Source organism: Phyllobates terribilis, unplaced genomic scaffold (assembly GCF_046119375.1).
Source record: "Phyllobates terribilis strain yellow unplaced genomic scaffold, ASM4611937v1 Scaffold_24__1_contigs__length_18792416, whole genome shotgun sequence".
NCBI classification, from domain to species: Eukaryota; Metazoa; Chordata; class Amphibia; order Anura; family Dendrobatidae; genus Phyllobates; species Phyllobates terribilis.
Genome location: NW_027362784.1, coordinates 10117610 through 10261788, shown reverse-complemented (window position 1 = coordinate 10261788; position 144179 = coordinate 10117610).

The window sequence follows — 144179 nt, the reverse complement described above, 5'->3', positions numbered from 1 at the left end:
GCGCTAGCGCTAGGACAACTACGGTTAGTGCTACAGCGACTAGGGTTAGCGTCAGAACGACTAGGGTTAGCGTTAGAACGACTAGGGTTAGCGTTAGAACGACTAGGGTTAGTGTTAGAACGGCTAGGGTTAGCGTTAGAACGGCTAGGGTTAGCGTTAGAACGACTAGGGTTAGCGTTAGAACGACTAGGGTTAGAGTTAGGACGACTAGTGTTAGCTCCTGGACGACTAGGGTTAGCGCTAGGTCGACTAGGATTAGCGCTAGGATGACTAGGGATAGCTTTAGGACAACTAGGGTTAGCGCTAGGTCGACTAGTGTTAGCATTAGGACGACTAGGGTTAGCGCAAGGACAACTAGGGTTAGCGCAAGGACAACTACGGTTAGCGCAAGGACAACTAGGGTTAGCGCAAGGACAACTAGGGTTAGCGCTATAGCGACCAGGCTTAGCGCTTGGACAACTAGGGTTAGCGCTATAGCGACTAGGGTTAGCGGTAGAACAACTAGCGTTAGCGCTAAAGCGACTAGGGTTAGCGGTAGGACAGCTAGGGTTAGGGTTAGGATGACTAGGATTAGCGCTGGGACCACAAGGGTTAGCGTTAGGACGACTAAGATTAGTGCTAGGACGACTAGGGATAGTGTTAGCACGACTAGGGTTAGCGCTAGGACGACTAGGGTTAGCGTTAGGATGGCTAGGGATAGCTTTAGGATGATTAGGGTTTGCGCTAGGACGACTAGTGTTAGCGTTAGGACGACTAGCGCTAGCGCTAGGACAACTAGGGTTAGTGCTACAGCGACTAGGGTTAGCGTTAGGAGGACTAGGGTTAGAGTTAGGACGACTCGGGTTAGCGCTTGGACCACTAGGGTTAGCGTTAGGACGACTAGGATTAGCGCTAGGACGACTAGGTATAGTGTTAGGATGACTAGGGTTAGCGCTAGGACGACTAGGGTTAGCGTTAGGACGACTAGGGATAGCTTTAGGAGGACTATGGATAGCTTTAGGAGGACTAGGGATAGCTTTAGGAGGACTAGGGTTAGCGCTAGGATGATTAGGGTTAGCGATAGGAAGACTAGGGTTAGCGATAGGAAGACTTGGGCAAGCGCTAGGACAACTAGGGTTAGCGCTATAGTGACTAGTGTTAACGGTAGGACGAATAGTGTTAGAGTTAGGACGACTAGGGTGAGCGCTTGGACGACTAGGGTTAGTGCTAGGATGACTAGGGATAACTTTAGGAGGACCAGGGTTAGTGCTAGGACGACTAGGGTTAGTGCTAGGACGACTAGGGTTAGTACTATGACGGCTAGGGTTAGCGCTAGGACAACTAGGGTTAGGGCTATAATGAATAGAGTTAGCGGTAGAACAACTAGGGTTACAGTTAGAACAACTAGGGTTAGCGCTTCTACAACTAGGGTTAGCTTTAGGACGACTAGGATTAGCGCTAGGATGACTAGGGATAGTATTAGGATGACTAGGGTTGGCGATAGGACGACTAGGGTTAGCGCTAGGATGACTAGGGTTAGCGCTAGGATGACCAGGGAAAGCGTTAGGACAACTAGGGTTAGCGTTAGGACGACTAGGGTTAGCGCTAGAATGACTAGGGTTAGCGCTAGGACTTCTAGTGTTAGTGTTAGGACAACTAGAGTTAGCGTCTAGGAAGACTAAGGTTAGCGTTAGAACGACTAGGGTTAGAGCTAGGATGACTAAGGTTTGCGTTAGGACGACTAGGGATAGCGTTAAGATGACTAGGGTTAGCGCTAGGACGACTAGCGTTAGAGTTAGGATGACTAGGGATATCTTTAGGAGGACTAGGGTTAGTGCTAGGATGACTAGGGTTAGTACTATGACGGCTTAGGGCTAAAGTGACTAGGGTTAGCGGTAGGACGACTAGGTATAGTGTTAGGATGACTAGGGTTAGCGCCAGGATGACTAGGGTTAGCGTTAGGATGACTAGGGTTAGCTTTAGGAGGACTAGGGTTAGGGCTAGGACAACTAGGGTTAGTACTATGATGGCGAGGGTTAGCGCTAGGACAACTAGGGTTAGGGCTATAGTGAATAGGGTGAGCGGTAGGACAACTAGGGTTAGAGTTAGGACAACTAGGGTTAGTGCTTGGACCACTAGGGATAGCGTTAGGACGAATAGGATTAGCGCTAGGACGACTTGGGATAGTATTAGGATGACTAGGGTTGGCGTTAGGACGACTAGGGTTAGAGCTAGGATGACTAGGGTTAGCCCTAGGATGGCCAGGCAAAGCGTTAGGATGACTAGGGTTAGCATTAGTACAACTAGGGTTAGCGCTAGATGACTAGGGTTTGCGCTAGGACTACTAGTGTTAGCGTTAGGACGACTAGAGTTAGCGCTAGGACGACTAAGGTTAGCGTTAGGACGACTAGGATTAGAGCTAGGATGACTAAGGTTTGCGTTAGGACGACTAGGGTTAGCGCTAGGACGACTAGTGTTAGAGTTAGGACTACTATGGTTAGCGCTAGGACGATTAGGGTTAGCGTTAGGACAACAAGGGTTAGCATTAGGATTACTAGGTTTACGCTAGGATGACTAAGGTTAGCGTTAGGACGAATAGGGTTAGCTCTAGAACGACTAGGGTTAGCGCTAGGACTTCTAGGGTAAACCTTAGGACGACTAGGGTTAGCGCTAGGACGACTAGCTTTAGAGCTATAATGTCTAGGCTTAGTGCTAGGACGACTAGGGATAGCACTAGGGTGACTAGGGATAGCGTTAGGACGAGTAGGGTTAGCGAATGGACTACTACGGTCAACGTTAGGACTACTAGGGTTATCGCTAGGACGACTAGTGTTATCGTTATGACGACTAGGGTTAGCGCTAGAACAACTAGGGTTAGCGTTAGGACGATTAGGGTTAGGGCAAGGATGACTGTGATTAGTGTTAGGACGACTAGGGTTAGCGTTAGGACGGCTAGGGTTAACGTTAGGACGACTAGGGTTAGCGTTAGGACGACTAGGGTTAGCGTTAGGACGACTAGGGTTAGCACTAGGACGACTAGGGTTAGCACTAGGACGACTAGGGTTAGCACTAGGACGACTAGGGTTAGCACTAGGACGACTAGGGTTAGCACTAGGACGACTAGGGTTAGCACTAGGACGACTAGGGTTAGCACTGCGACGACAATGGTTAGCGCTATGACTACTAGGGTTAGCGTTAGGACGACGAGGGTTAACATTAGGATGAATAGGGTAATCGCTAGGATGACTAGGGTTGGCGCTATGTCTACTAGGGTTAGAGGTAGGATGAATAGGGTTAGAGCTAGGATTACTAGGGTTAGCGTTAGAATGACCATGGATAGAATTTAACGACAAGGGTTAGCGCTATGACTACTAGGGTTAGAGTTAGGACGACTAGGGTTAACGCTAGGTTGACTGCGGTTAGAGTAAGGACGACTAGTGTTAGCGCTAGAACAACTACGGTTAGCGCTAGGACGACTAGGGTTAGGGCTAGGAAAACTTGGGTTAGCGCTAGAACGACTAGGGTTAGCGCTGGGAGGACTAGGGTTAGCGATGGGATGAGTAGGGTTAGCATTAGGACGACTAGTGTTAGCGCTAGGATGACTAGGGTAAGAGTTAGGACAACTAGGGTTAGCGCTAGGGTGACTAGGGTTAGCGTTAGGGTGACTAGGGTTAGGGCTAGGATGACTAGGGTTGGCGCTATGACGACTACGATTAGAGTTAGGATGACAAGGATTAGAGCTAGGGCGACTAGGGTTAGCCCTTAGGACGACTAGGTTTAGAGTTAGGACGACGACTAGGGTTAGCACTAGGACGACTACGTTTAGCGTAAGGATGACTAGGTATAGCTTTAGAAGGGCTAGGGTTAGCGCTAGGAAGACTAGGGTTAGCGTTAGACTGACTAGGGTTAGCGTTAGGATGACTAGGGCTAGCGCTAGGACAACTAGGGTTAGCGCTATAGCGACTTGGGTTAGAGGTAGGACGACTAGGGTTAGAGTTAGAGTTACGACGACTAGGGTTAGCTCTTGGACGAATAGGGTTAGCGCTAGGTCGACTAGGGTTAGCGTTAGGATGACTAGGGATAGCTTTATGACAACTAGGGTTAGCACTAGGTTGACTAGGGTTAGCATTAGGACGACTAGGGTTAGCGCTAGGACAACTAGGGTTAGCGCTGGGAGGACTAGGGATAGCGGTGGGATGAGTAGGGTTAGCATTAGAACGACTAGTGTTAGCGCTAGGATGACTAGGGTAAGAGTTAGGACAACTAGGGTTAGCGCTAGGGTGACTAGGGTTAGCGTTAGGGTGACTAGGGTTAGGGCTAGGATGACTAGGATTAGCGTTAGGATGACAAGGGTTAGCGTTAGGGCGACTAGGGTTAGCGCTAGGGCGACTAGGGTTAGCCCTTAGGACGACTAGGTTTAGAGATAGGACGACTAGGGTTAGCACTAGGACGACTACGTTTAGCGTAAGGATGACAAGGTGTAGCTTTAGAAGGGCTAGGGTTAGCGCTAGGAAGACTAGGGTCAGCGTTAGACTGACTAGGGTTAGCGTTAGGATGACTAGGGCTAGCGCTAGGACAACTAGGGTTAGAGCTATAGCGACTTGGGTTAGAGGTAGGACGACTAGGGTTAGAGTTAGAGTTACGACGACTAGGGTTAGCTCTTGGACGAATAGGGTTAGCGCTAGTTCAACTAGGGTTAGCGTTAGGATGACTAGGGATAGCTTTATGACAACTACAGTTAGCGCTAGGATGACTAGGGTTAGCATTAGGACGACTAGGGTTAGCGCTAGGACAACTAGGGTTAGCGCTATAGCGACTAGGGTTAGCGGTAGGACAACTAGGGTTAGAGTTAGGATGACTAGGGTTAGCGCTTGGACCACAAGGGTTAGCGTTAGGACGACTAGGATTAGCGCTAGGACGACTAGGGATAGTGTTAGCACGACTAGGGTTAGCGCTAGGACGACTAGGGTTAGCGTTAGGATGACTAGGGATAACTTTATGAGGACTAGGGTTTGCGCTAGGACGACTAGGGTTAGCGTTAGGACTAGTGTTAAGCGAGCACTAAAATGCTCGGGTGCTCGAAGCTCGGGCCGAGTTCGCTGTGATACTCGGGTGCTCGACCCGAGCAACGAGCCCAATGTTAGTCTATGGGAGACTCGAGCATTTTTGCGGTGGCACCCCCGGGAGTCTTTTAAAAGCCTAGCAAGTGCCCAAAACGATAGTGACAGTGCTCAAATGACATGGGGACAGCATGGGGATCGCCCCAGGAAGCATTTCTGACCCCCAGGTCACTGCTGTCAACAACGTGGTCAGAGGTATTAAGCCACTTTTACAGGCTCACAATAAAACATTCAAAAACGAAAGTGAAACTTTTTTCCTGTGAAATATGTTAAGGAACATCCTTTCCAGGGAAAAGACTTGTGTATAAGTTAAAATAAATGACCAAAAACAAAAATACTCCTCCACACCTTCGGCTATGTTCACAAGTAGCATTTTTTATGCGTTTTTGCACTTTTGTATTGCTTTCAACTATGACAAATGCATTCACCGGGAAATGTCATTTTAACATTTTACAACCTTATCTGGCCATGTGCTGTGTGACACATGCATAAAGTGCTGAAAAGACATGGGAACAGCATGGGGAAGACCCCTGGAAGCATCTCTGACTCCCAGGTCACTGTCTAAAAGTGTGCCCATCATAAGTGATCCTTGCCGCATCAGAAGATGCAGACTTGCACCTATCCCCATGCAAGTTCTAGTCCCAGGGCAGTGTTCAATTGTACCTCTCCCATTCCTTGCAATACAAGCACAAGTATGCAGCCTGCCACCCACCCACCCCCAGGCTGCAATACCATACTGCTTGCTTGCTTGAACTTGAAATTGGGCCTTTTAGGCATGTGGAGGTGGAATCTGGCCACCACGTCATGGCTGTGTTGGCGGCCTGGAATCCATACTCAGTCTTCAGCAGCCCGGCGGCCGGGTGTCCATACTCGGTCCGCAGCCGCCCCGCGGCCGTGTGTCCACACACGGTCCCCAGCCGCCTGGGGGCAGCCGGGTGTCCATAAACGGTCCCCAGCCACTCCTATTTCTCCTTGGAACATCCCCCTACACACTTTACTTAGCCCGGCCTGCTTTAGGCAGCATTGGACGAGCCCACCAGAGAACCAGACTCCTCTGGTGGGCCCTGACTTCTCCATCGGTGGAGTTGAGAGTTCCAAGGTGAGGAGCATGATGATGATGACAGAAGTTAGCATCTGCTATGTTTTCTTTTAATGCAAGTGTAAGTGTGCAGCCTGCCACCCACCCACCCCCAGACTGCAGTTCCATACTGCTAGCTTGCACTTGAAATGGGGCCTTTTAGTTTGGAGGAGGCCGAAGCTGGCCACTACCTCATGGCTGCTTCGGCAGCGAGTTATCCATACTCAGTCCCCAGCCGATCCCCTATTTGTCCAGGTGTGCCTTATACATAAGATTAAGCGCGTATACCAAAACGGAGAGCCTATTCCGCTGTAGTGTGTGCATGCCAAACCCCTGTTCATGGTACATGCGAAGATGCCTCCCACCTTGCACCTGTCGTTGCAGACTTGCAACTATCCCCATTCAAGTCCTTGTCCCAGGGCACTGTTCAATTGTACCTCTCCTATTCCTTGCAATGCAAGCGCAAGTATGCAGCCTGCCACTCACCCACCCCCAGGCTGCAATACCATACTGCTTGCTTGCTTGCACTTTAAATTGGGCCTTTTAGGCATGTGGAGGTGGAATCTGGCCACCACGCCATGGCTTTGTCGGCGGCCTGGTATCCATACTCAGTCCCCAGCCGCCTGGTGGCCGGGTGTCCCCGCTTGCTCCCCAGCCTCCAGGGGGTGGCCGGGTGTCCATACTCGGTACCCAGCCACCCCTATTTGTCCCGGTAACCTTTCCCACACTTTTCTTAGCCTGGCCTGCTTTAGGGCAGCATTGGCCGAGCCCACCGGACTATCAGACTCTTCCGGTGGGCCCTGGCTTCTCCATCAGGGGAGTTGAGAGTGCCAAGGTGAGGAGCATGATGAGGATGATAGAAGTTAGCATCTGCTTTGTTTTATTGTAATGCAAGAGCATGTACTGTATGTAGTAGCGGCTAGGCCTGAGGTGGTCAGCGTTTTGCCGCATATCCTACCTCCTCCGAGGATTGCTGGATGTTTTCCTGCTACTATCCAAGTTCTATGACTCCCGTTAAAACAAAGCTTCAGGTGATAAATGATGGATAAGGTAGTGGCAAAGGAGAAAGAGCAGGAGGAACAGAGACCATTCACATCAATATCAGGCCAGTCAACCAGATATGTCTTGTAGGATATGTTTCTGTAACAAAAGGAGCGGTTCGGCTACACAGATATAGGGCATACAGTGAGTGCAATGCCTACCAAAAATTTCGAGGCACTCCAATGCCCCTTGGAAATGACATGGAGGTCAGAGGGCGTTAACTAAACCTTTTTTTCCATTTATAGCAAATGGGTCTCCTGTGCACTGTTGGCCTAAGCAGTGAATGGAAGGCTTTCCAAAAATTATGAGGAACTGCAATGCCCCTTACAAAAGCCATGTGTGGCACCCCAGGGGTCTGGTCACCACAGTAATAGAGATATTACATCGGAGAGCAAGTGGGAGGTTTCCTGGTCAGGAACCCTTAAACATGCAACATCCTCCTGCCCCAGTCCTGGGAGGGGAGAATTCTGCCCTTATAAACTGGATCTGGGGCTGTGTTGAGTGAGTCAGAGAACAGAGAACAGTCAGAGTCAGAGTGAGAGCAATGGAAAGTAACAGCAAAGAGCTCTGTAGGAGCTAGGAGCTAAAGACCAGGGGCTGGAAGCTGAGCAGAGCTCGCCCTGGCAGAAGACAATAGGAACCGGACACAGGAGTCCGAAGCTGTGAGGACTTATATATCCAACAGCAGAAACCAGCCAGCAGGGGATTTCAGGTCCTCTGGCCATAGAAGCCCGGAGGCTCAGTCACAAGCAAGGGACCAGCACCGCCATCGTGGAGCGGAGGCTAACAGAAGGCCCCAAGTCACCAGCCATACGGGTGAGCACTACACGGTACACTCAGGGATGTGGGCTACTTCTACCCGCTTACAGCAAGGTAGCAAGGAAGAGTGCAGACAGACGGGGAGGCCTACAAATCCACCTGGCCAGGGGAACTCCTGCTTGCTCACAGACTGACCAGGCCTCTTATGCTAGCCAGTACTCCCGGGAGTGTCTACCTTATAATCATCAGTAAAGACCCTGAACTGCACTGCAAAGACTCTGAGTCGTTCCTGCTGCGCTCGTGCACCATCACCCCCATCATCCACACTCACTGCCCTGAGGATATACTCCTCCCGTGGGGAGTTATCCCATTCTCTGCTGAGCACACAGCACCAGCCTCAGCGGTCTGCCTCGCAGCAGTGGTACTCCCTGACCGCAATCCACGGGTGGTGCAGTGGGACAATTAACCTCAAAACCTAAGAAAGACTGCCACTGGTTTGACCAGCCTGAGCCACGGGACCGGGTCACCGCCACGGAGACTACAGACCCCAGAGACCCAGCACGGGTATCCCACACACGTGTACACACGGCCCAGGGGGTGCGTCACATGCAGTAAAGCATATTACAAACATAAGTCCCATTATTGGGGAGAGGGCGCCCCATAGTATTTGAAAATGCTTTCCAAGCAAAAGCTGCCAAAAATTAGGACGGAGCAACTTGCAATGCCCCTTACAAGAGCCATGCAGTACAGCATATTACAAACATAAGTCCCATTATTGGGGAGTGGGTCTCCCATAGTATTTGCCTATGCCTTGCAAGCAAAAGCTGCCAAAAATAAGGACAATGCTGCCACCCTGGTGGTATAGTGTTGGTGGAGGCTGAGGGTAAGGAGAGGAAGATAAAACAGCCGAAACGAGGAAGCATATACCCATGTGTGGGTGTGAAGCGGTGCATGTGAATACACCTCCCGAAATAACACAGTGGATTTGACTTTATGTTACTCTGCTGTCATTTGGTGGTGATGAGAAGTATGGCCCAATCCAGCCCTTGTTCATTTTGATAAGGGTCAGCTTGTCAGCATTGTCAGTTGACAGGCGAGTGCGCTTATCAGTTATAATTCCCCCAGCGGCACTAAAAACATGCTCCGATAACACGCTAGCGGCAGGGCAGGCCAAGACCTCCAAGGCGTACAGAGCGAGTTCATTCCAAGTGTTCAGCTTGGATACCCAATAATTAAAAGGCACAGAGGAATCACGGAGGACACTGGTACGGTCGGCAAGGTACTCCCTCACCATCTTTTGAAACTTTGCACTCCTTGTGAGAGTACCCCGCACCTCAGGGCCTGTAAGCTGGGCGGGTGTCAGAAAACTGTCTCAGAACATTGACAGTGTTCCCCTGCCTCTGCTGGATTGGAGTTGCATCTCTCTCGCCTGGTTGGGCAACGAACTGTGACCTCTGCCGCTAGCGTGTTCAGATGGGAATTTTTTTAAGATTTCTGCAGCAAGGGCCTTCTGGTACTGCCCCATTTTTGTAGACCTCTCCACCTCAGGAATAAGAGAGTGAAAGTTCTCCTTGTAGCGGGGGTCTACAAGTGTCACCAACCAGTAATGACTGTCACCCAACATTTTGATAACGCGAGGGTCACGGTTAAGGCAGCGTAACATAAAGTCAGCCATGCGTGCCAGACTGGTAGCGGGCAAGATTTCCGTGTCCTCACCAAGATGACGAATGACCATGTTATCCTCCTCCTCCTCCTCTTCCTCCTCCCCCATGTCCTCAGGCCACCTACGCTGAACCGACGGTATGACACTTGTACAGGTACTACCGTCTACAACGCATGATAGCAGCTCCTGTTCTTCCTCCTCCTCCTCCTCCTCTCCCTCATTGTCCCCCAATGCACGTTGGGATGAGATGAGGCTGGGCTGTGTGTAATCTCCTGCTACGGCTTCTTGATCCATCTCATCATACTCTGGCTGCAATGCCTCCTCTTTAATTCTCTGCAGAGAGCGTTGCAAAAGACAGACAAGTGGGATGCTGACACTAATGATGGCGTCATCGCCACTCACCATCTTGGTGGCCTCCTCAAAGTTTGTCAGGATGGTACATATGTCAGACATCCAGGTCCACTCCTGAGGTCTTATGTGTGGAGTCTGACATGAATATCGATGGCCTTGTTGCAGCTGGTACTCCACAACTGCTCTCTTCTGCTCACAAATCCTTTACAACATGTGGAGGGTAGAGTTCCAACGTGTGGGGACATCACACACCAGTCGGTGTGCCGGAAGCTGCAAACGCTGCTGCAACACAGCAAGGGCGGCGGAAGCTGTAGCCGACTTGCGAAAATGAGCTGACAGGTGGCGTTCTTTCACGAGCAGATCTGGCAACTCGCTGAACCACGAGGTTAAGCACATGAGCCAGGCATGGTGTGATCTCACCTCGCCTCAGAGCCGCCACCAGGTTACGGCCATTGTCACACACGACCATGCCAGGATGTAGGTTTAGCGGTCTCAGCCACAGATCTGCCTGCTCTTTCACAGCTGTCCACAACTCACAAGCAGTGTGAGGTTTATCACCTAAGCTTATGAGTTTCAGCACAGCCTGTTGCCGCTTGGCGGAGGCAGTACTGCAATGCTTCCAGCTTGTAACTGATGTGGTGATATCTGAGATGGAGGCTGAACATGAGGAGGAGGAGGAGGAGGATGCGCAGGAGCTGTACACTGTGGGGGCAATTCTGACTGACATAGGGCCCGCAATCCTCAGTGTGGGGAGGATGTGTTCCGTCCCAAGGTCCGACTGGGTCCCGGCTTCCACTATGTTTACCCATTGTGCCGTCAGAGAGATGTACCATCCCTGGCCACAAGCACTTGTCCACGTGTCCGTTGTCAGGTGGACTCTCCCAGTAACTGCGTTGTTGAGGGCACGGCAGATGCTTTGGGACACGTGCTTGTGTAGTGCGGGGATGGCACACCGGGCAAAATAGTGTCGGCTGGGTACCGAGTACTGAGGGACGGCCACCGCCATAAGATTGCGGAAGGATTCCGTCTCCACCAGCCTAAAAGGCAGCATTTCCAATGCAAGCAGTCGTGAAATGTGCGAATTTAGGACTGTGGGCTGTGGGGCGTTAGCTGCGAATTTCCGCTTTCATTCAAAGGTCTGGGATATGGACAATTGAACGCTGCGGTGGGACGTGGACATGGACGTTGATGCTGTTTTTTGAGAAACTGCCATAACAAGTGAAGACTGAGATGAGGGGGCATCTTTACATGCAGTATGGACAGGGGATTGCCTTGTACACACAACAGGGGGTTATATTGCACGCACAACAGTGGAAGAAGCAGTGGTGACACCCGCTAACACTGGTCGTGGACCCTGCGTTTCGCCCCACAAAGTCGGGTGCTTTGCTGCCATGTGCCTGTGACGCGCCCCTGGGCATTCTGAGTCGTGCGGCATCGCGCGCACGGGGGCTTACCCGGAGCCGGATCAAACGGGAGTAGTAGTCTCGTGGCGGTGACCCGGTCCGTGCCCAGGGAGTCAAGCTGAGCGGCAGTGTCGGGAATAGTAAGTGTTGTGTGACTACGCCACCCGTTGAATGCAGCTATGGAGCTGCTGCTGCAGAACAGTCCGCTGAGGCCGGTGGAAGGATTGTGCAGCGTAGATGGTATAACCCCCAACGGGAGGGGTACGGCCTCAGGGCAGCAGGTGTAGATGATGGTGGTAGTGATGGTGCAGCAAGGAAGCTCAGTGACACGTGATGCAGTTTCAGGGTTTTTACTTACAGGTGTTGCTCCGGTCACTCCGGCCTTGAGTGACCACCCGAGCCGTACTGTGTTCACCAGGTGCGGGACTCGGCTAACCCCCAGGCAGTTCCGGAGCGTGGTCCTGAGCTCCTTTCTCTCTCTCTCTCTGCTGGCCGTCCCCACCAGGGATCCACCTTTGTCCGGCTCCCTCGGGCCTCTTGGTGGCTAAACCTTCTCTGGCTTTCCTGACCCTACTCGTGGTGTGCCTTCCTGGTGGATATGGTGAGGGTCGTGGCAAAACTTGACCACGACCTCCGGTTCCTGGCTGAGGATCATTAGCCTCCACCAGTTTGGGTTCCGGTACCCGATTCCACCAACCCTTCACCCGGTATCTTGTGGGATCTCAGGGTTCCCTCTAGACCTGTGTCTTTGGGCCTCTCTTCCTCCTCTCTCCACTGCAGATCTGGCCCTGGAGCTGGGCCCAGCCGGAGCCACAGCTCCCTGTCAGCCCTCTTGGCTGAGTTCCTTTCTGAACTGACTCTCCCTGTCTCTAGATGGTGCTCACCATATATACTCCCTCTATGTGTGAGCCCAGGTGACTAGCACCCAATGGGCTCCTATCTCTATGCCCAGAGTCCCTCCCCTATCTGCCCCTACACTACTGGGATGTTCCACCCCCCCTCCCACTCCAGCCAGGGACAGACGCTGTCGTACCTGCACATTCACCTAGTGGGAGTACCATTGATCTGTCCCCCGGAAATGGGATGAGTGTAGTGCATGCAGCTAGCTGAGCTCAGTCCCACACTCCATCCTTACCCGGGAGTGGAATACCACACCTCTGGATTGAGGTGCAATACCCCTGTAGCAGCCGAGTCCTCGGGGTGCAACACCTGATCATGCTGGTGGTGATCAGGCTGGTAGTTTTGTCACCCCTGCTGATGCTGGCATGGCAGGTGGAACATATGGCCTTTTTGGGGTTATCAGCAGAGTCTTTAAAAAAATTCCAGACTCTGGAAGACCTACCGCTTGTACTGGCAACGTCCCTCGTGTTGGTGCTATGGGGAACGGTTGCCTGCCTTCTGTCTGCGGCCACCACACTGCTTCTTCCTGCCTGTTGGGGTACTCTGCCTCCCTCCCCCTGTGTGCTGCTGGCCTCACTCTGCATGTCCTCTTTCCACGTTGGGTCAGTTACTAGATCATCCACCACCTCCTCCTCTTCCACTTGTGCACCACGATCCTCCTCCTCACTTCCTGGCAATTGTGTCTCGTCATCGTCCACCTCTTGTGACAGATTGCCAACGTCAACTTCCTGTGGCCGTGGCTGTTCAAATATTTGGGCATTGCAACATGGGATCTCCTCTTCCACCACTTCAAGCATATCAGGCGAGGGGCCCAAATATGGAAATGGACCAGTGAACAGCTCATCAGAGTGTCCAAGTGTGGGATCACTTGCTGTCTGACGACACTCGGCATGGTGGGAGGAAGGAGCATCAGGGTGAGGAGGAGTATGCGGTCGAGACTCACGGCTACTAAGAGTTAACCGTGTGGAAGACAGACCGGAGGTGGTGGTGCCCAGGTAACTGGAAGTATTATCTGCTATCCAATTAATAACCTGTTCACACTGATCAGTTCTCAATACTGGTGTTGTTCTGTGCTTCCCTAGTAATTCGGTCAAGAAGTGGGAGCGAGAAGATGTGGCTGTTGGTTTTGGCACATTTTCACCTTGGCCATGGCCCCGTCCTCTGCACGAACCATCACCAGAACGTCCACTTCCACGTCCCTTGCCACGCGCCTTGCCCATTGTAAATTAAGTAAAATAGCTTACACTTGCACTATCAATGGAAAAACGGTAATAAAGAGTAGATTAGAACCGTGGAAGAGGAAAACCACAGTTATTGTTTACTGGGGTATACCACACTTTTTTAAATAGAGATATTTGCGGCTGAACAGTGAGCGACACACTCAAACTGTTTTTTTTTTAGATACAAATGGCCCAAAATGGATAATACAGAGGTTTAAACCGTGGAAGTGCAAAACAACACTTCTGTTTCTCTAGCCTACACCAGACTATTTTCAACAGTTATATTTGTGTCTGAAAAATCAGAGACACGATTTTTTGGGGGGGGGGGAGGGAGGGGGGGACACGGACATACCAAACGGTTAATAAGACGGGTATTTGTACAGTCTGAAGGAGGAAAAAAAAGGAGGATTTAGATGGAAAAAAAAGGATTTTTCCTGGCCCCCGACACCTGGTGCTAAGTCCAGCAATTTCAGCAACAGGAGCACACAGGACTGTAATGCAGCGTTTGCTGGTATAACCACTGTGTCTCCTATACAGCCTGCCTGCCTGGTTTCTGGGATGGATATTAGTCCTGAAAAGGACTGTTTGTTTGTTCTGGCAGCCTTTACAGACCCTACACTAACTATTTCGCAGTTTATATCTCTCCCTAAATCAGCAGCGCTGTCCCTACACTGTCTAATCCGGAGCGACTGTGTCCAAGATGGCGGCGCCCCATTTTAAATACTCGAGGTGACGCTGTGCAGCCAGCCAATCACTGTAATTCCCACAACCAACATGGCTGCAGCATTACAGTGACTGGCTGGCAATCCCTGCATGTTCATTGGCTCTGTAAAGAGCGCCAAGCATGCAGGGCGGAGACCCGAGCTCCCGCCCGAGTAACCCGGAAATGCTCGGTGCTCGCCGAACATCCCGAGTAGCGTGATGCTCGGGCGAGTACCGAGCAGTGTCGAGCATGCTCGCTCAACACTAGTTAGGACGACTAGCGCTAGCGCTAGGACAACTAGGGTTAGAGATAGGACGACTAGGGTTACTGTTACGATGACTAGGGTTAGCACTAGGACAGCTAGGGTTAGCGCTATAGCGACTAGGGTTAGCGGTAGGACGACTAGGGTTAGAGTTAGGACGACTAGGGTTAGCGCTTGGACGACTAGGGTTAGCGTTAGGATGACTAGGGGTAGCTTTAGGAGGACTAGGGGTAGCGCTAGGAAGATTATGGTTAGCGCTAGGATGACTAGGGTTAGCGCTAGGATGACTAGGGCTAGCGCTTGGATAACTAGGGTTAGCCCTATAGTGACTAGGGTTAGCGGTAGGACGACTAGGGTTAGAGTTAGGACGACTAGGGTTAGAGTTAGGACGACTAGGGTTAGAGTTAGGACGACTAGGGTTAGAGCTTGGATGACTAGGGTTAGAGCTTGGATGACTAGGGTTAGCATAAGGATGACTAGGGATAGCTTTAGGAGGACTAGGGTTAGTGCTAGGATGACTAGGGTTAGTACTATGATGGCTAGGGATAGCGCTAGGACAACTAGGGTCAGGGCTATAGTGACTAGGGTTAGCGGTAGGACGACTAGATTAAGAGTTAGGATGACTAGGGTTAGCGCTTGGACTACTAGGGTTAGCGTTAGGATGACTAGGGATAGTATTAGGATGACTAGGGTTGGCATTAGGACGACTAGGGTTAGAGCTAGGATGACTAGGGTTAGCGCTAGGATGAACAGGGAAAGCGTTACGACGACTAGGGTTAGCGTTAGGACAACTAGTGTTAGCACTAGAATGACTAGGGTTAGCGCTAGGACTTCTAGTGTTAGCGTTAGGATGACTAGAGACAGCGCTGGGATGACTAAGGTTAGCGTTAGGAAGACTAGGGTTAGAGCTAGGATGACTAAGGTTTGCGTTAGGATAACTAGGGATAACGTTAAGACGACTAGGGTTAGCGCTAGGACGACTAGCGTTGGAGTTAGGACTACTATGGTTAGCGCTAGGATGATTAGGGTTAGCGTTAGGACAACAAGGGTTAACGTTATAATTACTAGGGTTGGCGCTAGGACGACTAAGGTTAGCATTAGGACGAATAGGGTTAGCGCTAGAACGACTAGGGTTAGCGCTAGGACTTCTATGGTAAGCCTAAGGACGACTAGGGTTAGAGCTAAGACGACTAGGGTTAGAGCTATAATGACTAGGGTTAGCTCTTGGACGAATAGGGTTAGCTCTAGGTCGACTAGGGTTAGTGTTAGGATGACTAGGGATAGCTTTATGATGACTAGGGTTAGCGCTAGGACGACTAGGTTTAGCATTAGGGCGACTAGGGTTAGCGCTATAGCTAAACCAGGGGAGGAGTCCTGAGGAGATAATTTGCATATTCCCACTGCATTTTGGGGTAAGTGAAGAGTCTCCGTGAGCTCAAAGAACACTGGATTTTGGCTGTTGGAGCTGAAAAGAGGACATCGGTAAACCAGGGGAGGAGTCCTGAGGAGATAATTTGCATATTCCAACTGCATTTTGGGGTAAGTGAAGAGTCTCCGTGAGCTCAAACAACACTGGATTTTGGCTGTTGGAGCTGAAAAGAGGACATCGGTAAACCAGGGGAGGAGTCCTGAGGAGATAATTTGCATATTCCCACTGCATTTTGGGGTAAGTGAAGAGTCTCCGTGAGCTCAAACAACACTGGATTTTGGCTGTTGGAGCTGAAAAGAGGACATCGGTAAACCGCGCGCCTACCGGCGCGCGCATTTTGAAGCTTTTTTTTTAAGCTTTTTTCACTGTTTTCAGAACATTAACAGTAAGAACATGGAAGAGTCCAGGAGCCATTTGGTGAGCTGCATATCCTGCTACATGTTCACAGACTTGCCAGTGGAAAAGCCAAACTTCACATGCCAGAAATGCAAGCTTGTGTCCCTGTTGGAGGAAAAGTTGCGAAATCTAGAAGAGAGGTTAACTACCTTGAAAATCATTAAGGAAGGTGAAGAGTTCTTAGACAGAGCAGAATTATCTCTTCATGATTCAGAAAGAGAAGAAATTCGAACTGCACCTGAGGAAACAGAGGAATGGAAGCATGTGACCCACAGAAGCCGGAGGATAGAGAGGCAGTCAGCACCCATACTGCTCAGGAACCAGTACCAGGCTCTCACGCAGGAGAACCATGAAGAAATACAGCAAGATAAGACTTTGCCAGCAATGAATAACCTTGTAAGCCCTCAGGATCCTCCTGGATGGAGAAAGAAGAATGTTGTGAAGAAAAAACGGAGAGTGGTGGTCATGGGGGATTCCCTGTTAAGAGGAACAGAGGCTGCTATCTGCAGACCAGACATAACCTCAAGAGAAATGTGCTGTCTTCCAGGAGCAAAAATTAAAGATGTGTCTGACAGGATATCAAGACTCTTCAGACCTACAGATCACTACCCATTCCTGCTAATACATGTGGGGACAAATGACACCGCAAGAAAGGACCTGGAAACCATCTGCAGTGACTTTGAAGACTTGGGCAAGAAAGTGAAAGAATTGGGAGCGCAGGTGGTCTTCTCATCCATCCTCCCAGTGGATGGCCATGGAACAATGAGGTGGAATAAGATTCTACAGGTGAACAACTGGCTACGTCGATGGTGCCGTCAACAAGGATTTGGATTTCTGGATCACGGAATGAATTACCTATACGATGGACTACTTGCTAGAGATGGGGTGCACCTTACGAAGACTGGAAAACATGTATTTGGAAATTGCCTTGCTGCACTCATCAGGAGAGCTTTAAACTAGAACAATGTGGGAAGGGAAGCAAAAGGCCAGAAAAAGCCATACAGCTGACAAATACTATTGAGATCTCTGCTACTGGAAGTGGAAAGGAAGAACAAAGACAAAACAATTTAAATAATAAAAATATGGGAGGAAGAGAAACCAATCACAAACTAAAATGTTTTTATACAAATGCACAAAGCATGGGCAACAAACAAGGAGAATTAGAACTACTAACGCAGGAAAAGAAATATGATGTCATTGGAATCACTGAAACTTGGTGGGACGATACACATGATTGGAATAAAAGGCTAAAAGGATACAACTTATTTGCAAGAAACAGACTTGATAAACGAGGAGGAAGTGTCGCATTGTATGTTAGAAAAGCGTATATCTGCACAGAGATTGAAGCTTCAGAGACTGGGAGTTCTGTGGAAACTGTTTGGGTAAGAATACAAGGAGAGAACAACGGAAAGGACACCATTGTAGGCATTTACTACAGGCCACCTGGGCAAGCTGAAGATATGGATGAACTCTTTATGTATCAAATGACCAAGTTCTCAAAAAAATATGACGTAGTGGTCATGGGAGATTTCAACTATCCAGACATTTGTTGGGAATCTCTCTCAAGTAAAACTAACAGGTCAAGCAAATTCTTATCCTCTCTTGCTGACAACTTTATCTTCCAAAAGGTAGGGGAGAAAACAAGGGGATCTGCTACTTTGGATCTAATCCTTATAAACAAGGAGGAAATGGTTGAGGAGGTAAAGGTGGCTGGGACCCTAGGAGGCAGCGATCATGCTATTATAGAATTTTGGATAACTAGAGGAGGAAGACATGTGAAGACTCAAACTTCAAGGTTAGATTTTAGAAAGGCAGATTTTAAGAGACTCAGAAAGAGAATAGGAGGGATCCAATGGCTGGATGTCCTTAAGGACAAAAATGTCCAGGAAGGATGGGAAATTTTTAAAAATGAGATTCTCAAAGCACAATCGTTAACAATCCCAAAAAGTAGGAAGAATGGGAAGCATTTAAGGAAACCAGGATGGATGAACACAGAACTTAAACACATGCTAAAAAGAAAGAAAGAAATGTTTATTAAATGGAAAGAGGGAGGCATATCTAAAGAAGATTATAATGCAGTCTGCAGATCCTGCAGGGCATGTATCAGGTTAGCTAAAGCTGACAATGAATTAAGGCTTGCAAGAGATGTCAAAAGCAATAAAAAAGGATTTTGGGGGTATGTCAAAAGTAAAAGAAAAGTCAAAGATGCTATAGGATTTTTACAGGATGAAAATGGAGAAATGGTAAGAGAGGATGTTGAGAAGGCCAAACATTTTAATTCCTATTTTGCATCTGTTTTCTCTCAGAAAGAAAATGTAACATCAACTGATCTTCACTGTCCTTTTAAAGGAATAGAAGAATCCAAGTTATCTGTAAACAGAAAGATTGTGAGGGAATATTTAGCTAACATAAATGAGTTCAAGTCTCCAGGTCCAGATGAATTACACCCCAGAGTACTGAAGGAGATCGTAGAAGAAATTTTAGAACCACTCTCCATAATCTTTGAAAATTCTTGGAGAACAGGAGAAGTCCCAGAAGACTGGAGAAGAGCAAATGTTGTTCCTATCTTCAAAAAGGGGAAGAAGGTGGACCCAGGGAACTATAGGCCGGTGAGTCTGACTTCTATACCAGGAAAGATCTTTGAACAAATTATTAAACAACATGTATGTAAGTACCTGGATAAGAATGAAGTGATTAACCAGAGTCAGCATGGGTTTATAACTAACAAGTCATGTCAGACTAACTTAATTTCCTTCTATGACAGAATCACTGACTGGGTGGATCAGGGAAATGCTGTAGATATAGTATATCTTGACTTCAGCAAAGCATTTGACAAAGTATCTCACACCATCCTTATTGAAAAAATGACCAAGTATGCAATGGACCAGGCAACTGTTAGGTGGATTCATAACTGGCTTAGTGATCGGACTCAAAGGGTGATTGTAAATGGCTTCACATCCAGCTGGATGAATGTCTCAAGTGGGGTACCACAGGGCTCCGTCCTGGGACCTGTATTGTTCAACATCTTTATCAATGATTTAGATGAAGGAATTGAGGGTAAACTGATTAAATTTGCTGATGACACAAAGCTAGGAGGGATAGCTAATACTAGAGAAGAGAGAGAGAGGATTCAAAAAGACCTAAATAAACTGGAGCAGTGGGCAGCAACCAACAGAATGGTTTTTAACAGGGAAAAATGCAAAGTACTACATCTGGGCAATAAAAATGAAAAAAGCATATACAGAATGGGAGGAATAGAGCTAAACAACAGTACATGTGAAAAAGACTTAGGTATACTAATAGATCATAGACTGAACATGAGTCAACAGTGTGATGCAGCAGCAAAAAAGGCAAATACAATTCTGGGATGTATTAACAGAAGCATACAGTCTAGATCACGTGAAGTCATTATTGGTCTTTACTCCTCTTTGGTCAGACCTCATCTGGAATACTGTGTACAGTTTTGGGCACCACATTTTAAAAAAGACATAGACAAACTGGAGCAAGTTCAGAGAAGAGCGACCAGAATGGTGACTGGTCTGCAAACCATGTCCTATGAGGAACGGTTGCAGGATTTGGGAATGTTTAGCTTGCAAAAAAGAAGACTGAGAGGAGACTTAATAGCTGTCTACAAATATGTCAAGGGCTGTCACATTGTAGAAGGATCATCTTTATTCTCATTTGCACAAGGAAAGACTAGAAGCAATGGGATGAAACTAAATGGGAGGAGACACAGATTAGATATTAGAAAAAACTTTTTGACAGTTAGGGTGATTAATGAGTGGAACAGGCTGCCACGAGAGGTGGTGAGTTCCCCTTCAATGGACGTCTTCAAACAGAGGCTGGACAGACATCTGTCTGAGATGATTTAGTGAATCCTGCTTTGAGCAGGGGGTTGGACCAGATGACCCAGGAGGTCCCTTCCAACTCTACCATTCTATGATTCTATGATTCTATGACTAGGGTTAGCGCTATAGCGACTAGGGTTAGCGGTATTACAACAAGGTTTAGAGTTAGGACGACTAGGGTTTGCGCTTGGACCACAAGGGTTAGCGTTAGGACGAATGGGATTAACGCTAGGACGACTTGGGATAGTGTTAGCATGACTAGGGTTAGCTCTAGGATGACTAGGGTTAGCGTTAGGATGACTAGGGATAGCGTTAGGATGACTAGGGATAGCTTTAGGATGACTAGGGTTTGCGCTAGGACAACTAGGGTTAGCGCTAGGACGACTAGCGCTAGCGCTAGGACAACTAGGGTTAGCGCTATAGCGACTAGCGTTAGCGGTAGGACGACTAGGGTTAGAGTTAAGACGACTAGGGTTAGCGCTTGTACGACTAGGGTTAGCGCTAGGACGACTAGGGTTACTGTTGGGATGACTAGGGATAGCTTTAGAAGGACTAGGTTTAGCGCTAGGATGACTAGGGTTAGCGTTAGGACGACTAGGGTTAGCACTAGGACAGCTAGGGTTAGCGCTATAGCGACTAGGGTTAGTGGTAGGACGACTTGGGTTAGAGTTAGGACGACTAGGGTTAGCGCTTGGACCACTAGGATTAGCGTTAGGATGACTAGGATTAGCGCTAGGACGACTAGGTATAGTGTTAGAACGACTAGGGTTAGCGCTAGGACGACTAGGGTTAGCGGTTGGATGACTAGGAATAGCTTTAGGAGGACTAGGGATAGCGCTAAGACGATTAGGGTTAGCGCTAGGATGAATAGGGTTAGCGTTAGGAAGACTAGGGCTAGCGCTCGGACAACTAGGGTTAGCGCTATAGTAACTAGGGTTAGTGGTAGGACGGCTAGGGTTAGAGTTAGGACGACTAGGGTTAGCGCTTGGACGACTAGGGTTAGCGCTAGGATGACTAGGGTTAGCGTTATAATGACTATGGATAGCTTTAGGATGGCGAGGGTTAGTGCTAGGACGACTAGGGTTAGTACTATGATGGCTAGGGTTAGCGCTAGGACAACTAGGGTTAGGGCTATAGTGACTAGGGTTAGCGGTAGGACGACTAGGGTTAGAGTTAGGATGACTAGGGTTAGCGCTTGGACCACTAGGGTTAGCGCTAGGACGACTAGGATTAGCGCTAGGATGACTAGGGATAGTATTAGGATGACTAGGGTTGGCATTAGGACGACTGGGGTTAGAGCTAGGATGACTGAGGTTAGCGCTAGGATGAACAGGGAAAGCGTTAGGATGACTAGGGTTAGCGTTACGACAACTAGGGTTAGCTCTAGAATGACTAGGGTTAGCGCTAGGACTTCTAGTGTTAGCGTTAGGACGACTAGGGTTTTTCTCTAGGATGACTAAGGTTAGCGTTAGAACGACTAGGGTTAGAGCTAGGATGACTAAGGTTTGCGTTAGGATGACTAGGGATAGCGGTAAGACGACTAGGGTTAGCGCTAGGACGACTAGCGTTAGAGTTAGGACTACTATGGTTAGCGCTAGGACGGTTAGGGTTAGCGTTAGGAGAACAAGGGTTAGCGTTAGGATTACTAAGGTTGGCGCTAGGACGTCTAATGTTAGCGTTAGGACGAATAGCGTTAGCGCTAGAATGACTAGTGTTAGCGCTATGACTTCTATGTTAAGCCTTAGGACGACTAGGGTTAGCGCTAGGACGACTAGGGTTAGAGCTATAATGACTAGGGCTAGTGCTAGGACGACTAGGTATAGCATTAGGATGACTAGGGATAGCGTTAGGACAAGTAGGGTTAGCGATAGGACTACTAGGGTCAACTTTAGGACTACTAGGGTTATCGCTAGGACGACTAGTGTTATCGTTACGACAACTAGGGTTAGCGCTAGTACAACTAGGGTTAGCGTTAGGATGATTAGGGTTAGCGCAAGGATGACTAGGATTAGCGCTAGGACGACTATGGTTATTGCTAGGACGACTAGGGTTAGCGTTTGGATGGCTATGGTTAATGTTAGGACGACTAGGGTTAGCGCTAGGACGACTTGGGTTAGCGCTAGGACGACTAGGTTAGAGTCAGGACATCTAGAGTTAGCGCTAGGATTTCTAGGTTTAGCGCTAGGATGACTTGTGTTAGCATTAGAATGACTAGGGTTAGCGCTAGGACGACTAGGGTTAGCGTTAGGATGACTAGGGTTAGAGTTAGGACGACTAGGGTTAGAGTTAGGACGACTAGGGTTAGCGCTAGGACAACTAGTGTTAGCGTTAGGAAGACTAGGGATAGCGTTAGGACGACTAGGGATAGCGCTGTGACGACTAGGGTTAGCGTTCGGACTACTACAACGAGGATTAGCACTAGGACGACTCGTGTTACCGTTTGGATGAATAGTAGTGTTGAGCGAACATGCTCGACACTGCTCGGTACTCGCCCGAGCATCACGCTACTTGGGATGTTCGGTGAGCACCGAGCATTTCCGGGTTACTCGGGCGGGAGCTCGGGTCTCCGCCCTGCATGTTTGGCGCTCTTTACAGAGCCAATGAACATGCAGGGATTGCCAGCCAGTCACTGTAATGCTGCAGCCATGTTGGTTTTGGGCATTACAGTGATTGGCTTGCCGCACAGCGTCACCTCGAGTATTTAAAAAGGGGCGCCGCCATCTTGGACACAGTCGCTCCGGATTAGACAGTGTAGGGACAGCGCTGCTGATTTAGGGAGAGATATAAACTGCAAAATAGTTAGTGTAGGGTCTGTAAAGGCTGCCAGAACAAACAAACAGTCCTTTTCAGGACTAATATCCATCTCAGAAACCAGGCAGGCAGGCTGTATAGGAGACACAGTGGTTATACCAGCAAACGCTGCATTACAGTCCTGTGTGCTCCTGTTGCTGAAATTGCTGGACTTAGCACCAGGTGTCGGGGGCCAGGAAAAATCCTTTTTTTTTTCATCTAAATCCTCCTTTTTTTTTCCTCCTTCACACTGTACAAATACCCGTCTTATTAACCTTTTGGTGTGTCCCACCCCCCCAAAAAAAAAGTGTGTCTCTGATTTTTCAGACACAAATAGAACTGTTGAAAATAGTCTGGTGTAGGCTAGAGAAACAGAAGTGTTGTTTTGCACTTACACGGTTCAAACCTCTGTATTATCCATTTTGGGCCATTTGTATCTAAAAAAAAAACAGTTTGAGTGTGTCGCTCACTGTTCAGCCGCAAATCTATATATTTATAAAAGTGTGGTATACCCCAGTAAACAATAACTGTGGTTTTGCCATCCCACGGTAAAAAAATCTCTACTATTCAGGTTTTGGTATATTTTCCGCAAAGAAAAACAGTAGTGTCTCCTGACTGTTGTGACACAAAAATATATCTGTTGAAAATAGTCTTGTGTAGGCCCGACATCCCAGTGTGGTTTCGCAGTTCCATGGGTCAAATCGCTTTACTATCCAGTTTTGGGCCTTTGGTATCTAAAAAAAAAAGCAGTTTGAGTGTGTCGCTCACTGTTCAGCCGCAAATATCTCTATTTAAAAAAGCGTGGTATACCCCAGTAAACAATAACTGTGGTTTTGACATCCCACGGTAAAAAATCTCTATTATTCAGCTTCTGGTAGTTTTTTCCGTAAAGAAAAACAGTAGTGTCTCCTGACTGTTGTGACACAAAAATATATCTGTTGAAAATAGTCTTGTGTAGGCCCGACATCCCAGTGTGGTTTCGCAGTTCCACGGGTCAAATCGCTGTACTATCCAGTTTTGGGCCTTTGGTATCTAAAAAAAAAGCAGATTGAGTGTGTCGCTCACTGTTCAGCCGCAAATATCTCTATTTAAAAAAGTGTGGTATACCCCAGTAAACAATAACTGTGGTTTTGCCATCCCACGGTAAAAATTCAAAAAATCTCTATTATTCAGCTTTTGGTATTTTTTTCCGTAAAGAAAAACAGTAGAGTCTCCTGACTGTTGTGACACAAAAATATATCTGTTGAAAATAGTCTTGTGTAGGCCCGACTTTCCAGTGTGGTTTCGCAGTTCCATGGGTCAAATCGCTGTACTATCCAATTTTGGGCCTTTGGTATCTAAAAAAAAGCAGTTTGAGTGTGTCGCTCACTGTTCAGCCGCAAATATCTCTATTTTAAAAAGTGTGGTATACCCCAGTAAACAATAACTGTGGTTTTCGCCTTCCACGGTTCTAATCTACTCTTTATTACCCTTTTTCCATTGATAGTGCAAGTGTAAGCTATTTTACTTCATTTACAATGGGCAAGGCGCGTGGCAAGGGACGTGGAACTGGACGTTCTGGTGATGGTTCGTGCAGAGGACGTGGCCAAGGTGAAAATGTGCCAAAACCATCAGCCACATCTTCTCGCTCCCACTTCTTGACCGAATTACTAGGGAAGCACAGAACAACACCAGTATTGAGAACTGATGAGTGTGAACAGGTTATTAATTGGATAGCAGATAATACTTCCAGTTACCTGGGCACCACCACCTCCGGTCTGTCTTCCACACGGTCAACTCTTAGTAGGCGTGAGTCTCCACCGCATACTCCTCCTCACCCTGATGCTCCTTCCTCCCACCATGACGAGTGTCGTCAGACAGCAAGAGATCCCACACTTGGACACTCTGAAGAGCTGTTCACTGGTCCATTTCCATATTTGGGCCCCTCGCCTGATACGCTTGAAGTGGTGGAAGAGGAGATCCCATATTGCGATGCCCAAATATTTGAACAGCCACGGCCACAGAAAGTCGACGTTGGCAATCTGTCACAAGAGGTGGACGATGACGAGACACAATTGCCAGGAAGTGAGGAGAAGGATCGTGGTGCGCAAGTGGAAGAGGAGGAGGTGGTGGATGATCTAGTAACTGACCCAACATGGAAGGAGGACATGCAGAGTGAGGCCAGCAGCCCACAGGGGGAGGGAGGCAGAGTACCCCAACAGGCAGGAATAAGCAGTGTGGTGGCCGCAGACAGAAGGCAGGCAACTGTTCCCTGTAACACCAACACGAGGGACGTTGCCAGTACAAGCGGTAGGTCTTCCAGAGTCTGGAAATTTTTAAAGACTCTGCTGATAACCCCAAAAAGGCCATATGTTCCACCTGCCATGCCAGCATCAGCAGGGGTGACAAAACTACATGCCTGACCACCACCAGCATGATCAGGCACATGGCAGCAAAGCACCCGACTTTGTGGGGCGAAACCCAGGGTCCACGACCAGTGTCAGCAGGTGTCACCACTGCTTCTTCCACTGTTGTGCATGCAATAGAATCCCCTGTTGTGTGTGCAAGGCAATCCCTTGTCCATACTGCATGTAAAGATGCCCCCTCCTCTCAGTCTTCACTTGTTAAGGCAGTTTCTCAAGAAACAGCATAAACGTCCACGTCCACGTCCCACCGCAGCGTTCAATTGTCCATATCCCAGACCTTTGAATGAAAGTGGAAATTCGCAGCTAACGCCCCACAGGCCACAGTCCTAAATTCGCACATTTCACGACTGCTTATGTTGGAAATGCTGCCTTTTAGGCTGGTGGAAACGGAATCCTTCCGCTATCTTATGGAGGTGGCCGTCCCTCGGTACTCGGTACCCAGCCAACACTATTTTGCCCGGTGTGCCATCCCCGCACTACACAAGCACGTGTCCCAAAGCATCTGCCGTGCCCTCAACAACGCAGTTACTGCGAGAGTCCACCTGACAACGGACACGTGGACAAGTGCTTGTGGCCAGGGATGGTACATCTCTCTGACGGCACACTGGGTAAACATAGTGGAAGCCGGGACCCAGTCGGACCTTGGGACGGAACACATCCTCCCCACACCGAGGATTGCGGGCCCTATGTCAGTCAGAGTTGCCCCCACAGTGTACAGCTCCTGCGCATCCTCCTCCTCCTCCTCCTCATGTTCAGCCTCCATCTCAGATATCACCACATCAGTTACAAGCTGGAAGCATTGCAGTAATGCCTGTTACGCTGTCTCTGTGTACTGGAGGTAGGGGGCCTAAGCTGACCCTAAGCTGGGGCCCAGACTAATCCCTCTACCTGGAGGTACTGTTAAAGGTACAGAGGTCCAGGACGCCAGCGCAACCCCTACCTCCTGAGGATCCCTGCACCTAGTCCTGAGAAGGACCCCAATCACAACAAAAGGGGAAAGGTAATAATATGCCCACACTCAGTACTTAGACGAACGAGACAGTACAAGGGTAAAACCAAATCCACCTTGCATACAAAAACTACACAACTACAACAGAGGGAACACCAATGGGAAAGGAGATAAATGATAAAGCGAGGAAGGGAAAAAACACTCCAAATACACTTATCTCTGAAACTCCAAATACCACGATCCGCTCTGTTAGTCTGCATGAAATGCTTTCACTGACAACTTCCCTAACAGAGCAGCAGACATATGAAGGAATCTCACTACTGCAGAATTGATTGCAGCTGGGCGAGGCTGGACCTCGTCTAGCACAGAGAGAGAGAGTTAACTCCCTCACTGCCGAAAAGCACAAAACACCAAAAACTCAGCTGCGAGAAGTCAGGCTGTGCAATCGTGACGATCTTCGTGGCGACACAACCATGACACTGCCTCCGCCAAGCGGCAACAGGCTGTGCTGAAACTCATAAGCTTAGGTGATAAACCTCACACTGCTTGTGAGTTGTGGACAGCTGTGAAAGAGCAGGCAAATCTGTGGCTGAGACCGCTGAACCTACATCCTGGCATGATCGTGTGTGACAATGGCCGTAACCTGGTGGCGGCTCTGAGGCGAGGTGAGATCACACACGTACCATGCCTGGCTCATGTGCTTAACCTCGTGGTTCAGCGGTTTCTTAAATTGTACCCCGAGCTGCCAGATCTTCTCGTGAAAGTACACCGCCTGTCAGCTCATTTTCGCAAGTCGGCTACAGCTTCCGCCGCCCTTGCTGTGTTGCAGCAGCGTTTGCAGCTTCCGGCACACCGACTGGTGTGTGATGTCCCCACACGTTGGAACTCTACTCTCCACATGTTGCAAAGGATTTGTGAGCAGAAGAGAGCAGCTGTGGAGTACCAGCTGCAACAAGGCCGTCGATATTCAGGTCAGACTCCACACATAAGACCTCAGGAGTGGACCTGGATGTCTGACATATGTACCATCCTGACAAACTTTGAGGGGGCCACCAAGATGGTGAGTGGCGATGACGCCATCATTAGTGTCAGCATCCCACTTGTCTGTCTTTTGCAACGCTCTCTGCAGAGAATTAAAGAGGAGGCATTGCAGCCAGAGTATGATGAGATGGATCAAGAAGCCGTAGCGGGCGATTACACACAGCCCAGCCTCATCTCATCCCAACGTGCATTGGGGGACGATGAGGGAGAGGAGGAGGAGGAGGAGGAAGAACAGGAGCTGCTATCATGCGTTGTAGACAGTAGTACCTGTACAAGTGTCATATCGTCGGTTCAGCGTGGGTGGCCTGAGGACAGGGGGGAGGAGGAAGAGGAGGAGGAGAGCATGGTCAGTCGTCATCTTGGTGAGGACACCGAAATCTTGCCCGTTACCAGTCTGGCACGCATGGCTGACTTTATGTTACGCTGCCTTAACCGTGACCCTCACGTTGTCAAAATGTTGGGTGACAGTCATTACTAGTTGGTGACACTTGTAGACCCCCACTATAAGGAGAACTTTCACTCTCTTATTCCTGAGGTGGAGAGGTCTACAAAAATGGGGCAGTACCAGAAGGCCCTTGCTGCAGAACTCTTAAAAAAATTCCCATCTGAACACGCTATCGGCAGAGGTCACAGTTCGTTGCCCAACCAAGGAGTACAGGCGAGAGAGATGCAACTCCAATCCAGCAGAGGCAGGGGAACACTGTCAACGTTCTGGGACAGTTTTCTGACACCCACCCAGCTTACAGGCCCTGAGGCGCGGGGTACTCTCACAAGGAGTGGAAAGTTTCAAAAGATGGTGAGGGAGTACCTTGCCGACCGTACCAGCGTCCTCCGTGATTCCTCTGTGCCTTTTAATTATTGGGTATCCAAGCTGGACACTTGGAATGAACTCGCTCTGTACGTCTTGGAGGTCCTGGCCTGCCCTGCCGCTAGCGTGTTATCGGAGCGTGTTTTTAGTGCCGCTGGGGGAATTATAACTGAAAAGCGCACTCGCCTGTCAACTGACAATGCTGACAAGCTGACCCTTATCAAAATGAACAAGGGCTGTATTGGGCCAGACTTCTCATCACCATCAAATGACAGCAGAGTAACATAAAGTCAAATCCACTGTGTTATTTCGGGAGGTGTATTCACATGCACCACTTCACACCCACACATGGGTATACGCTTCCTCGTTTCAGCTGTTTTATCTTCCTCTCCTTATCCTCAGCCTCCACCACCACTATATCACCAGGGTGCCAGCATTGCAAGTTCCTCCGTACTTATTTTTGGCAGCTTTTGCTTGCAAGGCATAAGCAAATACTATGGGACACCCACTCCCCAATAATAGGACTTATGTTTGTAATATGCTGTACTGCATGGCTATTGTAAGGGGCATTGCAAGTTGCTCTGTCCTAATTTTTTGCAGCTTTTGCTTGGAAAGCATAAGCAAATACTATGGGAGACCCACTCCCCAATAATGGGACTTATGTTTGTAATATGCTGTACTGCATGGCTCTTGTAAGTGGCATTTCAAGTTGCTCCGTCCTAATTTTTGGCAGCTTTTGCTTGCAAGGCATAAGCAAATACTATGGGACACCCATTCCCCAGTAATGGGACTTATGTTTGTAATATGCTGTATTGCATGGCTCATGCAAGGGGCATTGCAAGTTGCTTTGTCCTAATTTTTGGCAGCTTTTGCTTGCAAGGCATAAGCAAATACTATGGGAGACCCACTCACCAATAATGGGACTTATGTTTGTAATATGCTGTACTGCATGGCTCTTGTAAGGGGCATTGCAAGTTTCTCTGTCCTAATTTTTGGCAGATTTTGCTTGCAAGGCATAAGCAAATACTATGGGAGACCCACTCCCCAATAATGGGACTTATGTTTGTAATATGCTGTACTGCATGGCTCTTGTAAGGGGCATTGCAAGTTGCTCCGTCCTAATTTTTGGCAGCTTTTGCTTGCAAGGCATAAGCAAATACTATGGGAGACCCACTCCCCAATAATGGGACTTATGTTTGTAATATACTGTACTGCATGGCTCTTGTAAGAGGCATTGCAAGTTGCTCCGTCCTAATTTTTGGCAGCTTTTGCTTGCAAGGCATAAGCAAATGCTATGGGAGACCCACTCCCCAATAATGGGATATTGTTTGTAATATGCTGTTCTGCATGGCTCTTGTAAGGGGCATTGCAAGTTGCTCCGTCCTAATTTTTGGCAGCTTTTGCTTGCAAGGCATAAGCAAATACTATGGGAGACCCACTCCCCAATAATGGGACTTATGTTTGTAATATGCTGTACTGCATGTGACGCGCCCCCTGGGCCATGTGTACTCGTGTGTGGGATACCCGTGCTGGGTCTCTGGGGTCTGTAGTCTCCGTGGCGGTGACCCGGTCCCGTGGCTCAGGCTGGTCAAACCAGTGGCAGTCTTTCTTAGGTTTTGAGGTTAATTGTCCGACTGCGCCACCCGTGGATTGCGGTCAGGGAGTACCACTGCTGTGAGGCAGACCGCTGAGGCTGGTGTTGTATGCGCAGCATAGAATGGGATAACTCCCCTCGGGAGGAGTATAGCCTCAGGACAGTGAGTGAGAATGATGGGGGTGATGGTGCACGAGCGCAGCAGTAATGACTCAGAGTCTTTGCAGTGCAGTTCAGGGTCTTTACTGATGATTATAAGGTAGACCCTCCCGGTAGTACTGGCTAGCATAAGAGGCCTGGTCAGTCTGTGAGCAAGCAGGAGTTCCCCTGGCCAGGTGGAGTTGTAGGCCTCCCCGTCTGTCTGCACTCTTCCTGGCTACCTTGTTGTAAGCGGGTAGAAGTAGCCCACATCCCTGAGTGTACCGTGTAGTGCTCACCCGTATGGCTGGTGACTTGGGGCCTTCTGTTAGCCTCCGCTCCACGATGGCGGTGCTGGTCCCTTGCTTGTGACTGAGCCTCCGGGCTTCTATGGCCAGAGGACCTGAAATCCCCTGCTGGCTGGTTTCTGCTGTTGGATATATAAGTCCTCACAGCTTCGGACTCCTGTGTCCGGTTCCTATTGTCTTCTGCCAGGGCGAGCTCTGCTCAGCTTCCAGCCCCTGGTCTTTAGCTCCTAGCTCCTACAGAGCTCCTTGCTGTTACTTTCCCTTGCTCTCACTCTGACTCTGACTGTTCTCTGTTCTCTGACTCACTCAACCCCGCCCCAGATCCAGTTTATAAGGGCAGAAATCTCCCCTCCCAGGACTGGGGCAGGAGGATGTTGCATGTTTAAGGGATCCTGACCAGGAAACCTCCCACTTGCTCTCCGACGTAATATCTCTATTACTGTGGTGACCAGACCCCTGGGGTGCCACACATGGCTCTTGTAAGGGGCATTACAGTTCCTCATAATTTTTGGAAAGCCTTCCATTCACTGCTTAGGCCAACAGTGCACAGGAGACCCAGTTGCTATAAATGAAAAAAAGGTTTAGTTAACGCCCTCTGACCTCCATGTCATTTCCAAGGGGCATTGGAGTGCCTCGAAATTTTTGGTAGGCATTGCACTCACTGTATGCCCTATAACTGTGTAGCCGAACCGCTCCTTTTGTTACAGAAATATATCCTACAAGACATATCTGGTTGACTGGCCTGATATTGATGTGAATGGTCCCTGTTCCTCCTGCTCTTTCTCCTTTGCCACTACCTCATCCATCATTTGTCACCTGAAGCTTTGTTTTAACGGGAGTCATAGAACTTGGATAGTAGCAGGAAAACATCCAGCAATCCTCGGAGGAGGTAGGATATGTGCCAAAACGTTGACCACCTCAGGCCTAGCCGCTACTACATACAGGCGCTTGCATTACAACAAAGCAAAGCAGATGCTAACTTCTATCATCCTCATCATGCTCCTCACCTTGGCACTCTCAACTCCCCTGATGGAGAAGCCAGGGCCCACCGGAGGAGTCTGATAGTCCGGTGGGCTCGGTCATTGCTGCCCTAAAGCAGGCCAGGCTAAGAAAAGTGTGGGAAAGGTTACCGGGACAAATAGGGGTGGCTGGGGACCGAGTATGGACACCCGGCCACCCCCTGGAGGCTGGGGAGCAAGCAGGGACACCCGGCCACAAGGCGGCTGGGGACTGAGTATGGATACAAGGCCGCCGACACAGCCATGGCGTGGTGGCCAGATTCCGCCTCCACATGCCTAAAAGGCCCAATTTAAATGCAAGCAAGCAAGCAGTTTGGTATTGCAGCCTGGGAGTGGGTGAGTGGCAGGCTGCATACTTGCGCTTGCATTGCAAGGAATGGGAGAGGTACAATTGAACACTGCCCTGGGACAAGGACTTGAATGGGGATAGTTGCAAGTCTGCAACGACAGGTGCAAGGTGGGAGGCATCTTCGCATGTACCATGAACAGGGGTTTGGCATGCACACACTACAGCGGAATAGGCTCTCCTTCCCACTAAATGCACTGGGGAGGGCACAGGTAATGTTTTGGTATACGCGCTTAATCTTATGTATAAGGCACACCTGGACAAATAGGGGCGGCTGGGGACTGAGTATGGATAACTCGCTGCCGAAGCAGCCATGAGGTAGTGGCCAGCTTCGGCCTCCTCCAAACTAAAAGGCCCCATTTCAAGTGCAAGCTAGCAGTATGGAATTGCAGTCTGGGGGTGGGTGGGTGGCAGGCTGCACATTTACACTTGCATTAAAAGAAAACATAGCAGATGCTAACTTCTGTCATCATCATCATGCTCCTCACCTTGGCACTCTCAACTCCACCGATGGAGAAGTCAGGGCCCACCGGAGGAGTCTGGTTCTCTGGTGGGCTCGTCCAATGCTGCCTAAAGCAGGCCGGGCTAAGAAAAGTGTGTAGGGGGATGTTCCAAGGAGAAATAGGGGCGGCTGGGGACCGTTTATGGACACCCGGCTGCCCCCAGGCGGCTGGGGACCGAGTATGGACACCCGGCCGCGGGGCAGCTGGGGACTGAGTATGGATTCCAGGCCGCCAACACAGCCATGACATGGTGGCCAGATTCCGCCTCCACATGCCTAAAAGGCCCAATTTCAAGTTCAAGCAAGCAGTATGGTATTGCAGCCTGGGGGTGGGTGGGTGGCAGGCTGCATACTTGCGCTTGTATTGCAAGGAATGGGGGAGGTACAATTGAACACTGCCGTGGGACTAGAACTTGCATGGGGATAGTTGCAAGTCTGCATCTTCTGATGCTGCAAGGATCACTTATGATGGGCACACTTTTAGACAGTGACCTGGGAGTCAGAGATGCTTCCAGGGGTCTTCCCCATGCTGTTCCCATGTCTTTTCAGCACTTTATGCATGTGTCACACAGCACATGGCCAGATAAGATTGTGAAAAGTTAAAATGAGATTTCCCGGTGAATGCCTCTGTCATAGTTGAAAGCAATACAAAAGTGCAAAAACGCATAAAAAATGCTACTTGTGAACATAGCCGAAGGTGGGGAGGAGTATTTTTGGTTTTGGTCATTTATTTTAACTTATACACAAGTCTTTTCCCTGATAAGGATGTTCCTTAACATATTTCACAGGAAAAAAGTTTCACTTTCGTTTTTGAACGCTTTATTGTGAGCCCGTAAAAGTGGCTTAATACCTCTGACCACGTTGTTGACAGCAGTGACCTGGGGGTCAGAAATTCTTCCTGGGGCGATCCCCATGCTGTCCCCATGTCATTTGAGCACTGTCACTATCGTTTTGGGCACTTGTAAGGCTTTTAAAAGACTGCCGGGGGTGCCACCGCAAAAATGCTCGAGTCTCCCATAGACTAACATTGGGCTCGTTGCTCGGGTCGAGCACCCGAGTATCACGGCGAGCTCGGCCCGAGCTTCGAGCACCCGAGCATTTTAGTGCTTGCTCAACACTAGTTAGGATGACTAGGGTTAACGTTAGTTCGACTGGGTTAGCGTTAGGACGACTAGGGTTAGCGCTAGGACGACTAGGGTTAGAGCTAGGACGAATAGGGTTAGCGCTATGGCGACTAGGGTTAGCGGTAGGACGAGTAGGTTAGAGTTAGGACGACTAGGGTTAGCGCTACGACTTCTAGGGTTAGCGGTAGGACGGCTAGGGTTAGCAATAGAACGACTAGGGTTAGTGCTAGGACGACTAGGGTTAACATTAGGACAAATAGCGATAGCATTAGGACGATTAGGGTTAGCGCTAGGACATCAAAAGTCAGCGTTAGGATGACTAGTGTTAGCGCTAGGACGACTAGGGTTAGCTTTAGGATGACTAGGGTTAGCGTTAGGATGACTAGGGTTTGCGTTAGGACGACAAAGGTTAGCGCTAGGACAACTAGGGTTAGCGCTATGGTGACTAGGGTTAGCACTAGGATGAGTAGAGATAGCTTTAGGACGACTAGCGTTAGAGCTAGGACGACTAGGGTTATCGTTGAGACGACTAGGGTTGGCGCTTGGACGACTAGGGTTAGCGCTAGGATGAATAGGGTTAGCGTATGGACTGTAAGAAAGTCCTTACCAGTAGCTGAAGAGCCTTGGAAAACAGTGTAGATAATTCTTCAAAGCAGAGCATGAAGTTTATTCAGAGGTACGCAGCAGAACAGTTCAGAAAGCAGGCAGGGAAAATACATTTGACACTTGCAGGTGTCTAGATAAGTAAAACAGCATTGAGATATCTGGCGATGGTCTGGCCATGGTGTGGCATCAGTCTGGCAATGGTGTGGCCTTGGCGCTGGACCGCCTGTAGACTGTCGATAGAATGGCAAGGGAATGGCGATGGAATGGCGATGGAATGGCCCCGAACAACAGTATCAGAGCCTTTTTATGCATAGCTTAAACAAAGGAACTACATATTGCGGCAAAAGGAGTATACATGATATCATCATACTGCAGGGAGGTCGTGCATTTTAGAACAACAATGTGATAATGCAAAATGACAATATTCATGAGTATTTTTACCAAATTCCATTAAATCCATAAATCCCCATGTCCTTACATAAGAAATGACATATTGACAACTACACTGTGCTCCAAATTATTATGCAAATAATATTTCCTCAGATTTTCCCAAATTACCTATATGAATTGCAGTCATTGTAATTTTCCAGTCAAATAACTATTAGAGTACAATTGAAAGGTTTTTGTACAAACTGCCTATGATAACAGTATAGTTTTTTTTAAAATAAAAAACTCAAACTGCATGTTCCAAATTATTATGCACAGCAGAGTTTTCAACCTTTTCATTTTAATAAAGAACAAAAAAATGGTCATTTTTGAAATTATAAGCATTAGCAGGTTATTACAAACTGAAATCAAACAGTTTTCAACTCAAAACTTTATTCTAGGTGATGTAACATCTGAACATAGGACCCCTTGTTCAAAAGGAGCTTCTGAACTCTTTCATTCATTGAATTTGTCAGGTTTTGGATGGTTTCAGCTTCAATTGTTTTGCATGAGGACAGAATACCCTCCCAGAGCTGTTGCTTAGATGTGAACTGCCTCCCGCCATCATAGACTCTCCTTTTGATGATGCTCCAGAGATTCTCAATGGAATAGAATGACTAGGGTTAGAGCTAGGATAACTGGGGTTTGAGTTAGGACGACTAGGGATAGCTTTAGGACGACTAGGGTTAGTGCTAGGATGACTAGGGTTAGAGTTAGGACTACTAGTGTTAGCGCTAGGACGACTAGGGTTAGCTTTAGGACATCAAGGGTTAGTGTTAGGAAGACTAGGGTTGGGGCTAGGACGACTAAGGTTAGTGTTAGGATGAATAGGTGTAGCGCTAGGACTTCTAGGGTAAGGGTTAGGACGACTAGGGTTAGCGCTAGGATAACTAGTGTTAGAGCTAGAATGACTAGGGTTAGCGCTAGGATGACTAGGGTTAGCACTAGGATGAGTAGAGATAGCTTTAGGACGACTAGGGTTAGAGCTGGGACGACTAGGGTTAGCGTTATGACGACTAGGGTTATCGTTATGACGACTAGTGTTAGCGCTAGGACAACTAGTGTTAGCGCTATGGCGATTAGGGTTAGCGGTAGGACGACTAGGGTTAGAGTTAGGATGATTAGGGTTATCGTTAGGACGACTAGTGTTAGCGCTAGGACAACTAGTGTTAGCGCTATGGCGATTAGTGTTAGCGATAGGACGATTAGGTTTAGAGTTAGGACGACTAGGGTTAGCGCTAGGACGACTAGGGTTAGCGCTAGGACCACTAGGATTAGCATTTGGATGACTAGGATTAGCGCTAGGATGACTAGGGATAGTGATAGGACGACTAGGGTTAGCATTAGGATAACTAGGGTTAAAGCTAGGAGGACTAGTGTTAGCGCTAGGATGACTAGGGTTAGCGTTAGGATGACTAGGGTTAGCATTAGAGCAGCTAGGGAAAGCTCTATAATGACTTGGGCTAGCGCTAGGACTTCAAGTGTTAGCATTAGGATGACTAGGGTTAGCTCTAGGATGACTAAGGTTAGCGTTAGAACAACTAGGGTTAGAGCTAGGATGACTAGGGTTTGCGTGAGGACGACTAGGGATAGCGTTAGGACGACTACGGTTAGAGCTAGGAGGACTAGGGTTAACGCTAGGATGACTAGGGTTATCGTTAGGACGACTAGGGTTAGCGTTAGGACAACTAGGGAAAGCTCTAGAATGACTAGGGCTAGCGCTAGGACTTCTAGTGTTAGCATTAGGATGACTAGGGTTAGCGCTAGGACGACTAGGGTTAGCGCAAGGATGCATAGAGAAAGCTTTAGGACAACTAGGGTTAGAGCTGGGACGACTAGGGTTAGCGTTATGACGACTAGGGTTATCGCTAGGACAACTAGGGTTAGCGCTAGAACAACTAGGGTTAGCGGTAGGACGACTAGCGATAGAGTTAGGACAACTAGGGTTAGCGCTTGGACGACTAGGATTAGCACTAGGACGACTAGGGATAGTGTTAGAACGACTAGGGTTAGCATTAGGACTAGGGTTAGAGCTAGAAGGACTAGGGTTAGCTCTAGGATGACTAGGGTTAGCGTTAGGACGACTAGGGTTAGCATTAGGACAACTAGGGAAAGCACTAGAATGACTAGGGCTAGCGCTAGGACTTCTAGTGTTAGCGTTAGGATGACTAGGGTTAGCGCTAGGATGACTAAGGTTAGCGTTAGAACAACTAGGGTTAGAGCTAGGATGACTAGGGTTTGCGTGAGGACGACTAGGGATAGCGTTAGGACGACTAGGTTTAGCGCTAGGATGACTAGGGTTAGAGTTAGGACAATTAGGGTTATCATTAGGACGACTAGTGTTAGCGCTAGGACAACTAGTGTTAGCGCTATGGCGATTAGTGTTAGCGGTAGGACGACTAGGGTTAGAGTTAGGATGATTAGGGTTAGAGCTTGGACAACTAGTGTTAGCGCTAGGACGACTAGGATTAGCGTTTGGACGACTAGGATTAGCGCTTGGACGACTAGGGATAGTGATAGGACGACTAGGGTTAGCATTAGGATAACTAGGGTTAAAGCTAGGAGGACTATGGTTAGCGCTAGGATGACTAGGGTTAGCGTTAGGATGACTAGGGTTAGCGTTAGAGCAGCTAGGGAAAGCTCTATACACTGTGTTCCAAATTATTATGCAAATAATATTTTCTCAGATTTTCCCAAATTGCCTATATGAATTGCAGTCATTGTAATTTTCCAGTCAAATAACTATTAGAGTACAATTGAAAGGTTTTTGTACAAACGCCTATGATAAAAGTATATTGATAAAACAATAAAGCACTCAAACTGCACTCAAAATGCATGTTCCAAATTATTATGCACAGCAGAGTTTTCAACCTTTTCATTTTAATAAAGAACAAAAAAATGGTCATTTTTGAAATTGTATGCATTAGCAGGTTATTAGAAACTGAAATCAAACAGTTTTCAACTCAAAACTTTGTTCTAGGTGACGTTGCATTTGCACATAGGACCCCTTGTTCGTAAAGAGCTTCTGAACTCTCTCATCCATTGAATTTGTCAGGTTTTGGATGGTTTCTGCTTCTAATTGTTTTGCATGAGGGCAGAATACCCTCCCAGAGCTGTTGCTTAGATGTGAACTGCCTCCCGCCATCATAGACGCTCCTTTTGATGATGCTCCAGAGATTCTCAATGGGGTTGAGGTCAGGGGAGCATGGGTGCCACACCATAAGTTTGTCCCCTTTTATGCCCACAGCAGCCAGAGATGCAGATGTGTTATGTGCAGCATGAGAGGGGCATTATCATGCATGAAAATGATCTTGCTGCGGAATGCACGGTTCTTCTTCTTGAACCATGGAAGGAAGTGCTGTTTGAGAAACTCAACATACATTATGGAGTTCATCTTTACACGTTCAGGGATCCTAAAAGGGCCGACAATCTCTCTCCCCATGATTCCAGCCCAAAACATTACTCCACCTCCTCCTTGTTAGCGCCGTAGCCGTGTTTGCATGGGGTGTCCATCAACCAGCCATCCTTTACTCCATCCATCTGGACCATCGAGATCATTTCATGTATGATAATGCCCCGTCTCATGCTGCACATAACACATCTGCATCTCTGGCTGCTGTGGGCATAAAAGGGGACAAACTTATGGTGTGGCCCCCATGCTCCCCTCACCTTAACCCCATTGAGAACCTCTGGAGCATCATCAAAAGGAGTGTCTATGATGGCGGGAGGCAGTTCACATCTAAGCAACAGCTCTGGGAGGGTATTCTGTCCTCATGCAAAACAATTGGAAGCAGAAACCATCCAAAACCTGACAAATTCAATGGACGAGAGAGTTCAGAAGCTCCTTTCGAACAAGGGGTCCGATGTGCAAATGTAACATCACCTAGAATAAAGTTTTGAGTTGAAAACTGTTTGATTTCAGTTTCTAATAACCTGCTAATGCTTATAATTTCAAAAATGACCATTTTTTTGTTCTTTATTAAAATGAAAATGTTGAAAACTCTGCTGTGCATAATAATTTAGAACATGCATTTCGAGTGCAGTTTGAGTTTTTTATTTTTTTAAAAATATACTGTTATCATAGGCAGTTTGTACAAAAACCTGTCAATTGTACTCTAATAGTTATTTGACTTGAAAATTACAATGACTGCAATTCATATAGGTTATTTGGGAAAATCTGAGAAAATATTATTTGCATAATAATTTGGAACACAGTGTAATGACTTAGGCTAGCGCTAGGACTTCTAGTGTTAGCATTAGGATGACTAGGGTTAGCTCTAGGACGACTAAGGTTAGCGTTAGAACGACTAGGGTTAGAGCTAGGATGACTAGGGTTTGCATGAGGACGACTAGGGATAGCGTTAGGACGACTACGGTTAGAGCTAGGAGGACTAGAGTTAATGCTAGGATGACTAGGGTTATCGTTAGGACGACTAGGGTTAGCGTTAGGACAACTAGGGAAAGCTCTAGAATGACTAGGGCTAGCGCTAGGACTTCTAGTGTTAGCATTAGGATGACTAGGGTTAGCGCTAGAACGACTAGGGTTAGCGCTAGGATGCATAGAGAAAGCTTTAGGACGACTAGGGTTAGAGCTGGGACGACTAGGGTTAGCGTTATGACAACTAGGGTTATCGTTAGGATGACTAGTGTTAGCGCTAGGACAACTAGGGTTAGCGCTATGGCGATTAGGGTTAGCTGTAGGACGACTAGCGATAGAGTTAGGACGACTAGGGTTAGTGCTTGGACGACTAGGTTTGGCGCTAGGACGACAAGGGTTAGCTTTTGGACGACTAGGATTAGCGCTAGGACGACTAGGGATAGTGTTAGAACGACTAGGGTTAGCATTAGGACTAGGGTTAGAGCTAGAAGGACTAGGGTTAGCTCTAGGATGACTAGGGTTAGCATCAGGATGACTAGGGTTAGCATTAGGACAACTAGGGAAAGCACTAGAATGACTAGGCCTAGCGCTAGGACTTCTAGTGTTAGCGTTAGGATGACTAGGGTTAGCGCTAGGATGACTAAGGTTAGCGTTAGAACAACTAGGGTTAGAGCTAGGATGACTAGGGTTTGAGTGAGGACGACTAGGGATAGCATTAGGACGACTAGGGTTAGCGCTAGGATGACTAGGGTTAGAGTTAGGACTGATAGGGTTAGCACTAGGACGACTAGGGTTAGCATTAGGACATCAAAAGTTAGCGTTAGGATGACTAGGGTTGGCGCTAGGACGAGTACGGTTAGCATTAGGACGAATACGGTTAGCGCTATGACTTCTAGGGTAAGCGTTAGTACGACTAGGGTTAGCTCTAGGACGACTAGGGTTAGAGCTAGAATGACTAGGGTTAGCGCTAGGACGACTAGGGATAGCATTAGGACTAGTGTTGAGCATTCCGATACTGAAATATCGGGTATCGGCCGATATTCGCGGTATCGGATTTCCGATACTTAATTCCGATACTTTTGCAATATCGTATACCAGAATCGGAAGTTCCCATAATGCAATGAGCCATTTTCATTTTATTCAGCCAATGAGGATCCTAAGAAGTGTGGGCACATCCTGTTAGGCATGTAGGCATCTTAACTAATGGCATGGCTGTGATTGGCTGCTGAAATGATGTCATGATGCACTATAAAATCCGCCGCCGCCATTTTGAGCTCACTCTGCTGTGAATTCAGTTAGGGATAGGATGCTGTTGTTCTGAGGGACAGTTTTAGCTACCTATTTAGTCTATTCTGCTTTACCCAAGCTACTTTATAAATCGCTGTGCCTTGCAGTGCTAGTGCACAGTTCTCTGTGCTGTTCACCGCTTTCTGCAAGGTCTTTGTGTGTGAGTGCAGCTCACCCTGTAGTGTGTGCTTCAGCCACGTCTGGTTATAGTGCACTCAGTGTGTGTCACTGCCTCATACATTGTCCTTTTTTGCCAATTCATAATTTTTCCTGATATCTCCTATTAGTGTGGTGGTTCCATCCGTATTCAGCTAAATTGGTTCCAAACACACTATATAGGAGTAGATAGAGAAATTTTTTTGGTCTTGCAGCGCTAGTGCACAGTGCTCTGCATCTGTACTGTTCACCGCTGTCTGCAAGGTCTGGTGTGTGAGTGCAGCTCACCCTGTAGTGTGCGCTTCAACCACGTCTGGTTGTAGTGCACTCAGTGTGTGTCACTGCCTCATACATTGTCCTTTTTTGCCAATTCATAATTTTTCCTGATTTCTCCTATTAGTGTGGTGGTTCCATCCGTATTCAGCTAAATTGGTTCCAAACACACTATATAGGAGTAGTTAGAGGAGCCTTTCTGCAGCATTGGGCCCTGCAGCCCCAGCCAGATTAGTATTAGCCTATTTTTTGCAGCCTCATCTATTGCATTGTAGGTTACCTTCCTACATTGTAATAGCTACAAAAAGTTTGTGATACTATCGTTATTACATCTTTAGGCACATCCAGTGTCTTTTTGTGACAAAAAAAACCTAAATAAAGTTCACCAAACACTCCACTTTACAGTTGTGTAGGCCACATTAGCTCATATTAAAGTCTAGTCCACACTTTATAAAATTAGTGTTTCTTATACCTGTTAGCAGCTGTTCAGGAATAAGCACACTAAGCCCTTAGTACTTTTCTGCCTATCTTTATCAGTCTACCAAGATGAAGAAGGCAGGGAGTAAGGCATGTGGTCGTGGGCGTGGGCGTGGGCGTGGAGTTTCTGCAGGGAGAGGACGTGAGGATTCTGTGCCTGCAGGGAGAGGACGTGGGGATTCTGTGCCTGCTGCGGGCACCAGTGACTCAGCATCCCCCAGTTTTACCAGGGAACAGTCCTTTATGCTCAGCTTTGTAGGAGCTAGCCGTACGCCACTGCTGTGGGAGGACCAAATTGAAGCCGTTGTCGGATGGATGGCAGCTAACGCATCGACTTCAATTAGTTCCAGATCCTCTCAGGTCCTGAGCACTGAAGAGCACCCATCTGTCTCTTCACCACCTGCCAAATTGCCCAGGCAGTCAGAGAGCCCTGGACAGGAGCCATCTCTACTTCTGTTCTCTGAATCTCTTGGCTTGGAAAGAGGGGGCCAGCCAAGCAGAATTCGAGAATTTGAAGAAGAGGTAGTATGCAGTGATGCGCAACCGTTTTGTCTCTCTGAATCTGAAGAGGCGGGTGGGCCAGTGCCTATGGTCAGCAGCACACCTCAGTACGCATCTGATGATGAGACTCAGGTGCTACTTTCTGGTGCGTACTGTGCTGTCGAGACTACCCAGGAGAAGCAGTTGTTTGAAGAGGGTGGTGTAGATGATGAGGACCTTGACCCATCATGGCGTGAGGGACAGGAAGGTGGTGGGAGCAGCTCTGAGGAAGAGATTCCCCGAACAGCCCAAAAAGGAGGGAGAGGGAGGGGGCAGACTTGGTTGCCTGTAGCCTCCACTTCGGCACCCATTAGGAGCATGGCTCTTCCAAAATCCAAAGCGGGCGCTCCCAAGACTTGCAGTGCCTGTTCCTTTTTTGACACAGTTGCAGATGACATTTGCTTTGTCAAATGCAAGCTGTGTAATCAGAAGGTGAAAAGAGGGAAAAGTGTCAGCAACCTCAATACCACAAATATGTGGAAACATGTGCGGACCAAGCACGTGGTGGAGTTACAAAAACACACTGAAGACCTAGGCCAACCTACAGCGCCACCTACCTCCTCTTCAGCTCGTGTTGTAGCCTCTTCCTCCAGCTCACACACAGCTGGTTCGGCTTCCTCACAGGATCGCCATGGAAGAATCTCTGGCACTGTTGTACAGAGACACAGTGTAATTCCACCCACAGCACCACTTTCCCAGTCATCCTCACACTCCCAGGCCAGTCTACAGCCATCGTTAGCACAGGCATGGGAGAAAAGGCGCCCATACTCGGCAAACCACCCCCGAGCACAGGCTCTGAATGCTGGCATTGCTAAACTACTGGCCCTTGAAATGCTATCATTCAGGCTGGTGGAGACTGACACATTCCGTAACTTTATGGCATTGGCAGTCCCACAATACAATGTGCCCAGCCGATTTTATTTCAGCAGGCAAGCCGTCCCTGCCCTGCAACATCATGTGGAGGGAAAAATTAAACATGCTCTACAAAACGCCGTCAGTAGCAAGGTCCACCTGACCACCGATGCGTGGACCAGTAAGCATGGACAGGGACGATACCTTTCCCTCACTGCCCATTGGGTAAATGTTGTGGAGCCGGGTACAGATCTTGAGAGTGGCGCTGTACGTGTTCTGCCAACTCCAAGGATTGCAGGAATCCAGTCTGTACACATTGACTCCTCCTCATACTCCAGTTCCTCTGAATCAGCGCTGCAGGAGCCGTCACGGTCTACCTCCACATCGACCCGTGAAGGGTTACCTGTTATGGTGACCAATTTGAGCACAGCCGTGGCCAAACGTCAACAGGCCATATTAAAATTAATTTCTTTGGGGAATCGAAGCCACACAGCGCAGGAGCTCTGGAATGCCATCAAGCAGCAGAGCGACGTCTGGTTTGTGCCAGCGAATCTCCAGCCAGGCATGGTAGTGTGTGTCAATGGCCGAAATATGGTAGCAGCTCTGGGCCTAGGCAACCTCACTCAAATCCCATGTCTGGCACATGTGCTCAACTTGGTCGTGCAGAGTTTTTTGAGGGACTATCCGGATCTTGATGCACTGCTTCACAAGGTCCGCATAGAGTGCGCTCATTTGCGGCGTTCCAGCAATGCAAGATCACGCATTGCAGCTCTGCAGCGCCGATTATGTCTTCCTTAACATCGCATCATATGTGACCTACCCACCAGGTGGAATTCAACGTTACATATGTTGGAGAGGTTGTGTGAGCAGCAGGCAGCAGTAATGGAGTACCAGCTGCAGCAGGCGCAAACAAGTCGCAGTGCGCGCCGTTCACACTTCACCACCACTGAGTGGGCCTCTATGAAGGACATTTGCCACGTTTTGCGTGCCTTCGATTATTCCACGCGGATGGTGAGTGCAGATGATGCACTAGTCAGCATGACTATCCCCCTTATCTGCCTGCTTGAAAAAACACTGCAAGCACTAAGGGACGAGGTTTTGGAAGAGGTGGAGGATGAGGAGTCACAAATGCCATCTGCTTCTCTACAGTCTGCACAACGTGGTTCCTCACAAAGGCCTAGGCAGGGGACACTTTGTGAGGAGGATGAGGAGGAGTCAATGGATGAGGAAGACATCTGTCCAGAGGAGGGAGGTACACAATGCTCTAGTAGTCAGTATCTAGAGCGAGGGTGGGGTGATGCAGAGCAGGCAGAGATCACGCCTCAAGCAGGGGACAGCGTTTCTTGGCCAGTTGGCAGTCTGCAGCACATGGTTGATTTCATGCTGCAGTGCCTGAGAAACGACCGCCGCATCGCCCACATTCTCAACACGGCTGATTATTGGGTGTCCACCCTCCTAGATCCTCGCTACCGGGACAACTTACAAAGCCTCATAACACCGTTGAACCGGGAGCATAAAATGCGGGAGTACCAAGACGCACTGGTGCATTCCATCATGTTCTCCATTCCAACCGAGAGCAGTGCTGCTAGTGCTTTACAAAGCAGCTCAGTGCGTCGAGGCAGTGGAGGAAGCTCTGCACAAAGAGAGAGCAGAAGCAGCGCCTCAGCACAAGGTAAGACCAGTATGGCCGAAATGTGGCAAAGTTTTGTGTCCCCGCCACCACAAATGTCTACACCATCACAGACGGCTCCAGTCAGCAGGAGGCAACGTTTCCGTCAGATGGTGACAGACTACATGTCTTGCCCTCTTAGTGTACTCCCAGACGGCTCTTCTCCCTTCAAGTTTTGGGTCTGTAAGCTAGATACATGGCCAGAGCTAAATCAGTATGCATTGGAGGTGCTAGCTTGCCCTGCTGCTAGTGTATTATCGGAATGCGTCTTTAGTGCCGCAGGTGGTGTACTAACAGACCGTCGCATGCGACTATCCTCCGATAACGTTGACCGGCTTACTTTTCTCAAAATGAACAAGGCCTGGATCTCTCATGAATTTGCCAGTCCTCTTCCAGAATAAATAATTGTTTGCAAAAGTATCCAGGTCTCCTGTTCTGTTCATGTTTCTACCACCTGAACTGTAATCCCTGAGCTCCAACACCGCCAGTTGGCGCTCGGAAGTGCCGTCTGCACAGTCAACACTTGCTGCCGTGTCATTGGGGCTCAGTAACGTCAGCTGTTCCCCGGCTGTGCGGACGGCAATTTCTCCTGCTCTGTCCACATTCTCACTACTACAGATTTTAAAGTTGCTCCAAATACACCTCTGGCTCCTCTGTTTTCAGTATTATCCCTGAGCTCCAACACCACCAGTTGGCGCTCGGAAGTGCTGTCTGCACAGTCAACACTTGCTGCCATGTTATTGGGGTTCAGTAACGTCAGCTGTTCCCCTGCTGTGCGGACGGCAATTTCTCCTGCTCTGTCAACATCCACTGTACTACTGATTTAAAACCTCCTCCAAATACACCTCTGGCTCCTCTGTTTTCAGTATTATCCCTGAGCTCCAACACCGCCAGTTGGCGATTGGAACTGCCGTCTGCACAGTCAACACTTGCTGCTGTGTTATTGGGGTTCAGTAACGTCAGCTGTTCCCCTGCTGTGCGGACGGCAATTTCTCCTGCTTTGTCCACATCCACTGTACTACTGATTTAAAACCTCCTCCAAATACACCTCTGGCTCCTCTGTTTTCAGTATTATCCCTGAGCTCCAACACCGCCAGTTGGCGCTCGGAAGTGCCGTCTGCACAGTCAACACTTGCTGCCATGTTATTGGGGTTCAGTAACGTCAGCTGTTCCACTGCTGTGCGGACGGCAATTTCTCCTGCTCTGTCCACATTCTCACTACTACAGATTTTAAAGTTGCTCCAATTACACCTCTGGCTCCTCTGTTTTCAGTATTATCCCTGAGCTCCAACACTGCCAGTTGGCGCTCGGAAGTGCCGTCTGCACAGTCAACACTTGCTGCCGTGTTATTGGGGTTCAGTAACGTCAGCTGTTCCCCTGCTGTGCGGACGGCAATTTCTCCTGCTCTGTCCACATTCTCACTACTACAGATTTTAAAGTTGCTCCCATTACACCTCTGGCTCCTCAGGTTTCAGTATTATCCCTGAGCTCCAACACCGTCAGTTGGCGCTCGGAAGTGCCGTCTGCACAGTCAACACTTGCTGCCGTGTTATTGGGGTTCAGTAACGTCAGCTGTTCCCCTGCTGTGTGGACGGCAATTTCTCCTGCTCTGTCCACATCCACTGTACTACTGATTTAAAACCTCCTCCAAATACACCTCTGGCTCCTCTGTTTTCAGTATTATCCCTGAGCTCCAACACCGCCAGTTGGCGTCGGAAGTGCCGTCTGCACAGTCAACACTTGCTGCCATGTTATTGGGGTTCAGTAACGTCAGCAGTTCCCCTGCTGTGCGGATGGCAATTTCTCCTGCTCTGTCCACATCCACTGTACTACTGATTTAAAACCTCCTCCAAATACACCTCTGGCTCCTCTGTTTTCAGTATTATCCCTGAGCTCCAACATCGCCAGTTGGCGCTCGGAAGTGCCGTCTGCACAGTCAACACTTGCTGCCATGTTATTGGGGTTCAGTAACGTCAGCTGTTCCCCTGCTGTGCGGACGGCAATTTCTCCTGCTCTGTCCACATTCTCACTACTACAGATTTTAAAGTTGCTCCAATTACACCTCTGGCTCCTCTGTTTTCAGTATTATCCCTGAGCTCCAACACCGCCAGTTGGCGCTCGGAAGTGCCGTCTGCACAGTCAACAAATTCTCCTGCTCTGTCCACATCCACTGTACTACTGATTTAAAACTTGCTCCAATTACACCTCTGGCTCCACTCTATTTTTAGTATTTACCCTGGGTTCCAGCACCGCCAGCTGGTTCACGGTAGTTCCATTTGCTCTTGTACCATATACTACCCATCCGGGTTCCAGTACCGTCAGCTGGTTCTCGGCAGTGCCTTTGGATTAGGTGCCTCCTTCTCGGTATCCAAGTTCCACCAACGTCTGCTGGCCCTTGGTAGTGCTTTCTGGCACAGGTACCTCCTGCTTAGTAACCGAGTTCCAGTACCGTCAGCTGGTCGTCGGCAGTTCCATTGGCTCTTGTACCTTCTACTACCCAACCGGGTTCCAGTACCATCAGCTGGTTCTCGGCAGTGTCTTTGGCACGGGTACTCCCTCCTGCCCAGCCTGGTTCCAGCACGCCAGCTGTTTCCGGGTAGTGTCAACGTCACTTTGCCTCCAATCTGTTGTCCTGTCGTGTTGCGGTCGGGTTAGCCGACTCTATGGTGCCTGCAGTTTAGGTGACTCCTATGTGGGCTGCGGGATCAGGCAATGAAGGCTGGTTCCATAGTGCCAATAGGACAAGCACCCCTTGTAGGACTGTGGGGTTTGGTAACTGCGGCCGGCTCGCGGCCTTGAACTTTTTTTTACATGGGTACCTTCTGCTACCCATCCGGGTTCCAGTACCGTCAGCTGGTTCTCGGCAGTGCCTTGGATTAGGTGCCTCCTTCTCGGTATCCAAGTTCCACCAACGTCTGCTGGTCCTTGGTAGTGCTTTCTGGCACATATACCTCCTGCTTAGTAACCGAGTTCCAGTACTGTCAGCTGGTCTTCGGCAGTTCCATTGGCTCTTGTACCTTCTGCTACCCATCCTGGTTCCAGTACCGTCAGCTGGTCCTCGGTAGTTCCATTTGCTCTTGTACCTTCTACTACCCATCCGGGTTCCAGTACCGTCAGCTGGTTCTCGGCAGTGACTTTGGCACGGGTACTTCCTCCTGCCCAGCCTGGTTCCAGCACGCCAGCTGTTTCCGGGTAGTGTCAACGTCACTTTGCCTCCAATGCGTTGTCCTGTCGTGTTGCGGTCGGGTTAGCCGACTCTATGGTGCCTGCAGTTTAGGTGACTCCTATGTGGGCTGCAGGATCAGGCAATGAAGGCTGGTTCCATAGTGCCAATAGGACAAGCACACCCTGTAGGGCTGTGGGTTTTGGTAACTGCGGCCGGCTCGCGGCCTTGAACTTTTTTTTACATGGGTACCTTCTGCTACCCATCCGGGTTCCAGTACCGTCAGCTGGTTCTCGGCAGTGCCTTTGGATTAGGTGCCTCCTTCTCGGTATCCAAGTTCCACCAACGTCTGCTGGTCCTTGGTAGTGCTTTCTGGCACAGGTACCTCCTGCTTAGTAACAGAGTTCCAGTACCATCAGCTGGTCTTCGGCAGTTCCATTGGCTCTTGTACCTTCTACTACCCATCCGGGTTCCAGTACCGTCAGCTGGTTCTCGGCAGTGTCTTTGGCACGGGTACTCCCTCCTGCCCAGCCTGGTTCCAGCACGCCAGCTGTTTCCGGGTAGTGTCAACGTCACTTTGCCTCCAATGCGTTGTCCTGTCGTGTTGCAGTTGGGTTAGCCGACTCTATGGTGCCTGCAGTTTAGGTGACTCCTATGTGGGCTGCGGGATCTGGCAATGAAGGCTGGTTCCATAGTGCCTATAGGACAAGCACCCCCTGTAGGACTGTGGGTTTTGGTAACTGCGGCCGGCTCGCGGCCTTGTCCTTTTTTTTACATGGGTACCTTCTGCTACCCATCCGGGTTCCAGTACCGTCAGCTGGTTCTCGGCAGTGCCTTTGGATTAGGTGCCTCCTTCTCGGTATCCAAGTTCCACCAACGTCTGCTGGTCCTTGGTAGTGCTTTCTGGCACAGGTACCTCCTGCTTAGTAACCGAGTTCCAGTACCGTCAGCTGGTCTTCGGCAGTTCCATTGGCTCTTGTACCTTTTGCTACCCATCCGGGTTCCAGTACCTTCAGCTGGTCCTCGGTAGTTCCATTTGCTCTTGTACCTTCTACTACCCATCCAGGTTCCAGTACCGTCAGCTGGTTCTCGGCAGTGACTTTGGCACGGGTACTCCCTCCTGCCCAGCCTGGTTCCAGCACGCCAGCTGTTTCCGGGTAGTGTCAACGTCACTTTGCCTCCAATGCGTTGTCCTGTCGTGTTGCGGTCGGGTTAGCCGACTCTATGGTGCCTGCAGTTTAGGTGACTCCTATGTGGGCTGCGGGATCAGGCAATGAAGGCTGGTTCCATAGTGCCAATAGGACAAGCACCTCCTGTAGGACTGTGGGTTTGGGTAACTGCGGCCGGCTCGTGGCCTTGAACTTTTTTTTACATGGGTACCTTCTGCTACTCATCCGGGTTCCAGTACCGTCAGCTGGTTCTCGGCAGTGCCTTTGGATTAGGTGCCTCCTTCTCGGTATCCAAGTTCCACCAACATCTGCTGGTCCTTGGTAGTGCTTTCTGGCACAGGTACCTCCTGCTTAGTAACCGAGTTCCAGTACCGTCAGCTGGTCTTCGGCAGTTCCATTGGCTCTTGTACCTTCTGCTACCCATCCGGGTTCCAGTACAGTCAGCTGGTTCTCGGTAGTTCCTCAGCTTTCTTGTACCTTCTGCTACATTTCCAAGTTCAATCTTTTTGAAATGGTTCTTGGTAATCACTCTGGATCTCCCTGACAAGGACCCTGAAGACGAGGACCCTGAAGACCAACCCTAAGAAGACGAGGACCCCGAAGACCACCCCGAAGAAGACGAGGACCCCGAAGACGAGGACCCAGAAGACCAATCCGAAGAAGACGAGGACCCCGAAGACGAGGACCCCCGAAGACGATGACCCTGAAGACCACCCCGAAGAAGACCAAGAAGATGACCCTGAAGAAGTTGACCAAGAGGACAAAGAAGAGAAGACAAGCACCAAGATACAGAAGAACAAGAGACAGAATACCAAGAAGCAGAAATACAAGAAGCTGCAGAACAAAAAGCGGAAGAACATTAACCCCTTAATAACATCTGACGTACTAATACGCATCTGTGCCCTGGGACTTAAGAGCCAGACCCGTATTAGTAAGTCATCGCGATCGCGCGCGCACACAGGCTGTGCGGGCGCGATCGCCGCCGGGTGTCAGCTGATTGTCACAGCTGACACCCGGTACTATGTGCAGGGAGCGGTCCTGCACCGCTCCCAGCACATTAACCCCCGCGATGCTGCGATCGAAGTCGATCTCGGCATTGCGGGGGTAAGGGGAGGTGATCGGCGATACTCACCTCCTCTTCCGGCTTCCAGCGCAGTCTGCAAAGGCTTCCCGGGTGTTGCCATGACGACCCGATGTCGTCATGACAGCATCCGGGTCACCAGAGAGCAGGAAGATTGCTTGGACATGCGCAGTGCATCTCCAAGCAATCTTCACACTGTGCACTTCTGACAGCCTTCATGGCATAGGGATGGTGCTCCATTCCTGTGCCATGCAGGCGATCAGAAAAAAAAAAGTGAAAGTCCCAAAGTGGGACAAAGTAATAAAGTGTATAAACTGTGTGAAAGTGGAAAAAAAAAAAAAATGTGCAAAAATATTATAAAAAAATAAAAAAAATAATACACCAAAAATAAAAATATAATGTACCCATCAATAAATATTATTATAAAAAAATAAAAAAAAAACAATAAAAGTACACATATTTGGTATCGCCGCGTCCGGAACAACCTGACCTATAAAACTGTCCCACTAGTTAACCCCTTCAGTGAACACGGTAAAAAAAAAAAAAAAAAAACGAAGCAAAAAACAATGCTTTATCACCATACCGCCAAACATAAAGTGGAATAACACGCGATTAAAAAGATGCATATAAATAAAAATGATACCGCTGAAAATGTCATCTCGTCCCGCAAAAAACAAGCCATTAAACAGCTCCATCAGCTGAAAAATAAAAAAGTTATAGCTCTCAGAATAAAGCGATACTAAAAAATATTTTTTTCTATAAAATAGCTTTTATTGTGTATAAGCGCCAAAACATAGAAAAATGATACAAATGTGGTACCGCTGTAAACGTACTGACCCGAAGAATAAAGCTACCTCATCAATTTTACCACACGCGGAACAGAATAAAAAAAAAAAAAAACAATTCCTGAATTGTTGGTTTTTGTTTATTCTGCCTCCCAAAAATCGGAATAGAAAGCGATCAAAAAATGTCACGTGCCTGAAAATGGCACCAATAACAACGTCAAGTCATCCCGCAAAAAACGAGCCGTCACATGACTGTCTGCCAAAATCTGGAAAAATTATAGCTCTCAAAATATGGCGATGCAAAAACTAGATTTTACAAAAAATGCGTCTTTTAGTGTGTGACAGCTGTCAGTCATAAAAACCCCATATGATTCTGGCATTGCTGTAATCACACCGACCCGAAGAATAAAGTCGTCTAATCACTTATACCGCACAAGGAACGGCGTCAAAAATAAACTCTTGGGTTAGGATTGGGCTAGGGTTAGGGCTGGGTTTGGGGCTAGGGTTGTGCTGGGGCTAGGGTTGTGCTGGGGCTAGGGTTGTGCTAGGGCTAGGGCTGGGGTTGGGATTTTTTTCAAAAGTAAGAAAAAAAGATGACGATATGGCGACTAGTGTTGAGAGCAAGTGCTCGCTACTTGAGTTTGCATCGGGTGTTCTGGTATGCATTGAGTATCGTGGGTATCGCGGCCAAAAAACTTTATGGGGATTGCCTGCCATGCACGAGCGATCCCCGCATGCTTTTTTTTGGGTGTCTAATAACCGTGAAACATGCGGAGCAGGGACTCGAGCATGTCACTCGAGCACACGCTGTACATGGTGCATACCTGAGTACCCGATGCAAACTCAAGTAGCGAGCACTTGCGCTCAAGAATAATGACAACTTATTCAATATGATGACCTAATGTAAACAAATTCTGTGCCGTACCTCTGGGTTCAAAATGTTCACTATACACCTTAATAAAATCGTTGAGGGGTATAGTTTCCAAAATGGGGACACTTGTGGGGGAGCTCCACTGTTTAGGCACATCACGGGCTCTCCAAACCCCACATGGTGTCCGCTAACAAATTGAATGGAAAATCGGCTCAAATTGTTAGCGGACGCCATGTTGCGTTTGGAGAGCCCCTGTGTGCCCAAACATTGGAGCTCCCCCACAAGTGACCCCATTTTGGAAACTAAACCCCCCAAGGCACCTATCTAGATGCATAGTGAGCACTTGGAATCCCCAGGTGCTTCACAAATTGATTCGTAAAAATGAAAAAGTGAAAAAAAAAACACTTTTTCATTTTTATGAATCAATTTGTGAAGCACCTGGGGTTCCAAGTGCTCACTATGAATCTAGATAGGTGCCTTGGGGGGTCTAGTTTCCAAAATGGGGTCACTTGTGGGGGAGCTCCAATGTTTGGGCACGCAGGGACTCTCTAAATGCAACATGGTATCCGCTAACAAATTGAATGGAAAATCGGCTCAAATTGTTAGCGGACACCACATTGCGTTTGGAGAGCCCCTCTGTGCCCAAACTTTGGAGCTCCCCCACAAGTGACCCCATTTTGGAAACTAGACCCCCCAAGGCACCTTTCTAGATGCATAGTGAGCACTTGGAACCCCCAGGTGCTTCACAAATTGATTCGTAATAATGAAAAAGTGAAAAAAAAATCACTTTTTCATTTTTATGAATCAATTTGTGAAGCACCTGGGGTTCCAAGTGCTCACTATGAATCTAGATAGGTGCCTTGGGGGGTCTAGTTTCCAAAATGGGGTCACTTGTGGGGGAGCTCCAATGTTTGGGCACACAGGGACTCTCCAAATGCAACATGATATCCGCTAACAAATTGTCGGCTCAAATTGTTAGCGGATATCATGTTGCATTTGGAGAGTCCCTGTGTGCCCAAACATTGGAGCTACCCCACAAGTGATCCCATTTTGGAAACTAGACGCCCCAAGACACCTATCTAGATGCATAGTGAGCACTTGGAATCCCCAGGTGCTTCACAAATTGATTCGTAAAAATGAAAAAGTGAAAAAAAAAACACTTTTTCATTTTTATGAATCAATTTGTGAAGCACCTGGGGTTCCAAGTGCTCACTATGAATCTAGATAGGTGCCTTGGGGGGTCTAGTTTCCAAAATGGGGTCACTTGTGGGGGAGCTCCAATGTTTGGGCACGCAGGGACTCTCTAAATGCAACATGGTATCCGCTAACAAATTGAATGGAAAATCGTGGAAATATTGTGCTGATGTAAAGTAGACATGTGGGAAATGTTATTTATTAACTCTTTTGTGTGACATATCGCTCTGATTTCAGGGCTTAAAAATTCAAATTTTGAAAATTGCTAAATTTTCAAAATTTTCGCCAAATTTCCGTTTTTTTCACAAATAAACGCAAGTGATATCGAAGAAATTTTTCCACAATCATGAAGTACAATATGTCACGAAAAAACAGTCTCAGAATCAGGGGGATCCGTTGAAGCGTTCCAGAGTAATTACCTCATAAAGTGACAGTGGTCAGAATTGTAAAAATTGGCCCGGTCATTAACGTGCAAACCACCCGCAGGGCTTAAGGGGTTAAGCATAAGACTAAAAATCAGAGCAAAAGATAATATCTAAATTATAAGCAGAAGATGACTAAGCAGTGTATGGGGGTGAGTCCGTTCCTCCTCGTGGTGCCCCTGGAAAAGACCTGCTGCTGCAGGCCAAACTGAACGCTGACAAATCCTGTTGTAAATCTTTTGTGACGGGCAGAACGAAAGGTGTAATGTCCAACCTTTTATAGATAACAACTACAGGAATGCCTGTCACAAATAAGAATATGATGAAGAAGAAGAATATGAAGAAGATGAAGAAGTAGAATATGAAGAATGTAAAAAAAAAAGAATAATATGAAGAAGAAGAAGATGAAGAAGGTGAAGAAGAAGAGGATGAAAAAGATGCTGAGGATGATGAAGGAGAAATTGTGGGAGAAGTAAAAAAGAAGGTGAAGAGCATGGAAGTAGTGAAACATAAATATCTGACAAAATATAAAAATACTTAACATAGTCAATATTTCCGTAACTCAGAACGTCTTAAAAAAAATATTAATTCCTGCTATTCCATTTGATTGGGCTAAACCTCTATGCCTTTATTGTCTCCCCCACCTCCCCCAATACATTCTACATTATTCTTAGTTGTTTTCCTTCATGTAGAATTAACCTACAAGGAAAGAAAGGATTTATTTTCATTCCGATATTTCTGTCCCATTGACTTGCATTGGTTTCCGGTATCGGAATCGGCGATATCCGATACTTTTTCGGTATCGGTCCGATCCAATCCGATCCGATATTTCCCGATATCGGAAGGTATCGCTCAACACTAGTTAGGACGACTTGGGTTAGCGCTAGGATGACTAGGGTAATCGTTAGGATGACTAGGTTAGGCGCTAGGACGACTAGGGTTAGCGCTAGGACGACTAGGATTAGCACTAGGACAACTAGGGTTATTGCTAGGACGACTAGGGTTAACGTTACGACGACTCGGTTAGCATTAGAATGACTAGGGTTAGCGCTAGGACGAATGGGGTTAGCGCTATGGCGACTAGGGTTAGCAATAGAACGACTAGGGTTAGTGCTAGGATGACTAGGGTTAGCATTAGGACAAATAGGGATAGCGTTAGGACGACTAGGGTTAGCGCTAGGACATCTAGAGTCAGCGTTAGGACGACTAGTGTTAGCGCTAGGACGACTAGGGTTAGCTTTAGAATGACTAGGGTTAGCGCTAGGACGACTAGGGTTAGCACTAGGATGAGTAGAGATAGCTTTAGGACAACTAGGGTTAGAGCTAGGACAACTAGGGTTAGCGCTACGACGACTAGGGTTAGCACGTGGACAACTAGGGTTAGCGCTATAATGATTAGGGTTAGAGGTAGGACGACTAGGGTTAGAGATAGGACAACTAGGGTTAGCGCTTGGACGAAAAGGGTTAGCGCTAGCACGAATAGGGTTAGCGTATGCACTGTAAGAAAGTCCTTACCAGGAGCTGAAAGAGCCTTGGAAAACCGTGTAGATAATTCTTCAAAGCAGAGAATGAAGTTTATTCAGAGGTATGCGGCAGAACAGTTCAGAAAGCAACCAGGGAAAATACACTTGACACTCGCAGGTGTCTAGATAAGTAAAACAGTATTGAGATATCTGGCGATTGTCTGGCCATGGTGTGGCTTCTGTCTGGCAATGTTGTGGCCTTGGCGGTGGACCACCTGTAGACTGGCGATAGAATGTCAATGGAATGGCGATGGAATGGCCCCGAACAACAGTATCAGTGCCTTTTTATGCATAGCTTAAACAAAGGAACTAAATATTGCGGCAAAAGGCGTATACAATGCAAAATGACAATATTCATGAGTATTTTTACCAAACTCCATTAAATCCATAAATCCACATGTCCTTAGTTAAGAAATGACATATTGACAACTATATTGTCCTAATTTCTATACCACATTTACAATAACATTATTTACTACCCTATAACACCACTTATTTACTCTCACATTGACCTGCAGCTGCTGCTATTAACCTTTGTGTATACCACTATACCTGCTAATGGCAGTGACATCATTTTAACGCTTCATTGTGATTAGGACATGTGTAGGACATGCATCTTATTAGCTGCAAAACTCTTTACTCAAACTTCTGAACAAGATGGCTGCTAGATTTAACATGGCTGCTCAAAATATTAGGACTTCTCATTCTCTTACATGGACGACTAGGATTAGCGCTAGGACGACTACGGATAGTGTTAGGACAAATAGGGTTAGCGTTAGGACGACTAGGGTTAGAGCTAGGATGACAAGGGTTAGCGCTAGGATGACTAGGGATAGCGTTAGGATGAGTAGAGTTAGCGTTAGGATGAGTAGAGTTAGCGTTAGGATGACTAGGGTTAGCACAAGAACGACTAGGGTTAGCGCTAGGATGACTAATGTTAGCATTAGAATAACTAGGGTTAGAGGTAGGATGAATAGGATTTGCATTAGGACGACTAGGGATAGCATTAGAACGAATAGGGTTAGCGCTAGGACGACTAGAGTTAGAGTTAGGACTAATAGGGTTAGCGCTAGGACGACTAGGGTTAGCATTAGGACAAGAAGGGTTAGCCTTAGGATAACTAGGAATAGCATTAGGATGACTAGGGATAGCTTTAGGACGACTAGGGTTAGCGCTAGGACGACTAGGGTAATCGTTAGGATGACTAGGTTTAGCGCTAGGACGACTAGGGTTAGTGATTGGATGACTAGGATTAGCGCTAGGATGACTAGAGTTATTGCTAGGACGACTAGGGTTAGCGTTAGGACGACTAGAGTTAACGTTAGGACGACTGGGCTAGCATTAGGACGACTAGGGTTAGTGCTAGGATGACTAGGGTTAGCGCTATGGCTACTAGGGTTAGCGGTAGGACGACTAAGTTAGAGTTAGGACGACTAGGGTTAGCGCTATGACTTCTAGGGTTAGCGTTAGGATGAATAGGGTTAGCGCTAGGACGACTAGGGTTAGCGATAGAACGACTAGGGTTAGTGCTAGGACGACTAGGGTTAGCGTTAGGATGACGAAGGTTAGCGCTAGGACAACTAGGGTTAGCGCTATGGTGACTAGGGTTAACGGTAGGATGACTAGGGTTTGAGTTAGGATGACTATGGTTAGTGCTAGAACGACTTGGGTTAGTGCTAGGACGACTATGATTTGCGCTATAATGAGTAGAGATAGCTTTAGGATGACTAGGGTTAGAGCTAGGACGACTTGGGTTAGCGTTAGGATGACTAGGGTTAGCGTTAGGATGACTAGGGTTAGCGCTAGGACAACTAGGGTTAGCGCTATGGCGATTAGGGTTAGCGGTAGGACGACTAGGGTTAGAGTTAGGATGACTAGAGTTAGAGCTTGGACGACTAGGGTTAGCGCTAGGACGACTAGGATTAGCATTAGGACGACTAGTGTTAGCGCTAGGACGATTAGGGTTAGCTTTAGGACTACTAGGGTTAGCATTAGGACGACAAAGGTTAGCGCTAAGTCAACTAGGGTTAGCGCTATGGCGACAAGGGTTAGCTCTAGGATAAGTAGAGATAGCTTTAGGATGACTAGGTTTAGAGCTAGGACGACTAGGGTTAGCATTAGGAAGACTAGGGTTAGCGCTAGGACAACTAGGGTTAGCGCTATAACGATTAGGATTAGCGGTAGGACGAGTAGGGTTAGAGTTAGGACGACTAGGGTTAGCGCTTGGACGACTAGGGTGAGAGCTAGGACAAATAGGGTTAGCGTATGGACGAGTAGGATTGGTGCTTGGACGACTACGGATAGTGTTAGGACAAATAGGTTTAGCGTAAGGACGACTAGGGTTAGAGCTAGGATGACGAGGGTTAGCGCTAGGATGAGTAGGGATAGCGTTAGGATGACTAGAGTTAGCATTAGGATGACTAGGGTTAGCGCAAGAATAACTAGGGTTAGCGCTAGTATGACTAATGTTAGCATTAGAACGTCTAGGGTTAGAGCTAGGATGAATAGGGTTTGCATTAGGACGACTAGTGATAGCATTAGGACGACTAGGGTTAGCGCTAGGACGACTAGGGTTAGAGTTAGGACTACTAGGGTAAGTGCTAGGACGACTAGGGTTAGCATTAGGACAAGAAGGGTTAGCCTTAGGACAACTAGGGATAGCATTAGGATGACTTGGGATAGCGTTAGGATGACTAGGGATAGCGCTAGGACGACTAGGGTAATAGTTAGGATGACTAGGTTTAGCGCTAGGACCACTAGGGTTAGACCTTGGACGACTAGGATTAGCGCTAGGATGACTAGGGTTATTGCTAGGATGACTAGGGTTAGCGCTACGAATTCTAGGGTTAGCGTTAGGATGACTAGTGTTAGCGCTAGCACGAATAGGGTTAGCGTATGCACTGTAAGAAAGTCCTTACCAGGAGCTGAAAGAGCCTTGTAAAACAGTGTAGATAATTCTTCAGAGCAGAGAATGAAGTTTATTCAGAGGTATGCGGCAGAACAGTTCAGAAATCAGGCAGGGAAAATACACTTGACACTCGCAGGTGTCTAGATAAGTAAAACAGTATTGAGATATCTGGCGATGGTCTGGCCATGGTCTGGCTTCTGTCTGGCAATGGTGTGGCCTTGGCGGTGGACCACCTGTAGACTGGCGATAGAATATCAATGGAATGGCAATGGAATGGCCCCGAACAACAGTATCAGTGCCTTTTTATGCATAGCTTAAACAAAGGAACTAAATATTGCGGCAAAAGGCGTATACGTGATATCATCATACTGCAGGGAGGACGTGCATTTTAGAACAACAATGTGATAACGCAAAATGACAATATTCATGAGTATTTTTACCAAACTCCATTAAATCCATAAATCCCCATGTCCTTACTTAAGAAATGACATATTGACAACTATATTGTCCTAATTTCTGTACCACATTTACAATAACATTATTTACTACCCTATAACACCACTTATTTACTCTCACATTGATCTGCAGCTGCTGCTATTAACCTTTGTGTATACCACTATACCTGCTAATGGCAGTGACATCATTTTAACGCTTCATTGTGATTAGGACATGAGTAGGACATACATCTTATTAGCTGCAAAACTCTTTACTCAAACTTCTGAACAAGATGGCTGTTAGATTTAACATGGCTGCTCAGAATATTAGGACTTCTCATTCTCTTACATGGACGACTAGGATTAGCGCTAGGACGACTACGGATAGTGTTAGGACAAATAGGGTTAGCGTTAGGACGACTAGGGTTAGAGCTAGGATGAATACGGTTAGCGCTAGGATGACTAGGGATAGCGTTAGGATGAGTAGAGTTAGCGTTAGGATGACTAGGGTTAGCACAAGAACGACTAGGGTTAGCGCTAGGATGACTAATGTTAGCATTAGAATGACTAGGGTTAGAGGTAGGATGAATAGGGTTTGCATTAGGACGACTAGGGATAGCATTAGGACGACTAGGGTTAGCGCTAGGACGACTAGAGTTAGAGTTAGGACTAATAGGGTTAGCGCTAGGACGACTAGGGTTAGCATTAGGACAAGATAGGTTAGCCTTAGGATGACTAGGGATAGCATTAGGATGACTAGGGATAGCTTTAGGACGACTAGGGTTAGCGCTAGGACGACTAGAGTAATCGTTAGGATGACTAGGTTTAGCGCTAGGACGACTAGGGTTAGTGCTTGGATGACTAGGATTAGCGCTAGGATGACTAGGGTTATTGCTAGGACGACTAGGGTTAGCGTTAGGACGACTGGGCTAGCATTAGGACGACTAGGGTTAGCGCTAGGATGACTAGGGTTAGCGCTATGGCGACTAGGGTTAGCGGTAGGACGACTAAGTTAGAGTTAGGACGACTAGGGTTAGCGCTACGACTTCTAGGGTTAGCGTTAGGATGACTAGGGTTAGCACTAGGACGACTAGGGTTAGCGATAGAACGACTAGGGTTAGTGCTAGGACGACTAGGGTTAGCGTTAGGATGACGAAGGTTAGCGCTAGGACAACTAGGGTTAGCGCTATGTCGACTAGGGTTAGCGGTAGTATGACTAGGGTTTGAGTTAGGATGACTAGGGTTAGCGCTAGAACGACTTGGGTTAGTGCTAGGACGACTAGGGTTAGTGCTAAAATGAGTAGAGATAGCTTTAGGATGACTAGGGTTAGAGCTCGGACGACTTGGGTTAGCATTAGGATGACTAGGGTTAGCGTTAGGATGACTAGGGTTAGCGCTAGGACAACTAGGGTTAGCGCTATGGTGATTAGGGTTAGCGGTAGGACGACTAGGTTTAGAGTTAGGATGACTAGAGTTAGATGTTAGAACCTTGCTGTTAGGTTTTTTTTCCTTTGCTGGTCACATGACCTTGTTGGCCTATTTAATCCTGCTCCGCCCTTCTGGCTTTGCTGGACTTCATTGTATATCTACTTTCTAGCTAGCCTGTGCTCTGTATCTAACTCTGTTAGTTTGCTTGGTCTACGGACCTCTAGGTTCTATCTATTTTGTTTGTTCGTCTGTCTGCTGCTATTTCTGTTAGGAGGTGTCCCATATTCCTCCCAGTCCTTAGTACTTGTAGGGATTCCCTCCCCAAATCTATAGGTCTCCGTACAGACTAGATTAGGACTTTAGCAGGTCTGATCGCAGGATCAGGTTCCCTGTTACATCGTAGGGATTCAGCTGAGTCTTATAGTAGGGACAGATCTCCTCTCTTTCCTTAGCTTTGGTAGCAGAACATAACAGTAAGTCCAGCCTGTAAATTCTCTAAGGAAAGATTTTTTTTTGTTCCATCATGGTGTCGGTTCAGGATTTGGCTAAACACCTGCAGGGACTCTCTCTGGAAGTGGCCGAGCTCCGTCAGCACGTGAGTAACTGTCCTGGAGCATATTTCTTGGAGCCTAAGGTATGTTTGCCGGATTTATTTTTTGGTGAACATCGAGAATTTTTTTCATTTAAAAATGCTTGCTTATTGTATTTTCGTTTGAGACCCAAGTCCTCTGGGGATGAATCCCAGCGCGTAGGGTTCATAATGTCACTTTTGCGCAAAGAGCCTCAGGAGTGGGCCTTTTCTTTGCAACCTAGTGATACATGCTTCAGATCAGTGGATAGTTTTTTTTCTGCTTTAGGACTATTATATGATGATCCTGACCGTGTGGCATCAGCTGAGACTGAGTTGAGACGTTTAAAACAAGGATCAGGTAATATGGAAAAATATTGTACACATTTTCGTCGTTGGTCCACTCAAACAGGGTGGAACGATTCTGCTCTGAAAAGTCTATTTCTTGCTGGGCTCAGTGAAAAGGTTAAAGACCTGCTAATTGCTTATCCTACACCTGAGGATTTGCAACAGGCTATGCAATTAGCTATACGGGTGGACAGAAGACTGCGTGCTAGGGTTAATGAGAGCAAATCCTCTGCTATGTCAGTTTCTGGTTATGATAATGTGTGTACTAACAGTGGTGAACCGATGGAGATTGGATCGGTGGCACCTCGCTCTCAAGAAAAACACCGTCGTTTTTCAGAAGGCTTGTGTTTCTATTGTGGAAAATCTGGTCATTTGATTAAAGGCTGTGAGCTTCGTATGAAGAAAGAAAAAAAAATGGTCAGTCACGCCCGTATTGCCTGTTTAAATTCCAAGGGTATATTTTTAGCTGCTTCCACGATTGCTCAGGAAAAATTAATGGAATTTCGGGTGTTTGTTGATTGCGGGTCTACACTGAATGTTATTGATGGGGGATTCGTGGAAAAACTCAATTTAAAACCTGAACCTTTATCATCCCCCATTGCTGTGGTTTCTGTGGATGGCTCCCCTTTGAAGAATATTACTCTCAAGGTCAGTGAATTTCCTCTCACTATTAATGGTGTTCACCATGAGAAATTGGATTTGGTAGTGTTGAATAACTTGCCTTCTCCAGTAATATTGGGTTTGCCCTGGTTAAAATTTCACAATCCTGTACTGGATTGGTCTACCAGTGAAATTAAATCCTGGAGCCATAAATGTTATGACAAGTGTTGTAACGGGCGTATTGCAGCTTTGGATAGGGGAGAATTGCCTGTTCCTATTCAGGATTTTTGGAGAGTTTTTTCTGAGAAAGAATCGCAGGTTTTGCCTCCCCATAGAGACTATGATTGTTCTATTGAATTTGTCCCTGGAGCGACTCTTCCTAAAAGTCGTTTATTTAACCTTACTATTCCTGAGAGGAAGGCTTTGGAGGAATACATACAGACAAGTTTGGCCGCCGGTCACATTAGGCCCTCTAAGTCTCCTGTGGCGGTTGGATTTTTTTTTGTAAAAAAAAAGGACGGCGGTTTACGTCCTTGTCTGGATTTTCGTGAGATTAACAAAATTACGGTACGCAATCCTTACCCACTGCCATTGATTCCTGATCTGTTTAACCAGTTATTGGGGGCCAAGTGGTTCTCTAAAATTGACCTTAAGGGGGCATACAATCTGTTGCGCATGAAGGAGGGTGATGAATGGAAGACTGCTTTTAACACTCCTGTGGGTCATTTTGAGAATCTGGTTATGCCTTTTGGTCTTACTAATGCTCCTGCATTTTTTCAGAATCTGATTAATGACATCCTTAGACCTTTGATCGGTAAAAATGTGGTTGTGTATTTGGATGACATTTTGATTTATTCGCCAGATCTGGAGTCTCATTGGCGGAGCGTGCGTGAGGTATTACAGTTATTAATGGACAATTCGCTTTTTGCTAAGCTGGAGAAATGTGAGTTCGCTGTACAGAGAATTAGTTTTTTGGGCTACATTATCTCCAGCAAAGGTTTTGAGATGGATCCGGTTAAGGTTCAGGCTGTGCAGGAATGGCCTAGGCCTATTGGTTTGAAATCAATACAGAGGTTTTTGGGTTTCGCCAATTACTATAGAAAATTCATAAAAAATTTTTCTAGTATTGTCAAACCTCTGACTGATCTCACCAGGAAAGGTGCTGATGCGGTTCAGTGGTCTTCTGAGGCCATTGAAGCTTTTGTGTATCTCAAGGAGAGGTTCACCTCTGCTCCCATCCTTATGCAGCCTGATGTTACTAGGCCGTTTTTGGTTGAGGTTGATGCTTCCTCTGTGGGGGTTGGCGCAGTATTGTCTCAGGATAACGGGGATGGATTACATCCCTGTGCATTTTTTTCAAAAAAATTTTCGGAGACTGAATTGAATTACGATATTGGTAATCGGGAATTATTGGCTATTAAACTCGCATTTGAACACTGGCGCCACTTCTTGGAAGGTGCGGAATTTCCCGTTCAGGTTCTTACGGATCATAAAAATCTGATATATCTTGACGCTGCCAAGCGCCTGAATGCCCGTCAGGCTAGGTGGGCACTGTTTTTCTCGCGGTTTAATTTCTCCGTTACTTACATCCCTGGTACTAAGAATGTTAAGGCGGATGCCTTGTCTCGCAGTTTTTCTCCCATAGTCGGTGCTGAGAAAGAGGAAAACATTTTACAAGAAGGTGTTGTGATAGCTGCTTTAGACTCCGTTTTGGAAGATGAGATTCTTAAAGCTCAGGAGAATGCCCCATCTAACACTCCTCATGGGAGGTTGTTTGTGCCTGGGACCTTTAGGAGAGATTTGTTTGTTGAGTGTCACGAATCTCGGTTGGCAGGTCATCCCGGAATCTCTGAGACCAAGAGACTGGTGGGTCGCAGTTTTTGGTGGCCTGGATGGCAGAAGGAAGTCATTAAGTGGGTGCGCCAATGTACTATATGTGCTAGATCTAAGTCCTCACATACTCCTGCTGCGGGGTTGCTTTGTCCTTTGGAGGTCCCCAGTGCTCCTTGGACACATTTGGCTATGGAGTTTATAACTGACCTTCCCCCCTCTGAGGGTTTTACTGTCATCTGGGTGGTCGTGGACCGTTTTAGCAAGATGTGTCACTTGGTTCCCTTCGTCAAACTGCCCTGCGCTAAAACTCTCGCTAAGGCCTTTGTCAAGGAAATTGTCAGACTTCATGGCGTTCCTACTGACATTGTTTCTGATAGGGGTCCTCAGTTCGTGGCTCGTTTTTGGCGTGCCTTTTGTGACAGGTTGGGAATTCATTTGTCGTTTTCGTCCGGATATCATCCTGAATCTAATGGCCAGACAGAAAGGAAAAACCAGGATGTTGAGCAGTTCTTGCGTTGTTTTGTGGCAGACAATCAAGAGGGGTGGTCTGAGTTTCTGCCACTTGCCGAATTTGCTCTGAACAATCATACATCTTCTTCTGCTGGTTGTTCGCCTTTTTTTTGTTGTTCTGGGAGACATCCGTCGTTTGGGTCGTTCTCCAAGTTGGGATCTGCCGTGCCTGAGGAGGAGAATTTTTCCGGTGATTTGGAAAGAGTTTGGACGGATGTGCGTGGTAATCTTCAGGAGGCCAACAGAAAATCTAAAGACTACTTTGATAGGAAACGACAGGAGGTTTTGTTCGCTGTTGGTGACATGGTTTGGTTGTCCTCTAGGAATCTGCGGTTGAGGATTCCTTCTAAGAAATTGGGTCCCAAGTTTGTAGGGCCCTTTAAGGTGCTTCAGGTTGTCAACCAATCTGCTGTTAGGTTGGAGGTTCCTACCTCCTGGAGAATTAATCCGGTCTTTCATGTCTCTCTGTTAAAAAAAGCTGTTGTGTCGGATGGTGACGCCTCTGCCTCTGTTCCTCCGGTGGTGGAGGACGGGGAATATGAAATTTCTCGCATCCTTGACTCTAGACGGTATAGAGGTAGTTTGCAGTATCTTGTGGCCTGGAAAGGTTTCGGACCCGAGGATAACTCTTGGGTGAGGTCAGATGATGTTTCCGCGTCCAGACTTATCAGAGCGTTTCACAGGAGATTTCCTGATAAGCCTGGTCCTAGGGGATCCGGAGGATCCTCTTAGAAGGGGGGGTACTGTTAGAACCTTGCTGTTAGGTTTTTTTTCCTTTGCTGGTCACATGACCTTGTTGGCCTATTTAATCCTGCTCCGCCCTTCTGGCTTTGCTGGACTTCATTGTATATCTACTTTCTAGCTAGCCTGTGCTCTGTATCTAACTCTGTTAGTTTGCTTGGTCTACGGACCTCTAGGTTCTATCTATTTTGTTTGTTCGTCTGTCTGCTGCTATTTCTGTTAGGAGGTGTCCCATATTCCTCCCAGTCCTTAGTACTTGTAGGGATTCCCTCCCCAAATCTATAGGTCTCCGTACAGACTAGATTAGGACTTTAGCAGGTCTGATCGCAGGATCAGGTTCCCTGTTACATCGTAGGGATTCAGCTGAGTCTTATAGTAGGGACAGATCTCCTCTCTTTCCTTAGCTTTGGTAGCAGAACATAACATTAGAGCTTGGATGACTAGGGTTAGCGCTAGGACAACTAGGGTTAGCGTTAGGACGACTAGTGTTAGCGCTAGGACGACTAGGGTTAGCTTTAGGACTACTAGGGTTAGCATTAGGACGACAAAGGTTAGCGCTAAGACAACTAGGGTTAGCGCTATGGCGACAAGGGTTAGCACTAGGATGAATAGAGATAGCTTTAGGATGACTAGTTTTAGAGCTAGGACGACTAGGGTTAGCATTAGGATGACTAGGGTTAGCGCTAGGACAACTAGGGTTAGCACTATAACGATTAGGATTAGCGGTAGGACGAGTAGGGTTAGAGTTAGGACGACTAGGGTTAGCACTTGGACGACTAGAGTGAGAGCTAGGACAAATCGGGTTAGCGTATGGACGAGTAGGATTGGCGCTTGGACGACTACGGATAGTGTTAGGACAAATAGGTTTAGCGTTAGGACGACTAGGGTTAGAGCTAGGATGACGAGGGTTAGCGCTAGGATGAGTAGGGATAGCGTTAGGATGACTAGAGTTAGCATTAGGATGACTAGGGTTAGCGCAGGAATAACTAGGGTTAGCGCTAGGATGACTAATGTTAGCATTAGAACGTCTAGGGTTAGAGCTAGGATGACTAATGTTAGCATTAGAACGTCTAGGGTTAGAGCTAGGATGAATAGGGTTTGAGTTAGGACGACTAGGGATAGCATTAGGACGACTAGGGTTAGCGCTAGGACGACTAGGGTTAGAGTTAGGATTACTAGGCTAAGTGCTAGGATGACTAGGGTTAGAGTTAGGACGATTAGGGTTAGCGCTAGGACGACTAGGGTTAGAGTTAAGACTACTAGGGTAAGTGCTAGGACAGCTAGGGATAGCATTAGGATGAATAGGGATAGCGTTAGGATGACTAGAGTTAGCGCTAGGATGACTAGGGTAATCGTTAGGATGACCAGGTTTAGCGCTAGGACGACTAGGGTTAGCGCTTGGGCGACTAGGATTAGCACTAGGATGACTAGGGTTATTGCTAGGATGACTAGGGTTAGCGCTACGACTTCTAGGGTTAGCGTTAGGATGACTAGTGTTAGCGCTAGGACGACTAGGGTTAGCAATAGAACGACTAGCGTTAGTGCTAGGACGACTAGGGTTAGCGTTAGGACAAATAGGGATAGAGTAAGGACAACTAGGGTTAGTGCTAGGACTACTAGGGTTAGCTTTAGGATGACTAGGGTTAGCGCTAGGACGACTAGGGTTATCGTTAGGACGACGAATGTTAGAGCTAGGACAACTAGGGTTAGCGCTATGGCAAGTAGGATGAGCGGTAGGACGACTAGGGTTTGAGTTAGGATGACTAGGGTTAGCGCTAGGACGACTTGGGTTAGCGCTAGGACGACTAGGATTAGCGCTAAAATGAGTAGAGATAGCATTAGGATGACTAGGGTTAGAGCTAGGATGACTAGGTATAGCATTAGGACGACTAGGGTTATCACTAGGACAACTAGGGTTAGAGCTATGGCGATTAGGGTTAGCGGTAGGACGACTAGGGTTAGAGTTAGGACGACTAGGGTTAGAGTTAGGACGACTAGGGTTAGCGCTTGGACGACAAGGGTTAGCGCTAGGATGACTATGGTTAGTGTTTGGACGACTAGGATTAGCGCAAGGACAACTACAGATAGTGTTAGTATGAATAGGGTTAGCGTTAAGATGACTAGGGTTAGAACTAGTATGACGAGGGTTAGCGCTAGGATGACTAGGGTTAGCGTTAGGATGACTAGAGTTAGCGTTAGGACGACTATCATTAGCACTAGAATGACTAGGATTAGATCTAGGGTGACTAATGTTAGCATTAGGATGACTAGGGTTAGCGTTAGGACGACAAGGGTTAGAGTTAGGACGACAAGGGTTAGAGTTAGGACTACTAGGGTTAGCACTAGGACGACTAGGGTTAGCATTAGGACAAGAAGGGTTAGAGTTAGGTCGACTAGGGTTTACGTTAGGACGACTAAGGTTAGCGTTAGGATGACTAGGGTTAGTGCTAGGACGACTAGGGTTAGTGCTATTGCGACTAGGGTTAGCTGTAGGACGACTAGTGTTAAAGTTAGGACGACTTGGGTTAGTGCTTGGACGACTAGGGTTAGCGCTAGGACAGCTAGGGTTAGTGTTGGACGACTAGGATTAGCGCTAGGATGACTACGGATAGTTTTTAGGATGAATAGGGTTAACGTTAGGAACGACTAGGGTTTGAGCTAGGATGACGAGGGTTAGCGCTAGGATGACTAATGTTAGCATTAGGACGACTAGGGTTAGAGCTAGGATGAATAGGGTTTGCGTTAGGACGACTAGGGATAGCGTTAGGACGACTAGGGTTAGCGCTAGGACGACTAAGGTTAGCGTTAGGACTACTAGAGTTAGCGCTAGGAAGACTAGCGTTAGCATTAGGACAAGAAGGGTTAGCGTTAGGATGACTAGGGTTTGCGTTAGGACGACTAAGGTTAGCGTTAGGACGACTAGGGTTAGCGCTAGGACTATTAGGGTAAGCGTTTGGACGACTAGGGTTAGAGCTAGCATGACTAGGGTTAGCACTAAGACGACTAGGGATAGCGTTAGGATGACTAGGGATATGGCTAGGACGACTAGGGTTAGCGATAGGACTTCTAGGGTCAACAATAGGATGACTAGGATAAGCGCTAGGACGAGTAGGGTTAGTGCTAGGATAAGTAGGGTTAGCGTTAGGACGACTAGGGTTAGCGCTAGGACGACTAAGATTAGCGTTAGGACGACTAGAATTATTGCTAGGACGACTAGGGTTATCATTAGGACGACTTTGGTTAACGTTTCGATGACTAGGTTAGCGTTTGGATGACTTGGGTTAGAGTTAGGATGACTAGAGTTAGCGCTAGGACTTCTAAGGTTAGCGTTCGGAGAACTAGGGTTAGCGCTGGGATGACTAGGGTTAGCAATAGAACGACAAGGGTTAGCGCTAGGTAGACTAGGGTTAGCGTTAAGATGACTAGGGATAGCGTTAGGACGACTAGGGTTAGCGCTAGGACATCTAGAGTCAGCGTTAAGATGACTAGGTATATCGCTAGGATGACTAGGGTTAGCGTTAGGATGACTAGGGATAGCGTTAGGACGACTAGCGCTAGCGCTAGGACAACTAGGGTTAGTGCTATAGCGATTAGAGTTAGCTGTAGAACGACTAGTGTTAGATTTAGGACGACTATGGTTAGCGCTTGGACGACTAGGGTTAGCACTTGGATGACTAGGGTTAGCGTTTGGACGGCTAGGATTAGCGCTAGGGTGACTATGGATAGTAATAGGACGAATAGGGTTAGCGTTAGGATTACTAGGGTTAGAGCTAGGATGACGAGGGTTAGCGCTAGGATGACTAGATTTAGCGTTAGGACGACAAGCGTTAGCGCTAGAACGACTAGGGTTAGCGCTAGGATGACTAATGTTAGCATTAGAACGAGTAGGGTTAGAGCTAGAATGAATAGGGTTTGAGTTAGGACGACTAGGGATAGCGTTAGGATGACTAGGGTTAGAGTTATAACTACTAGGGTTAGCGCTAGGACGACTAGGGTTAGCATTAGGACAAGAAGGGTTAGCGTTAGGATGACTAGGGTTTGTGTTAGGATGACTTAGGTTAGCGCTATGACTACTATTGTAAGTGTTAGGACGACTAGTCTTAGAGCTAGAATGAATAGGGTTAGCGCTAAGACGACTAGGGACAGCGTTAGGATGACTAGGTATAGGGTTAGCACAACTAGGGCTAGCGATAGGACTCCTAGGGTCAACGTTAGGACGACTAGGGTAAGCACTAGGATGACTAGGGTTATCGTTAGGACGACTAGGGTTAGTGCTAGGATGAGTAGGGTTAGCATTAGGATGACTAGGTTTAGCGCTAGAACGACTAGGATTAGCGCTAGGACGACTAGGGTTATTGCTAGGATGACTAGGGTTAGCGTTAGGACGACTAGGGTTAACGTTAGGAGGACTAGGGTTAGCGTTAGGAGGACTAGGGTTAGCGTTAGGAGGACTAGGGTTAGCGTTAGGACGACTAGGGTTAGTGCTAGGACAACTAGGGTTAGCGCTATGGCGACTATGGTTAGCCGTAGGATGACTAGGGTAAGAGTTAGGACGACTAGAGTTAGCGCTAGGACTTCTAGGGTTAGCGTTAGGAGGACTAGGGTTAGCGCTGGGTCGACGAGGGTTAGCAATAGAACGACTAGGGTTAGCGCTATGTAGACTAGCGTTAGCATTAGGACGACTAGGGATAGCGCTAGGACGACTAGGGTTAGCGCTAGGACATCTAGAGTCAGCGTTAGGACTAGTGTTGAGCCACCCCCGTAGTGTTCGAGTTCGGTTCGGTTGGTCGAACACCCTTGTGTTCGCCGAACTGTTCATCGAACTGTTCATCGAACACCTTCGAACACCATTAAAACCAATGGCAGGCAAACAAAAACACTTAGAAACACATAGAAAACACCTTCAAAGGTGTCCAAAAGCTGAAAAACTGCTCAGAAGACATAACTAACACATAGAAAAGTGACAAGTACATATAGTCATGCGAAAAGAAAAGAGCTGGAGGAGTAAAAGGAGGGGGAGACACAGATATAGGCATGTCATGCCCTTCTAAAATCCAAATAGTGAGAAGCCGACACGGCCAGTCCGTTCCTGCCCGTGCCACCTCCGTGTCGCCGGGTTTGTGCCAGAGCCGCGGTGGACCCTGACGGCCAGCCCCCTGACCTCCAGCCCCCCTCTCCCAATAATGGTGCCTGTCCGCTGGTGGGTTTTGCGAGCTCCCCTGTGGTGGAGGCAGCTCTATGCTTTTTAATTTAAATTGTCTCTCTAATTTGAATGAATACACTTTAAATCCTTTTACAAGGATCGATTGAAGGGCAAGTCTCATGCCAGCAGCCGCGTAATTCCAGCTCCAGTAGCGTCCAGTAAAGCTGCTGCAGTTAAAAAGCTTTTATAAGGATCGAGCTCGGCGGTCCACCGCGAGGCGTCCTACCGCCAGTCCCAGCCCCTATGCCTTGGGGTGCCTCCTGATGCTCTTCACTGAGTATCCCATGGACCCGAAGCATTTCCTTTGGTGTAGCTTGCTTAACAGCCGGGATAATCCGCTGACTAGCAGACACTGCTACTAGGCACAAAGTATTTCCTGGGCTAAATGCAGTTAAAAATTTGTAATTAGATACTCTCGTTGGATGCTGAGAAAGCATTCCATAGAGTCTCCTGGCACGCCATATATTATTCTCTTAAAAAGCTTGGGGTAGGGGTCTAGGGGACCCTTTTATAGCCAAAATCACGGCCCTGTATCGCAATACGTCACCTAGGCTGAAGATAAATGGAACTGTAGCACCCCGAGGGCTCGGTTGCTACAGAGGTATTGCACCTCACCCAGAGGTGTGATATCTCACTCTCAGGTAAGGATGGAGTGTGGATCAGGACCTGACACCTGCATGCATTACACCACATTGCCGTGGGGCAAGGCGACCAATATGCCCCTGAGATAGGCACGACAGTCCTTTTCCCTGGCTGGAGTGGGGGGAGGGAACACTGAGGAAGGGGAACCCTGTAGTGCAGGAGCAGGGAGGAAGCAGTTCCTGGGTGCATTGAGAAGGGAGTATAAAAGGTGGACACCATCTTAGTTCAGTGCAGAGAAGTCTGAGCAGAAGTGACAGGGAGCAGGGGCTCTGCATGAGCTCTGCTCCGGAGGCTGGCCTAGTAACAGAGGCCCAGGCCTGGAAGAGGGAGAAGGATGGAAGAGGAGCGGAGGAGGCTCCAGGAACGAGGAACGAAGGGATCCTAGGGGTGTGGACGGGCGAGTCGCCACCGCACGCCCAAATCCACCTGTGTGGAGGGGTCAGGCCAAAGGGGGAGACCGGTCCCCGAAACTAGTGGAGGCAGGAAAAGACCCTCAGCTAGAAACCAGAGGCTGTGACATTTTATGTGGCGCAGCCCCTCGCTACACCCGCTAGGAGGGCAGCACATAGGGTCAGGGAAACTGGCGCCATTTTACCAAGAGGAGGCCCGAGGCAGCCGGACAGAAGGGTTGGTAAGAAAGGCCAGACAAAGGACACACAAAGGGGGTCCTGTGAAGCGCTCCAAAGTTATCTGGGAGTTGTCTGAGCCCCTCACCTGGTGAGCACAGTACGACGTGGGCAGCCGTTACCTGCAGAAGTGATCTGGATAATAAGAACTGTGAGTAAAGGCCCTGGACTGCATCACTGACTCCGTGTCGTTACTGCTGCTGCCCTGCACCATCACCCCCATCCTCCGCATACACTGCCCTGAGTCTATACTCCTCCCATGGGAAGTTATGCTACGCTCTGCTGCACCCACAACACCAGCCTCAGCTGTCTGCCCTGCAGCGGCGGTTCACTCTGACAACATTCCACGGGTGGCGTAGCCGGACATTTAAACATCAAAACCACATAAATAGTTCCGCCACTGGTTTGACCGCCCTGAGCCACGGAACCGGGTCGCCGCCACGGAGACTACAACCACCAGCATCCACCAAAAAGGGTCCGGCTCCGGATGTCCCAAGGCCCAGGGGGCGCGTTAGAACATTTTCATCACCTTTCATAATCACCAATGGGACAGGGCAGGGATGTCCTCTGTCCCCTCTCTTATACATCCTAGTGACGGAGCACCTGCTCTCATCAATTCGCCATAACCCCAATATTAGGTGGATTGAGGTGGGAGGCACCGAGTACAAGTGCTCTCTATTTGCTGATGATGTCCTAGTATATATCACTCAATCACATTTATCCATCCCTGCTGTTATGGCTGAAATAGATCACTTTGTTACATGGTCAAATTTTAAAATCAATACAGCGAAGTCTGAGGCCCTCGATGTCTCCCTCCCCAAATCCATACAGGATTCCATCCAGTCCAACTTTCCCTTTGCCTGGCCCTCACAGGGTATCAAATTCTTAGGAATTCCTATTCAGAGACCTCTCCCGTCTATGTTATCTTAATTTTGGGCCCTTTATTGAACAACTCCATACAGACCACAGTTGGCTAGTTAGAACTGTAAGATTCACTACGTGAACCACTGGTGTTTTGTGGAAAAGCACATGTACACTGTGTTCCAAATTATTATGCAAAAAGTGTTTAGGAGTGATAAGGGAAGATTTTGTTTGTTTGTCAGTTAAACTCATTGTTGGTGATGTGTGTCAGGGCTCTTTATATCACTGTAAGCAATTGCAGACACCTGTGCTAATTAGTTTGGCAGGTGTGTCCAATGAACGGCAAGACTACTTAAGAAGGCTGTCCCACATTAATAAGCAGCCTACATTTTCTGCCAAAATGGGAAAGAAAAAGGATGTGTCGGCTGCTGAGAAGCATCAAATTGTGGAGTGTTTAGGTCAAGGCATGACTACAATCAACATTGTGAGATGATCAGGATGAAGTGTCTTGGCAATCAAGAAGTATGTAGCTGATTCACAGTACACACGTGTGCGTGCTGATAAGGGCAAATTGAGGACCCTTTCCTACAGGCAATTACGTCAGGTTAAAAGAGCAGCGGCAAAAAAGCCTTGTCATAGCAGCAGACAAGTTTTTGAAGCTGCTGGTGCCTCCAACGTCCCTCGAACAACAAGATGCAGGGTCCTTCAAAGGTTTGCAGCTGTGCGTACTGTAGTGCCGGCGTCCCTGCCCTCTGCTAGGCAGGGACGCTGCTCCCCTCACCGCTCTGCTCCGTGCCCGGCGTCCCTCTCCCGCTCTGCTGGCAGCGCGCGCTCCTTCCCGGTCACTGTGCTTAGGGCGCGCGCGCTCTCCCTCCCTCTTAAAGGGGCCGCGCGCGCCGTCCTAAGGAGTCCCCGGCCAATGGCCGGAGGACTTCACCATATATAAGGCACCTCCTCCAAAATGGAGGTGCCCGAGCAATGTTGTTGCACTGTTCACTACTCTGCTTCAGCCCTCAGGTCCAGTTGCCTGCAACCTGCCAGTTACCTGCCAGAATCCTGCCAGTTTGCTGTCTGTATCCCTGCTTGAGATCCTGCTACCTGCCTGCCAGCCTGAGGTCCGACGGTCTGCCTTCCAACTTCTGTCAGTCTGTCTAAGGACCAGCTTGCCCGCTCACCTGGGAGCGCACATCTGCTACCTGCCTGCCAGCCTGAGGTCCGACGGTCTGCCTTCCAACTCCTGTCAGTCTGTCTAAGGACCAGCTTGCCCGCTCACCTGGGAGCGCACACCTGCTACCTGTCTGCTAGCCTACCTGGAGGCTCCGCCGTCACGTGCAGTGACCACCTGCTAATCCAGAGACTCTTGCCCGCTCACCTGGGAGCGCTGCTCCGCTATCTGCCCGCTTGCCTACCTAGAGACTCCGCCGTCACGTGCTGTGACCACCTGCTAATCCAGAGACTCTTGCCCGCTCACCTGGGAGCGCTGCTCCGCTATCTGCCCGCTTGCCTACCTAGAGGCTCCGCCGTCACGTGCTGTGACCACCTGCTATTCCAGAGACTCTTGCCCGCTCACCTGGGAGCGCTGCTCCGCTACCTGCCTGCTAGCCTACCTGGAGGTTCAGCCATCACAGGTCGTACCTACCCTTAACCCAGAGACTGCCCCGGTCACTTGCCGTGACCACCTTCCCGTTCACCCAGAGACTGCCCGGTCACTTGCCGTGACCATCTGCCCGTTCATCCAGAGACTGCCCCGGTCACCTGCTGTGACTGCCTGCCTGGTCGCCACCCGCTCCCTTACAAGGACTGCCCCCTTGTATAGTAGCTCAGAGGTTCCGCCTCCCAGACCCGTTACACGTACGCCATCCTGTCGACCTCCTCTATCCACTGCACACAAGCAGAAATGGCTCCAGTGGGCCAAACAATACATGAAGACTGACTTCAAAACTGTTTTGTTCACGGATGAGTGCCATGCAATGCTCGATGGTCCAGATGGATGGAGTGGAGGATGGCTGGTTGATGGACACCCCACGCAAACATGGCTACAGCGGCAACAAGGAGGAGGTGGAGTAATGTTTTGGGCTGGAATCATGGGGAGAGAGATTGTCGGCCCCTTTAGGATCCCTGAAGGAGTAAAGATGAACTCCATAATGTATGTGGAGTTTCTCAAACAGCACTTCCTGCCATGGTTCAAGAAGAAGAACCGTGTATTCCACAGCAACATCATTTTCATGCATGATAATGCCCCGTCTCATGCTGCACATAACACATCTGCATTTCTGGCTGATATGGGCATAAAAGGGGACAAACTTATGGTGTGACCCCCATGCTCCCCTGACCTCTACCCCATTCAGAACCTCAGGAGCATCATCAAAAGGAGTGTCTATGATGGCGGGAGGCAGTTCACATCTAAGCAACAGCTCTGGGAGGGTATTCTGTCCTCAAGCAAAACAATTGAAGCAGAAACCATCCAAAACCTGACAAATTCAATGGATGAGAGAGTTCAGAAGCTACTTTCGAACAAGGGGTCCTATGTGCAAATGTAACATAACCTAGAATAAAGTTTTGAGTTGAAAACTGTTTGATTTCAGTTTCTAATAACCTGCTAATGCTTATAATTTCAAAAATGACTATTTTTTTGGTCTTTATTAAAATGAAAAGGTTGATCGAAGAGTGTGGGGGGATCTAAGAGTGTGACAACCCAGTAGTCAGGATTACTTCGAATTCTGACAATCTGAGGGTCATGTTGCAGGTAGTGCAGCAAGAAGGCACTTATGTGTCTTGCGCATCTCGGAGCCCCAAAATTATTTTCCGGGCTAGATGCAGCTAAAAATTATTATTAATTTTAAATCTGGTGGAGCTTAGTATAGATGGCCTAATAGAATCAGTACTGCACACTGCTGCAAAGCCCAAATTATTTTCCAGCCAAGATACAGATAAACATGATTAGTAATTTGAAAGCTTAAAACGGTTGGTGAGGTGATTTTAACCAATCATCAAGCTTTTACTCTCCCCAGGATGACACAGGGGTAGAAAAGTCATTTCGGATCCATGATTTGTTCATCTTTATGAACGTGAGTCTGTCTACATTATCAGTGGAGAGCCGCGTGCACTTATCTGTCAGCACACCACCAGCAGCACTGAACACACGTTCAGACAGAACGCTGGCTGCGGGGCATGACAAGATCTCCAAGGCGTAAGTGGCGAGCTCCGGCCATTTATCCAGATTAGAAGCCCAAAAAGAGCAAGGGTCCAGTGACATAGTCATGGCTTCAATGTTTACTTGGAGATACTCCTGTACCATCGTCTCTAGGCGTTGACTATGTGTCAGACTTCTTGTCTCCTGTGGCCTTGCAAACGATGGGTTAAAAAAGTGGTGAAATGATTCCGCAAAATTGATGTTACCAGCAGATACTGTGTTTCTGTTACGGTTTGAGTGCTGAACACTCGACGGTCCCACGGTTGGCAAGTTGGAACTGTGAGATTCACTTCGTGCACCACTGGTGTTTTGTGGAAAATCACATGTAAGATTCTGCAACAGTATCTGCTGATACTCCTGCATGCATGCATCCCTTTCTATGGCAGGAATAATTTCTGCAAATTTACTTTTGTACCGGGGATCTAACAGTGTGGCAACCCATTAGTCAGGATTATTTCTAATTCTCACAATTCGAGGGTCATGTTGCAGGTAGTGCAGCAAGAAGTCACTCATGTGTCTTGCGCATCCAGGAGCACCAAGTCCCTGTTGTGTTGGTGGCGAGGTAACAATCATGCTTCCTTCCTCTGTCCTCTCCCCCCAACCTCGCACAACAGAAATGTGATCAAGGTCTCCCTCATCTGATGAGTCTTCCATCAGTTCGTCCTCCACTTCTTCCTGGGCTCCTGCACCTTCCTCACTAGTTTGGCTGCTACCATGCGCCCTGGTAAAACCATCTCGCCCACCCTCGCATGCCTTCCGCATACAACTCCTCCTCCTCTACTTCCTCAACCTCCTCTTGTGCCACCACCTGACTCCGAATTCTGTTTATCATGTGCTCCAGCATGTAAATCACCGGAATAGTCATGCTGATAATGGCATCGTCAGCACTAAACATCTTCGTCGCCATTTCAAAACTGTGCAGAAGGGTGCATAGGTCCCTGATCTGAGACCACTCCTCCAGCGTGATTTGCCCCACATCTGGATCTCGTTGGCCCAGTATATAAGTCAGAACTTATTGCACCAGGGCTTGTCGGTGCTGCCACAGTCGCTGCAACATGTGCAGAGTTGAATTCCACCGGGTAGGCACATCACATTTTAGCCGGTGAAGTGGCAGGCCCAACGACTTCTGTAGAGATGTAAGTCGCTGAGCTGCGGGATGCGAACGGCGTAAGTGAGCACACAGCGACCGTGCCCTCTGCAGAAGGCCATCTAGTCCGGGATAGTGGGCTAAAAATTGCTGGACAACCAGGTTCAACACGTGAGCCATACAAGGCACGTGTGTGACATTGCCCCGGCGAAGGGCCACACCCAGGTTTGCAGCATTGTCGCACACGGCCTTCCCTGGTTTCAGGTCCAGTGGAGACAACCATTCTTGAAATTGGTTCTCCAGAGCTGACCACAACTACTCAGCTGTGTGACTCACATTTCCCAGATATTTCAAAGTAAAAACCGCATGATGACGTTGAGCCCTACTGTCAGCATAGTAAGGAGGTGTGCAGGATCCCTTCTGCGCAGTTTGAAAGCTTGTGGCATGACCAGACAGGCTTTGGGTGCAGGTGGAGGACCGAGAGGAGGTTCAGGATGCAGAAGCAGTTGAGGAACTTTGAGATAAAGAGGATTGACGCACAACTCGTGGGGACGGCAAGACTTGGACAGCAGCCCCTTGTCCTGCTGTCACCATAGTTACCCAGTGCCCAGTCAGCGACATGTAATGCCCCTGTCCATGCCTACTCGTCCAAGTGTCTGTAGTGAAATGCACCCTGTCACACACAGAGTTTCTCAAAGAAGCGGTGATGTTGTGTGCGACATGCTGGTGGAGCGCAGGCACAACTTTCTTTGAGAAGTAGTGCCGACTGGGCATCTGATACTGGGGCACTGCGACGGACATAAGGTCTCGAAAATCCTCTGTGTCCACCAGGCGGAAAGGCAGCATTTCTGTAGCCAAGAGCTTGCAGATGGTGAAATTCAACCTCTTAGCTTTCTCATGGCTAGGAGGAAATGGTCTTTTACTTGTCCACATCTGAGGGACCGAGGGCTGGCTGTTGTGCTTAGACGGTGTTGATAAGGGTGTCCCCGGCAACCTGCCGGTCTGTGAGGAAGATGCAGGCAGACATGTTAGGTTGCCTTGATCCAAAGGTGGTGCTTTTGATGTCGGACAGCGCTCAACACCAGCTGGTGTTACCACCTCCAAAGAAAATGATGACCTACCAATCACGCTGGCTGTTGCGGGTAAAGAGGTGGCAGGTCTGCGTCCCAAAACAGGTGTGACTGCTGTCCCCCCAGTCACAGAGGATGAAGAGGCCACAGATGCACAAGATGGATCATCTTTATTGATCTGAAAAAATGCCCAGGCTATGCAAGGCTTAGCACCCATGCGACCTGAAGAGCCACCACGACTTGTGGTCAGAGGCAGAGTTGTGTTTGAGGATGCAGTTGTTGACGTGCTTCCAGTACTACGTCTCTGTCCAGGAAGGCGCAACCTGACCTCGTCGTCACTATCATCCTCCTCCACCTCCTCTGCTGACCTCATCTCTTGGCTGACTGTGGGTTGACAGTAAGTGGGATCTCCAACCTCATCATCATCACCCTGTGTGTTACCACACCCGTCGTCCTCAGAGCCAACCTGTTCCTGCCCTAACAAAAAACGAAAGTTGTCACTCCAATCAGGTATTTGAGTCTCATCATCGTCTTCCTCATTGTCTCTATCAACAGGAGTTACAGTTTGGGATTGAGGGTCTACATTATGTTCAAAACCTTCTGCGTCTGGTCCTGGATCCGACTCATAAAGATTCTGGGCATCAGTGCAGATCATTTCCTCGTCTGGATTCACAGAAGTGCTGGAGCCGACCTCTGATTCCCAGGCTATAGTATGAGTAAACAGCTCTGCAGACTCAACCATCTGTTCTACCTCATACTCAGACGGGCAGCTGGAGATTTGGGAGCTGTGAGGAAGCAAGTGCGATTGGGGTGACACTTCTGAGGACTGGAGTATTTGTGATGTTGAAGTTGATGTGGAGGAGAGCCCACTTAAAGGAGCACTTGATATCCGTTGAAGCACCTGCTGTTTTTGTGCCTCATCTGGAATTTGTAGCGATTGGCGTGGCCGTAAGAAAGGGATCTTATCACATTGTCCGCTAAAAGAAGTAGACATTTTAGTTTGGCTGGAAGATGGTCTTTCTTCTGCAGATGTTACTGTTGCTTTAACACCTACCCCACGGACACAACCTTTTTTCCCCTTCCCAACACGCCTATTCCCATTTCCACCAGCAGCAGGCCTTTTTCCACTCATTTTGGTTGTTAACTAATTCACAACTCTGGAGTTGTTTGCACAAAAAACCAATGGATAGGAACCGAGCAGAGCTGAGTGACCAAACTGTGGTATTAGGCCAAAACTATCATCTGGGTTAGATGCAGAAAAAAATTATATTCAATTTGCAACCTGATGGAGGTCAGTATAGATGGACTAATAGAACAAGTCCCACACACTGCTAGAAGGCCAAATATTTTTTCAGAGCTAGATGCAGATAAAAATTATTTTTAATTTGCAACCTGATGGAGGTCAGTATAGATGGACTAATAGAACAAGTCCCACACACTGCTAGAAGGCCAAATATTTTTTCAGAGCTAGATGCAGATCAAAATTATTTTTAATTTGCAACCTGATGGAGGTCAGTATAGATGGACTAATAGACCAAGTCCCACACACTGCTAGAAGCCCAAATATTTTTTCAGAGCTAGATGCAGAAAAAAATTATTTTCAATTTGCAAACTGATGGAGGTCAGTATAGATGGACTAATAGAACAAGTCCCACACACTGCTAGAAGGCCAAATATTTTTTCAGAGCTAGATGCAGATCAAAATTATTTTTAATTTGCAACCTGATGGAGGTCAGTATAGATGGACTAATAGAGAAAGTCCCACACACTGCTAGAAGCCCAAATATTTTTTCAGAGCTAGATGCAGAAAAAAATTATATTCAATTTGCAACCTGATGGAGGTCAGTATAGATGGACTAATAGAATGATGCTATGCCCAAAAGGTTTTACTTCACTAGGTGCAGTAAAAAAATTTGGTATTCTATACACAGGTGGTGTAGCTTGCATCACAGATAGGCTACTCCACTGACTAACACACTCTGCAATAGGCCAAAAAGGATTAGCTTTGCTAGATTTAGCCAAATGCTGTGAAAAAAACTTGCACAGCACTGGCACAGACCTGCCTGGCAAAAACTGATAGGAACTGATGTAACTTAGTCCTGAAAAGGACTGCAATTACAATTAGTCTTCACTCCCAAACTATATATTTAAGAGCACAGACCTGCCTGATAAAAGTCGTAGGAAATGCTGTAACCTAGTCCTTAAAAGGACTGCAATCACAACTATTCCCTACTCCCAAGCTATCTGTAGATTTGTGCGAAAATTGGCTTGAAATTAACAAGGTATAGCGCACACAGCAACAGCGGTGCCGTCTAACATGCAGCTGCAGCAGTGAGAAAATGGTGGCGACGGGGAAAATTGCTGGGTCTTATAGGGCAAGGACATGTGACATACACTGCTAATGACACATGCCCTTGCTTGTGTGAAAAAAAGCAGTTCACTCCGTGTGTGCTCTGCTAATAGGCTGACAGATTGCACCTTCCCACTGTAAATGCGGGAAAGAGAAAAAAAAAATGGAGATCTTCATTATTCCTGCAGAGATCCATCCCCTGCCCCTCCCCTCGCCCCGCTGTACACTCAAACTGCGTATTAGCAATAATTTTCAGCATTACTGAGAAAAAATCCAGTTATGATTTTGCTGCACGAACAGTTATCGAACATAACCTCGAACAGCCGAATTTTTTTCAAATCGTTCGTGTTCGCCGGACAGCTCGAACACCGCCCAAAACAGCTCGAATTTGAGATTGGCGAACAGTTTGAGTCGAGCAACGCTCATCTCTGGTTAGGACGACTAGGGTTAGCGCTACAATGACTAGGGTTAGCTTTAGGACGAATAGGGTTAGCGCTAGGATGACTAGGGTTAGCGTAAGGACTACAAGGGTTAGCGCTAGGACGACTAGTGTTAGAGATAGGACGACTAGGGTTAGCGCTTGGACGACTAGGGTTAGCACTAGGATGACTAGAGTTAGCGTTTGTACGACTAGGATTAGCGCTAGGACGACTACGGATAGTGTTAGGTTGAACAGGGTTAGCGTTAGGACGACTATCGTTAGAGCTAGGATGACGAGGGTTAGCGCTAGGATGACTAGGGTTAGCATTAGGATGACTAGAGTAAGGGTTAGGACGACTAAGGTTAGCGCTAGAACGACTAGGGTTAGCGCTAGGATGACTATAGTTAGCATTAGAATGACTAGGGTTAGAGCTAGGATGAATAGGGTTTGCGTTAGGACGACTAGGGATAGCGTTAGGACGACTAGGGTTAGAGCTAGGATGACTAGGGTTAAAGTTAGGACTACTAGGGTTAGCGCTAGGACGACTAGGGCTAGCATTAGGACAAGAAGGGTTAGCGTTAGGACGACTAGGGTTTGCGTTAGAACGACTAAGGTTAGCGTTAGGACGACTAGGGTTAGCGCTAGGACTTCTAGGGTAAGCGTTAGGGCGACTAGGGTTAGAGCTAGAATGACTAGGGTTAGCGCTAAGACGACTAGACATAGCGTTAGGATGACTAGGGATAGCGTTAGGACGACTAGAGTTAGCGCTAGGACTTCTAGGGTCAACGTTAGTACGACTAGGGTAAGCGCTAGGACGACTAGTGTTATCGTTAGGACGACTAGGGTTAGGCCAAGGATGAGTAGGGTTAGCGTTAGGATGACTAGGGTTATTGCTAGGACGACTAGGATTGGCGCTATGACGGCTAGGGTTATTGCTAGGATGACTAGGGTTAGCGTTAGGACGACTAGTGTTAGCGCTACGACGACTAGGGTTAGTGCTATGGTGACTAGGGTTAGCGGTAGGATGACTAGGGTTAGAGTTAGGACGACTAGAGTTAGCGCTAGGACTTCTAGGGTTAGCGTTAGGAGAACTAGGGTTAGCGCTGGGACGACTAGGGTTAGCAATAGAATGACTAGGGTTAGCACTATGTAGACTAGGGTTAGCGTTAGGATGACTAGGTATAGCGTTAAGACGACTAGGGTTAGCGCTACAACAACTAGAGTCAGCGTTAGGACGACTAGGGTTAGCGCTAGAACATCTAGGGTTAGCTTTAGGACGACTAGGGTTAGCTCTAGAATGACTAGGGTTAGCTTAAGGACGACAAGGGTTAGCGCTAGAACTACTAGGGTTAGCCCTAGGACGACTACGGTTAGCGCTGTGGAGACAAGGTGTAGAGGTAGGATGACTAGGGTTAGAGTTAGGACGACTAGGTTTAGTGCTACGACGACTAGTGTTAGCGCTATGGCGACTAGGGCTAGCACTTGGATGACTAGTGTTAGCGATAGGACGAATAAAGTTAGCTTTAGGACGACTAGGATTAGCGCTTGGAGGATTTGGGATAGTGTTAGGACGACTAAGGTTAGCGTTAGGATGACTAAGGTTAGAGCTAGGATGACTAGTGTTAGCGCCAGGATGACTACGATTAGCGTTAGGACGACTAGGGTTAGTTTTAGGACAACTAGGGTTAGCGCTAGAATGACTAGGGTTAGAGGTAGGATGACTAGGGTTTGCGTTAAGACGACTATGGTTAGCGCTAGGACTTCTGGGGTCAGCGTTACGACGACTAGGGTGAGAGCTAAGTTGGCTATGGTTAGCGTTAGGATGACTAGGGTTAGCGCTAGGACGACTAGGTTTAGTTTTAGGACAACAAGAGTTAGCGTTAGAATGACTTGGGTTGACTCTAGGATGACTAAGGTTAGCATTAGGACGACTAAGGTTAGCGCTAGAATGACTAGGATTAACACTAGAACGACTAGGGTTAGCACAAGGACTTCTAGGGTTAGTGTTAGGACAACTAGTGTTATCGTTAGGACGACTAGGGTTAGGCCTAAGATGAGTAGGGTTAGCGTTAGGATGACTAGAGTTAGCGCTAGGACGACTAGGATTAGCGCTATGACGGCTAGGGTTATTGCTAGGATGACCAGGGTTAGCGTTAGGACGACTAGGGTTAACGTTAAGATGACTAGCGTTAGGACGAGTAGGGTTAGTGCTTTGGTGACTAGGGTTAGCGGTAGGACGACTAGGGTTAGAGTTAGGACGACTAGAGTTAGCGCTAGGACTTCTAGGATTAGCGTTAGGAGGACTAGGGTTAGCGCTGGGACGACTAGGGTTAGCAATATAACGAATAGGGTTAGCACTATGTAGACTAGGGTTAACGTTAAGACGACTAGGGATAGCGTTAGGATGACTAGGGTTAGCGCTAGGACATCTAGAGTCAGCGTTAGGACGACTAGGGTAAGCGCTAGAACGACTAGGGTTAGCTTTAGGACGACTAGGGTTAGCTTTAGGACGACTAGGGTTAGCGCTAGGATGACTAGGGTTAGCGTAAGAATGACAAGGGTTAGCGCTAGACCAACTAGGGTTAGCCCTAGGACGACTAGGGTTAGCACTGTGGAGACTAGGTTTAGAGGTAGGACGACTAGGGTGAGGGTTAGGACGACTAGGGTTAGCGCTTTGACGACTAGGGTTAGCGCTTTGGCGACTAGGGCTAGCACTTGGACGACTAGTGTTAGCGATAGGATGACTAGGGTTAGCGTTAGGATGACTAGGATTAGCGCTAGGACGATTTGGGATAGTGTTAGGACGACTAAGGTTAGCGTTAGGACGACTAGAGTTAGAGCTAGGATGACTAGTGTTAGCGCCAGGATGACTACGATTAGCGTTAGGACGACTAGGGTTAGTGTTAGGAAGACTAGGGTTAGCGCTAGAATGACTACGGTTAGCGCTAGGACTTCTGGTGTTAGCGTTAGGACGACTAGGGTTAGTGCTAGGACGACTGGGGTCAGCGTTACGTCGACTGCGGTGAGAGCTAAGTCGACTATGATTAGCGTTTGGATGACTAGGGTTAGTGCTCGGACGACTAGGTTTAGTGTTAGGACAACAAGAGTTAGCGTTAGGATGACTAGGGTTGACTCTAGGATGACTAAGGTTAGCATTAGGATGACTAGGGTTAGCGGTAGGACGACTAGGAATAACGCTAGAACGACTAGGGTTAGCACAAGGACTTCTAGGGTTAACGTTAGGATGACTAGGGTTAGCGCTCGGATGACTAGGGTTAGAGCTAGAATGACTAGGACTAGCGCTAGGACGACTAGGGATAGCGTTAGAAAGACTAGGGATAGCATTAGGACGACTAGGGCTAGCGCTAGAACTTCTAGTATCACCGTTAGGATGACTAGGGTAAGCGCTAGAACGACTACGGTTATCGTTAGGACGACTAGGGTTAGCGCTAGGACGACTAGGGTTGGTTAGCGCTAGGACGACTTGGGCTAGAGTTAGGACGACTAGGGTTAGCGCTAGGAAGACTAGGATTAGTGCTAGGACGACTAGGGTTATTTCTTGGACGACAAGGGTTAGCGTTAGGACAACTAGGGTTAACATTAGGTCGACTAGGGTTAACTTTAGGACGACTAGTGTTAGCGTTAGGATGACTAGGGTTAGCGCTAGGGCGACTAGGGTTAGCATTAGAACGACTAGGGTTAGAGCTAGGATAACTAGGTTTAGACTTAGGACGACTAAGGTTAGCTCTAGGACGACTAGTTTTAGCGTTTGGACGAGTAGGATTAGCGCAAGGACGACTAGGGTTAGTGTTAGTATGACTAGGGTTAGCGTTAGGATGACTAGGGTTAGCACTAGGATGACAAGGGTTAGCGCTATGACTAAAAAGGTTAGCATTAGGATGACTAGGGTAACGTTAGGACGACTAGGGTTAGAGCTGGGATGACTAGGGTTTGCGTTAGGATGACTAAGGATAGCATTAGGACGACTAGGGTTAGCGCTAGGACGAATAGGATTAGAGTTAGGACGACTGGGTTAGCATTAGGATGACTAGGGTTAGAGTTAGGACGACTGGGTTAGCTCTAGGACGACTAAGTTTAGCGCTAGCACGACAAGGATTAGGTTCAATACGGCTAGTGTTAGCGTTAAGACGACTATGGTTAGCAGTAGGATGACTAGGGTTAGCTTTAAGACGACTAGGGATAGCGTTAGGGTGACTAAGGTTAGCATTAGTACGAATAGGGTTAGAGTTAAGACGAGTAAGGTTAGCGCTAGCATGACTGGGGTTAGCGCTTGGTCAAATGAGGTTGGCTTTAGGACGACTAGCGTTAGAGTTAAAATGACTAGGGTTAGCGCTAGGATGACTAGGGTTAGCGCTAGGACGACTAGGATTGGAGTTAGGACAACTAGAGTTAGCATTAGGACGACTAAGGTTAGCACTAGGACGACTAGGGTTAGCGTTAGGATGACTAGGGTTAGCGCTAGGACGACTAGCGAGAGCGCTAGGGCGACTAGGATTAGCGCTAGGACGACTAGGGTTATTTCTTGGACGACAAAGGTTAACGTTAGGACAACTAGGGTTAATGTTAGGTCGACTAGGGTTAACTTTAGGACGACTAGTGTTAACGTTAGGATGACTAGGGTTATCGCTAGGGCGACTAGGGTTAGCATTAGAACGACTAGGGTTAGTGCTTGTATAACTAGGTTTAGACTTAGGACGACTAAGGTTAGCTCTAGGGCGACTAGTTTTAGCATTTGGACGAGTAGGATTAGCGCAAGGACGACTAGGGTTAGTGTTAGTACGACTAGGGTTAGCGTTAGGATGACTAGGGTTAGCACTAGGATTACAAGGGTTAGCGCTATGACTAAAAAGGTTAGCATTAGGACGACTAGAGTTAACGTTAGGAAGACTAGGGTTAGAGCTGGGATGACTAGGGTTTGCGTTAGGACGACTATGGATAGCATTAGGACGACTAGGGTTAGCGCTAGGACGACTAGGATTAGAGTTAGGATGACTGTGTTAGCATTAGGATGACTAGGGTTAGAGTTAGGATGACTGGGTTAGCTCTAGGACGACTAAGGTTAGTGCTAGCATGACAAGGATTAGGTTCAATACGGCTAGTGTTAGCGTTAGGATGACTATGGTTAGCAGTAGGATGACTAGGGTTAGCGTTAAGACGACAGCGTTAGGGTGACTGAGGTTAGCATTAGTACGAATAGGGTTAGAGTTAAGACGAGTAAGGTTAGCGCCAGGATGACTGCGGTTAGCGCTTGGTCAAATGATGTTAGCTTTAGGATGACTAGCGTTAGAGTTAAAATGACTAGGGTTAGTGCTAGGACGACTAGGATTAGCGTTAGGACGACTAGGTTTGGCGTTAGGATAACTAGGGTTAGCGTTAGGACGACTAAGGTTAGCACTAGGACGACTAGGGTTAGCGTTAGGATGACTAGGGTTAGCACTAGGACGACTAGCGAGAGCGCTAGGGCGACTAGGGTTAGACGTAGAACGACTACGGTTAACATTAGGACGACTAGGGTTAGCGCTAGGACGACTAGGGTTAGCGTTAGGATGACTAGGATTAGCGCAAGGACGACTAGGGAAAGTTTAAGGACGACTAGGGTTAGCCTTAGGATGACTAGGGTTGGCGTTATAACTACTAGGGTTAGCGTTAGGATGACTAGGGTTAATGTTAGGACGACTAGGGTTAGCGTTAGGACGACTATGGTTAGCGCTAGAACAACTAGGGTTAGCGCTAGGACGACTAGGCTTAGCGCTAAGAAAACTAGGGTTAGCGCTAGAACGACTAGGGTCAGCGCTAGGACAACTACGGTTAGAGTTGGGACGACTAGGGATAGCGTTAGGACGACTAGGATTAACGGTAGGATGACTAGGGTTAGCGTTAGGACAACTAAGGTTAGCGCCAGGGCGACTAGGTTTAGCGTTAGGGCGACTATGGTTAGAGTTAGGACGACTAGGGTTGGCGCTAGGACGACTATGGTTGGCGCTAGGACGACTATGGTTAGCATTAGGATGACTAGGGTTAACGTTAGGACGACTATGGTTAGCGTTAGGACGACTAAGGTTAGCACTAGGACGACTAGGGTTAGCATTAGGATGACTAGGGTTAGCACTAGGACGACTAGCGAGAGCACTAGGGCGACTAGGGTTAGACGTAGAACGACTACGGTTAACATTAGGACGACTAGGGTTAGCGCTAGGACGACTAGGGTTAGCGTTAGGACGACTAGGATTAGCGCAAGGACGACTAGGGAAAGTTTAAGGACGACTAGGGTTAGCCTTAGGATGACTAGGGTTAGCGTTAGGATGACTAGGGTTAATGTTAGGACGACTAAGGTTAGCGTTTGGACGACTATGGTTAGTGCTAGAACAACTAGGGTTAGCGCTAGGACGACTAGGCTTAGCGCTAAGAAAACTAGGGTTAGCGCTAGAACGACTACGGTTAGAGTTGGGATGACTAGGGATAGCGTTAGGACGACTAGGATTAACGCTAGGATGACTAGGGTTAGCGTTAGGACAACTAAGGTTAGCGCCATGGCGACTAGGTTTAGCGTTAGGGCGACTATGGTTAGAGTTAGGACGACTAGGGTTGGCGCTAGGACGACTATGGTTAGCATTAGGATGACTAGGGTTAACGTTAGGACGACTATGGTTAGTGTTAGGATGACTACGGTTAGCGCTAGAACAACTAGGGTTAGCAAGAGGACGACTAGAGTTAGTGCTAGGAAAACTAGGGTTAGCGCTAGAATAACTAGGGTTAGCGCTAGGACGACTAGGGTTAGCGCTAAGATGACTAGGGTGAGCGTTAGGACAACTAGGGTTAGCGCTAGGACGACTAGGGTTACCGTTTGGATGACTAGGGTTAGAATTAGGGTGACTAGAGTTAGCACTAGGACGACTAGTGTTAAGGCTAGGCCGACTAGGGTTATCGTTAGGGTGACTAGGGTTAGCGTTAGGACGACTAGGGTTAGCGCTAGGATGACTAGGGATAGCGTTAGGACGACTAGGGTAAGCACTAAGATGACTAGGGTTAGCGTTAGGATGACTAGGGTTAAAGTTAGGACAACTGGGATTAGCGCTAGGACGACTAGGGATAGTATTAGCATGACTAGGGTTAGCGCTAGGATGACTAGGCTTAACATTAGGATGACTAGGGATAGCTTTAGAACTACTAGGGTTAGCGCTAGGATGACTAGCATTAGCGTTAGGATGGCCAGGGTTAGCGTTAGGATGGCTAGGGTTAGCGTTAGGACCACTAGGGTTAGCCCTAGGACAACTAGGTTTAGCGCTATGGCGACCAGGGTTAGAGTTAGGACGACTAGGTTTAGCACTTGGATGACTAGGGTTAGAGTTAGGACGAATAAGAATAGCGTTAGGATCACTGGGGTTAGAGCTAGGACATCTAGATTCAGCGTTAGGACAACTAGGGTTAGCGCTAGGACGACTAGTGTCAGCTTTAGGACGACTAGGGTTAGCGCTAGGACGACTAGGGTTAGCGTTAGGACGACAAAGGTTAGCGCTAGGACAACTAGGGTTAGCGCTATGGCGACTAGGGTTAGCGGTAGGACGACTAGGATTAGAGTTAGGACGACAAGGGTTAGCGCTTGTATGACTAGGGTTAACGTTAGGACGACTAGGGTTAGCGTTTGGACGACTAGGATTAGCGCTAGGATGACTAGGGATAGTGTTAGCATGACTAAGGTTAGCGTTAGGACGACTAGGGTTAGCGCTAGAACGACTAGTGTTAGCGCTAGGACGACTAAGGTTAGTGTTAGAACGACTAGGGTTAGAACTAGGATGAATAAGGTTTGCATTAGGACAACTAGGGATAGCGTTAGGATGACTAGGGTTAGCGCTAGGACGACTAGGCTTAGAGTTAGGACTACAAGGGTTAGCGCTAGGATGACTAGGGTTAGCATTAGGACAAGAAGGGTTAGTGTTAGGATGACTAGGGTTTGCTCTAGGACGACTAAGGTTAGCGTTAGGACGACTAGGGTTAGCGCTAGGACTTCTAGGGTAAGCGTTAGGACGACTAGAGTTAGCGCTAGGACGACTAGGGTAAGAGCTAGAATGAGTAGGGTTAGCGCTAAGATGACTAGGTTTAGCGTTAGGATGACTAGGGATAGCATTAGGACGACTAGGGTTATCGTAAGGATGACTAGGGTTAGCGCTAAGACGAATAAGGTTAGCGCTATGGCGACTAGGGTTAGCGGTAAGGCGAATAGGGTTAGCGCTATGGCGACTAGGGTTAGTGCTAGGACGAGTAGGGTTAGAGTTGGGATGACTAGGGTTAGCGTTGGGATGACTAGGGTTAGCGCTAGGATGACTAGGGTTAGCCTTAGGACTAAAAGGATTAGTGCAAGGACGACTATGGTTAGTGTTAGTATGACTAGGTCTAGCGTTAGGACAACTAGGGTTAGTGCTAGGACAACCAGGGTTAACGCTAGGACGACAAGGGTTAACGTTTGGATTACTAGGGTTAAAGTTAGGGCGACTAGGTTTAGCATAAGGACGACTAGGGTTAACGTTAGGACGACTAGGGACTAGGGTTAGCGCTATGACAACTAGGGTTAGTGCTATGGTGACTAGGGTTAGAGTTAGCACGACTAGGGTTAGCGCTTGGATGACTAGGGTTAGCGTTAGGACGAATAGGAATAGCGTTATAATGACTGGGGTTAGCGCTAGGACATCTAGAGTCAGCATTTGGACGACTAGGGTTAGCGCTAGGACGACTAGTGTCAGCTTTTTGACGACTAGGGTTAGCGTTAGGACGACAAAGGTTAGCGCTAGGACAACTAGGGTTAGCGCTATGGCGACTAGGGTTAGTGCTAGGACAACTAGGGTTAGCGCTTGGACGACTAGGGTTAGCGCTAGGACGACTAGGGTTAGCGTTTGGACGACTAGGATTAGCACTAGGACGACTAGGGATAGTGTTAGGATGACTAAGGTTAGCGTTAGGACGACTAGAGTTAGCGCTAGAACGACTAGGGTAAGCGCTAAGACGACTAAGGTTAGCGTTAGAACGACTAGGGTTAGAACTAGGATGAATAGGGTTTGCATTAGGACGACTAGGGATAGCATTAGGATGACTAGGGTTAGCGTTAGGACGACTAGGGTTAGAGTTAGGACTACAAGAGTTAGCGCTAGGACAACTAGGGTTAGCATTAGGACGACTAGGGTTTGAGCTAGGACGACTAAGGTTAGCGTTAGGACAACTAGGGTTAGCTCTAGGACTTCTTGGGTAAGCGTTAGGACGACTAGGGTTAGTGCTAGGACGACTAGGGTTAGAGCTAGAATGAGTAGGGTTAGAGCTAAGACGACTAGGGATAGGGTTAGGATGACTAGTGTTAGCGTTAGGACGACTAAGGTTAGCATTAGGACTAGGGTTAGCACTAAGACGACTAGGATTAACGCTGGGACGACTAGGTTTATTGATAGGACGACTAGGGTTAGCGTTAGGATGATTAGAGTTAGCGCTAGGATGACTAGGATTAGAGATAGGACGACAAGGATTATTGCTAGGACGACTTGGGTTAGCGTTAGGACGACTAAGTTTAGCGTTAGGACGACTAGGGTTAGCACTAGGACGACTAGGGTTAGAGTAAGAACTTCTAGGGTCAGCGCTAGGACTACTAGGGTTAGCGTTAAGACAAGAAGGGTTAGCGTTAGGACGACTAGGGTTTGCGCTAGGATGACTAAGGTTAGCGTTAGGACGACTAGGGTTAGCGCTAGGACTAATAGGGTAAGCGTTAGGACGACTAGGGTTAGCGCTAGGACGACTAGGGTTAGCGCTTGAATGACTAGGGTTAGCGCTAAGATGACTAGGGATAGCGTTAGGATGACTATGGATAGCATTAGGACGACTAGGGTTAGCCATAGGACTTCTAGGGTCAACGTTAGGACGACTAGGGTTAGCGCTAGGACGACGAGGGTTATCGTTAGGATGACTAGATTTAGCACTAGGACGAGTAAGGTTAGCTTTAGGACAAGGGTTAGCGCTAGGACGACTAGGATTAGCACTTGGACAAGTAGGGTTATTGCTAGGACGACTAGGGATAGCGTTAGGACGAATAGGGCTAGGGCTAGGACGACTAGGATTAGCTCTAGGATGACTAGGGTTAATGCTAGGATGACTAGGGTAATTGCTAGGACGACTAGTGTTAGCGTTAGGACGACTAGGTTAACGTTAGGACAACTAGGTATAGTGTTAGAACGACTAGGTTTAACGTTAGGACGACTAGTGTTAGAGCTAGGATGACTAGGGTTAGCTCTAGGATGACTAGGGTTAGCGTTATGATGGCTAGGGTTAGCGCTAGGACTTCTAGGGTTAGCGCTAGGAGGACTAAGGTTCGCGTTAGAACGACTAGGGATAGAGCTAGGATGAATAGGGTTTGCATTAGAACGGCTAGGGATAGCGTTAGGATGACTAGGGTTAGCGCTAGGACGACTAGGGTTAGAGTTAGGACTACTAGGGTTAGCGCTATGATGACTAGAGTTAGCGTTAGGACAAGAAGGGTTAGCGTTAGGACGACTAGGGCTAGCACTAGGACTAATAGGGTAAGCGTTAGGACAACTAGGGTTAGCGCTAGGACGATTAGGGTTAGAGCTAGAATGACTAGGGTTAGCGCTAAGATGACTAGTGTTAGCGTTAGGATGACTAGGGACAGCGTTAGGATGACTAGGGTTAGCGATAGGACTTCTAGGGTCAACGTTAGAATGACTTGGTTTAGTGCTAGGACGACTAGGATTAGCGCTAGAACGACTAGGGTTAGAGCTTGAATGACTAGGGTTAGCACTAAGACGACTAGGGATTGCGTTGGGATGGCTAGGGATAGTGTTAGGACGACTAGGGTTAGCGATAGGACTTCTAGGGTCAACGTTAGGATGACTAGGGTTAGCGCTAGGACGACTAGGGTTATCGTTAGGACGACTAGATTTAGCGCTAGGACGAGTAGGGTTAGCTTTAGGACTAGGGTTAGTGCTAGGATGACTAGGATTAGTGCTTGGACAACTAGGGTTATTGCTAGGATGACAAGGGTTAGCGTTAGGACGAATAGGGTTAGCAGTAGGACGACTAGGATTAGCGCTAGGAGGACTAGGGTTATTGCTAGGACGACTAGGGTTAGCGTTAGGTTGACTAGGGTTAGCGCTATGACGAATAGGGTTAGCGCTATGGCAACTAGGGTTAGCGCTAGGACGACTAGGGTTAGAGTTGGGACGACTAGGGTTAGCGTTAGGATGAGTAGGATAAGCGCTAGGATGACTAGAGTTATCGTTAGGGCGACTAGGGTTAGCGCTAGGACGACTAAGGTTAGCGTTATTATGACTAGGGTAAGCGCTAGGATGACTAGGGTTAACGCTAGAACGACTAGGGTTAGCGCTAGGACTCATAGGTTTAGCCTTAGGACGACTAGGGTTAGCGCTAGGATGACTAGGGTTAGAGCTAGAATGACTAGGGTTAGCGCTAGGACTGCTAGGGTTAGCATTAAGACGACTAGGATTAGCGCTAGGACCACCCAATTCAGGCATGCATTGCCCCATTAGACCAAATTCTGTCATGAATGGCCTCTTCAGACCCAATCCTGGTATGCATGGACCACTCAGAACCAATCATGGTAGGCATGCACCTTCTATGCCCAATCCTGGTATGCAAGGCCCCTTCAGACCCAATCCTGGCATACATGGCCTCCTCAGATATAATCCTGGTATACATGGGCCTCTCAGGCCCAATTCTGGCATGCATGGCCCCCACAGGCTTAATACTGGTATGCATGGCCCCTTCAGACCCAATCCTGGCATACATGGCCTCCTCAGATACAATCCTGGTATACATGGGCCTCTCAGGCCCAATTCTGGCATGCATGGCCCCCACAGAGTCAATACTGGTATGCTTGGCCCCCTCAGACCCAATCCTGGAATTCACGGCCTTCTCAGACAAAATCCTGGCATACATGGCCCCCTCCAATCAAATCCTGCTATGCATGGCCCCCTCAGACTCAATTCAGACATGCATGGCCCTGTCAGATCCAATCCTAGTATGCATGGCTCAGTCAGACCCAATCCTGGCATCCATGGCCCCTTCAGACAAAATCATGGCATGCATGTCCTCCTTTGACCCATTTCTGGCATGTAGGGCCTCCTCAGACCCAATCCTGGCAATCATGGCCCTCTCAGACAAAATCCTCGTGTGCAGGGCCCCTTCAGACCCAATCCTGGCATACATGGCCTCCTCAGATCCAATCCTTGTATGCATGGCTCCCTCAGACCCAATCCGGCATGCATGGCCCCTTCAGTACCAATCCTGGTATGCATCACCGTCTCAGACCCAATTGTGGCATGCAAGGCCCCCTCAGACAAAATCATGGCATGCATGGCCCCCTTAGACCAAATTCTGGCATGCATGGCCTCCTCAGACCCAATCCTGGCAATCATGGCCCTCTCAGACCCATTCCTCGTGTGCATGGCTTCTTCAGACCCGATCCTGGCATACATGGCCTCCTCAGATCCAATCCTGGTATTCCCGTCCTTCTCAGACAAAATCCTGGCATACATTGCACCCTAAGATCAAATCCTGGCATATATGGCCCCCTCTGACCTAATCCTTGCATGCAAGGCCCCAAGAGAACCAATCCTGGCATGCATTGCCCCTGTAGACCCAATCCTGGAATGCATTTCCCCCTCAGACCCAATTCTGGCTTGCATTGCTCCCTCAGACCCAATTCAGGCATGCATGGCCCCTTCAGTACCAATCCTGGTATGCATCACCGTCTCAGACCCAATTGTGGCATGCAAGGCCCCCTCAGACAAAATCATGGCATGCATGGCCCCCTTAGACCAAATTCTGGCATGCATGGCCTCCTCAGACCCAATCCTGGCAATCTTGGCCCTCTCCGGCCCAATCCTGTTATAAATGGACCCCTCAGAACCAATCTTGGTAAGCATGCACCTCATAGGCAAAATCCTGGTATGCATGGCTACTTCAGACCCAATTCTTGTATGCATGGGCCTCTCAGGCTCAATTCTGGCATGCATGGCCCCCACAGACTCAATACTGCTATGCATGGCCCCCTCAGACCCAATCCTGGTATGCACGGCCTTCTCAGAATAATTCTGGTATACATCACCCCCTCAGATCAAATCCTGGAATGCATGGCCCCCTCAGACCTAATCCTTGCATGCAAGACCGCCGCAGAACCAATCCTGGCATGCATTGCCCCTGTAGACCCAATCCTGGAATGATTGGCCCCCTCAGACCCAATTCTGGCATGTATTGCCCCCTCAGACCCAATTCATACATGCATGGCCCCCTCAGATCCAATCCTGGTATAGATGGCTCCCTCAGACCCAATCCTTGCATGCATTTCCCCTTCATTGCCAATCCTGGTATGCATGACCGTCTCAGACCCAATTCTGGTATACATCACCCCCTCAGAACTAATCTTGGGAAGCATGCACCTCCTAGGCCCAATTCTGGTATGCATGGCCCCTTCAGACCCAATCCTGATATATACGGTCCCCTCAGACCCTATCCTGGCATGCATGGCCCCCTCAGAACCAATCCTGGCATGCATTGCCCCCGTAGACCATATCCTGGAATGTATGGCCTCCTCTGACCCAATCCTGGCAATAATGGCTCTCTCAGACCCAATCCTGGTATGCATGGACCCTTCAGAACCAATCCTGGCAAGCATGCACCTCCTAGGCCCAATCCTGGTATGCATGGCCCCTTCAGACCCAATCCTGGCATAAATGGCCTCCTCAGATCCATTCTGGTATGCATGGGGCTCTCAGGCCCAATTCTAGCATGCATGGCCCCCACAAACTCAATAATGGTATGCATGGCCCCCTCAGACCCAATCCTGTTATGTATGACACCCTCAGACGCAATTCAGGCATGCATGGCCCCTCAGATCCAATCCTGGCAGGCATGGTTTCCTCTGACCCAATCCTGGCATGCATGGCCCCCCCAGACCCAATTCTGGCATGCATGGCCCCCTCAGACCCAATACTGGTAAGCAAGCACCTCCTCGACCCAATCCTGGCATGCATGGTCCCCTCAGGTCCAATACTGGCATGCATGCCCCCCACACTCAATCCTGGAATGATTGGCCCCCTCAGACACAATTCTGGCATGCATGGCCCCTCAGACCCAATCCTGGCATGTATGGCACCCTCAGACCCAATTCAGGCATGCATGGCCCCTCAGATCCAATCCTGGCAGTCATTGTTCCCTCTGACCCAATCCTGGCATGCATGGCCCCCCCAGACCCAATCCTGGCATGCATGGCCCCCTCAGACCCAATACTGGTAAGCAAGCGCCACCTTGACCCAATCCTGGCATGCATGGCCCTCTCAGGTCCAATCCTGGCATGCATGCCCCTCCACACTCAATCCCGGCATGATTGGCCCCTCAGACACAATTCTGGCATGCATGGCCCCCCCCAGACCCAATCCTGGCATGCATGGCCCCCTCAGACCCAATACTGGTAAGCAAGCACCTCCTTGACCCAATCCTGGCATGCATGGCCCTCTCAGGTCCAATACTGGCATGCATGCCCCCCACACTCAATCCTGGCATGATTGGCCCCTCAGACACAATTCTGGCATGCATGGCCCCTCAGACGCAATCCTGGCATGCATGGCCCCCTCAGACCCAATCCTGGTAATCATGCACCTCCTAGGCACAATCTTGGTAAGCATGGCCCCTTCAGACCAAATCCTGGCATATGTTGCCTCCTCAGACCCAATCCTGGCAATTATGGCCCTCTCAGACCCAATCCTGGTATGCCTGGACCTCTCAGAACCAATACTGGTAAGCAGGAACCTCCAAGGCCAAATCCTGGTATGCATGGCCCCTTAAGACCCAATCCTGGCATACATGGCCTCCTCAGATCCAATCCTGGCATGCATGGGCCTTTCAGGCCCAATTTTGACATGCATGGACCCCACAGGCTCAATAATGGTATGCATGGCCCCCTCTGACCCAATCCTAGCATTCACGACCTTCTCAGCCAAGCTCCTAGCATACATGGCCCCTTCCAATCAAATCTGGGCATGCATGGCCCCTCAAATCCAATTGTGGTATGCATGGCACCCTCATACCCAATCCTGGCATACATGACCCCTTCAGTACCAATCCTGGTATGCATGACCGTCTCAGACACAATTCTGGCATGCATGGCCCCTTCAGTACCAATCCTGGTATGCATGACCGTCTCAGAAGCAATTCTGGCATGCATGGCCCCCTCAGACAAAATCATGGCATGGATGCCCCCGTTAGACCCAATTCTGGCATGTTTGGACTCCTCAGACACAATCCTGACAATCATGGCCCTCTCAGACGCAATCCTGGTTTGCATCGACCCCTCAGATCCAATCCTGGTAAGCATACACCTCCTAGGCCCAATCCTGGTATACATGGCCCCTTCAGACCCAATCCTGGCATACATGGCCTCATCAGAAACACTCCTGGTATGCATGGGGCTCTCAGGCCCAATTCTGACATGCATGGCCCCCACAGACTCAATACTGGTATGCATGGCCCCCTCAGACCCAATCCTAGTATTCACGGCCTTCTCAGACAAAATCATGGCATACATGGCCCCCTCCAATCAAATCCTGGCATATATGGCCCCTTCAGACCTAATCCTTGCATGCAAGACACCAACAGAACAAATCCTGGTATGCATGGCCCCCTCAGAACCAATCCTGGCATGCATTGCCCCCGTAGACCATTTCCTGGAATGTATGGCCTACTCTGACCCAATCCTGGCAATCATGGCTCTCTCAGACCCAATCCTGGTATGCATGGACCCCTCAGAACCAATCCTGGTAAGCATGCACCTCCTAGGCCCAATCCTGGTATGCATGGCCCCTTCAGACCCAATCCTGGCACACATGGCCTCCTCAGATCCATTCCTGGTATACATGAGGCTTTCAGGCCCAATTCTAGCATGCATGGCCCCCACAAACTCAATACTGGTATGCATGGCCCCCTCAGACCAAATCCTGTGATATATGGCAGCCTCAGACCCAATTCAGGCATGCATGGCCCCTCAGATCCAATCCTGGCAGTCATGGTTCCCTCTGACCCAATCCTGGCATGCATGCCCCCCCCCAGACCCAATCCTGGCATGCATGGCCCCCTCAGGTCCAATCCTGGCATGCATACACCCCCACACTCAATCCTGTCATGATTGGCCCCTCAGACACAATTCTGGCATGCATGGCCCCTCAGACGCAATCCTGGCATGCATGGCCCCCCCAGACCCAATCCTGGCATGCATGGCCCCCTCAGAACCAATACTGGTAAGCAAGCACCTCCTCGACCCAATCCTGGCATGCAATGCCCCCTCAGGTCCAATCCTGGCATGCATGCCCCTCCACACTCAATCCTGGCATGATTGGCTCCTCAGACACAATTCTGGCATGCATGGCCCCTCATACGCAATCCTGGCATGCATGGCCCCCTCAGACCCAATCCTGGTAATCATGCACCTCCTAGGCACAATCTTGGTAAGCATGACCCCTTCAGACCAAATCCTGGCATACGTTGCCTCCTCAGACCCAATCCTGGCAATTATGGCCCTCTCAGACCCAATTCTGGTATGCATGGACCTCTCAGAACCAATACTGGTATGCAGGAACCTCCAAGGCCAAATCCTGGTATGCATGGCCCCTTAAGACCCAATCCTGGCATACATGGCCTCCTCAGATCCAATCCTGGCATGCATGGGCCTTTCAGGCCCAATTTTGACATGCATGGACCCCACAGGCTCAATACTGGTATGCATGGCCCCCTCTGACCCAATCCTAGCATTCACGACCTTCTCAGCCAAGCTCCTGGCATACATGGACCCTTCCAATCAAATCCTGGCATGCATGGCCCCCTCAAATCCAATTCTGGTATGCATGGCACCCTCATACCCAATCCTGTCATACATGGCCCCTTCAGTACCAATCCTGGTATGCATGACTGTCTCAGACCCAATTCTGGCATGCATGGCCCCTTCAGTACCAATCCTGGTATGCATGACCGTCTCAGAAGCAATTCTGGCATGCGTGGCCCCCTCAGACAAAATCATGGCATGGATGTCCCCGTCAGACACAATTCTGGCATGTTTGGACTCCTCAGACACAATCCTGGCAATCATGGCCCACTCAGACGCAATCCTGGTTTGCATCGACCCCTCAGATCCAATCCTGGTAAGCATACACCTCCTAGGCCCAATCCTGGTATACATGGCCCCTTCAGACCCAATCCTGGCATACATGGCCTCCTCAGAACCAATCCTGGTATGCATGGGGCTCTCAGGCCCAATTCTGGCATGCATGGCCCCCACAGACTCAATACTGGTATGCATGGCCCCCCTCAGACCCAATCCTAGTATTCACGGCCTTCTCAGACAAAATCATGGCATACATGGCCCCCTCCAATCAAATCCTGGCATATATGGCCCCTTCAGACCTAATCCTTGCATGCAAGACGCCAACAGAACCAATCCTGGCATGCATGGCCCCCTCAGAACCAATCCTGGCATGCATTGCCCCCGTAGACCATTTCCTGGAATGTATGGCCTACTCTGACCAAATCCTGGCAATCATGGCTCTCTCAGACCCAATCCTGGTATGCATGGACCCCTCAGAACCAATCCTGGTAAGCATGCACCTCCTAGGCCCAATCCTGGTATGCATGGCCCCTTCAGACCCAATCCTGGCACACATGGCCTCCTCAGATCCATTCCTGGTATACATGGGGCTCTCAGGCCCAATTCTAGCATGCATGGCCCCCACACACTCAATACTGGTATGCATGGCCCCCTCAGACCAAATCCTGTGATATATGGCACCCTCAGACCCAATTCAGGCATGCATGGCCCCTCAGATCCAATCCTGGCAGTCATGGTTCCCTCTGACCCAATCATGGCATGCATGCCCCCCCCAGACCCAATCCTGGCATGCATGGACCCCACAGGCTCAATACTGGTATGCATGGCCCCCTATGACCCAATCCTAGTATTCACCGCCTTCTCAGCCAAACTGCTGGCATACATGGCCCCTTCCAATCAAATCCTGGCATGCATGGCCCCCTCATATCCAATCCTGGTATGCATGGCACCCTCATACCCAATCCTGGCATGCATGGCCCCTTCAGTACCAATCCTGGTATGCATGACCGTTTCAGACCCAATTCTGGCATGCATGGCCCCTTCAGTACCAATCCTGGTTTGCATGACCCTCTCAGAAGCAATTCTGGCATGCATGGCCTCCTCAGACAAAATCATGGCATGTATGCACCCATAGACCAAATTCTGGCCTCCTCAGACACAATCCTGGCAATCATGGCCTTCTCAGACGCAATCCTGGTATGCATCGACCCCTCAGAACCAATCCTGGTAAGCATGCATCTTCTAGGCCCAATCCTGGTATACATGGCCTCTTCAGACCCAATCCTGGCATACATGGCCTCCTCAGATCCAATCCTGGTATGCATGGGTCTCTCAGGCCCAATTCTGGCATTCATGGCCCCCACAGGCTTAATACTGGTATGCATAGCCCCCTCAGACCCAATCCTAGTATTCACGGCCTTCTCAGACAAAATCCTGGCATACATGGCCCCCTCCAATCAAATCCTGGCAAATATGGCCCCCTCAGACCTAATCCTTGCATGCAAGACCCCAACAGACCCAATTCTGCCATGCATTACCCCCACAGACCCAATTCAGGCAAGCATGGCCCCCTCAGCTCTAATCCTGGTATGCATGGCTCCCTCAGAACCAATCCTGGCATGCATGGCCCCTTCAGTACCAATCCTGGTACGCATCACCGTCTCAGACCCAATTCTGGCATGCATGGCCTCCTCAGACCCAATGCTGGCAATCATGGCCCTCTCAGGTCCATTCCTGTTATACATGGACCCCTCAGAACCAATCTTGGTAAGCATGCACCCAATAGGCCCAATCCTGGTATGAATGGCCCCTTCAGACCCAATTCTAGCATACATGGCCTCCTCAGATCCAGTCCTTGTATGCATGGGCCTCTCAGGCCCAATACTGGCATGCATGGCCCCCACAGACTCAATACTGGTATGCATGGCCCCCTCAGACCCAATCAGGGTATTCACGGCCTTCTCAGACAAAATCCTGGCATACATGGCCCCCTCAGATCAAATCCAGGCATGCATGGCCCCCACAGTCCTAATCCTTGCATGTAAGACCCCCGCAGAACAAATCCTGGCATGCATTGCCCCCGTAGACCCAATCCTGGCATGCATGGCCCACTCAGACCCAATCCTGTTATGTATGGCCGCCTCAGAGCCAATCCAGGCATGCTTGACCCACTCAGATCCATTCCTAGTATGCATGACTCCCTCAGACCCAATTCTGGCATGCACTTCCCCCTCAAACCCAATTCCGGCATGCATTGCCCCATCAGGTCTAATCCTGGTATGCATGGATCCCTCAGACCCAATCCTGGCATGCATGGCCCCTTCAGTACCAATCCTGGTATGCATGACCATCTCAGACCCAATTCTGTTATGCATGGATCCCTCAGACAAAATCATGGCATTCATGGCCCCCTTAGACCCAATTCTGGCATGTATGGCCTCCTTAGACCCAATCCTGGCAATCATGGCCCTCTCAGACCGAATCCTGATATGCATGGCCCCCTCAGAATCAATCCTGGCATACATGGCCTGCTGAGATCCAATCCTGGTATGCATGGGCCTCTCAGGCACAATTCTGGCATGCATCGCCCCCACAGACTCAATACTGGTATGCAAGGACCCCTCAGACCTAATCCTGGTATTCACGGCCTTCTCAGACAAAATCCTGGCATACATGGCCCCCTAAGATCAAATCCTGGCATGTGTGGCCTCCTCAGACCCAATCATTGCATGCAAGACCACCACAGAACCAATCCTGGCATGCATTGCCCCTATAGACCCAATCCTGGAATGCATTACCCCCTCAGACCCAATTCTGAAATACAATGCCCCCTCAGACCCAATTCAGACATGCATGGCCCCCTCAAATCCAATCCTGGTATGCATAGCTCTCTCAGACCCAATCCTGGCATGCATGCCCCGTTCAGTCCAATCCTGGTATGCATCACCGTCTCAGACCAAATTCTGGCATGCATGGCCCCCTCAGACAAAATCATGGCATGCATGGCCCCCTTAGACTCAATTATGGCATGCATGGCCCTCTCAGACCCAATCCTGGTATGTATGGACCCCTCAGAACAAATCCTGGTAAGCATGCACCTCAGAGGTCCAATCCTGGTATGCATGGCCCCTTCAGACCCAATCCTGGTATGCATGGTTCCCTCAGACCCAATTCTGACATGCACTGCCCCCTCAGACCCAATCCTGACATGCATGGTCCACTCAGACCCAATCCTTGTATATATGGCCCCCTCATACCCAATGCTGGCATGCATGGTCCCCTGAAAGCCAATCCTGGAATACATGGCCCCCTCAGAACAAATCCTGGCATGCATTGCCCCCATAAACACAATCCTGGTATGCATGGTTCCCTCAGACCCAACCCTGGAATGCATGACCCCCTCAGACCCAATTCTGTTATGTATGGCCTCTTCAGACCCAATCCTGGCAATCATGGCCCTCTCAGACCGAATCCTGATATGCATGGCCCCCTCAGAATCAATCCTGGCATACATGGCCTGCTGAGATCCAATCCTGGTATGCATGGGCCTCTCAGGCACAATTCTGGCATGCATTGCCCCCACAGACTCAATACTGGTATGCAAGGACCCCTCAGACCCAATCCTGGTATTCACGGCCTTCTCAGACAAAATCCTGGCATACATGGCCCCCTAAGATCAAATCCTGGCATGTGTGGCCCCCTCAGACCGAATCATTACAAGCAAGACCACCGCAGAACCAATCCTGGCATGCATTGCCCCTATAGACCCAATCCTGGAATGCATTGCCCCCTCAGACCCAATTCTGAAATACAATGCCCCCTCAGACCCAATTCAGGCATGCATGGCCCCCTCAAATCCAATCCTGGTATGCATAGCTCTCTCAGACCCAATCCTGGCGTGCAGTACCAATCCTGGTATGCATCACCGTCTCAGACCCAATTCTGGCATGCATGGCCCCCTCAGACAAAATCATGGCATGCATGGCCCCCTTAGACCCAATTCTGGCATGCATGGCCCCCTCAGACCTAATCCTTGCATGCAAGACCCCAACAGAACCAATCCTGGCACGCATTGCCCCTGTAGACCCAATCCTGGAATGAACTTCCCCCTCAGACCCAATTCTGGCATGCATTGCCCCCACAGACCCAATTCAGGCAAGCATGGCCCCCTCAGCTCTAATCCTGGTATGCATGGCTCCCTCAGAACCAATCCTGGCATGCATGGCCCCTTCAGTACCAATCCTGGTACGCATCACCGTCTCAGACCCAATTCTGGCATGCATGGCCTCCTCAGACCCAATGCTGGCAATCATGGCCCTCTCAGGTCCATTCCTGTTATACATGGACCCCTCAGAACCAATCTTGGTAAGCATGCACCCAATAGGCCCAATCCTGGTATGAATGGCCCCTTCAGACCCAATTCTAGCATACATGGCCTCGTCAGATCCAGTCCTTGTATGCATGGGCCTCTCAGGCCCAATACTGGCATGCATGGCCCCCACAGACTCAATACTGGTATGCATGGCCCCCTCAGACCCAATCAGGGTATTCACGGCCTTCTCAGACAAAATCCTGGCATACATGGCCCCCTCAGATCAAATCCAGGCATGCATGGCCCCCACAGTCCTAATCCTTGCATGTAAGACCCCCGCAGAACAAATCCTGGCATGCATTGCCCCCGTAGACCCAATCCTGGCATGCATGGCCCACTCAGACCCAATCCTGTTATGTATGGCCGCCTCAGAGCCAATCCAGGCATGCTTGACCCACTCAGATCCATTCCTAGTATGCATGACTCCCTCAGACCCAATTATGGCATGCACTTCCCCCTCAAACCCAATTCCGGCATGCATTGCCCCATCAGGTCTAATCCTGGTATGCATGGATCCCTCAGACCCAATCCTGGCATGCATGGCCCCTTCCGTACCAATCCTGGTATGCATGACCATCTCAGACCCAATTCTGTTATGCATGGATCCCTCAGACAAAATCATGGCATTCATGGCCCCCTTAGACCCAATTCTGGCATGTATGGCCTCCTTAGACCCAATCCTGGCAATCATGGCCCTCTCAGACCGAATCCTGATATGCATGGCCCCCTCAGAATCAATCCTGGCAAACATGGCCTGCTGAGATCCAATCCTGGTATGCATGGGCCTCTCAGGCACAATTCTGGCATGCATCGCGCCCACAGACTCAATACTGGTATGCAAGGACCCCTCAGACCTAATCCTGGTATTCACGGCCTTCTCAGACAAAATCCTGGCATACATGGCCCCCTAAGATCAAATCCTGGCATGTGTGGCCTCCTCAGACCCAATCATTGCATGCAAGACCACCACAGAACCAATCCTGGCATGCATTGCCCCTATAGACCCAATCCTGGAATGCATTACCCCCTCAGACCCAATTCTGAAATACAATGCCCCCTCAGACCCAATTCAGACATGCATGGCCCCCTCAAATCCAATCCTGGTATGCATAGCTCTCTCAGACCCAATCCTGGCATGCATGCCCCGTTCAGTCCAATCCTGGTATGCATCACCGTCTCAGACCAAATTCTGGCATGCATGGCCCCCTCAGACAAAATCATGGCATGCATGGCCCCCTTAGACTCAATTATGGCATGCATGGCCCTCTCAGACCCAATCCTGGTATGTATGGACCCCTCAGAACAAATCCTGGTAAGCATGCACCTCAGAGGTCCAATCCTGGTATGCATGGCCCCTTCAGACCCAATCCTGGTATGCATGGTTCCCTCAGACCCAATTCTGACATGCACTGCCCCCTCAGACCCAATCCTGACATGCATGGTCCACTCAGACCCAATCCTTGTATATATGGCCCCCTCATACCCAATGCTGGCATGCATGGTCCCCTGAAAGCCAATCCTGGAATACATGGCCCCCTCAGAACAAATCCTGGCATGCATTGCCCCCATAAACACAATCCTGGTATGCATGGTTCCCTCAGACCCAACCCTGGAATGCATGACCCCCTCAGACCCAATTCTGTTATGTATGGCCTCTTCAGACCCAATCCTGGCAATCATGGCCCTCTCAGACCGAATCCTGATATGCATGGCCCCCTCAGAATCAATCCTGGCATACATGGCCTGCTGAGATCCAATCCTGGTATGCATGGGCCTCTCAGGCACAATTCTGGCATGCATTGCCCCCACAGACTCAATACTGGTATGCAAGGACCCCTCAGACCCAATCCTGGTATTCACGGCCTTCTCAGACAAAATCCTGGCATACATGGCCCCCTAAGATCAAATCCTGGCATGTGTGGCCCCCTCAGACCGAATCATTACAAGCAAGACCACCGCAGAACCAATCCTGGCATGCATTGCCCCTATAGACCCAATCCTGGAATGCATTACCCCCTCAGACCCAATTCTGAAATACAATGCCCCCTCAGACCCAATTCAGGCATGCATGGCCCCCTCAAATCCAATCCTGGTATGCATAGCTCTCTCAGACCCAATCCTGGCGTGCACTACCAATCCTGGTATGCATCACCGTCTCAGACCCAATTCTGGCATGCATGGCCCCCTCAGACAAAATCATGGCATGCATGGCCCCCTTAGACCCAATTCTGGCATGCATGGCCCTCTCAGACCCAATCCTGGTATGCATGGACCCCTCAGAACAAATCCTGGTAAGCATGCACCTCCTAGGTCCAATCCTGGTATGCATGGCCCCTTCAGACCCAATCCTGATATGTATGGCCCCCTCAGACCCAATTCTGGCATGCATGGCCCCCTTAAAGCCAATCCTGGAATGCTTGGCCACCTCAGAACCAATCCTGGCATGCATTGACCCAGTAGACCCAATCCTGGTATGCATGGCCCCCAAATACCCAGTGCTGGCATGCATGGCCCCCTGAAAGCAAATCCTGGAACGCATGGCCCCCTCAGAATCAATCCTGACATGCTTTGCCCCCGTAAACCCAATCCTGGAATGCATGGCCCCCTCAGACCCAATCTTGTTATGTATGGCACCCTCAGACCCAATCCTGGCATGCATGACCCCCTCAGATCCATTCCTGGTATGCTTGGCTCCCTCAGACTCAATTGTGGCATGCACTTCCCCCTCAGACCTAATTCTGGCATGCATGGCCCCCTCAGACGCAATCATAGTATGCATGGATCCCTCAGACCCAATTCTGGCATGCATGGCCCCCTCAGACCCAATCATGGTATTCACTGCCTTCTTAGAAAAAATCCTGGCATACATGGCCCCCTCCGATTAAATCCTGGCATGCATGGCCCCCTCAGACCCAATTCAGGTAAGCATGCACCCCTCAGATCAAATCCTGGCATGCATGGCCCCCTCAGACCTAATCCTTGCATGCAAGACCCCCACAGAACCAATCCTGGCATGCATTGCCCCTGTAGACCCAATCCTGGAATACACTTCGCCCTCAGAACCAATTCAGGCATGCATTGCCCCCTTAGACCCAATTCTGGCATGTATGGCCTCTTCAGACTAAATCCTGGTATGCAAGGGCCCCTCAGAACCAATCCTGGTAAGCACGCACCTCCTAGGCCCAATCCTGGTATGCATGGCCCATTCAGACCCAATCCTGGCATACATGGCCTCCTCAGATCCAATCCTGGTATGCATTGGGGCTCTCAGGCCCAAAGCTGGCATGCATGGACCCCTCAGACTCAATTCAGGCATGCATGGCCCCGTCAGATCCAATCCAAGTATGCATGGCTCCCTCAAACCAAATTCTGGCATGCATGGCCCCCTCAGACAAAATCATGGCATGCATGGCCTAATTAGACCCATTTCTGACATGTATGGCCTCCTCAGACCCAATCCTGGCAATCATGGCCCTCTCAGACCCAATCCTAGTATGCATGGACCCCTCAGAACCAATCCTGGTAGGCATGCACCTCCTAGGCCCAATCCTGGTATGCATTGCCCCTTCAGACCCAATCCTGACATGCATGGCCTCCTCAGATCCAGTCCTGGCATGCAAGGGCCTCTCAGGCCCAATTCTGTCATGCATGGCCCCCTCAGACCCAATCCTGGTATTGACGGCCTTCTCAGACAAAATCCTGGCAAACATGGCCCCCTCCGATCAAATCCTGGCATGCATGGCCCCCTCAGACCCAATTCAGGCATGCATGGCCCCGTCAGATCAAATCCTGGCATGCATTGCCCCCTCAGAAATAATCCTTGCATGCAAGACCCCCACATACCCAATCCTGGTATGCATGACCATCTCAGACCCATTTCTGGCATTTATGGCCTCCTCAGACCCAATCCTGGCAATCATGGCCCTCTCAGACCCAATCCTGGTATGCATTGACCCTCAGAACCAATCTTGTTAAGCTTGCACTTCCTATGCCCAATCCTGGTATGCATGCCCCTTCAGACCCATTCCTGGCATACACGGCCTCCTCAGATCCAATCCTGGTATGCCTGGGCTTCTCAGGCTCAATTCTGGCATGCATGGCCTCCACAGACTCAAAACTGGTATGCATGGCCCCCTCATACCGAATCCTGCTATTCACTGCCTTCTCAGACACAATCCTGGCATACATGGCCCCCTCAGATCAAATTCTAGCATGCATGACCCCCTCAGACCTAATCCTTGCATGCAAGACCCCCACAGAACCAATCCTGGCATGCATTGACCCTGTAGACCTATTCCTGGAATTCACATCCCCCTCAGACCCAATTCTGGCATGCATCACCCCTCAGACCCATCTCAGGCATGCATGGCCCCCTCAGATCCAATACTGGTATGCATGGCTCCCTCAGACCCAATCCTGGCATGCATGGCCCCTTCAGTACCAATCCTGGTATGTATCACTGTCTCAGACCCAATTCTGGCATGCATGGCCCCCTCAGACAAAATCATGGCATGCATGGCCCCCTTACACCCTATTATGGCATGCATGGCCTCCTCAGACCCAATCCTGGATATCATGTCCCTTTCAGACCCAATCTTGGTATGCATGGACCCCTCAGAACCAATCTTGGTAAGCATGCACCTCCTAGGCCCAATCCTGGTATGCATGGCCCCTTCAGACCCAATCCTGATATGTATGGCCCCCTCAGACCCAATAATGATATAAATTCACCTAACAGACCCAATCCTTGTATGCATTGTTCCCTCAGACCCAATTCTGTCATGCACGGCCCCCTCAGACTCCATCCTGGCATGCATGGCCCACTCAGATCCAATCCTGGTATACATGGCCCCCTCATACCCAATGCTGGCATACATGGCCCCTGAAACTCAATCCTGGAATGCATGATCCCCTCAGTACCAATCCTGTTTTATATGGCACTGTCAGACCCAATCCTGGCATGCATGACCCCCTCAGATCCATTCCTGGTATGCTTAGCTCCCTCAGATCCAATTCTGGCATGCACTTCCCCCTCAGAGCTAATTCTGGCATGCATGGCTCCCACAGACCCAATCCTGGCAAGCAGGCACATCCTAGACCCAATCCTCAAATGCATGGCCTCTTCAGACCCAATCCTGGCATATATGGCCTCCTCAGACCAAATCCTGGCAATCATGGCCCTCTCAGACCCAATCCTGGTATGCATGGATCCTTCAGAACCAATATATTCCACCCGTGGAATATATATTTCACCCACACATTTGGAACCCTCCTGGGGTACCATCTCATATATTTTTCCATCATTTACTGGATATTTTCACAAAAAAGTGAAATTTTCAAAAAGTCAGAAATTTGGCTGAAAACGACTAAATGTCAAGGACTCATCGTGCGAATCGCTCTGGAACTGAAATAGTACGCACTCACTGACATTTCCTTCTCTCTGGAAGTCTGACACACACCGGAAAATTTTCTAAGTCCAAAAAAAATTATTTTTTCAACTTTTTTTCAATACCCCCCCCCCGTGGGATATATATTTTACGCACACATTTCGAACCCTCCTGGGATGCCCTCTAACATAGTATTCCCTCATTTAGCGGATATATTCAGAAAAAAGTGAAATGTTCAAAAAAGTCAGAAAATTGGCAAAAAACAATTAAGTATCAAGGACTCATCGGACGAATCGCTCTGGAACTGAAATAGGACAGGCTCACTGACATTTCCCCCTCTCTGGAAGTCTGACAGAAGTTGGAAAATTTTCTAAGTTCAAAAAAAAATTTTTTTTCAACTTTTCTTCAATTCACCCCCCCGTGGGATATATATTTTACCCACACATTTGGAACCCTCCTGGGATGCCCTCTAACATAGTATTCCCTCATTTAGCGGATATTTTCACAAAAAAGTGAAATTTTCAAAAAAGTCAGAAAATTGGCAAAAAACGAATAAGTATCAAGGACTCATCTGATGAATCGCTCTTGAACTGAAATCGGAAATGCTCACTGACATTTCCCCCTCTCTGGAAGTCTGACACAAGCTGGAAAATTTTCGAAGTTGACAAAAAAATTTTTTTTAAACTTTTTTTCAATTTCCCCCCCGTGGGATATATATTTTACCCACACATTTCGAACCCTCCTGGGATGCCCTCAAACATAGTATTCTCTCATTTAGCGGATATTTTCTCAAAAAAGTCAGAAAATTGCCTAAAAACAACTAAGTATCAAGGACTCATCGGACGAATCGCTCTGGAACTGAAATCGGACGCACTCACTGACATTTCCCCCTCTCTGGAAGTCTGACACAAGCTGGAAAATTTTCTAAGTTCAAAAAAATATTTTTTTTCAACTTTTTTTCAATTTCCCCCCCGTGGGATATACATTTTACCCACACATTTGGAACCCTCCAGGGATGCCCTCTAACATAGTATTCCCTCATTTAGCAGATATTTTCACAAAAAAGTGAAATTTTCAAAAAAGTCAGAAAATTGGCAAAAAACAACTAAGTATCAAGGACTCATCGGACGAATCGCTCTGGAACTGAAATCGGACGCGCTCACTGACATTTCCCCCTCTCTGGAAGTCTGACACAAACTGGAATATTTTCTAAGTGCAAAAAAAATTTTTTTTCCATCATTTTTCAATTCCCTCCACGTGAGATATATATTTTACCCACACATTTGGAATACTCCTGGGATGCCCTCTTACATAGTATTCCCTCATTTAGCAGATCTTTTCACAAAAAAGTGAAATTTTCAAAAAAGTCAGAAAATTGGCAAAAAAAATGAATAAGTATCAAGGACTCATCAGACGAATCGCTCTGCAACTGAAATCGGATGCGCTCACTGACATTTCCCCCTCTCTGGAAGTCTGACACAAGCTGGAAGATTTTCTAAGTTCCAAAAAAATATTTTTTTCAACTTTTTTTCAATTTCCCCCCATGGGATATATATTTTACCCACACATTTCGAACCCTCCTGGGATGCCCTCTAACATAGTATTCCCTCATTTAGCAGATATTTTCACAAAAAAGTGAAATTTTCAAAAAAGTCAGTAAATTGGCAAAAAATTACTAAGTATCAAGAACTCATCGGACGAATCGCTCTGGAACTGAAATCGGACGCGCTCACTGACATTTCCCCCGCTCTGGAAGTCTGACACAAGCTGGAAAATTTTATAAGTTGAAAAAAACATTTTTTTTCCACTTTTTTTCAATTCCCCCCATGGGATATATATTTTACCCACACATTTGTAACCCTCCTGGCATTCCCTCTAACATAGTATTCCCTCATTTAGTGGATATTTTCACAAAAAAGTGAAATTTTCAAAAAAGTCAGATAATTGGCAAAAACCGACTAAGTATTAAGGACTAGTGTTGAGCGAACATGCTCGACACTGCTCGGTACTCACCCGAGCATCACGCTACTCGGGATGTTTGGTGAGCACCGAGCATTTCCGGGTTACTCGGGCGGAAGCTCGGGTCTCCGCCCTGCATGTTTGACGCTCTTTACAGAGCCAATGAACATGCAGGGATTGCCAGCCAGTCACTGTAATGCTGCAGCCATGTTGGTTGTGGGCATTACAGTGATTGGCTGGCCGCACAGCGTCACCTCGAGTATTTAAAACGGGGCGCCGCCATCTTGGACACAGTCGCTCCGGATTAGACAGTGTAGGGACAGCGCTGCTGATTTAGGGAGAGATATAAACTGCGAAATAGTTAGTGTAGGGTCTGTAAAGGCTGCCAGAACAAACAAACAAACAGTTCTTTTCAGGACTAATATCCATCCCAGATACCAGGCAGGCAGGCTGTATAGGAGACACAGTGGTTATACCAGCAAATGCTGCATTACAGTCCTGTGTGCTCCTGTTGCTGAAATTGCTGGACTTAGCACCAGGTGTCGGGGGCCAGGAAAAATTCTATTTTTTTCATCTAAATCCTACTTTTTTTTCCTCCTTCACACTGTACAAATACCCGTCTTATAAACCTTTTGGTGTGTCCCCCCCCCACCCCAAAAAAAAAGCGTGTCTCTGATTTTTCAGACACAAATAGAACTGTTGAAAATAGTCTGGTGTAGGCTAGAGAAACAGAAGTGTTGTTTTGCACTTCCACTGTTCAAACCTCTGCATTATCCATTTCGGGCCATTTGTATTTTAAAAAAAAACAGTTTGAGTGTGTCGCTCACTGTTCAGCCGCAAATATTTCTATTTAAAAAAGTGTGCTATACCCCAGTAAACAATAACTGTGGTTTTGCCATCCCACGGTAAAAAATCTCTATTATTCAGGTTTTGGTATTTTTTTCCGTAAAGAAAAACAGTAGTGTCTCCTGAATGCTGTGACACAAAAATATATCTGTTGAAAATAGTCTTGTGTAGGCCCTACATCCCAGTGTGGTTTCGCAGTTCCACGGGTCAAATCGCTGTACTATCCAGTTTTGGGCCTTTGGTATCTAAAATAAAAGCAGTTTGAGTGTGTCTCTTACTGTTCAGCCGCAAATATCTCTATTTAAAAAAGTGTGGTATACCCAGTAAACAATAACTGTGGTTTTCCTCTTCCACGGTTCTAATCTACTCTTTATTACCCTTTTTCCATTGATAGTGCAAGTGTAAGCTATTTTAATTTATTTACAATGGGCAAGGCGTGTGGCAAGGGACGTGGAAGTGGAATTTCTGGTGATGGTTCTTGCAGAGGACGGGGCCGTGGCCAAGGTGAAAATGTGCCACAACCAACAGCCACATCTTCTCGCTCCCACTTCTTGACCGAATAACTAGGGAAGCACAGAACAACACCAGTATTGAGAACTGATCAGTGTGAACAGGTTATTAATTGGATAGCAGATAATACTTCCAGTTACCTGGGCACCACCACCTCCGGTCTGTCTTCCACACGGTCAACTCTTAGTAGCCGTGAGTCTCCACCGCATGCTCCTCCTCACCCTGATGCTCCTTCCTACCACCATGCCGAGTGTCATCAGACAGCAAGTGATCCCGCACTTGAACACTCTGAAGAGCTGTTCACTGGTCCATTTCCATATTTGGGCCCCTCGCCTGATACGCTTGAAGTGGTGGAAGAGGAGATCCCATGTTGCGATGCCCAAATATTTGAACAGCCACGGCCACAGGAAGTCGACATTGACAATCTGTCACAAGAGGTGGACGATGACGAGACACAATTGCCAGGAAGTGAGGAGGAGGATCGTGGTGCGCAAGTGGAAGAGGAGGAGGTGGTAGATGATCTAGTAACTGACCCAACGTGGAAGGAGGACATGCAGAGTGAGGCCAGCAGCACACAGGGGTGGGAGGCAGAGTACCCCAACAGGCAGGAAGAAGCAGTGTGGTGGCCTCAGACAGAAGGCAGGCAACCGTTCCCCGTAACACCAACACGAGGGACGATGCCAGTACAAGCGGTAGGTCTTCCAGAGTCTGGAATTTTTTTAAAGACTCTGCTGATAACCCCAAAAAGGCCATATGTTCCACCTGCCATGCCAGCATCAGCAGGGGTGACTAAACTACCAGCCTGACCACCACCAGCATGATCAGGCACATGGCAGCAAAGCACCCGACTTTGTGGGGCGAAACCCAGGGTCCACGACCAGTGTCAGCGGGTGTTACCACTGCTTCTTCCACTGCTGTGCGTGCAATAGAACCCCCTGTTGTGTGTGCAAGGCAATCCACTGTCCATACTGCATGTGAAGATGTCCCCTACTCTCAGTCTTCACTTGTTATGGCAGTTTCTCAAGAAACAGCATCAACGTCGACGTCCCACCGCAGCGTTCAATTGTCTATATCCCAGACCTTTGAACGAAAGCGGAAATTTGCAGCTAACGCCCCACAGGCCACAGTCCTAAATTCGCACATTTCACGACTGTTTGCATTGGAAATGCTGCCTTTTAGGCTGGTGGAGACGGAATCCTTCCGCAATCTTAAGGCGGTGGCCGTCCCTCGGTACTCGGTCCCCAGCCGACACTATTTTGCCAGGTGTGCCATCCCCGCACTATACAAGCACGTGTCCCAAAGCATCTGCCGTGCCCTCAACAACGCAGTTACTGGGAGAGTCCACCTGACAAAGGACACGTGGACAAGTGCTTGTGGCCAGAGATGGTACATCTCTCTGATGGCACACTGGGTAAACATAGTGGAAGCCGGGACCCAGTCGGACCTTGGGACGGAACACATCCTCCCCACAGCGAGGATTGCGGACCCTATGTCTGTCAGAGTTGCCCCCACAGTGTACAGCTCCTGCGCATCCTCCTCCTCCTCATGTTCAGCCTCCATCTCAGATGTCACCACATAAGTTACAAGCTGGAAGCATTGCAGTACTGCCTCCGCCAAGCAGCAACAGGCTGTGCTGAAACTCATAAGCTTAGGTGATAAACCTCACTCTGCTTGTGAGTTGTGGACAGCTGTGAAAGAGCAGGCAGATCTGTGGCTGAGACCGCTGAACCTACATCCTGGCATGGTCGTGTGTGACAATGGCCGTAACCTGGTGGCGGCTCTGAGGCGAGGTGAGATCACACACGTACCATGCCTGGCTCATGTGCTTAACCTTGTGGTTCAGTGGTTTCGTAAATCGTACCCTGAGTTGCCAGATCTGCTCGTGAAAGTACGCCGCCTGTCAGCTCATTTTCGCAAGTCGGCTACAGCTTCCTCCGCCCTTGCTGCGTTGCCGCAGCGTTTGCAGCTTCCGGCACACCGACTGGTGTGTGATGTCCCCACACATTGGAACTCTACCCTCCACATGTTGCAAAGGATTTGTGAGCAGAAGAGAGCAGTTGTGGAGTACCAGCTGCAATAAGGCCGTCGATATTCAGGTCAGACTCCACAGACAAGACCTCAGGAGTGGACCTGGATGTCTGACATAAGTACCATACTGACAAACTTTGAGGAGGCCACCAAGATGGTGAGTGGCGATGACGCCATCATTAGTGTCAGCATCCCACTTGTCTGTCTTTTGCAACACTCTCTGCAGAGAATTAAAGAGGAGGCATTGCAGCCAGAGTATGATGAGATGGATCAAGAAGCCGTAGCGGGCGATTACACACAGCCCAGCCTCATCTCATCCCAATGTGCATTGGGGGACAATGAGGGAGAGGAGGAGGAGGAGGAGGAAGAACAGGAGCTGCTATCATGCGTTGTAGACGGTAGTACCTGTACAAGTGTCATATCGTCGGTCCAGCGTGGGTGGCCTGAGGACAGGGGGGAGGAGGAAGAGGAGGAGGAGGAGGAGAGCATGGTCAGTCGTCATCTTGGTGAGGACACGGAAATCTTGCCCATTACCAGTCTGGCACGCATGGCTGACTTTATGTTATGCTGCCTTAACCGTTACCCTCGCGTTGTCAAAATGTTGGGTGACAGTCATTACTGGTTGGTGACACTTGTAGACCCCCGCTACAAGGAGAACTTTCACTCTCTTATTCCTGAGGTGGAGAGGTCTACAAAAATGGGGCAATACCAGAAGGCCCTTTCTGCAGAACTCTTAAAAAAATTCCCATCTGAACACGCTAGCGGCAGAGGTCACAGTTCGTTGACCAACCAAGGCGTACAGGCGAGAGAGATGCAACTCCAATCCAGCAGAGGCAGGGGAACACTGTCAACGTTCTGGGACAGTTTTCTGACACCCGCCCAGCTTACAGGCACTGAGGCGCGGGGTACTCTCACAAGGAGTGGAAAGTTTCAAAAGATGGTGAGGGAGTACCTTGCCGATCGTACCAGCATCGTCCGTGATTCCTTTGTGCCTTTTAATTATTGGGTATCCAAGCAGGACACTTGGAATGAACTCGCTCTGTACGCTTTGGAGGCCCTAGCCTGCCCTGCCGCTAGCGTGTTATCGGAGTGTGTATTTAGTGCTGCTGGGGGAATTATAACTGATAAGCGCACTCGCCTGTCAACTGACAATGCTGACAAGCTGACCCTTATCAAAATGAACAAGGGCTGGATTGGGCCAGACTTCTCATCACCACAAAATGACAGCAGAGTAACATAAAGTCAAATCCACTGTGTTATTTCGGGAGGTGTATTCACATGCACCACTTTACACCCACACATGGGTATAAGCTTCCTCATTTCGGCTGTTAAATCTTCTTCTCCTTATCCTCAGCCTCCACCACCACTATACCACCAGGGTGCCAGCATTGCAAGTTCCTCAGTCCTAATTTTTGGCAGCTTTTTCTTGGAAAGCATAAGCAAATACCATGGGACACCCACTCCCCAATAATGGGACTTATGTTTGTAATATGCTGTACTGCATGGCTCTTGCAATGGGCATTGCAAGTTGCTCCTTCCTAATTTTTGGCAGCTTTTGCTGGGAAAGCATAAGCAAATACTATGGGACACCCACTCCCCAATAATGGGACTTACGTTTGTAATATGCTGTACTGCATGGCTCTTGTAAGGGGCATTGCAAGTTGCTCCATCCTAATTTTTGGCAGCTTTTGCTTGCAAGGCATAAGCAAATACTATGGGACACCCACTCCCCAATAATGGGACTTATGTTTGTAATTTGCTGTACTGCATGTGACGCGCCCCCTGGGCCATGTGTACACGTGTGTGGGATACCCAGTGCCGGGTCTCTGGGGTCTGTAGTCTCCGTGGCGGTGACCCGGTCCCGTGGCTCAGACTGGTCAAACCAGTGGCAGTCTTTGTTAGGTTTTGAGGTTAATTGTCCGACTGCGCCACCAGTGGATTGCGGTCAGGGAGTACCACTGCTGCGAGGCAGACCGCTGAGGCTGGTGTTGTGTGCGCAGCATAGAATGGGATAACTCCCTTCGGGAGGAGTATAGCCTCAGGGCAGTGAGTGTGGATGATGGGGGTGATGGTGCACGAGCGCAGCAGGAATGACTCAGAGTCTTTGCAGTGCAGTTCAGGGTCTTTACTGATGATTATAAGGTAGACCCTCCCGGGAGTACTGGCTAGCATAAGAGGCCTGGTCAGTCTGTGAGCAAGCAGGAGTTCCCCTGGCCAGGTGGAGTTGTAGGCCTCCCTGTCCGTCTGCATTCTTCCTGGCTACCTTGCTGTAAGCGGGTAGAAGTAGCCCACGTCCCTGAGTGTACCGTGTAGTGCTCACCTGTATGGCTGGTGACTTGGGGCCTTCTGTTAGCCTCCGCTCCACGACGGCGGTGCTGGTCCCTTGCTTGTGAATGAGCCTCCGGGCTTCTATGGCCAGAGGACCTGAAATCCTCTGCCGGCTGGTTTCTGCTACTGGATATGTAAGTCCTCACAGCTTCGGACTCCTGTGTCCGGTTCCTATTGTCTTCTGCCAGGGCGAGCTCTGCTCAGCTTCCAGCCCCTGGTCTTTAGCTCCTAGCTCCTACAGAGCTCCTTGCTGTTACTTTCCCTTGCTCTCACTCTGACTCTGACTGTTCTCTGACTCACTCAACCCCGTCCCAGATCCAGTTTATAAGGGCAGAATTCTCCCCTCCCAGGATTGGGGCAGGAGGATGTTGCATGTTTAAGGGATCCTGACCAGGAAACCTCCCACTTGCTCTCCGACGTAATATCTCTATTACTGTGGTGACCAGACCCCTGGGGTGCCACACATGGCTCTTGTAAGGGGCATTGCAGTTCCTCATAATTTTTGGAAAGCCTTCCTTTCACTGCTTAGGCCAACAGTGCACGGGAGACCCAGTTGCTATAAATGGAAAAAAAGGTTTAGTTAACGCCCTCTGACCTCCATGTCATTTCCAAGGGGCATTGGAGTGGCTCGAAATTTTTGGTAGGCATTGCACTCACTGTATGCCCTATAACTGTGTAGCCGAACCGCTCCTTTTGTTACAGAAACATATCCTACAAGACATATCTGGTTGACTGGCCTGATATTGATGTCCCTGTTCCTCCTGCTCTTTCTCCTTTGCCACTATCTCATCCATCATTTATCACCTGAAGCTTTGTTTTAACAGGAGTCATAGAATTTGGATAGTAGCAGGAAAACATCCAGCAATCCTCGGAGGAGGTAGGATATGCGCCAAAACGCTGACCACCTCAGGCCTAGCCGCTACTACATACATGCGCTTGCATTACAACAAAACAAAGCAGATGCTAACTTCTATCATCCTCATCATGCTCCTCACCTTGGCACTCTCAACTCCCCTGATGGAGAAGCCAGGGCCCACCGGAGGAGTCTGATAGTCCGGTGGGCTCGGCCAATGCTGCCCTAAAGCAGGCCAGGCTAAGAAAAGTGTGGGAAAGGTTACCGGGACAAATAGGGGTGGCTGGGGACCGAGTATGGACACCCGGCCACCCCCTGGAGGCTGGGGAGCAAGCGGGGACACCCGGCCACCAGGCGGCTGGGGACTGAGTATGGATACCAGGCCGCCGACACAGCCATGGCGTGGTGGCCAGATTCTGCCTCCACATGCCTAAAAGGCCCAATTTAAAGTGCAATCAAGCAAGCAGTATGGTATTGCAGCCTGGGGGTGGGTGGGTGGCAGGCTGCATACTTGCGCTTGCATTGCAAGGAATTGGAGAGGTACAATTGAACACTGCCCTGGGACAAGGACTTGAATGGGGATAGTTGCAAGTCTGCAACGACAGGTGCAAGGTGGGAGGCATCTTCGCATGTACCATGAACAGGAGTTTGGCATGCACACACTACAGCGGAATAGGCTCTCCTTCCCACTATATGCACTGGGGAGGGCACAGGTAATGTTTTGGTATACGCGCTTAATCTTATGTATAAGGCACACCAGGACAATATGGGCGGCTGGGGACTGAGTATGGATAACTCGCTGCCGAAGCAGCCATGAGGTAGTGGCCAGCTTCGGCCTCCTCCAAACTAAAAGGCCCCATTTCAAGTGCAAGCTAGCAGTATGGAATTGCAGTCTGGGGGTGTGTGGGTGGCAGGCTGCAAACTTACACTTGCATTAAAAGAAAACATAGCAGATGCTAACTTCTGTCATTATCATCATGCTCCTCACCTTGGCACTCTCAACTCCACCGATGGAGAAGTCAGGGCCCACCGGAGGAGTCTGGTTCTCTGGTGGGCTCGTCCAATGCTACCTAAAGCATGCCGAGCTAAGAAAAGTGTGTGGGGGGATGTTCCAAGGAGAAATAGCGGTGGCTGGCGACTGTTTATGGACACCCGGCTGCCCCCAGGCCGCTGGGGACCGTGTGTGGACACCCGGCCACGGGGCGGCTGGGGACCGAGTATGGACACCCGGCCGCCGGGCGGCTGGGGACTGAGTATGGATTCCAGGCCGCCAACACAGCCATGACATGGTGGCCAGATTCCGCCTCCACATGCCTAAAAGGCCCAATTTCATGTTCAAGCAATCAAGCAGTATGGTATTGCAGCCTGCGGGTGGGTGGGTGGTTGGCTGCATACTTGAGCTTGTATTGCAAGGAATGGGGGAGGTACAATTGAACACTGCCGTGGGACTAGAACTTGCATGGGGATAGTTGCAAGTCTGCATCTTCTGATGCGGTAAGGTCACTTATGATGGGCACACTTTTAGACAGTGACCTGGGAGTCAGAGATGCTTCCAGGGGTCTTCCCCATGCTGTTCCCTTGTCTTTGCAGAACTTTATGCATGTGTCACACAGCACATGGCCAGATAAGGTTGTAAAATGTTAAAATGACATTTCACGGTGAATGCATTTGTCATAGTTGAAAGCAATACAAAAGTGCAAAAACGCATAAAAAATGCTACTTGTGAACATAGCCGAAGGTGTGGAGGAGTATTTTTGTTTTTGGTCATTTATTTTAAATTACACACAAGTCTTTTCACTGGAAATGATGTTCCTTAACATATTTCACAGGAAAAAAGTTTCACTTTCGTTTTTGAGCGTTTTATTGTGAGCCTGTAAAAGTGGCTTAATACCTCTGACCACGTTGTTGACAGCAGTGACCTGGGGGTCAGAAATGCTTCCTGGGGCGATCCCCATGCTGTCCCCATGTCATTTGAGCACTGTCATTATTGTTTTGGGCACTTGTTAGGCTTTTAAAAGACTGCCGGGGGTGCCACCGCTAAAATGCTCGAGTCTCCCATAGACTAACATTGGGATCGTTGCTCGGGTCGAGCAACCGAGTATCACGGCGACCTCGGCCAGAGCTTTGAGCACCCGAGCATTTTAGTGCTCACTCAACACTATTAAGGGCTCATCGGACGAAACGCTCTGGAACTGAAATCGGACGCGCTCATTGACATTTCTCCCTCTTTGGAAGTCTGACACAAGCTGGAAAATTTTCTAAGTTCAAAACATATTTTTTTTTCAACTTTTTTTCAATTTCCCCCCGTGGGATATATAATTTACCCACACATTTGGAACCCTCCTGGGATGCCCTCTAACATAGAATTCCCTCATTTAGCGGATATTTTCAAAAAAGTCAGAAAAATGGCAAAAAAACGACTTAGCATCAAGGACTCATTGGACGAATCGCTCTGGAATTGCAATCGGATGCGCTCACTGACATTTCCCCCTCTCTGGAAGGCTGACACAAGCTGGAAAATTTTCTAAGTTCAAAAAAAAAATTTTTTTTCAACTTTTTTTCATTTTCCCCCTGTGGGATATATAAATTAACCAGACATTTCGAACCCGCATGGGATGCCCTCAGACATAGTATTCTCTCATTTAGCGGATATTTTCGGAAAAAAGTGAAATTTTCAAGAAAGTTAGAAAATTGCCTAAAAACAACTAAATATCAAGGACTCATCGGACGAATCGCTCTGGAACTGAAATCGGACGCGCTCACTGACATTTCCCCCTCTCTGGAAGTGTGACACAAGCTGGAAAATTTTCTAAGTTCAAAAAAAATTTTTTTTCAACTTTTTTTCAATTTCCCCCCCGTGGGATATATATTTTACCCACACATTTGGAATACTCCTGGGATGCCCTCTAACATAGTATTCCCTCATTTAGCGGATATTTCCACAAAAAAGTGAAATTTTCAAAAAAATCAGATAATTTGCAAAAAACGACTAGGTATTAAGGATTCATCGGACGAAACGCTCTGAAACTGAAATCGGACGCGCTCACTTACATTTCCCCCTCTCTGGAAGTCTGACACAAGCTGGAAAATTTGCTAAGTTCAAAAAATATTTTTTTTTCAACTTTTTTCAATTTCCCCCCGAGAGATTTATATTTTACCCACTCATTTAGAACGCTCCTTGGATGCCATCTAACATAGTATTCCCTCATTTAGTGGACATTTTCACAAAAAAGTGAAATTTTCAAAAAAGTCAGAAAATTGGCTTGTGAGTAAATCTACACCTCAGGATTTTAGTGCAATGTAGTTAACCCTTAAATACACAGGTAGTAAACTAAGAAACTAAAACTGTAGTGAGAAAATAGGTTCTAAAAAGCCCAATAAATCTAAACAAGTAGAAAAGCACTCAGCAGGTCACAATGCAGCACTCACCGCAATTCACACAGGTATTTTCTGCAGGATTCCCAAATACCTCTTCACTGAAAAACAAATCACACACTTACTTTCGTTCGCACTTACGCTCCGGACACACGCAGCTCGTTCACACTCGCAAACTAAGAGATTTAAAGAGTTTTTTTTTTTTTTTTTTCTTCCTTTTCCAGCAATGTACTCTTCACCTCAATGCACTTCCAAAAAAGTATCATAGACTCATCAGATGAATCGCTTTGGAACTGAAACCGGACGTGCTCACTGACATTTCCCCCTCTCTGGAAGTCTGACACAAGCTGGAAAATTTTCTAAGTTCGAAAAAAAAAAAATTTCAACTTTTTTTCAATTTTACCCCCGTGGGATATATATTTTACCCACACATTTGGAATACTCCTGGCATGCTCTCTAACATAGTATTCCCTCATTTAGCGGATATTTTCACAAAAAAATGAAATTTTCAAAAAAGTCAGATAATTGGCAAAAAACGACTAAGTATTAAGGACTCATCGGACGAAACGCTCTGGAACTGAAATCAGACGCGCTCACTGACATTTCTCCCTCTCTGGAAATCTGACACAAGCTGGAAAATTTTCTAAGCTCCAAAAAAAATTTTTTTTCAACTTTTTTTCCAATTTCCCCCCGTGGGATATATATTTTACCCACACATTTGGAACCCTCCTGGGATGCCCTCTAACATAGTATTCCCTCATTTAGCAGATATTTTCACAAAAAAGTAAAATTTTCAAAAAAGTCAGAAAATTGGCAAAAAATGACTAAGTATCAAGCACTCATCGGACGAATCGCTCTGGAACTGAAAACGGACACGCTCACTGATATTTCCCCCTCTCTGTAAGTCTGACACAAGCTGTAAAATTTTCTAAGTTCAAATAATTTTTTTTTCAACTTTTTTAAATTTTACGCCCGTGGGATATATGTTCTACCAACACACATTTGGAACTCTCCTGGGGTACCCTCACACATATTATTCCCTCATTTAGTGGATATTTTCACAAAAAAGTGAAATTTTCAAAAATCCAGAAAATTGGTTGAAAATGACTAAATATCAAGGACTCATTGGGCGAATCACTCTGGAACTGAAATCGGAACGCTCACTGACATTTCCCGTTTCTGAAATTTGATTAACGCCGGAAAAATGACTAAGTCCAAAAAAAATTGTTTTCAACTTTTTTCAGTTTTACCATACCAACGTAGTATATATATTCTACCCACACACATTTGCAACTCTCCTGGGGTACCCTCACACATATTATTCCCTCATTTAGTGGATATTTTCACAAAAAGTGAAATTTTCAAAAATCCAGAAAATTGACTGAAAACGACTAAATATCAAGGACTTATTGGGCAAATCGCTCTGGAACTGAAATCGGAACGCTCACTGACAATTGCCCTATCTGAAAGTCTGATAAACGCTGGAAAAATGACTAAGTCCAAAAAAAAAATTTATTAAACTTTTTTCAATATTACCCCCGTGTGATATATATTCTACCCACACACATTTGGAATTCTCCTGGGGTACCCTCACACATATTATTCCCTCATTTATTGGATATTTTCACAAAAAAGTGAAATTTTCAAAAATCCAGAAAATTGGTTGAAAACGACTAAATATCAAGGACACATTGGGCGAATCGCTCTGGAACTGAAATTGGAACGCTCACTGACATTTCCCGTTTCTGAAAGTCTGATTAACGCCAGAAAAATGACCAAGTCCAAAAAAAAAATTTGTTCAACCGTTTTCAATTTTACCCCCGTGGGATATATATTCTACCCACAAACATTTGGAACTCTCCTGGGGTACCCTCACACATATTATTCCCTCATTTAGTGGATATTTTCACAAAAAAGTGAAATTTTCAAAAATCCAGAAAATTGGCTGAAAACGACTAAATATCAAGCACTCATTGGGAGAATCGCTCTGGAACTCAAATCGGAGCGCTCACTGACATTTCCCCTATCTGAAAGTCTGATAAACGCTGGAAAAATGACAGTCCAAAAAAAAATTTTTTCAACTTTTTTCAATTTTCCCCTTGTGGGATATATATTCTACCCACACACATTTGGAACTCTCCTGGGGTACCCTCACACATATTATTCCCTCATTTAGTGGACATTTTCACAAAAAAGTGAATTTTCAAAAATCCAGAAAATTGGCTGAAAACGACTAAATATCAAGGACTCATTGGGAGAATCGCTCTGGAACTGAAATCGGAGCGCTCACTGACATTTGCCATATCTGAAAATCTGATAAACGCCGGAAAAATGACTAAGTCAAAAAAAAAAATTTTTCAACTTTTTTCAATTTTACACCGTGGGATATATATTCTACCCACACAGATTTGGAAATCTCCTGGGGTACCCTCACACATATTATTCCCTCATTTAGTGGATACTTTCACAAAAAAACTCAAATTTTCAAGAATCCAGCAAAATGGCTGAAAACGACTAAATATCAAGGACTCATTCGGCGAATCGCTCTGGAACTGAAATCGGAATGCTCACTGACATTTCCCCGATCTGAAAGTCTGATAAACGCCGGAAAAATGACTAAGTCCAAAAAAAAATTGTTTTCAACTTTTTTCAATTTTACCCCCGTGGTATATATATTCTACCCACACACATATGGAACTCTCCTGGGGTACCCTCACACATATTATTCCCTCATTTAGTGGATATTTTCACAAAAAAGTGAAATTTTCAAAAATCCAGAAAATTGTCTGAAAACGACTAAATATCAAGGACTCATTGGGCGAATCGCTCTGGAACTGAAATCGGAACACTCACTGACAATTGCCCTATCTGAAAGTCTGATAATTGCTGGAAAAATGACTAAGTCCAAAAAAAAAATTTTTTCAACTTTTTTCAATTTTACCCCCGTGGTATATATATTCTTCCCACACACATTTGGAACTCTCCTGGGGTACCCTCACACATATTATTCCCTCATTTAGTGGATATTTTCACAAAAAAGTGAAATTTTCAAAAATCTAAAATGTTGGCTGAAAACTACTATCAAGGACTCATTGGGCAAATCGCTCTGGAACTGAAATCGGAACGATCACTGACATTTCCCCTATCTGAAAGTCTGATAAACGCCGGAAAAATGACTAAGTCCAAAAAAAATTTTTTTAAACTTTTTTCAATTTTACCCCCGTGGGATATATATTCTACACACACACACATTTGGAACTCTCCTGGGGTACCCTCACACATATTATTTCCTCATTTAGTGGATATTTTCACGAAAAACTGAAGTTTTCAAAAATCCAGAAAATTGGCTGAAATTGACTAAATATCATGGACTCATTGGGCGAATTGCTCTGGAACTGAAATCGGAACGCTCACTAACAATTGCCCTATCTGAAAGTCTGATAAACGCTGGAAAAATGACTAAGTCCAAAAAAAAAATTTGTTAAACTTTTATCAATATTACCCCCTGTGATATATATTCTACCCACACACATTTGGAACTCTCCTGGGGTACCCTCACACATATTATTCACTCATTTCGTGGATATTTTCACAAAAAAGTGAAATTTTCAAAAATCTAAAATATTGGCTGAAAACTACTAACTATCAAGGACACATTGGGCAAATCCCTCTGGAACTAAAATCGGAATGCTCACTGACATTTCCCCTATCTGAAAGTCTGATAAAGGCCAGAAAAATGACGAAGTCCAAAAAAAAATATTTTTCAACTTTTTTCAGTTGTACCCCTGTGGGATATATATTCTACGCACACACATTTGGAACTCTCCTGGGGTACCCTCACACATATTATTCCCTCATTTAGTGGATATTTTCACAAAAAGTGAAATTTTCTAAAATCCAGAAAATCGTCTGAAAACGACTAAATATCAAGGACTCATTGGGCGAATCGCTCTGGAACTGAAATTGGAACGCTCACTGACATTTGCCTTATCTGAAAGTCTGATAAATAGCCAGAAAAATTACTAAGTCCAAAAAAAAAAATTTGTTCAACTTTTTTCAATTTTACCCCCGTGTGATATATATTCTACCCACACACATTTGGAACTCTCCTGGGGTACCCTCACACATATTATTCCCTCATTTAGTGGATATTTTCACAAAAAAGTGAAATTTTCAAAAATCTAAAATGTTGGCTGAAAACTACTATCAAGGACTCATTGGGCGAATCGCTCTGGAACTGAAATCGAAACGCTCACTGACATTTCCCCTATCTGAAAGACTGATAAACGCCGAAAAAATGACTAAGTCCAAAAAAAAATTTTTTTCAACTTTTTTCAATTTTACCCTCATGGTATATATATTCTACCCAAACACATTTGGAACTCTCCTGGGGTACCCTCACACATATTATTCACTCATTTAGTGGATATTTTCACAAAAAAGTGAAATTTTCTAAAATCCAGAAAATTGTCTGAAAACAACTAAATATCTAGGACTCATTCTGCGAATCGCTCTGGAACTGAAATCGGAATGCTCACTGACATTTCCCCTATCTGAAAGTCTGATAAACGCCGGAAAAATGACTAAGTCCAAAAAAAAATTTTTTTCAACTTTTTTCAATTTTACCCCCGCGGGATATATATTCTACCCACACAGATTTGGAAATCTCCTGGGGTACCCTCACACATATTATTCCCTCAATTAGTGCATATTTTCACAAAAAAGTGAAATTTTCAAAAATCCAGAAAATTGGCTGAAAACGACTAAATATCAAGGACTCATTGGGCGAATCGCTCTGGAACTGAAATCGGAATGCTCACTGACATTTGCAATATCTGAAAGTCTGATAAATGCCAGAAAAATGACTAAGTCCAAAAAAAAAATTTGTTAAACTTTTTTCAATATTACCCCCGTGTGATATATATTCTACCCACACACATTTGGAACTCTCCTGGGGTACCCTCACACATATTATTCCCTCATTTATTGGATATTTTCACGAAAAAGTGAAATTTTCAAAAATCCAGAAAATTGGTTGAAAACGACTAAATATCATGGACAAATTGGGCGAATGGCTCTGGAACTGAAATTGGAACGCTCACTGACATTTCCCGTTTCTGAAAGTCTGATTAACGCCAGAAAAATGACTAAGTCCAAAAAAAAAATTTGTTCAACCTTTTTCAATTTTACCCCCGTGGGATATATATTCTACCCACACACATTTGGAACTCTCCTGGGGTAACCTCACACATATTATTCCCTCATTTAGTGGATATTTTCAGAAAAAAGTGAAATTTTAAAAAATCCAGAAAATTGGCTGAAAACGACTGAATATCAAGAACTCATTGGGAGAATCGCTCTGGAACTCAAATCGGAGCGCTTACTGACATTTCCCCTATCTGAAAGTCTGATAAACGCTGGAAAAATGACAGTCCAAAAAAAAAATTTTTCAACTTTTTTCAATTTTCCCCTTGTGGGATATATATTCTACCCACACACATTTGGAACTCTCCTGGGGTACCCTCACACATATTATTCCCTCATTTAGTGGATATTTTCACAAAAAAGTGAATTTTCAAAAATCCAGAAAATTGGCTGAAAACGACTAAATATCAAGGACTCATTGGGAGAATCGCTCTGGAACTGAAATCGGAGCGCTCACTGACATTTGCCATATCTGAAAATCTGATAAACGCCGGAAAAATGACTAAGTCCAAAAAAAAAATTTTTCAACTTTTTTCAATTTTACCCCGTGGGATATATATTCTACCCACACAGATTTGGAAATCTCCTGGGGTACCCTCACACATATTATTCCCTCATTTAGTGGATATTTTCACAAAAAAACTGAAATTTTCAAGAATCCAGCAAAATGGCTGAAAACGACTAAATATCAAGGACTCATTGGGCGAATCGCTCTGGAACTGAAATCGGAATGCTCACTGACATTTCCCCGATCTGAAAGTCTGATAAACGCCGGAAAAATGACTCAGTCCAAAAAAAAATGGTTTTCAACTTTTTTCAATTTTACCCCCGTGGTATATATATTCTACCCACACACATATGGAACTCTCCTGGGGTACCCTCACACATATTATTCCCTCATTTAGTGGATATTTTCACAAAAAAGTGAAATTTTCAAAAATCTAAAATGTTGGCTGAAAACTACTATCAAGGACTCATTGGGCAAATCGCTCTGGAACTGAAATCGGAACGCTCACTGACATTTTCCCTATCTGAAAGTCTGATAAAGGCCAGAAAAATGACTAAGTCCAAAAAAAAATATTTTTCAACTTTTTTCAATTGTACCCCTGTGGGATATATATTCTACCCACACACATTTGGAACTCTCCTGGGGTACCCTCACACATATTATTCCCTAATTTAGTGGATATTTTCACAAAAAAAGTGAAATTTTCTAAAATCCAGAAAATTGTCTGAAAACGACTAAATATCAAGAACTCATTGGGCGAATCGCTCTGGAACTGAAATCGGAACGCTCACTGACAATTGCCCTATCTGAAAGTCTGATAATTGCTGGAAAAATGACTCAGTCCAAAAAAAAAATTTATTAAACTTTTTTCAATATTACCCCCGTGTGATATATATTCTACCCACACACATTTGGAATTCTCCTGGGGTACCCTCACACATATTATTCCCTCATTTATTGGATATTTTCACGAAAAATTGAAATTTTCAAAATCCAGAAAATTGGCTGAAAACGGCTAAATATCATGGACTCATTGGGCGAATCGCTCTGGAACTGAAATCGGAATGCTCACTGACATTTGCCCTATCTGAAAGTCTGATAAACGTCGGAAAAATGACTAAGTCCAAAAAAAAAATTTGTTCAACTTTTTTCAATTTTACCCCCGTGGGATATATATTCTACCCACACACATTTGGTACTCTCCTGGGGTACCCTCACACATATTATTCACTCATTTAGTGGATATTTTCACAAAAAAGTGAAATTTTCAAAAATCCAGAAAATTGGTTGAAAACGACTAAATATCAAGGACACATTGGGCGAATCGCTCTGGAACTGAAATTGGAACGCTCACTGACATTTCCCGTTTCTGAAAGTCTGATTAACGCCAGAAAAATGACCAAGTCCAAAAAAAAAATTTGTTCAACCTTTTTCAATTTTACCCCCGTGGGATATATATTCTACCCACACACATTTGGAACTCTCCTGGGGTACCCTCACACATATTATTCACTCATTTAGTGGATATTTTCACAAAAAAGTGAAATTTTCAAAAATCCAGAAAATTGGCTGAAAATGACTAAATATCAAGCACTCATTGGGAGAATCGCTCTGGAACTGAAATCGGAGTGCTCACTGACATTTGCCATATCTGAAAATCTGATAAACGCCGGAAAAATGACAGTCCAAAAAAAAATTTTTTCAACTTTTTTCAATTTTCCCCTTGTGGGATATATATTCTACCCACACACATTTGGAACTCTCCTGGGGTACCCTCACACATATTATTCCCTCATTTAGTGGACATTTTCACAAAAAAGTGAATTTTCAAAAATCCAGAAAATTGGCTGAAAACGACTAAATATCAAGGACTCATTGGGCGAATCGCTCTGGAACTGAAATCGGAACACTCACTGACAATTGCCCTATCTGAAAGTCTGATAATTGCTGGAAAAATGACTAAGTCCAAAAAAAAAATTTTTTCAACTTTTTTCAATTTTACCCCCGTGGTATATATATTCTTCCCACACACATTTGGAACTCTCCTGGGGTACCCTCACACATATTATTCCCTCATTTAGTGGATATTTTCACAAAAAAGTGAAATTTTCAAAAATCTAAAATGTTGGCTGAAAACTACTATCAAGGACTCATTGGGCAAATCGCTCTGGAACTGAAATCGGAACGATCACTGACATTTCCCCTATCTGAAAGTCTGATAAACGGCGGAAAAATGACTAAGTCCAAAAAAAATTTTTTTAAACTTTTTTCAATTTTACCCCCGTGGGATATATATTCTACACACACACATTTGGAACTCTCCTGGGGTACCCTCACACATATTATTTCCTCATTTAGTGGATATTTTCACGAAAAACTGAAGTTTTCAAAAATCCAGAAAATTGGCTGAAATTGACTAAATATCATGGACTCATTGGGCGAATTGCTCTGGAACTGAAATCGGAACGCTCACTAACAATTGCCCTATCTGAAAGTCTGATAAACGCTGGAAAAATGACTAAGTCCAAAAAAAAAATTTGTTAAACTTTTATCAATATTACCCCCGTGTGATATATATTCTACCCACACACATTTGGAACTCTCCTGGGGTACCCTCACACATATTATTCACTCATTTCGTGGATATTTTCACAAAAAAGTGAAATTTTCAAAAATCTAAAATATTGGCTGAAAACTACTAACTATCAAGGACACATTGAGCAAATCCCTCTGGAACTAAAATCGGAATGCTCACTGACATTTCCCCTATCTGAAAGTCTGATAAAGGCCAGAAAAATGACGAATTCCCAAAAAAAATATTTTTCAACTTTTTTCAGTTGTACCCCTGTGGGATATATATTCTACGCACACACATTTGGAACTCTCCTGGGGTACCCTCACACATATTATTCCCTCATTTAGTGAATATTTTCACAAAAAGTGAAATTTTCTAAAATCCAGAAAATTGTCTGAAAACGACTAAATGTCAAGGACTCATTGCGCGAATCGCTCTGGAACTGAAATTGGAACGCTCACTGACATTTGCCTTATCTGAAAGTCTGATAAATAGCCAGAAAAATTACTAAGTCCAAAAAAAAAAATTTGTTCAACTTTTTTCAATTTTACCCCCGTGTGATATATATTCTACCCACACACATTTGGAACTCTCCTGGGGTACCCTCACACATATTATTCCCTCATTTAGTGGATATTTTCACAAAAAAGTGAAATTTTCAAAAATCTAAAATGTTGGCTGAAAACTACTATCAAGGACTCATTGGGCGAATCGCTCTGGAACTGAAATCGAAACGCTCACTGACATTTCCCCTATCTGAAAGTCTGATAAACGCCGAAAAAATGACTAAGTCCAAAAAAAATTTTTTTCAACTTTTTTCAATTTTACCCTCATGGTATATATATTCTACCCAAACACATTTGGAACTCTCCTGGGGTACCCTCACACATATTATTCACTCATTTAGTGGATATTTTCACAAAAAAGTGAAATTTTCTAAAATCCAGAAAATTGTCTGAAAACAACTAAATATCTAGGACTCATTGGGCGAATCGCTCTGGAACTGAAATCGGAATGCTCACTGACATTTCCCCTATCTGAAAGTCTGATAAACGCCGGAAAAATGACTAAGTCCAAAAAAAAATTTTTTTCAACTTTTTTCAATTTTACCCCCGCGGGATATATATTCTACCCACACAGATTTGGAACTCTCCTGGGGTACCCTCACACATATTATTCCCTCATTTAGTGGACATTTTCACAAAAAAGTGAATTTTCAAAAATCCAGAAAATTGGCTGAAAACGACTAAATATCAAGGACTCATTGGGCGAATCGCTCTGGAACTGAAATCGGAACACTCACTGACAATTGCCCTATCTGAAAGTCTGATAATTGCTGGAAAAATGACTAAGTCCAAAAAAAAAATTTTTTCAACTTTTTTCAATTTTACCCCCGTGGTATATATATTCTTCCCACACACATTTGGAACTCTCCTGGGGTACCCTCACACATATTATTCCCTCATTTAGTGGATATTTTCACAAAAAAGTGAAATTTTCAAAAATCTAAAATGTTGGCTGAAAACTACTATCAAGGACTCATTGGGCAAATCGCTCTGGAACTGAAATCGGAACGATCACTGACATTTCCCCTATCTGAAAGTCTGATAAACGGCGGAAAAATGACTAAGTCCAAAAAAAATTTTTTTAAACTTTTTTCAATTTTACCCCCGTGGGATATATATTCTACACACACACATTTGGAACTCTCCTGGGGTACCCTCACACATATTATTTCCTCATTTAGTGGATATTTTCACGAAAAACTGAAGTTTTCAAAAATCCAGAAAATTGGCTGAAATTGACTAAATATCATGGACTCATTGGGCGAATTGCTCTGGAACTGAAATCGGAACGCTCACTAACAATTGCCCTATCTGAAAGTCTGATAAACGCTGGAAAAATGACTAAGTCCAAAAAAAAAATTTGTTAAACTTTTATCAATATTACCCCCGTGTGATATATATTCTACCCACACACATTTGGAACTCTCCTGGGGTACCCTCACACATATTATTCACTCATTTCGTGGATATTTTCACAAAAAAGTGAAATTTTCAAAAATCTAAAATATTGGCTGAAAACTACTAACTATCAAGGACACATTGAGCAAATCCCTCTGGAACTAAAATCGGAATGCTCACTGACATTTCCCCTATCTGAAAGTCTGATAAAGGCCAGAAAAATGACGAATTCCCAAAAAAAATATTTTTCAACTTTTTTCAGTTGTACCCCTGTGGGATATATATTCTACGCACACACATTTGGAACTCTCCTGGGGTACCCTCACACATATTATTCCCTCATTTAGTGAATATTTTCACAAAAAGTGAAATTTTCTAAAATCCAGAAAATTGTCTGAAAACGACTAAATATCAAGGACTCATTGCGCGAATCGCTCTGGAACTGAAATTGGAACGCTCACTGACATTTGCCTTATCTGAAAGTCTGATAAATAGCCAGAAAAATTACTAAGTCCAAAAAAAAAAATTTGTTCAACTTTTTTCAATTTTACCCCCGTGTGATATATATTCTACCCACACACATTTGGAACTCTCCTGGGGTACCCTCACACATATTATTCCCTCATTTAGTGGATATTTTCACAAAAAAGTGAAATTTTCAAAAATCTAAAATGTTGGCTGAAAACTACTATCAAGGACTCATTGGGCGAATCGCTCTGGAACTGAAATCGAAACGCTCACTGACATTTCCCCTATCTGAAAGTCTGATAAACGCCGAAAAAATGACTAAGTCCAAAAAAAATTTTTTTCAACTTTTTTCAATTTTACCCTCATGGTATATATATTCTACCCAAACACATTTGGAACTCTCCTGGGGTACCCTCACACATATTATTCACTCATTTAGTGGATATTTTCACAAAAAAGTGAAATTTTCTAAAATCCAGAAAATTGTCTGAAAACAACTAAATATCTAGGACTCATTGGGCGAATCGCTCTGGAACTGAAATCGGAATGCTCACTGACATTTCCCCTATCTGAAAGTCTGATAAACGCCGGAAAAATGACTAAGTCCAAAAAAAAATTTTTTTCAACTTTTTTCAATTTTACCCCCGCGGGATATATATTCTACCCACACAGATTTGGAAATCTCCTGGGGTACCCTCACACATATTATTCCCTCAATTAGTGCATATTTTCACAAAAAAGTGAAATTTTCAAAAATCCAGAAAATTGGCTGAAAACGACGAAATATCAAGGACTCATTGGGCGAATCGCTCTGGAACTGAAATCGGAATGCTCACTGACATTTGCAATATCTGAAAGTCTGATAAATGCCAGAAAAATGACTAAGTCCAAAAAAAAAATTTGTTCAACCTTTTTCAATTTTACCCCCGTGGGATATATATTCTACCCACACACATTTGGAACTCTCCTGGGGTAACCTCACACATATTATTCCCTCATTTAGTGGATATTTTCAGAAAAAAGTGAAATTTTAAAAAATCCAGAAAATTGGCTGAAAACGACTGAATATCAAGAACTCATTGGGAGAATCGCTCTGGAACTCAAATCGGAGCGCTTACTGACATTTCCCCTATCTGAAAGTCTGATAAACGCTGGAAAAATGACAGTCCAAAAAAAAAATTTTTCAACTTTTTTCAATTTTCCCCTTGTGGGATATATATTCTTCCCACACACATTTGGAACTCTCCTGGGGTACCCTCACACATATTATTCCCTCATTTAGTGGATATTTTCACAAAAAAATGAATTTTCAAAAATCCAGAAAATTGGCTGAAAACGACTAAATATCAAGGACTCATTGGGAGAATCGCTCTGGAACTGAAATCGGAGCGCTCACTGACATTTGCCATATCTGAAAATCTGATAAACGCCGGAAAAATGACTAAGTCCAAAAAAAAAATTTTTCAACTTTTTTCAATTTTACCCCGTGGGATATATATTCTACCCACACAGATTTGGAAATCTCCTGGGGTACCCTCACACATATTATTCCCTTATTTAGTGGATATTTTCACAAAAAAACTGAAATTTTCAAGAATCCAGCAAAATGGCTGAAAACGACTAAATATCAAGGACTCATTGGGCGAATCGCTCTGGAACTGAAATCGGAATGCTCACTGACATTTCCCCGATCTGAAAGTCTGATAAACGCCGGAAAAATGACTAAGTCCAAAAAAAAATTGTTTTCAACTTTTTTCAATTTTACCCCCGTGGTATATATATTCTACCCACACACATATGGAACTCTCCTGGGGTACCCTCACACATATTATTCCCTCATTTAGTGGATATTTTCACAAAAAAGTGAAATTTTCAAAAATCTAAAATGTTGGCTGAAAACTACTATCAAGGACTCATTGGGCAAATCGCTCTGGAACTGAAATCGGAACGCTCACTGACATTTCCCCTATCTGAAAGTCTGATAAAGGCCAGAAAAATGACTAAGTCCAAAAAAAAATATTTTTCAACTTTTTTCAATTGTACCCCTGTGGGATATATATTCTACCCACACACATTTGGAACTCTCCTGGGGTACCCTCACACATATTATTCCCTAATTTAGTGGATATTTTCACAAAAAAAGTGAAATTTTCTAAAATCCAGAAAATTGTCTGAAAACGACTAAATATCAAGGACTCATTGGGCGAATCGCTCTGGAACTGAAATCGGAACGCTCACTGACAATTGCCCTATCTGAAAGTCTGATAATTGCTGGAAAAATGACTAAGTCCAAAAAAAAAATTTTTTCAACTTTTTCAATTTTACCCCCGTGGTATATATATTCTTCCCACACACATTTGGAACTCTCCTGGGGTACCTTCACACATATTATTCCCTAATTTAGTGGATATTTTCACAAAAAAGTGAAATTTTCAAAAATCCAGAAAATTGTCTGAAAACGACTAAATATCAAGGACTCATTGGGCGAATCGCTCTGGAACTGAAATCGGAACGCTCACTGACAATTGCCCTATCTGAAAGTTTGATAATTGTTGGAAAAATGACTAAGTCCAAAAAAAAAATTTTTTCAACTTTTTTCAATTTTACCCCCGTGGTATATATATTCTTCCCACACACATTTGGAACTCTCCTGGGGTACCCTCACACATATTATTCCCTCATTTAGTGGATATTTTCACAAAAAAGTGAAATTTTCAAAAATCTAAAATGTTGGCTGAAAACTACTATCAAGGACTCATTGGGCAAATCGCTCTGGAACTGAAATCGGAACGCTCACTGACATTTCCCCTATCTGAAAGTCTGATAAAGGCCAGAAAAATGACTAAGTCCAAAAAAAAATATTTTTCAACTTTTTTCAATTGTACCCCTGTGGGATATATATTCTACCCACACACATTTGGAACTCTCCTGGGGTACCCTCACACATATTATTCCCTAATTTAGTGGATATTTTCACAAAAAAGTGAAATTTTCTAAAATCCAGAAAATTGTCTGAAAACAACTAAATATCTAGGACTCATTGGGCGAATCGCTCTGGAACTGAAATCGGAATGCTCACTGACATTTCCCCTATCTGAAAGTCTGATAAACGCCGGAAAAATGACTAAGTCCAAAAAAAAAATTTTTTCAACTTTTTTCAATTTTACCCCCGTGGGATATATATTCTACCCACACAGATTTGGAAATCTCCTGGGGTACCCTCACACATATTATTCCCTCATTTAGTGGATATTTTCACAAAAAAAGTGAAATTTTCAAAAATCCAGAAAATTGTCTGAAAACGACTAAATATCAAGGAATCATTGGGTGAATCGCTCTGGAACTGAAATTGGAACGCTCACTGACATTTAACCTATCTGAAAGTCTGATAAACGCCGGAAAAATGACTAAGTCCAAAAAAAATTTTTTTAAACTTTTTTCAATTTTACCCCCGTGGGATATATATTCTACACACACACATTTGGAACTCTCCTGGGGTACCCTCACACATATTATTCCCTCATTTAGTGGATATTTTCACGAAAAACTGAAGTTTTCAAAAATACAGAAAATTGGCTGAAATTGAATAAATATCATTGACTCATTGGGCGAATCGCTCTGGAACTGAAATCGGAACGCTCACTAACAATTGCCCTATCTGAAAGTCTGATAAACGCTGGAAAAATGACTAAGTCCAAAAAAAAAATTTGTTAAACTTTTATCAATATTACCCCTGTGTGATATATATTCTACCCACACACATTTGGAACTCTCCTGGGGTACCCTCACACATATTATTCACTCATTTCGTGGATATTTTCACAAAAAAGTGAAATTTTCAAAAATCTAAAATATTGGCTGAAAACTACTAACTATCAAGGACACATTGGGCAAATCCCTCTGGAACTAAAATCGGAATGCTCACTGACATTTCCCCTATCTGAAAGTCTGATAAAGGCCAGAAAAATGACGAAGTCCAAAAAAAAATATTTTTCAACTTTTTTCAGTTGTACCCCTGAGGGATATATATTCTACGCACACACATTTGGAACTCTCCTGGGGTACCCTCACACATATTATTCCCTCATTTAGTGGATATTTTCACAAAAAGTGAAATTTTCTAAAATCCAGAAAATTGTCAGAAAACAACTAAATATCAAGGACTCATTGGGCGAAACGCTCTGGAACTGAAATCGGAATGCTCACTGACATTTCCCCTATCTGAAAGTCTGATAAACGCCGGAAAAATGACTAAGTCCAAAAAAAAAATTTTTTCAACTTTTTTCAATTTTACCCCCGTGGGATATATATTCTACCCACACAGATTTCGAAATCTCCTGGGGTACCCTCACACATATTATTCCCTCAATTAGTGCATATTTTCACAAAAAAGTGAAATTTTCAAAAATCCAGAAAATTGGCTTTAAACGACTAAATATCAAGGACTCATTGGGCGAATCGCTCTGGAACTGAAATCGGAATGCTCACTGACATTTGCCATATCTGAAAGTCTGATAAATGCCGGAAAAATGACTAAGTTCAAAAAAAAAATTTGTTCAACTTTTTTCAATATTACCCCCGTGTGATATATATTCTACCCACACACATTTGGAACTCTCCTGGGGTACCCTCACACATATTATTCCCTCATTTAGTGGATATTTTCACAAAACAGTGAAATTTTCAAAAATCTAAAATGTTGGCTGAAAACTACTATCAAGGACTCATTGGGCAAATCGCTATGGAACTGAAATCGGAACGCTCACTGACATTTCCCCTATCTGAAAGTCTGATAAAGGCCAGAAAAATGACTAAGTCCAAAAAAAAATATTTTTCAACTTTTTTCAATTGTACCCCTGTGGGATATATATTCTACCCACACACATTTGGAACTCTCCTGGGGTACCCTCACACATATTATTCCCTCATTTAGTGGATATTTTCATGAAAAACTGAAGTTTTCAAAAATCTAGAAAATTGGCTGAAATTGACTAAATATCATGGACTCATTAGGCGAATCGCTCTGGAACTGAAATCGGAACGCTCACTGACAATTGCCCTATCTGAAAGTCTGATAAACGCTGGAAAAATGACTAAGTCCAAAAAAAAAATTTGTTAAACTTTTTTCAATATTACCCCCGTGTGATATATATTCTACCCAAACACATTTGGAACTCTCCTGGGGTACCCTCACACATATTATTCACTCATTTCGTGGATATTTTCACAAAAAAGGGAAATTTTCAAAAATCCAGAAAATTGGCTGAAAAGAACTAAATATCAAAGACTCATTGGGCGAAACGCTCTGGAACTGAAACTGGAACGCTCACTGACATTTGCCTTATCTGAAAGTCTGATAAATGCCGGAAAAATGACTAAGTCCAATAAAAAAAATTTTTCAACTTTTTTCAATTTTACCCCCGTGGGATATATATTCTACCCACACAGATTTAGAAATCTCCTGGGGTACCCTCACACATATTATTCCCTCAATTAGTGCATATTTTCACAAAAAAGTGAAATTTTCAAAAATCCAGAAAATTGGCTGAAAACGACTAAATATCAAGGACTCATTGGGCGAATCGCTCTGGAACTGAAATCTGAAAGCTCACTGACATTTGCCTTATCTGAAAGTCTGATAAATAGCCAGAAAAATGACTAAGTCCAAAAAAAAAAATTTGTTCAACTTTTTTCAATTTTACCCCCGTGGTATATGTATTCTACCCACACACATTTGGAACTCTCCTGGGGTACCCTCACACATATTATTCCCTCATTTAGTGGATATTTTCACAAAAAAGTAAAATTTTCAAAAATCCAGAAAATTGGCTGAAAACAACTAAATATCAAGGACTCATTGGGCGAACCGCTCTGGAACTGAAATCGGAACGCTCACTGACATTTCCCCTATCTGAAAGTCTGATAAACACCAGAAAAATGACTAAGTCCAAAAAAAAAAAAAATTCAACTTTCTTCAATTTTACCCTTCTGGGATATATATTCCACCCACACACATTTGGAACTCTCCTGGGGTACCCTCACACATATTATTCCCTCATTTAGTGGATATTTTCACAAAAAAGTGAAATTTTCAAAATTCCAAATTATTGACTGAAAACCACTAAATATCAAGGACTCATTCGGCGAATCGCTCTGGAACTGAAATCGGAACGCTCACTAACATTTCCCCTATCTGAAAGTCTGATAAACGCCGGAAAAATGACTAAGTCCAAAAAAAAATATTTTTCAACTTTTTTCAATTGTACCCCTGTGGGATATATATTCTACCCACACACATTTGGAACTCTCCTGGGGTACCCTCACACATATTATTCCCTAATTTAGTGGATATTTTCACAAAAAAGTGAAATTTTCTAAAATCCAGAAAATTGTCTGAAAACAACTAAATATCTAGGACTCATTGGGCGAATCGCTCTGGAACTGAAATCGGAATGCTCACTGACATTTCCCCTATCTGAAAGTCTGATAAACGCCGGAAAAATGACTAAGTCCAAAAAAAAAATTTTTTCAACTTTTTTCAATTTTACCCCCGTGGGATATATATTCTACCCACACAGATTTGGAAATCTCCTGGGGTACCCTCACACATATTATTCCCTCATTTAGTGGATATTTTCACAAAAAAAGTGAAATTTTCAAAAATCCAGAAAATTGTCTGAAAACGACTAAATATCAAGGAATCATTGGGTGAATCGCTCTGGAACTGAAATTGGAACGCTCACTGACATTTAACCTATCTGAAAGTCTGATAAACGCCGGAAAAATGACTAAGTCCAAAAAAAATTTTTTTAAACTTTTTTCAATTTTACCCCCGTGGGATATATATTCTACACACACACATTTGGAACTCTCCTGGGGTACCCTCACACATATTATTCCCTCATTTAGTGGATATTTTCACGAAAAACTGAAGTTTTCAAAAATACAGAAAATTGGCTGAAATTGAATAAATATCATTGACTCATTGGGCGAATCGCTCTGGAACTGAAATCGGAACGCTCACTAACAATTGCCCTATCTGAAAGTCTGATAAACGCTGGAAAAATGACTAAGTCCAAAAAAAAAATTTGTTAAACTTTTATCAATATTACCCCTGTGTGATATATATTCTACCCACACACATTTGGAACTCTCCTGGGGTACCCTCACACATATTATTCACTCATTTCGTGGATATTTTCACAAAAAAGTGAAATTTTCAAAAATCTAAAATATTGGCTGAAAACTACTAACTATCAAGGACACATTGGGCAAATCCCTCTGGAACTAAAATCGGAATGCTCACTGACATTTCCCCTATCTGAAAGTCTGATAAAGGCCAGAAAAATGACGAAGTCCAAAAAAAAATATTTTTCAACTTTTTTCAGTTGTACCCCTGAGGGATATATATTCTACGCACACACATTTGGAACTCTCCTGGGGTACCCTCACACATATTATTCCCTCATTTAGTGGATATTTTCACAAAAAGTGAAATTTTCTAAAATCCAGAAAATTGTCAGAAAACAACTAAATATCAAGGACTCATTGGGCGAAACGCTCTGGAACTGAAATCGGAATGCTCACTGACATTTCCCCTATCTGAAAGTCTGATAAACGCCGGAAAAATGACTAAGTCCAAAAAAAAAAATTTTTCAACTTTTTTCAATTTTACCCCCGTGGGATATATATTCTACCCACACAGATTTCGAAATCTCCTGGGGTACCCTCACACATATTATTCCCTCAATTAGTGCATATTTTCACAAAAAAGTGAAATTTTCAAAAATCCAGAAAATTGGCTTTAAACGACTAAATATCAAGGACTCATTGGGCGAATCGCTCTGGAACTGAAATCGGAATGCTCACTGACATTTGCCATATCTGAAAGTCTGATAAATGCCGGAAAAATGACTAAGTTCAAAAAAAAAATTTGTTCAACTTTTTTCAATTTTACCCCGTGGGATATATATTCTACCCACACACATTTGGAACTCCCCTGGGGTACCCTCACACATATTATTCCCTCATTTAGTGGATATTTTCACAAAAAAAGTGAAATTTTCAAACATCCAGAAAATTGTCTGAAAACGACTAAATATCAAGGACTCATTGGGCGAATCGCTCTGGAACTGAAATCGGAACGCTCACTGACATTTCCCCTATCTGAAAGTCTGATAAACGCCGTAAAAATGACTAAGTCCAAAAAAAAATTTTTCAACTTTTTTCAATTTTACCCCCGGCGGTATATATATTCTACCCACACACATTTGGAACTCTCCTGGGGTACCCTCACACATATTATTCCCTCATTTAGTGGATATTTTCACAAAACAGTGAAATTTTGAAAAATCCAGAAAATTGGCTGAAAACGACTAAATATCAAGGACTCATTGGGCGAATCGCTCTGGAACTGAAATTGGAACGCTCACTGACATTTACCCCTATCTGAAAGTCTGATAAACGCCAGAAAAATGACTAAGTCCAAAAAAAAACATTTGTTCAACTTTTTTCAATTTTACCCCCGAGGGATATATATTCTACCCACACACATTTGGAACTCTCCTGGGGTACCCACACACATATTATTCCCTCATTTAGTGGATATTTTCACAAAAAAGTAACATTTTCAAAAATCTAAAATGTTGGCTGAAAACTACTATCAAGGACTCATTGGGCAAATCGCTCTGGAACTGAAATCGGAACGCTCACTGACATTTCCCCTATCTGAAAGTCTGATAAAGGCCAGAAAAATGACTAAGTCCAAAAAAAAATATTTTTCAACTTTTTTCAATTGTACCCCTGTGGGATATATATTCTACCCACACACATTTGGAACTCTCCTGGGGTACCCTCACACATATTATTCCCTCATTTAGTTGATATTTTCACAAAAAAACTGAAATTTTCAAATATCCAGAAAATTGTCTGAAAACGACTAAATATCAAGGAATCATTGGGTGAATCGCTCTGGAACTGAAATTGGAACGCTTACTGACATTTCCCCTATCTTAAAATCTCATAAACGCCGGAAAAATGACTAAGTCCAAAAAAAAAATTTGTTAAACTTTTTTCAATATTACCCCCGTGTGATATATATTCTACCCACACACATTTGGAACTCTCCTGGGGTACCCTCACACATATTATTCCCTCATTTAGTGGATATTTTCACAAAACAGTGAAATTTTCAAAAATCTAAAATGTTGGCTGAAAACTACTATCAAGGACTCATTGGGCAAATCGCTATGGAACTGAAATCGGAACGCTCACTGACATTTCCCCTATCTGAAAGTCTGATAAAGGCCAGAAAAATGACTAAGTCCAAAAAAAAATATTTTTCAACTTTTTTCAATTGTACCCCTGTGGGATATATATTCTACCCACACACATTTGGAACTCTCCTGGGGTACCCTCACACATATTATTCCCTCATTTAGTGGATATTTTCACGAAAAACTGAAGTTTTCAAAAATCTAGAAAATTGGCTGAAATTGACTAAATATCATGGACTCATTAGGCGAATCGCTCTGGAACTGAAATCGGAACGCTCACTGACAATTGCCCTATCTGAAAGTCTGATAAACGCTGGAAAAATGACTAAGTCCAAAAAAAAAATTTGTTAAACTTTTTTCAATATTACCCCCGTGTGATATATATTCTACCCAAACACATTTGGAACTCTCCTGGGGTACCCTCACACATATTATTCACTCATTTCGTGGATATTTTCACAAAAAAGGGAAATTTTCAAAAATCCAGAAAATTGGCTGAAAAGAACTAAATATCAAAGACTCATTGGGCGAAACGCTCTGGAACTGAAACTGGAACGCTCACTGACATTTGCCTTATCTGAAAGTCTGATAAATGCCGGAAAAATGACTAAGTCCAATAAAAAAAATGTTTCAACTTTTTTCAATTTTACCCCCGTGGGATATATATTCTACTCACACAGATTTAGAAATCTCCTGGGGTACCCTCACACATATTATTCCCTCAATTAGTGCATATTTTCACAAAAAAGTGAAATTTTCAAAAATCCAGAAAATTGGCTGAAAACGACTAAATATCAAGGACTCATTGGGCGAATCGCTCTGGAACTGAAATCTGAAAGCTCACTGACATTTGCCTTATCTGAAAGTCTGATAAATAGCCAGAAAAATGACTAAGTCCAAAAAAAAAAATTTGTTCAACTTTTTTCAATTTTACCCCCGTGGTATATGTATTCTACCCACACACATTTGGAACTCTCCTGGGGTACCCTCACACATATTATTCCCTCATTTAGTGGATATTTTCACAAAAAAGTAAAATTTTCAAAAATCCAGAAAATTGGCTGAAAACAACTAAATATCAAGGACTCATTGGGCGAACCGCTCTGGAACTGAAATCGGAACGCTCACTGACATTTCCCCTATCTGAAAGTCTGATAAACACCAGAAAAATGACTAAGTCCAAAAAAAAAAAAAATTCAACTTTCTTCAATTTTACCCTTCTGGGATATATATTCCACCCACACACATTTGGAACTCTCCTGGGGTACCCTCACACATATTATTCCCTCATTTAGTGGATATTTTCACAAAAAAGTGAAATTTTCAAAATTCCAAATTATTGACTGAAAACCACTAAATATCAAGGACTCATTCGGCGAATCGCTCTGGAACTGAAATCGGAACGCTCACTAACATTTCCCCTATCTGAAAGTCTGATAAACGCCGGAAAAATGACTAAGTCCAAAAAAAAATTTGTTCAACTTTTTTCAAATTTTACCCCCGTGGGATATATATTCTACACACACACATTTGGAACTCTCCTGGGGTACCCTCACACATATTATTCCCTCATTTAGTGGATATTTTCACAAAAAAGTGAAATTTTCAAAATTCCAGAAAATTACCTATAAACGACGAAATATCAAGGACTCATTGGGCGAATCGCTCTGGAACTGAAATCGGAACGCTCACTGACATTTCCTCTATCTGAAAGTCTGATAAACGCCAGAAAAATGACTAAGTCCAAAAAAAAATTTGTTCAACTTTTTTCAATTTTACCCCCGTGGGATATATATTCTACCCACACACATTTGGAACTCTCCTGGTTTACCCTCACACATATTATTCCCTCATTTAGTGGATATTTTCACAAAAAAGTGAAATTTTCAAAATTCCAAAATATTGGCTGAAATCGACTAAATATCAAGGACTCATTGGGCGAATCGCTCTGGAACTGAAATTGGAATGCTCACTGACATTTCCCCTATCTGAAAGTCTGATAAACGCCAGAAAAATGACTAAGTCCAAAAAAAAATTTGTTCAACTTTTTTCAATTTTACCCCCGTGGGATATATATTCTACCCACACACATTTGGAACGCTCCTGGGGTACCCTCACACATATTATTCCCTCATTTAGTGGATATTTTCACAAAAAAGTGAAATTTTCAAAAATCCAGAAAATTGGCTGAAAACGACTACATATCAAGGACTCATTGGGCGAACCGCTCTGGAACTGAAATCGGAACGCTCACTGACATTTCCCGTATCTGAAAGTCTGATAAACGCCAGAAAAATGACAGTCCAAAAAAAATAATTTTTCATCTTTATTCAATTTTACCCCCGTGGGATACATATTCTACCCACACACATTTGGAACTCTCCTGTGGTACCCTCACACATATTATTCCCTCATTTAGAGGATATTTTCACAAAAAAGTGAAATTTTCAAAAATCCAGAAAATTGGCTGAAAACGACTAAATATCAAGGACTCATTGGGCGAACCGCTCTCGAACTGAAATCGGAACGCTCACTGACATTTCCCCTATCTGAAAGTCTGATAAACGCCAGAAAAATGACTAAGTCCAAAAAAAAAAAAATTCAACTTTCTTCAATTTTACCCTTCTGGGATATATATTCCACCCACACACATTTGGAACTCTCCTGGGGTACCCTCACACATATTATTCCCTCATTTAGTGGATATTTTCACAAAAAAGTGAAATTTTCAAAATTCCAAATTATTGACTGAAAACGACTAAATATCAAGGACTCATTGGGCGAATCGCTCTGGAACTGAAATTGGAATGCTCACTGACATTTCCCCTATCTGAAAGTCTGATAAACGCCAGAAAAATGACTAAGTCCAAAAAAAAATTTGTTCAACTTTTTTCAATTTTACCCCCGTGGGATATATATTCTACCCACACACATTTGGAACGCTCCTGGGGTACCCTCACACATATTATTCCCTCATTTAGTGGATATTTTCACAAAAAAGTGAAATTTTCAAAAATCCAGAAAATTGGCTGAAAACGACTAAATATCAAGGACTCATTGGGCGAACCGCTCTGGAACTGAAATCGGAACGCTCACTGACATTTCCCGTATCTGAAAGTCTGATAAACGCCGGAAAAATGACAGTCCAAAAAAAATAATTTTTCATCTTTATTCAATTTTACCGCCGTGGGATACATATTCTACCCACACACATTTGGAACTCTCCTGTGGTACCCTCACACATATTATTCCTTCATTTAGAGGATATTTTCACAAAAAAGTGAAATTTTCAAAAATCCAGAAAATTGGCTGAAAACGACTAAATATCAAGGACTCATTGGGCGAACCGCTCTCGAACTGAAATCGGAACGCTCACTGACATTTCCCCTATCTGAAAGTCTGATAAAAGCCAGAAAAATGACTAAGTCCAAAAAAAAAAAAAATTCAACTTTCTTCAATTTTACCCTTCTGGGATATATATTCCACCCACACACATTTGGAACTCTCCTGGGGTACCCTCACACATATTATTCCCTCATTTAGTGGATATTTTCACAAAAAAGTGAAATTTTCAAAATTCCAAATTATTGACTGAAAACGACTAAATATCAAGGACTCATTGGGCGAATCGCTCTGGAACTGAAATCGGAACGCTCACTAACATTTCCCCTATCTGAAAGTCTGATAAACGCCGGAAAAATGACTAAATCCAAAAAAAAAATTTGTTCAACTTTTTTCAATTTTACCCCCGTGGGATATATATTCTACCCACACACATTTGGAACTCTCCTGGGGTACCCTCACACATATTATTCCCTCATTTAGTGGATATTTTCACAAAAAAGTGAAATTTTCAAAATTCCAAAATAATGGCTGAAAACGACTAAATATCAAGGACTCATTGGGCGAATCGCTCTGGAACTGAAATCGGAACGCTCACTGACATTTGCCCAATCTGAAAGTCTGATAAACGCCGGAAAAATGACTAAGTACCAAAAAAAATTTTTTAAACTTTTTTCAATTTTACCCCCGTGGGATATATATTCTACCCACACACATTTGGAACTCTCCTGGGGTACCCTCACACATATTATTCCCTCATTTAGTGGATATTTTCACAAAAATGTGAAATTTTCAATATTCCAAAATATTGGCTGAAATCGACTAAATATCAAGGACTCATTGGGCGAATCGCTCTGGAACTGAAATCGGAACGCTCACTAACATTTCCCGTATCTGAAAGTCTGATAAACGACGGAAAAATGACAAAGTCCAAAAAAAAAATTTGTTCAATTTCTTTCAATTTTACCCCCATATATTCTACCCACACACATTTGGAACTCTCCTGGGGTACCCTCACACATATTATTCCCTCATTTAGTGGATATTTTCACAAAAAAGTGAAATTTTCAAAAATCCAAAATACTGGCTGAAAACGACTAAATATCAAGGACTCATTGGGCGAATCGCTCTGGAACTGAAATCGGAACGCTCACTGACATTTCCCCTATCTAAAAGTCTGATAAACGCTGGATAAATGATTAAGTCCAAAAAAAATTTTTTTTCAACTTTTTTCAATTTTACCCCCGTGGGATATATATTCTATCCACACACATTTGGAACTCTCCTGGGGTACCCTCACACATATTATTCCCTCATTTAGAGGATATTTTCACAAAAAAGTGAAATTTTCAAAAATCCAGAAAATTGGCTGAAAACGACTAAATATCAAGGACTCATTGGGCGAACCGCTCTGGAACTGAAATCGGAACGCTCACTGACATTTCCCGTATCTGAAAGTCTGATAAACGCCGGAAAAATGACAGTCCAAAAAAAATAATTTTTCATCTTTATTCAATTTTACCGCCGTGGGATACATATTCTACCCACACACATTTGGAACTCTCCTGTGGTACCCTCACACATATTATTCCTTCATTTAGAGGATATTTTCACAAAAAAGTGAAATTTTCAAAAATCCAGAAAATTGGCTGAAAACGACTAAATATCAAGGACTCATTGGGCGAACCGCTCTCGAACTGAAATCGGAACGCTCACTGACATTTCCCCTATCTGAAAGTCTGATAAAAGCCAGAAAAATGACTAAGTCCAAAAAAAAAAAAAATTCAACTTTCTTCAATTTTACCCTTCTGGGATATATATTCCAACCACACACATTTGGAACTCTCCTGGGGTACCCTCACACATATTATTCCCTCATTTAGTGGATATTTTCACAAAAAAGTGAAATTTTCAAAATTCCAAATTATTGACTGAAAACGACTAAATATCAAGGACTCATTGGGCGAATCGCTCTGGAACTGAAATCGGAACGCTCACTAACATTTCCCCTATCTGAAAGTCTGATAAACGCCGGAAAAATGACTAAATCCAAAAAAAAAATTTGTTCAACTTTTTTCAATTTTACCCCCGTGGGATATATATTCTACCCACACACATTTGGAACTCTCCTGGGGTACCCTCACACATATTATTCCCTCATTTAGTGGATATTTTCACAAAAAAGTGAAATTTTCAAAATTCCAAAATAATGGCTGAAAACGACTAAATATCAAGGACTCATTGGGCGAATCGCTCTGGAACTGAAATCGGAACGCTCACTGACATTTGCCCAATCTGAAAGTCTGATAAACGCCGGAAAAATGACTAAGTACCAAAAAAAATGTTTTAAACTTTTTTCAATTTTACCCCCGTGGGATATATATTCTACCCACACACATTTGGAACTCTCCTGGGGTACCCTCACACATATTATTCCCTCATTTAGTGGATATTTTCACAAAAATGTGAAATTTTCAATATTCCAAAATATTGGCTGAAATCGACTAAATATCAAGGACTCATTGGGCGAATCGCTCTGGAACTGAAATCGGAACGCTCACTAACATTTCCCGTATCTGAAAGTCTGATAAACGACGGAAAAATGACAAAGTCCAAAAAAAAAATTTGTTCAATTTCTTTCAATTTTATCCCCATATATTCTACCCACACACATTTGGAACTCTCCTGGGGTACCCTCACACATATTATTCCCTCATTTAGTGGATATTTTCACAAAAAAGTGAAATTTTCAAAAATCCAAAATACTGGCTGAAAACGACTAAATATCAAGGACTCATTGGGCGAACCGCTCTGGAACTGAAATCGGAACGCTCACTGACATTTCCCCTATCTGAAAGTCTGATAAACGCTGGAAAAATGATTAAGTCCCAAAAAAAATTTTTTTCAACTTTTTTCAATTTTACCCCCGTGTGATATATATTCTATCCACACACATTTGGAACTCTTCTGGGGTACCCTCACACATATTATTCCCTCATTTAGAGGATATTTTCACAAAAAGTGAAATTTTCAAAACTCCAGAAAATTGGCTGAAAACGACTAAATATCAAGGACTCATTGGGCGAACCGCTCTGGAACTGAAATCGGAACGCTCACTGACATTTCAA